Source organism: Gymnoscopelus microlampas (assembly GCF_963454915.1).
Source record: "Gymnoscopelus microlampas genome assembly, chromosome: 6".
Classification (NCBI taxonomy): domain Eukaryota; kingdom Metazoa; phylum Chordata; class Actinopteri; order Myctophiformes; family Myctophidae; genus Gymnoscopelus; species Gymnoscopelus microlampas.
Genome location: NC_139943.1, coordinates 37,849,622 through 37,950,902, shown reverse-complemented (window position 1 = coordinate 37,950,902; position 101,281 = coordinate 37,849,622). Strand labels below are relative to the sequence as shown.

At 41.0% G+C, this 101,281-nt stretch overlaps 5 protein-coding genes across 9 annotated transcripts; all 5 read right to left on the bottom strand.

The window, feature by feature from the left end:
• Positions 1-1,989: 1,989 nt before the first annotated feature.
• Positions 1,990-31,029, bottom strand: polr3b (polymerase (RNA) III (DNA directed) polypeptide B). Its single transcript, XM_084060149.1, has 28 exons — positions 30,864-31,029; positions 29,924-29,956; positions 29,784-29,840; positions 29,638-29,702; positions 29,458-29,533; positions 29,015-29,115; positions 28,312-28,403; positions 28,099-28,216; positions 25,999-26,107; positions 24,338-24,460; positions 22,803-22,919; positions 22,481-22,615; positions 20,695-20,856; positions 19,973-20,173; positions 19,078-19,240; positions 17,923-18,076; positions 17,736-17,810; positions 15,893-15,991; positions 15,678-15,805; positions 12,830-13,039; positions 12,333-12,491; positions 10,278-10,395; positions 9,602-9,744; positions 6,145-6,248; positions 3,870-4,036; positions 3,638-3,751; positions 2,806-2,979; positions 1,990-2,403 (listed from the first exon to the last, which is right to left on the bottom strand). Exons 1-28 carry the CDS (start codon positions 30,933-30,935, stop codon positions 2,274-2,276), a joined length of 3,399 nt encoding a protein of 1,132 aa, XP_083916275.1. The 5' UTR covers positions 30,936-31,029; the 3' UTR covers positions 1,990-2,273.
• Positions 31,030-32,698: 1,669 nt separating this feature from the next.
• Positions 32,699-37,161, bottom strand: endouc (endonuclease, polyU-specific C). The gene is made up of 8 exons (XM_084060163.1): positions 37,006-37,161; positions 36,419-36,475; positions 36,228-36,327; positions 36,028-36,139; positions 35,748-35,869; positions 33,989-34,101; positions 33,572-33,722; positions 32,699-33,250 (listed from the first exon to the last, which is right to left on the bottom strand). The coding sequence occupies exons 1-8, from the start codon at positions 37,020-37,022 to the stop codon at positions 32,972-32,974; spliced, it is 951 nt and encodes a 316-aa protein (XP_083916289.1). The 5' UTR covers positions 37,023-37,161; the 3' UTR covers positions 32,699-32,971.
• Positions 37,162-39,246: 2,085 nt separating this feature from the next.
• ppfibp1b (PPFIA binding protein 1b) lies at positions 39,247-71,552 on the bottom strand. Of its 3 annotated transcripts, XM_084060143.1 has the most exons (27): positions 71,410-71,552; positions 63,727-63,808; positions 62,638-62,843; positions 60,385-60,477; positions 60,122-60,235; positions 59,697-59,828; positions 58,289-58,381; positions 57,041-57,158; positions 56,589-56,633; positions 55,314-55,375; positions 55,113-55,197; positions 54,810-54,940; positions 52,899-53,017; positions 52,232-52,292; positions 51,476-51,662; positions 50,753-50,785; positions 49,836-49,977; positions 49,208-49,339; positions 48,371-48,521; positions 47,671-47,782; positions 47,015-47,103; positions 45,095-45,217; positions 44,607-44,732; positions 43,690-43,878; positions 41,554-41,721; positions 40,647-40,712; positions 39,247-40,506 (listed from the first exon to the last, which is right to left on the bottom strand). In XM_084060143.1, the coding sequence occupies exons 2-27, from the start codon at positions 63,788-63,790 to the stop codon at positions 40,432-40,434; spliced, it is 2,916 nt and encodes a 971-aa protein (XP_083916269.1). In that variant the 5' UTR covers positions 63,791-63,808; positions 71,410-71,552; the 3' UTR covers positions 39,247-40,431. The 3 variants fall into 3 exon arrangements, with proteins under 3 accessions (XP_083916269.1, XP_083916270.1, XP_083916271.1); XM_084060144.1 differs by lacking the exon at positions 50,753-50,785; XM_084060145.1 differs by lacking the exon at positions 56,589-56,633.
• Positions 71,553-74,479: 2,927 nt separating this feature from the next.
• Positions 74,480-77,059, bottom strand: LOC311047392 (guanylyl cyclase inhibitory protein; the record flags this gene model as incomplete). The annotated part of the gene is made up of 5 exons (XM_084060091.1): positions 74,480-74,604; positions 74,772-74,877; positions 75,620-75,769; positions 75,984-76,116; positions 76,989-77,059. 5 exons carry the CDS (start codon positions 77,057-77,059, stop codon positions 74,480-74,482), a joined length of 585 nt encoding a protein of 194 aa, XP_083916217.1.
• Positions 77,060-80,088: 3,029 nt separating this feature from the next.
• bmal2 (basic helix-loop-helix ARNT like 2) lies at positions 80,089-98,135 on the bottom strand. Of its 3 annotated transcripts, none has more exons than XM_084060153.1 (17): positions 97,920-98,135; positions 92,069-92,204; positions 91,891-91,932; positions 91,770-91,811; positions 90,954-91,111; positions 90,433-90,512; positions 88,259-88,351; positions 87,967-88,084; positions 87,497-87,646; positions 87,093-87,333; positions 86,136-86,242; positions 84,940-85,090; positions 84,722-84,786; positions 84,517-84,631; positions 84,133-84,220; positions 83,944-84,043; positions 80,089-83,174 (listed from the first exon to the last, which is right to left on the bottom strand). In XM_084060153.1, exons 1-17 carry the CDS (start codon positions 97,975-97,977, stop codon positions 83,017-83,019), a joined length of 1,902 nt encoding a protein of 633 aa, XP_083916279.1. In that variant the 5' UTR covers positions 97,978-98,135; the 3' UTR covers positions 80,089-83,016. The 3 variants fall into 3 exon arrangements, with proteins under 3 accessions (XP_083916279.1, XP_083916281.1, XP_083916280.1); XM_084060155.1 differs by having other exon boundaries at positions 84,517-84,598; XM_084060154.1 differs by lacking the exon at positions 97,920-98,135 and adding an exon at positions 96,655-96,813.
• Positions 98,136-101,281: the final 3,146 nt, after the last annotated feature.

Below are 101,281 nucleotides of genomic sequence, written 5' to 3'. Positions count from 1 at the left end.
CATACTTTGGTTAAACGAGGTGCCCATAGATTTAGACTCCTTTAGGAAGGCCGAAACTGAAGGGGGGAAAACATCAAGGTCACAGGAACTGAGGATGTGTTCTTGGCGAGATGAGATAAAAACAAACAGAATGCCAGCAGAAAACCTAAAAAGACTAACACCATGATGGCCTCCAGTGCTGTCACCACTGTGGCGTCAGCCTCAGCATTAGGCAAAGTAGTACAATACACTGATGAGGTAATGACCTCATGACCTCAAATGAGGATCTAAATGATTTCTGTCAAACAAGGAGAAGGTGGAGTCTGTAGCTCTTCCTTTTCTCATCCTGCCCCCATTAGACCCACATTAAAAAAGGACAGGTGCAGTCACCAAAAGGGGGGCCCTTAACACCCTGCCTATTCTCGTACACATGGATGTGTACTGCTTTTGTTCATATTAAAAGGCTACAAATGAGCTGTGTGCATGCGTGAGGAGGGGGTGACCGTGAAGCTCCACACGTTATTAAAACACAGGTTTAAAGAGGAGACGGTATAATCCTATCTACTGCCTTTTTCTTACCAATTCCAATGAATTACTGTGTTTGTAGTAACGATTAGAGATGTACAATACCTCTCTCAAGTGTCCTCCACCACCACTGAACGCTATACCTCTGTTATGTCAGGCATCCAGCTGGCTGCCTGTCTACCCACCTACAGTATGCTGTCATCCACCATCTGAAATTTAAACTGAAAAATGAAAAGCTGAAACCTCATTATCAGTAGACTTCTCCTTGGCGCAGAAACACTCTTGCCGCAACGCACTAGTTCTATTGAGTTTCATAAGTCTGTGATGAGTTTACTACATCAGGAAAACAACTTCCCCTGCTCCCCAGTTGTCAGTTCTGCTGAAAGCAGGAGGTCATTTCCCTTTACAAAGGACAATTTCCCTTTACAAATGCATCTGTAACCGCTTAAGCCAGGGGTGGGCAACAGCCTCTTTTTGATCTACCAGGTGATCAGATTGGGCTATTGAGGTAATCAATTGAGTCAATCATAAACAACCATTATTAAACATTGTATTATTCTAATTGGCAGCCTATAACAAGACTTAAAAGCACTGGTGGTTTTCACTGTCTGGCAAATGCCTTCACGGCAGCCTTGGAAAATGGCTACGTTTTCATGTCCCCAAAAAAGGTTCCTCACCCCGGACTTAAAAAGTGTCATATTTTTTGCAGCTGCCAGCCCAGAACAATTTGACAACAATTATGTTTGAGTAAGTGTTTTCAGGGTTCTAAATGCGAGATGGTACCCTTAACAGGAAGAAGGTTCTACATGATTAGGCCCTTATCATGTAGTACCTTCTTCCAGTTCAAATCATTTAATGCTTTATACTAAACTCCTCACAAAAGGTTTCGCCATCGATTGATTATTTCTCCCCTTCAATAATACCATTTGGTATTATATTTGATATCATTTTTATCATTGATTGGTCACCTTTACAACGAGTTATAACTTGTAAGGATTGTGCAATCGTGAAATGAGCAACACAGCTAAACATGTGGTGAAGTGAAAGGAAGACCCCAAGATGACCCAACACCAAGAAGGTTCCTCACCCTTGCTTCGCTGAGGAACCATAAGCTTTCTTCCAGAGATTTAGAGGCAAGATTTGCATAACGGTACCAGAGACAGATGTCCAAGTTGCAGGACCAATGCTCAGGTGCCAGTCACACACCTGTGACTGTGTGCTAGCAGGTCGCTCAAAACGAGAGCGATTACCAACAGAAGCATAATGAGGGATTTTGGCATTTTTTGGGGGGGTGCTACCCACACGGTTAGCTGTGTTGTTGTTATACCTCGTTGTAAAGGTGACTAATCAACAATAAAAATGATGAAAATACAATACCAATTAGAATTAACTAAGGGGAGAAATAATCGACTGAATTTAAGTTTCCAAACTTTTTGTGAGGAGTTTTAGTTGTAGTTATGTTTGAAGGAAATACACAACAGCTAATTACAGGTAAGTCTTAGTAGTTCTCATGTTTAATAATTATGTTCACAAATAAAAAATAAGATTCCTAACAAAAGAACATGACTACTAACAATACTCAAAACAAAAAACAATACAATCTTTGCAGTGTCACGTTTCACAAAGAATCTGAACTCAGAACTTTCAGCAGCTAAGGCCTGCATTGTTACCCCATTCATTTCTAATGGTATTTAGTACACAATTCGTATTACACTGGGGCTCTTATCTTTTCCTCCTTTACACAAAGCCAGAATCTGTCCATCTCCATATCACTCATTGTATCGTGCCAGTTTGAGGCGAGGCACAATGTTCATGGACTGCAGCTCCTGGAAGAGCAGCTTGCAGGCGTAGGGGATGCGCAGCGAGGAAACGTGGCAAGATGATTTACAGTAGTGACACCTGAAATGAAAAAAAGAGAATATTAGCATAAAGGTTAGTGGCAAAATATTGCTGTCCAGAAGTGGCTCAGGGGTAGAGTGGCCGGGTAGAGTGAACTGGAAAATCGCAAGGTTCCCAGTTCGATCCCGGGCTGGGGCGCTCCCCTAGAGTTAGTGTCGAAGTGTCCTTGAGCAAGACGCTGAACCCCTAATTGCTCCCGATGAGCAGGTTGGTGCCTTGCATGGTTTCCTCCGCCATCGGTGTATGAATGTGTGTGTGAATGGGTTAATGGCACAATCAATGTAAAGCGCTTCGGATAGAAGCGCTATATAAATGCACCATTTACCATTTATCTGAGAATCACAGTAACAGTGAAGACACCATCAGGCATGTCCACTTAAGACATACAAATGGACAACTCACCACCCCGAGTATCCCAGCAGGCCACATTGCCCACAAACATCCACCTCGAAAGCATCACTGGAGATCATGAGGCGTTCCAGCAGTAGCATGCTAGCTCCATAGCCAATCAGACAGTCTCGCTCCATCTCTCCCAGACGCAGGCCACCGTCTCTGGAACGTCCCTCGGTGGGCTGCCTGGGGGAGTGCACAGATACATGGCTCACAGATAGGTAGGATAGGGATAACACGAGCGACGATCCAGAGTGATTGAGTGAGAGACACAGAAGGAAATAACAATTACAGATAAAGAGGAGACCCATGACTACAATTCCAATAAATAAATCCTTTTGTTTTAGTGATTTTTTGGGGGCATTTTATACTTTATTTCAGACAGATCAGTGTAGAGAGGCGAGAAATGTGAGTCAAGACAGGGGTCAGATTCGACCTTGTGATCACAAGTAGCATATTATGGTCTGTGCGCTAACAACATGAACCCTTGCGTCCCTATTCTAGGGCTAACGTTAGGCAAAAACTGTAGATTTACAAGCTCACAGTGCATCGCAATGCACCACGTTGTGAGCTAGTATATCGGCTATGTTCGGCGAAGATATTTAGTACCGAGCGAAAACAGGAGGGGAACTGTAATAGAGCCCTTGGGAATCCAGTCAACTAAGTATAGGGTTGAAGTGGAATGAGCTGAATGAGCCGCCAGGAACCCTGAAACTATCCTATGTTTCTATTGCTGCTGTACGTACTTGATTTTCTTAAATTACCAAATACCCTTGGGAGTTAATAAAGTTTCATCATCATATATTTGATTATTTATTGTTCTATAGTGCTACATTGCATTTACCTGGTGAGAACAGCTCTGGGGCCACGGGCCCTGGCATGCATTTTGTCCAGCACCATGTGCTTCAGCTTCTGGTAATACACGGGTCCAAAGTAGATGTAGGCCTCCAGTGGTTCCCTGTGAAAGAAGACAATGCCATCAAATAACCCCTACCAAGTTCTTGTCCAAGCTGTGATGGCCCACATTTAATTAGCGTGTGATGGGAGGACATGTTCGAAGATTTTCAGGTCTTTACCCGGTGATTCCAGAGGTTACATAGTCCTTGCCCTGGTAGTTGTAGCCGTGACGTATTAGATCCTCACAGACGTCCTTCACTTTGCTGCCACCAAAAGCTGTGCCGTAGTGAAATCGCCCATCCAGGACCCCAGCCTTACCAGCCAGCAGCTCTATCAACTTACCAACCTGACAGAAGAAGACAGAAGGGGTTATTAAAGCATCACTGGGAGTGAAATAGGCTCTCTCTCTCCTACATCCCTCCATCTCTTTTTCACTGATCAAGCTGTACCTCCCTCTTTTCGTTTTGGTACCCACTACCCAGCATGGTTATTGCGGGTTATTGCATGGGTGAAATAGGCTCTCTCTCACTGATCGAGCTTAGTCCTGACGTCACACACTCCCTCCCTCTCTCCCCCCTCCCATCTGCCTCTCGCTGATCGAACTATGACATGATGTCACACACAACAAACTGTTTCCTTACATCTGCGATTTGCACTGACGTTGCACATATTTTCCGTTGCCTAATAACACTGATTTGCGCTGAAGTCATGGATCTCCATATATGGTTAATGGTTGTATGTTTATTTATTTTTTATAATGTTATTATTTGCCCTGGTGAGGGTGATGCATGGGCAGCAGTGTCAGTCCTCGATCTGATAACTATATAGGGCTGATACGGAAGCAGCTGTCCAGTCACTGCAAGCTAAAGTATGACCGCATGCTGAACTGCCACTTGAGGAAAAACATAGTAGAGCTACTATTTTCAGATGAAAAAAGGAGGGGGACAGACCCCTGGGGGACCCCAGTCAACAAGTATATAAGGTTTAACCACATGAACCCTAAGGTCTTCTAGGCATGTCAGGGGCGAACATTCAGCCAAGCTCACAACGTAACAGCTATTTCTTAGCAGAGATTTGGTGTAGAGGAGAAAAGGAGGGGGGAAATATAGCTGCCTGGGGGACCCTGGTCAATGAAGTATATATTATAGGCTTTAAGTGGTTAGGAATTGTTGGGGGAAAGCGAGAGAAAAGGTGTGTGTGTGCACTGTGCACGAGTGCACGGATGCAACCAAATCCTGATATGAGGGATGAGACAGATCACAGAATAACAAAATGGGTTTACTACTGTGAGTCCTCCCAACCTAAGGATGAGTGATCCAACCAATTCCAGTGAGGTCACAGCCTGAAGACCCCTGACCCTATCACATAAAAGGAAACACCTACTCTCTGTTCCTTCTCAGGCCACAGAATCATCCTGCAAGAGCAAACATTTCTCTGTCCTGTCCATGACAACCAGAGATAGCAAATACACAGGCGGGGACTATTTTTCAGTGAAGATCATTAAAGTTTTACAGTGTAATAGACAAAAGGAAAAAAAAGAAAAAAACTGGCAGACAGTGCTAGTTTACATGTCACTCACATTCACTAACAGTCTTAAGATTTTGCCATGCTTTTTCTGCTTTGATAAAACTTCTCAACGTTGCTGGCGGCTGACTTCACTGGCAGCCGTTTCCACAGCAACAAATATCTGTTTGTGCACAGTTAGATTGCTGCTTAATGCTGTCAATGGACGTGTGTTCTGGGAGCCAATGATAACCCAGAGAACTGAGTAGTCGGTATAATGACGGCTTTGTTTCAGAAGGGCCAATAGAAACCTGTGAAGGGTGAGGGTCAACACAGCTACTTTTGGGCTGCTGCCTCTTCAACATCAGAACAAACTTGATTCCGAAAACAAATAACGATTGGAAGCTAAATTTGAAACTGCCATCTCAAAACTAAAACCTAAAAAAACTGATTCTATTTAAAGCAACACTTTCATGTCCTGAAAGTGCTGCTTTAAAGGAGCACTTTAAATAGAAGTGGAAAATGTTGACCACTGAGCATACAGATTTGTCAAAATAACATTTTATTCATGGAAAAAGTATTTTAGCTTTAAGTTGAGGTTAAATTTGGACTACAATCTGGAAATGTATGTCGTTTCCCTCTCCCGACGAAGGCAGATAATTGCCATCTTTATTGTAGTCTCAGACATCGTTGCAGTGCATCTCGTGTCCAATCTGTCGTCTGCTTCAAATAACTTTATTGACATTGCCAACCAGTAGGTGTCCTACCCGACACCAGGATCTACATTTCTCAATGCCAGAGTAGGGAGACCACCTGTGCTAGTTATATTGTATTAACATACATTACAATACAGATTGGTTAACAGTTTATCAATTACAAGAAATCCTAGATAGTAGCTTTACGTTGAAAAGACAATTATTATGTTCTGTTCACAGCAGTGAGCAGTCATACCGTCATTCTGGAGGGATATCCATGAGGGTTCATGATGATGTCTGGACAGATGCCTGAGTCACAGAAGGGCATGTCCTCCTGTGGAACAATGAGGCCACACACACCTGACACACACACACACAAGTTAAATTTCATACACATGGCTTGTGGACTTTACAATTATTATAGTTATGTTATAAATTTCATGTTAACAACTTTCAAAAAGTAAATGACTAATCAAGTTTTGTACTACTTTACTATTTCTTTACTATTTTCTATTTCTTCATTAGGAGCCATCAGGCTCCTAATGAACAGCTACGTCCAATGTAGCGTCATTGGTCATTATAAACCTTCTTGCAATTTTAAAGTCCTACTGTGTAACATTCATTTTAGTAGTCATTTTGGCGACACCTCTCATAGCTCCTGTCAATCCAGCATTTTGTCTACATAGAAGTACTGCTCAAAACAAAAAAGCTAGTACAGGGTCCCAACGCCTGAGGATATTTTGGAATGGTTGTCAGTAATGGTATTTATTAACTGTTGTACAACACGTGTGAATACAAAATAGTGCTTAATAGTGTTAAGAGAAATTGTCATGAAACACATTTATGTGGAATGGCTATAGTGAAAAATATACCCGTGAAAGATTATATCAAAATAAACTTTTGTTTAATTGAAAAAGTTACACAGTATGACTTTAATATCTGCGATCAAAGGTAATAATAGACCCCCAGTAGAGGTGGGCATTTCCACACTGATGTGAACAGACAGGGGGCCCTCTATACTATAGATTCACATGTCATGAGGGGACAAGGACCCCAGTAGCCGGGAGTCTTAAGTGCGAGTGCAAATGTTTGCCAAAGGGGCCGAAGCACTCTTCCCTGGCCAGGGTAAACAGATTGTAGACCCATTTGCAAATGAAAAAAAAGAGGAGAGAGGAGTGAAGGAGAGCAGGAAGTGGAGAAAGGTGCTTAGCTCGACAGTGAGACCAGGATTACACATCCATGACTTTCCGTTCAACGCGGAGGAAGTGGAGAGGATCAAGTGCAGGGGAGAAATTGAATCCTTTGCACGTGGGAAAAATTCACTAGCAGTGGACCGGTCACCCCCACACAGCGCAGTGCTGTTGATTGCCTTACAACAGGATGTGGATCAGGAACAAGTGCGGTGCTTTACTGGGCAGGCACATAAGAGAAGGAAAGTCATCCAACGGCAGGATGCAGAGAACAGGAAGAGAGACAAGGCAAATATGGGCGAGCCAAAAGAGAAAGTAAAACAAGGACGACAGAAAATAGAAGGAGAGAATAAGAGGGGAGGGGAATAAAAGATGGTGGAACATTGGAGGGGAAATCCAGGATGAAAGAGAGGCAAGAGACTGAAATAATAAAAGTAAAGAAACGAGAAGAAAATGGCAAGAGAGAGAGAGTGAGAGAGAGAGACTAGTTCCCACAGCAGACATCCGTGGTGTTGTTTGTTTTGTGTGAAAGTGAATGATAAAAGAGGCATGAAATCAGCAGAGAAAGGCAAGACAACAGCAAGGGTCCAGAGCCCTCCATCACACCCCACACAGCTCCACGGTGGCACCTCACACAATGGGCCCCTACTACTCCCCCCCAACACACACACTCTCTCACACACACACACACACACACACACACACACACACACACACACACACACACACACACACACACACACACACACACACACACACACACACACACACACATCACCCCTGCACAGCCACCACAGCTGTGTGTGTGTGTGGGTCACCGGTAAATAATTAACTTATTCTGCTCTAGTGACCAGGACTTATGAGACTGGTCATGAGTATCTGGACCTAGGGTGTGAGATCTAATAACTGAGCTAAATTCACTTCGGGACAAACTGAAGTGAGAAAAAAAAGGAAAATCTATTTTACGATTCTCGACTATATTTCTGTAACTACACAGTAAAGGGATACGGGTCATCTACTGTATATTAAACACGCACAATACCTTTTTCAGTAAAATCCTTAGTGTCCCTAGCGGGTCCATTTGTAAGTTACAAACTAACACTGAATATTTTACTGTGTAGAAACTGTGATATTATATGCCTAAAAAAACAAAGGTTTCAAGACTAAGTTTAAACACTACTTATAGCAACATGCTGGTGTTAAAGTTGTCAAGATAAATAAATGAAAAACTAGAAATCTCAATTCAACAATAATCTAACTTGCACCACATGCTTTGCAGACATAATTATTTGACGCAGTGATGGAGTTATCTTAACCACTTATTTTATACTTCTGTACTTTGATGTCGCGTGAAAATAGTCGATCTACAAGCCGAACAGTGAACTTGTAGATCTGCTCTTTATGAAAAAGTTTGAAAAAAATGTAAATGTTGATTATAATGACATGCCCAAAACAGGGACTCCAGGTTAAAGTTGCTGCTACTTTAGTGACACCTTTGGAGCGTTTAGTCTAGTTCCAACCCGCTAACCCCGTGATGACCTCTCTCTCCTCCAGGATCTGGAGACACAAGACATAGTCCCATCCTGTGCCGGCCGCACAGCGGCCACCGCGCTAATGAAGGGAGTAAATTATGCATGGCGCCAGTTAGCTTTCTGATTAAAACATCATACAGGCCCTCTATAGGGGAGGTGCCGCAAAACAATAGTGGTTGTAAACACTTTTCCCAGGAGCAGTGGAATACTGCTGGGGTGTAATAAATTTGCATAGTCTGGCACGGGACAAAAGGCCAATTAATTGAAAAGCAGCCCTCGAAAGATGAGGAGAGGAGGGGCAGCGGTGGAGCAACAGGCTTTGGGACTGGATTCAACAAATGTGCCAGTACAGAGACTGACTGAAAGTTAAATGGTATTTTGCAAGCAGATCTCACTGGTCACTCATCACATCAGCAGATACAGGGGATTTAACAGGGATGGGATTTATGGCCGTGTCCAAGTGGCAGTAACTACAAACAACTCTAAGGAGACGTAAAAGTCTGTGGGCAAGTTAAAGGTAAACACTCATGCTAGTGATGTGCATTTCAGCTCATGGTAGATGATCATCATAGTATATAGCAGGGGTGGGCAGAAGTTTTGGGCTGACGTGTTCACCCATTGCCAGACAGTGAATACCACCATTGCTTTTATGTCTCATTATTATAGGCTGCTATTAGAATAATACAAGCATAGAATAAGTCAATGATGTAATAATAAAACTTATTAAAGAATGAGTCAATCATTTAATATGTATAAAAGGTAAGATAAATTCTGATTATTTTAGGAGAAAAGATTTATGCACATAATGGTTCAATAATGGTTGTTTTTGATCAAGTTCATTGATCACCTCAATAGCCCAATCTGATCACACGGTACATCAAAAAGACATGGTTGCGAGAGAGGGAGAGAGAGAGAGAGAGAGAGAGAGAGGTTAAAGTTAAAGCTTGTGGGGTAGCAGTCATCTCATAAGGTGACAGTGTGAAGTCTGCACCTTTCTGTCCGTGTCGACTGCTGAACTTGTCTCCTATCTCCGGTCTCCTGGTCTGCCTAAGCAGGATCTTAATGAGGAAAGCATCTTCTGCGTTGGATGAGATCATCACCTTTTCAATGTACGAGTCCGTTGACCCTTTGTAGCTGCAAGGGTACAATGAGAAAGCAGAATCAACCAGCAGTTGTTTGTAGGATAAACTGGAAGAAACATATAAAACATAATATATGTAACATATGTCAATCACAGCTATTTTCTTCCCATTTCTCACTTATGAATAGTGAGGTACAGGAGATGGGGAAAGAACCATGCCAATAGAGTACCGAAATCTTGATGTCACTCCCACTACCTCTGGGTCACTGCGTTATTTTTTGTATTGAATTCGCATAGGCAAATCTTAGATAGCGTCATATAAGAACTATGTCCAAAAATAAACAGTGATTTTGACGGTTATGTGACTCTGTGTCGTTTATGATATTGATACTTTATACTCATATGGATACTCATATCCATATGAGTAAAATCGCCGGGGTGGTTTGTTTATTTTTGGAACACAGTTCTCATTATATGACACGATTCCCAATGGGCATTCCAATACAAGATAGCGGCAGTGATGTCAGACTTCGGTGCTCCATATGAGGCAGGTAAGGTGGTGGGGGAGGGGCTAAAGTGCACTCACCCGATGGGCACATCTCTGTACTGGGGCTGGCCTGGCTGGGTACTGCCCTCCAGTGGCGTCTGGGTGACTGTTGGCATGGCTTTATTTACCAACACCTGCTTGTTTTCCACTCTCTCACCTGTAAGCACAGATGTACTGTATATTAACTTAAATATCAACAACGATTCAAGTGCAAAACCCAGTGTTCACTTAACTCAGAGCATAAAAGGAGCACTACTAAAGCATTCTCAGACTTCCGCTTCAACTTGAGTATGTGCCACCAACAGAAGTTCTCTGATGACTCCTCCATTGTCAGTTGCATCACTGATGACAATGAGGAGGAGTACAGAGACCTGGTGGAGAGCTTTGTAGGGTGGTGTGGCATCAACCACCTCCAGCTCAACATCCTAAAGACCAAGGAACTTGGTGGTGGACTATAAGGCGGACCACGAATAGGCTCCCAATGCCCATCACCATACACTACACGTGTAAAGGGTGGAGATGGTGGACAGTTCCAGGAGGTACACATTAACAATAAACTGAATTGGACTGACAAATCTTGAGGCCCTTCAACAGGAACGTAAAGTCATATTTTCTTCCTTCAATGTGCGCAACAACTACTGTAGATGTTCTATCAGTATGTAGTAGCCAGTGTCCTCTTCTATGCCATAGTTTGTTGGGAGCGGGGGGGGGGGGGGGGGGTTATCAACACAAGCAATGCCAACAAACTGAACAAGCTGGTGAAGAAGGCTACCTCCATAGTTGGAGTTGAACTGGACAATCTGGAGGTGGTTGCGGAGGGGATGAGGAAGCTGGACGCTATCCTGATGAACCCCTCTCATTCCCTTTATGGTGTGCAAGTGGGGACGAGGAGCACATTCAGCCACAGACTCAGTGTCTCCTGGCACACCACAAAACGATTTGGACAGTCTTTTATGCCAGTAGCCATCAGGCTCCAAAACCAAGCCTGATATGCTCTGTCCCCTCTTTGGGATTATTGACTCCTGCTTGACTCTGGCACACTTGCACATGGACTACTGGGAGGTGCACTACAGAACCATGATAGAAGCCTGTTAATTGTTGTGACTCATTTATATTCACTCATAACTTCATTGAGAGGCTGTATGTTTACAATTTAGGCATTTAGCAGATGCTCTTGTGAGTGACTTACAAGTGCGAGATTGGAATAAGCAGAGTAAGCAGGAACTCTAGTCAACAATCAAGGTAAATAGTCACATAAAGTAAGTAGACTGTAAATATATTATCCAAATACCCACTGTTGAAAGTTGACTAACACTGTACAGATATGAGTCTCATATTCCCTGTTAGATAGTGTGTACCTACAGTATATCCATATTATCTTTAATTATCTATACTTATTTAATTGTCTCCGCCAGTATGGTGGAGAGTATGTTTTCGTCCGTCCGTCCGTCCGTGTGTCTCAGCCAAGCTAACATTGGTCAAGCTTCACGTGACACGTGACAATATGTTGTCACCAATGCTTTGATTGGCTAGCGAGACGCATGATGAAATAAAAACCTATAAATAGCACCACGCTAGTGATGCGCGGGTCGGGTTTTTTCATGACCCGCCCCGCCCCGCCACGGAACGCAACCCGCCCTGCGAACCCATATATAAATCTATGGCTCAACCCGCCCGCGACCCGCGGTAAAAAAAAAAATCGGTAAAATCATGAAGGAAAATAATCTTCAAGTACACCCCCGGGTCCCGCGGGTTACGGGTCAACCCGCGCATCACTACACCACTTACTTCAAAAAATAATTTATATATTTTTTGAAGTGAGCTTCCATCACTGTGATGACCACTGTTGTTTCTAAATATGAATGGGGTGTGATTTTTTGTCTCCGCCAGGAGAGTTTTACCCTCCGTGTGCGTGTCCGTCTCAGCCAAGCTAACATTGGTCAAGTGACACGTGACAATATGTAATATAAATAGGTAAGACAGGATTAATCAGGAACAGTACTGGCGGAGACCTGTGCTCCGAGGAGCACATTTTCTAGTTTATTCATTTTCCATGAAGGATGCTGGGTATCTGTAGTTCCTGTGGTTACTCACCAGGGGAACATATCCCGTCTGCATCCAGGATGTTGTGCCTCCAGATGGGCTTGCGTGTGGCAGCGTCCAGCATGGGTCCCATAACCTTGTCAAAGGTCTGGTTGGTGTAGCGCCTTAGGGTACACTTGGCATTTTTGTAGACAAGGCATCGCCCAAATCCTGGAGAGAAATGGGGTTAAGTGCCGACAGATCAGTCCACAATTGTCAGTGAGTAATGACTTTTTTTACCCTGCCTTTTAAAACACAGATTTTTAAACAACTGACAAATAATGTAATGGTAAATCCAAAGTGGAAGGTGCTAGTCATAGCAAGACAAAGTCAGAACATAAAAAGAAGCAGATATTCTTCTCAGGATAATCATCCATAAGGTGTGTGACTGTGTGGTCACTTTACCCTATGGATTATAATCCTGAAATGATCATTTATTGATATTTTTAGAGTGACATTTTTAGTTGCGATACAGAACTCATGCTCAGTTAGATTTCCTGAATCCTCACCTCTGTCCAGCGAGGCCTTGTTGAGAATCAGAGCGTCCTCTATGTCGTACCCACTGTAGCTCATCACAGCCACTGTGGCGTTCTGACCAGCAGGCAGCTTCTCAAAGTCAATCAGCTCGATAGTCTTGGTCTTCACCATGGGTTTTTGTGGGTAGGCCAGCAGGTACATAAGAGTGTCTATTCGGTTCCGCTGGTTGTAGCCGATAGTACCTGGAAGGAGTGGAAATAGAGAGTGCGTTCATATAACAAACGCTTATAAACGCAAAGTTTGGACAGGAGTAATACCGTTTTTATGATACAAACAGCAAACATATTTAGCATAGCATTCAGTTCACTTATTTAGCATTGAGTGCAGCTTTTTTTAGCGGTGCCAGCCGCTCTACTCTTGACTATGTCCGTCCGTATGTCCGTTTGTCCGTTTGTCCGTTTGTCCGTTTGTCCGTTTGTCCGTTTGAGCACGGGCTTTAAACAGCTATAACTCCAGTTCGCAGCATGCCAGCAAGTCCAAATTTGGTATGTGGACTTACACCACCAATTGGGACGAGCATTGATTGCTGAAGCCCCGCCCCGCCCTATTATAGCGCCACCAGGAGGCCACTGTGTCCGTTTGAGCACGGGCTTTAAACAGCTATAACTCCAGTTCGCAACATGCCAGCAAGTCCAAATTTGGTATGTGGACTTACACCACCAATTAGGACGAGCATTGATTGCTGAAGCCCCGCCCCGCCCTATTATAGCGCCACCAGGAGGCCACTGGCTTTAAACAGCGCTTTACACAGCTATAACTCCAGTTCGCAGCATGCCAGCAAGTCCCAATTTGGTATGTGGACTTAGACCACCAATAGGGACGAGCATTGATTGCTGAAGCCCCGCCCCGCCCTATTATAGCGCCACCAGGAGGCCACTGGCTTTAAACAGCTATAACTCCAGCTTGCAGCATATGCCACCAAGTCCAACTAATACCACCAATAGGGACCAACTGTAATTACATAAGCCCCGCCCCCTCTGTCTTCCCATTGGCTGGGCTTTAAACAGCCATAACTCCAGTTCACAGCATGCTACTGAGTACAAATTTGGTACGTGGACTCAGACCACCAATAGGGACGAACTGAAATGTAGTAAGCCCCGCCCCCTCTGTCTTCCTATTGGCTGGGCTTTAAACAGCCATAAGTCCACTTTGCAGCATGCTACCAAATACACATTTACCACGTGAACTTAGACCACCAATAGGGACAAGCTGTAATTGCTGAAGCCCCGCCCCCTCTGTATTGTCATTGGCTGGGCTACAAAAAGCCATAACTCCAGTTTGCAGCATGCCACCAAGTCCAAATTTGGTATGTGGACTTACACCACCAATAGGGACGAGCATTAATTGCTGAAGCCCCGCCCCGCCCTATTATAGCGCCACCAGGAGGCCACTCATCAAAGGCACCGCTTCCTTCACACAGGGTGGGATTTTTTAAGCTAAATATGATTTTGCTAGTGCCCGGTTTCATAGACCAAGTTGGAAATTTGCAAGCCAGAAAGTCTGCAATTATTAAATCATTCATTCATATACAGATAAGGAATGTGCAATGAACTAGTTCCTCATAGAGTAAACTGCTGTAACCATTTAATGCTCTGGTTCTTTAAGCCAAGGGCTGGGCTTTGGCCATCTCTGCTCAGCAGAGAGGAACAGTGCAGGTTATGGCATAATAGCTGGCCTCCCTGGAGGCCTTGACATTTGTCAGATGCTATTACTTCACAATCAGGCTACAAGCACACAGTCTGTGATAATAGGCCCGGGCCACACAACCAGATTTGCACATGTATAGGGCCGTCCACACAAAACAGACGAGGCAGAGGATATTGGGCCAAATATAGTTCCAGTCCGTGTTTTGTTTTTGTAAAGATGGGGGATGGGGTAAGTAAGGAGGGGGTGTTTGGGGGGAAAAGAGCAAGATAACGGGGGAGGGTCGGGGTGACAGGGGCGCTTACGAATGTTAGCAGTGGCGTTTGAGGAAGTTTTGGTTACCAGGGAGCTGTGGGTGCACACTCTGTGGTCTTTCGCAGCTGAGCACACTGACCCCCTGAGCACAGCCAGAGCAGACACAATGAATTGCTAATGACACTCTGGGTGACTGGCAGGGAAAGGGCCTCCGCACACACACAGCACAATAGAGAACCTACGCAAGCGTCCCATGTTTGATATCCATGCGCATACGCACACACACTGACAAACACTCACTCACACGCAAATGTATTCTGACAAGCAGTAAGCGCATATTTTGTGGGTGTGGGTCGGACAAACTGATTGCATACATTGGGGGGGATAGTGTATGTATGGTAGAGGGTGCATTGGAGATTTAAATGCAGTGTGTGTGTGTGTGTGTGTGTGTGTGTGTGTGTGTGTGTGTGTGTGTGTGTGTGTGTGTGTGTGTGTGTGTGTGTGTGTATTATATACTGTGTATATATATATTTTGTCTTTCAATCTTTACTTATCCAGGGGAGGTTTGCTGAGCGTGAATGCTCTTTTTCAGTAACACCCTGCTCCACAATCACACAGACATACACATTAAAACCTGGGAACTGCCCAGTACAATCACAGTCTTATACTGTGACCTCTCAACCGGGGACCTTTGGGCCACAAATGCACTCCTCTAACCTTTAGGCCAATGCTGCCCCCAAATGTATATGCATGTACAGGAGCAAATATTGCCAACTATGTGGCAGATATTTGGGTGGCGGATCTTCTTTATCTACTGAAGATTTGATATCAAGAATCTATTGATTGCAGATCTTCAGTAGCTAGAGACCTGTCCACCATGCCCATAGTGAGGATGCCTACTGAACTGAAACGATGCCTTACCCATGGCCTGCTTGCCCATAGCACACTGGTATGTGTTCCTAGGGGACTGGTTATGATGGGGGTAGGGAATGAGGCCAGCACAAACTCCTAGGAGCGTGAAGGGCTCGATCTCTAAGTGTGTCGTGTTCCTGTGGAAATTCAGACAAATAAGAGAGGGTCAGACACCACTGTTGGAATTAAAACGAACACATTCACAAGGATTTTTTTCTACTTACTTGCAAATCATGTGTTCATAAAGGGCGATATGACAGTCATTCTCCTCGTTCACATCCAGGTATTCCACCAGGCTCTCATGAAGGAAATCCTCAAATGTTCTTAAAAAGCATGTTAGAGGAGTATAAGAAAATGATCAACTGTGACAATGGTGAGCAATGGTGTTTTAAAAAATCTGGCATGGGGCTAGGGATTCTACCCCACAATGCAACATCACAGGGGACAAATCTTTTCGAGTGTCCGCCATTGAAATTGGGGAGTTTAGTCTACAAGAGGTTCGGGCCACTCAGGCCACTAAGCGGCCCTCACACCTACGTTGCACCACCGATACGAGCGATATGTCTGAGTCATAGTTTCAGGGCTTTGTCAGAGTAGCCGTTGTACAGTATATGGGCATAGCGGTCGGATCTGTGGTTCTGGACAACCGGATCTCCGCCCCCCCCCCTCCCTTTTGTTTTTGTACACACTTTTTATTTTATTTTCTAATGCATTTTTGTATATAATTTTTTATTTTCTCATGCTTTTTTTGTACATATGTTTTTTCCTCTGTATTCTTATGTTGATTTTTGAACTGTTTGGTTGCTACTATATATGTCTATGAAATTAATTCAAGGACCCCAACGGAAACAAGCCCGCAAGGACTTTTTTGGCCGGACCTTTTAGACAAAAGCATTATAAATGTAACTGTGTTGTTTTACATTCTTTTGCTTAATAAACATTTCAATCAATCAATCTCCATATATCCCTATGGGTGTATTGGGTTTGTTTATGGTTATGTCTGAGTCATAGCGACATGGCTATGGCCCAGCCTATATATGGGCGTATCGGATTTGTTTATGGTTATGAGTCAGAGTGACGTGGCCGTGGTCAGCACGCCGGCTGGCCCATTAGCCAATTCTAATAAAGAAAATAGCTCAATGGAGTTTACAGCATTGAGTTGATGTGTAAGCACTGTTTTGTAGTTCTGCACGTTGCACGTTAGAAACAACGATGCTAAAGGAACACTAAAGGAGGATGGATGTTACAGGGACAAATGGCTGAGGTGAGCCAGGGAACACCATTTAGAAAAAAATAGGTCTCATTAATGGCGTTGATCATTGGACTAGCAGATAAGGAGTGGAGCAGCAATCACCAACTTCTGCCTTGTCTAAACATCAACATTAGTTTTACATATCTTGTGTGTGCTGAGTGCGCACCAGTTCACAAAATGATGAGTTACTGGGTTTGATTTGGAAATCTACGGTGTCCAATGTTGTTAATGGAATGTGAAATGCAGTTGCTTTTATTTAATGTTACACTATTGTTTACCACGGTACGTTGCATATACACATGACGGTGTGATCCGGGAATCCCTGTTGACTATTTCATAGTGCATTTATTTCTGTGAAGTATAGGTAGGCTACTTTTATTTAATGTTACAATGTACTAGTGGTTTACCAAATAAAATTTTGCTGATTGTTTTTATATTATGTCATATATTATGGTATCATTACATTTCATACTCTTACCTAATTCAGAATGACTTACATACCATGAGGACATTTGCACAGCCCTGTTGGTTAACCACAAGTCTTTCAATATTCTTTGAAAATAGCAGATCTACAAGGTCACAACGCATTGATGGGATATAATTTTGACCTTCATGTAGTACAAAAAAACAATCTCCTGGATTCTGACAGTCCAATGTTGGCAGCCCTGATTCATATTGCATTAACATACACTACCATACAGATTTATCAAAATAACATTTTATTTACTAAAACAAGTTAGCTTAAGTGGTTGGTTAATGGAGTTAAGTCATGTGCCTTTTACCCCAAACCACATTTCTCCCTTCCGTCTCCTCACCTGTAGCCCTGGGATAATTCTTCTATGTGTTTGTTTTTCACCATTGGCTGTCCCTTCTTCACGATGATGTATGGCCTGAAAGAATAACACAGGTTTAACAGCTATGTCACCAAAGGGACAGAGTTTTACAATGCATTTTTTTTTATCGATATTTCACAAAGTAACATGCATATCTTAAGTTGCCCACCTGCAGAGGCGTCCCCCATCAGAGGAGATGTAGACGCAGCGATCTGTCAGGTTGGTGGAGATGGAAACAAACTCGTTGATGAAGCCGGCCCGTCGCATCAGCCTGAAGGTGTTGACCAGCTTGTGGTGGTCTCTGATCACTCCTAGAATGTTACCTGCATGCAGAGAAACAGAGAGACCCACACACAGTCAGAGAAAGAGAGAGCTAGATGACACCAGTGATCATAATAAAAACATAAAACTATGTCATAGCTATATCCAACAGAGATGGAAAGAAACAGGAACATTGAAACTAAGTCTGCAACAAATTATCATTTTCATCATTGATTAATCTGTCCATTATTCAATTAATCTATGAGATTAATTTAGACAATTCAATTACCGTAAAATACGTTAATGAAGTAAAAAATGGTATATGCTCATCATTAGTTACCTGACTAATAAGCAGTCCGAAAATAACTTTTCAAATAATTTTGTGGAATAAAGGCAAGCATTAACATTTTGGCGATGTATTAGAAATATGAATGTGACATCACTAAACCGATTATATGACCACTCAAATTTTATCTGATACAGTTTCTGTCAGTCGGTTAAGCGATTGTTCGATTAATCGTTACACCCTTGTTCTGCTCTGTACTGTGCATGCTCATTGCAGAACGTCAAGCAGGCTGACAGCTGCAGTGTGCAGGGCCAAACCTGCCTGAGCGGTTGTATTCATATCAAGCCTGACAGACAAATGTCTAGAAAACAGAGGAGCCAGCGCTCACTGCCTCTGTGTGAGGGTAGATTTGCAGGGAGCACGCTCCGAAGGGCTTTGACACCTGCTGTTGCCAACTAATTAAATGGCATGGCAGCTAATATAATTTGACAGTTATCTGTGGATAGAAGGGGGAAAAAACATATACAGTAATTAACAGGCCAAGTTCTGTCTTAAGAATAATACCTACCGGGGCAGCAAAATGAAAGAATTATCGGATACTAAGTAAAACAGCAAATTGCCTTCTGTAAATGGGACAGAAAAACATCGCCCAGTCTCCCCCCTTGTGTTATTAGGCACAGTATTAAGAAACAAGTGGATTTTAATCCTTTTCACGCCATCACATATTCAAGCATGAGCAGCCAGTACTTTCTAGTATGTTTGGACCTTTCTTCATACCGTTGAGGAAGACAAGGAAGACACTGGGGTATGCGAGCTCCTCTCCACACAGCAGGTTGACGTCCTCCACCCCGAGATTGAAGGCCAGTTTGATGATGGGACCGTCCTCCATGTCTGTGGTGATATGGGTCATCAGAGCCAGGTTCTTCACCAGACCGCAGGCCTAAGGACAACAACACAGACTTGCAACATCAACTGTAGAAAAGAAACACTTTGAGGGGACTAATTTAAATATTCACACAAATCAACATCCATCATGAAATCCTTTCTTTACGAGTTTTTACCCATAACCACTTTTCTTTTTGCCCCAAAAATGTCTTTTAGGGGCTTTTCTGCCTTTATTGATAGTATAGTGGAGATAGACAGGAAACAGGGAGAGAGAGCCTATATGTGGTATGCGCCCTAACCGCTAGGCCAGCGTCTCCCCATACCCATAACCACTAAAAACTACCACAATCTCTGAATGCAAAGGTCTGTTAATAGCCCTCCTGAAAGCCGTGAACGGAAGCGGTCAGTTGTTTGCCATTTCCATTCAGGAAAATATATTTTTTAAATATATATATATATATATATATATATATATATATATTTAAAATATACGCTAGGGTTCATGTGGTTAAAAGGCCTTTACTTCATACCATCTGGTAACCTGCTTGCCCCTGTATTCCTGCAACACCTGCTTGGCTGGGGCAGCACTATTTATTAAATAGTACTGGACAGATTTGACATGTGGTGTTCACACAAGCTGAACAACAGTACACAGTGGTGCACACATTCAGTCAAGTCTCTGAGTAGCCAACGATTAACATTAAGAGCTGTTAGCTTTCACATGGAGGCGGTGTTGGCATAACCGCATCAGTGGGGCAGCAGTATGGGTCGTGGTCGGCTCGCTCACCTCTCCTTCAGGGGTGTCTGAGGGGCACAGCATTCCCCACTGGGAGGGCTGCAAGGAACGCGGTCCACTGACTTTCCTGGTCTTCTCGAACTGGGAGGAGATCCTGGTCATCATGCCCAAAGCTGAGATGAAGGAAAGACGCGAGAGAACCTGGGTCACGCCCTGACGGTCCATTTTGAATCTCTTCAGCGACCAGTTCCCCTGTGGAAAAGGACAGAATGACATGAGATTCATACCAACATCTGCATTCACAGTTCGTCCCTTTGTCCCGCCTCTTCATCAACGTCAGTGTATCGTTGATGTCGGGCAGAAACCTTGCATCTCCACATTTAATCTTTTAGTTTTTTTCATAAATGAATGCACAATTTTATACTTTGTTGTATGACATTAACACGTAAAGTAGTGAAAATAAAATGTGTCGTGTAGATCTTTTTTGACATCTTTTGCATGTAATGATATTTCTAAAATAAGGACAGTAGGTTGAAAGTGGTTAAGTCTGTCTGTGGGTTTTTATAAATAATTAACCCATGAAAAGTATTAACAAGAGCTTGCAACTAAATAACTACAGTGGATCCATTGGAACACAGGTTATTTATTCCATTTCTGTTTTGTTCATACAAGGTTTCTGCCCGACAGCGACGATATTTTATCATTTCGTTTAGAGAATGAGGATGACATTGCACATGTTTTCTCTCGTTGAGTTTTCCATTCTTCCAACTCACCGTGGAGATGGCATTGACCATGCCGTTGGTGATCTGATCCTGCCGCATGTGCTTGACCACATCAAACTGAGCCGCTCTCTGCTTGGGGATGATCTGGTCGGCGATCTTCTTCAGCTCCGAGTTGAACTTCTTAAAAAGATCCTCAAACAGCAGCGACAGGAGCTGTCAGTATGAAGAACAAGAGGCTCAGCGAGGAAGACTCACATGATGCTACACCTGCTGAAAACTGTTAAGTGTTAGTTTAAATGTTTACAGTGGGGTTTCCAAACGGAACGTCAATGAAGTTCAAAGATTCACTTTCCGGGATGGAGTCATCATCGTATCCCCAGCGGATATGCGGTCTTAACTCTGCAGATCTGCAGCTCTTCTCCAGATGTCCCATCCCTTATCAGCAACAAGGCGTGGTCAGCAGCAGATTTTAATAACCAGGTGTGCCAGCTTGCTGATAAGCCTGACCTGGCCCCTCTCCCACGGCCCCTCTCCTCTCCTCTTCGCTCGGCCTTGCAGGAGGCTAACTCTCACGCGGACCCTCCCCAACTGGCACATTAGCATACATCAAAACAAACAGGCAGCGCTGCTTGAAATTAATAAAGAAATTAAGCTTCCGTCGTGCAGCCGGGCCAATTAGTTGAATGTCAGGGAATCATAATTGGAGAGCAAGAAGATTGCCGGCGTTGTGAGTGTGTAAGCCCCCTATTGAAAGGGGGCTCTGTGTTCCCTCCCCTCCCACTCCTTATACAGAGCAGGTTGGGGGGTGGGGGGTGAAATTAAAGGCCTTAAGACAGCAGTAATTACATTATCAGAGCCGAGACCCGCGGATTAGCTCAATCGCTCCAGTCAAGGCAGCGTTTTCTATTGTCGTGGCGCAGAAAAATCCCCCGGCTTCCCCGGGCCTGGGGTTTTGGTGGCGCTGCATATCTCTCCCCTGACAATGCCAGGCAGGCAGGAATACAGAAAGGGTGGGGGGGGAGTGAAGGAAAACAAAACAAGCAAAAACAAAGCTGGTGGAAAACAAATGAGTCTCAATAAAAAAAAAGGAAACATGGAAGCTGACACAAAAGCTCAGGTAAGAGATCAGGACTACTATAGTATGAATACGTGCACTGTCCCAACACTGTGATCTGTGATCATCACAGACACAAGCATGTTCTGTTGTTACATAGAGCTTTAGACATGTAACATGTGTACGCAGTATGCTCACTTTTATTTCAACAGGGTGGCTTTACATCCATACTGTATGGGGCGGGGTATTAATCACTTAAAAGGACGACTTCACCCATTTTCAATCTATCATCATATAATTGGTCCTAATGCTGATAAGGTACCATTCTTTTCTTTTGTCTGTCTCAGAGGAGGGCTGTGGACAGTTCAGAAAACAGCCTACCAGTGACATCATCGTTGGGCTTTTTTTTTTTCCTCAAACAAAATTTCTATTTTTTTATTCAACTTTTTATGAACACCAGAACAATGGCTTCCATAATAGTATGCCAACTTTCCAGGAATAGAGCCTGCAGTTTCTATTAGCTTGGATTCCCCATCGATGATGTCACTGGTAGGCGGGTTTCTGAACTGTCCTCCCAGTCCCATTTTATACTTTGTTGTACGATGGTGATAAGCTGCGAAAAAATCCTACAAGCTCACGTGTCGCAAAGCAAGCTTTTACAGACCACTTTGACAGACCAGTGGCCAATGGAAGTTTGCTTTCTTAATTCATTCTGACTGTGACAGAAAATCGTAAAGTTTTGGTCAAAAAGCTTCGTAGCAGATGTACGCTATGAGAGTTTACCTGTCCAGCCAGCTCCAGACGTTTGTTTCCGTAGTAGTCTCTGTCATCCACCTTGTTGTCTCCTTGGGCGAGGATGACCCTTCGCACCATCACAGCCAGGTAGATGCACTTGGCTCGGAAGTTAAACTCTTTAACCTGAGGTCACAACAGGTATAATGTTCAGTAATGAGACTTGAACACCTGGTACTGTGAAATGAAGCTCAGACTTTCATCATCGTCATTGTTGTGTGTTCTGTGTGTGTGTGTGTGTGTGTGTGTGTGTGTGTGTGTGTGTGTGTGTGTGTGTGTGTGTGTGTGTGTGTGTGTGTGTGTGATCACTTACAGGTACGTGTGTGAGGATGAGTTGCGCTAAAAGCTCTCTCGCCTCTTCCATCTTAGTCTTCTTGGGCCCTCCCCACATTCGTTGTCTCCGCACTTTATTCCCAAGGTATTTCAGAGCCTGAGAAGCAGTCAGTTCAGTTGCATATAAGAGCAAGTCGAATAGACAGTGGACAATAAACACTGCTGTACCGGAATCAAACACTAAAGCCTGATTTATACTTATGATGGGGTTGCTTACCGAAAATAGCAGATCAACAAGCTCAATATTGTGATGCGTTTTGAGCTTGTAGACCGGCAGTTTTGGGTGAGCGTCGAGCGACACCATCATACGGAATATAAATTAAGCAATAAATAAAGAGCAACGAAACTAGCTCATTATCAAATAACCTTTGAAGAAAATGGCCTTTAAAAATGCATGCCATGAATGCATTAGATGATAATGTTGCTCTAAAGAGATTTTTTTCCCCTTTCCTTCACGAACAGCAGCACATAAATGCACGTAGGATCAGTGTTGTGGGAGGTCATATGAATTACAAAGGCAGTGACCTTGGAAGCTTCATCCTTTATAGTCTACAGAAGCGTGCACGTGTGCTCACACAAACACACCCGCCCACACACACACACACACACATAAACACCTGAGGCAACGATACACAGGACTGCACGACTGAACTAGAGGCAAGGTCAAAGGTTAATCAGACTCAACACTTTCTATGAGACCACCCACCCTGTGCTCTGTGCTACATTTAAATATGGTGAATAAATCATTCACCTGACCACCATGTTAAAAAGACAATGTCCATCATTTTCAAATATACAAAACAAAACAAATCTGAAAAGTGAAGGTAAATCCATGTTAGCCAAGCAGTGGTGCTTATCCTGGTTGATATCATTTTATTTACCACGCTGGCATCACGCTTTTGGGCAAAATCTTTCATTTTTTTCTCCCACATTTATAAAAAATAATCAACAAGCTCACAGCACATTGCAACACAACACGTAGTGAGCTTCTATTCAATTGCTATCTGTTATTAAACCTGTGGAGTGTGGGCAGGAAAGCTTCAGAAACACTGGTTGCTAGGGTGCAAAAATGTCCCTCATCAACGCATCTCTGTTAGCATGCATGTTAACAAACTGATTGCTTGTGTTCATCTGGAAAGGTAATTGAACAAAGAGGACAACAATAAAAAAAAATCCTTACTTAACCACTTAAGCACTACAGTATATTTGGTATGATGAATAGAAAAAATATTCGATACAATGCATTATGAGCTGGTAGATCAGGTATTTTCACCATTTGTGAACATTTTGTAAAAACAAATGACCATTTTTTTTCAAAGTTTTGGAAGATTCGCTGAAAATAGGAACGGCTGGGTCACTGTGGTTAACTGAATCAGACAAAGACGCAGTCATGTGACCAAAGGAACAAAGAAATACTATTGTGTTAAGTGGCGTAAGCCAAGTGGTTTGTTTGGGTAAATAGTACACCAATACAAAGTTACAATTACAGTGGGCAGGTGTGGAGCTTGAGGGTACCTGAGTCTGGGTGAAGATCTGTGCCTTCTGGCATTCTTCCAGGCTAGGGGAGAAGTTGGCCATGACGTGGTCCTCTGTGCCAATCATCTGCACTATCTCTTGGTCACTCTCCACGCCCATGCCCTGGGTACAACATATACGAGATGTGCTGAGAACTGGATGAAGAGGTACAACAGGCTATAGACGGAGACGATGTGTGGAGCTACATTTCATTTTATGATCATACAACTCTAACAATTACAGATATTAAGAAACACTGACATGAACAGAGCAGTTTTTCTTATTATTATTTCAAATAAACATGAACAAAGATGCACGACAGGGCAAACATCCAGCAGAAAGAAATAAGCTGTGTGTGTGTGTGTGTGTGTGTGTGTGTGTGTGTGTGTGTGTGTGTGTGTGTGTGTGTGTGTGTGTGTGTGTGTGTGTGTGTGTGTGTGTGTCACACATGTCCTTACTTTGCTTACTTACTTGTGAGGGCTAAATGTAACCACAAGTATAGTAGAATTTGAGAAATAGACATTGTGAGGATAATTTTCCTATACAAACTGTTTGTGGAGTTAGGCTTACAATTAGGAAAAGATTCAGGCTGGGGTTAGGCATTCAGAAGTTAGGTTTAGAAGTTAGAATTGGAGTTGGTTAAGTGCCGTGTCGCACACCAAAAATTACAGTTTAAAAGCTCACAACACGTATCACGTTTGATATGTTTTAAGCTTGTAGATCGGCTGTTTTCGGTATAGTATAGTAGTAAGTATATTTAGGGTTACGGCAGTGGCACATATAAAAAAGCTGTCCTCACAAGTATAGTAATACAAACCAGTGTGTGTGTGTGTGGGGAGGGAAAGGTGAGGCAGGAGTCAGGAGGTTGTTTGACATTTGCTTATGGAAATGTGGGGCTGTGGGAACTGATGCGACGGTCCCACAAAGCATCCAGGGCTGACCTGGGAGCTGTGCAGACCACGGGGAGAGCCAGGAGGAACTCACCCCAGACGCCCGAGTGCAGGGCAAACAAAACAGACAGGCAAATGTGCCTGACGGTCATGGCTGACATTACACACACTGTTGACATGTTTGGACAACGCAGTCCAACAGGAGAATGGGAGCTGATGAAAACAGTCGGCTAATTGACATTTTCATAAGGGTGACACAACTGAATCTACTGCGTAACTGTTGAAACTATCCGACTTTCCATAAGATGTGATTGAATCGATGATTCAATACATACCTTCATGGTGTATGCATGTACACATTTTATATAAAATACTGAATAACAGTGTAGAATTAAGAGACACTGAAACTTTCATAAAGAGCGGGTAAAAAGAAATACCTAACTATACATGGCTTTAGGCTTTTAGATTTAGCTTACTACTATTACTATCATTATCATAATTATCATTAAGTAGTAATAATACTTGTATTATATCTTTATTTCTCTTTTGATATTTCATTGCTTCAGCACGACTTCTGTATTTGAGACATATTCAATAAATAAATTGAAAAAAGAAAAGAAAAAAGTAGCAGAAATAGGTAATACTATTGGATATAGTAGTAGTAGTCGTTTGTAACAAGAGGATATGTAGTCTTATAGCACCCCCTACTGGACACATGGCTATCATGCTGCATCCATTGTCGACTCACATCATGGAGAAGACTTTTCTTACCTTGAATATAATAGCTATGGGAGCATCCTCTGACAGGGTGTTGTGTCTCAGGTAGAAGCGACCCTGCTTCACGATAATGTTAGTCCTACTCTTCTTCTCATGGGTGGAGCTGGAATGAGATGACAAAGCAACAACCACTGAGCATCTGACAATTAACAGCTTTATGAAATTAGGAGAGTTGAGAATGACTAACAAATACGAGAGTTCGATCACATGTTCCGACTACTGCTGTAATTTTAACCACTTTTTTTGGTTTTCTTTGGTTAAAATAAGTGTTAAATAGCTTTATATTCTGAATTCTGATTGTACTCATTGCTATAGTGTATTTGTTCAGAAACAGGAGTCTCCATGTCTCTCCAACTCTTTATTAAAAGTCAGGATAGAGAACTCAGACAGGATACAGATTAAACAAGTGAAATGGGAAGTGATGACACAAAGAAATGAGCAGACAAAATTGGAAGTGGAACAATAACAAAAATGAAGCTGATAAATGGGTACTCTCTCCTGATTGTCTGAAATTTTGCAAACCACCTGAAAATGTATTTTCTGTTTATTAAAGAGCTGGAGAGACGGGGAGACCCCCGTTACTGAACAAACAGTCTATATAGAGATGAGTACTGTCACTATATAGTGCATTAAGCTTTCAACAAAAATGTCTTTATTCAAAATTCAAAATTATTTACTGAATAGACACCAATCTGTAAAATCTGGGAGCACTCAGTCTGAGTTCCGTCCGGTCTCCATGGGTGTCCCCCAAGGCTCCATATTAGGCCCCGTTCTTTTTACTTTATATATCAATAATATCATTTCTTCCCTTAATGACTGCTATGCACATCTTTATGCTGATGACACAGTCATATATTGTATTGCGAAGACAGCCCAGCTTGCCAATAGGAAGCTGCAGCTTGCCTTCAATGTCCTCCAGGACGCCCTGGTTGAGCTTAGGCTGGTTTTGAATTCAAAGAAAACTAAGTTTATGATATTCACTAGGGCTAGAACCTCCAACCATGATAACTTAGACATAATCTCTTCGAGTGGCTCTTCAATTGAGAGAGTCTTAGAATATAAGTACCTTGGAATATGGCTCGATGAGAAATTATCATTTAAACTTCATGTAGACAACCTGGTCACGAAACTTAGACAAAAAATGGGCTTTCTTTATAGAAATAAAGCATGCTTTCCTGTTTCGTGTTAAAAAAACATTATTGAAGCCACTTTTCTGTCTGTCCTGGATTATGGGGACACTATTTATAGGATTGCTGCGCCATCAATTTTAAAGCGCCTTGATACAGTATACCACTCTGCCTTAAGATGGGTAACTGGTGACAGTTATGGCACCCATCACTGTACCCTTTATGGGAACGCTAGCTTATCCTCTCTCTCTGAGAGGCGTGTTAAACACTGGTATCTCTTCATTTTTAAAGCCATCTCAGGTATGCTCCCGCCTTATATTTGTGGTATGTTGGAGCAGAACCCTAGCTCCTACCAGACCCGCTCAAGTGATTTCCTAACACTCAAGGTTCCATTTGCTCATACAGAGCTAGGCAAAGCAGCATTTTCTGTTAGTGCTCCATCTACTTGGAATGAGCTCCAGAAGTCCCTAAAAATTAGATCACTGCCTTCCTTGGGTCAATTTAGGGCAATGGTTTCCAACACTTATTTCAGACTGTAACTGCTTTAATTAATTTTCTTATGTATCTGTTTTAGTTCTGGAAAATATTTTGAGTATTCTTTGTCTTCTGTTATTTAATATATTTGATATGGAATTGTATATTTCTATCTCTGTGGATAAAATTGTTGCATCTCGGCTACATTGAAAATGAGGGCCTGCCCCTCAACTGTATTCCGAGTTGAATAAAAGGTTATGGTGATTATTTTAACCACAAAATATCACTTACCCTACCTTTAGACCCACTAATCTTAGAGAAATGGACTTGAGTTAAAACTGTAACTTCTCTTTGCCAAAAATAGCAGCTCTACAAGTTCAAAACATCGCATCGCAACCGGCTATCTTTGCCAAAGGTTTCAATTGGTTAACAAAAGTACAAAGTCCTTGTCATTACATGGAACTGGGGTTTAGAACAGCTCCTGTGACAGTACCTGGTGACAGAGGCTCCCACTGCACCCTTCCTGTCCTGCTCTACAATGATACGATTCTTGGACAGCTGTTCTTGGATCAGAATGACCTTCTCCTGTCCCTTCACAATGAAATAGCCCCCTGTTAAATAAAGATAGGACGGCACAATTAAAATTAGTTGGAACCCATTCTTACAAAACGCCAAATGTTTTATGTAAATAAAATTGTTTCTTTACCTGGATCAAGAGGACATTCATTGAGTTTAGCAAACTCCATGGGAGTCTTTCCTGTCAGGACACAGTTGGAGCTGCGCAGCATGATTGGCATCCTGGGTAAAATATAACAACATATAATGTTACAATAAAATAATGTGAAAACACTTTGAGGTCAGTAGTAGATAGACAGACAGAGAGAATGTAACGGGTAATAATTCAGGGGTTACACTAGCGGCTGTCTGACTGCCTGTGGCAAGTAAACAAAACGTTCAGGCAAGTGGAGTTTGCTTTCAGGCTGCCCGACGGGCAAGTGCGTTTGAATAGGAAAGCAATGTCTTCATTAAATATTGTTGGTTATTCATGAAAGAACAAATAATGCTACCGTTTTACAAGTAGCAGTTGCGCTCTTTCAGTTTACTTTTCGGGCAAGTGGGCATGAACTTTGGGCAAGAAGAACATGACCGGTACTTGCCCGACTCCGAGACCTAGTGTCAACCCTTGTAATTTCATAGTGAATAAAAAATGTTAAAAAAAAAGTTATTTAGCAGTGGAAGTGTATAAAACTAACAATATCTAAATTGAAAATTGTAGGGATGTTCTGTTGGATGTAGGTAGGGGTCAGGTGTCGCAGGAGGAGAGAGAGTTTATGTAAGATGGACAAATGCTGACGTTTTCTCAAACATCTAAAATTGTAGGACAGATGAATATTAGGAGGGTGTAATACCTTCCGATGGGGAGGGCATTACGGATGATTCTCTGACTGCCTCGAGTGTACTCTATGTCCACTGTGATAGGTGCAGAGTACGTCATGTCTCTAAGACGGCACTGGAGGAAACAATAGGCATCACATGTACAGTACATTACAGTAGTATATATTGGACATTTACAAGAGAAGGAATAGTTAAACGCCAAGAATAAATTAAATGTGTATTATTGTATTTAACAACTTAAATCCTATATACTTGACAGGAGTCACCCAGGGGTCTATACTAGATCCACTCGTTTTTCCCGGTACACCACATATCTGCTATTTTCTGTGAATGTTTGGCCTCGGAATAGGGTTCCTAGTGGTTAAGATATTTTGTCACGTTTTTCTGAATAGCCAATCAAAGATGAGCCCAGGTGAAAATGGTGATATTGTCTTCAACAAAAAGAGCCTCAGCCTACCTCATGAGGAGAGACAGGTCTGGTCACATTAAAGCTCTCTTCAACATCAGGCATGCCAACATAGATGTTAAGGTATCTGTAAAGAAAGTAATTCAGTTGGTTTGAATTTGTGCAGCACAAGAAAATAAAGGTTCTCTTTGAGTGAGGAGTTGGTAGGAGTAAGGAAGGACTTGCACTTACTTGAGGTACCACATTGGATCTGCATCACTTGTGATCTTTTCATTTGCCTTCATGATCTTCTTTATCTATAGAGGATCATATTTGCATTTACATGAAGACACAATTGGTTCAGATTTGAAACATATTCACAATATAATCCTATTTACCTCCACATTGATGAAGTAGTTGAACGAGTCAATGTGCTGCTTTACCAATCCTTTCACCTGTCAAAAACACAAACAGTCGCGTGGGCAAAACTGTGTGACATGATGATATAAATGAACCTTGAAGTCAAATGCAATGTTACCTTCAAGAACGCGGGCAACAGTTTCCATTTTTCCTGTCCAAAAGAAAGGCCCACAAAGAGATGGTTACAACGTTGGACATATAAAATAAAATAAAATAAAATAATTAAAGTGACAAAAACATGCACCAACATAGGGCTGAGAGTTGTTGGCAACAATAACAGTAACAGAGGAAAACAAGTTTGATATTTATAAAATACTATGTTGGCCCTTTTGGTGTGTTTGCTTGCCAGTGTCCAAATACGCTCTCTTAAGAAAATCAATATGTAAAGAATAAAGATGAACACTGAGCTGATAACATTTCACACTGAGAAATGGCAGTGGTGTAAAGTAACTACTGTACTACTGTACATTTACTCAAGTACTGTAAATAAGTACAATTTTGAGGTATTTTTACTTAACTGAAGCATTTCCAATTTTCAGTCCTTTTTTTTCAGTACTCCACTAAATCTCAGAGGCAAATATTGTACTTTTTACTCCACTACAATTATTTGAAAACTTTAGGTACTAGTTACTTTGTAGATTTTGATTATTGTTGCAAAGCATACATTAACCACTTCAGCCCTATTTTGTCCATTTGTAATTAGGTGATCTACAAGCTCACAATCGACGGATTGTGAGCTTGTAGATTTGCTATTTTCAAAAGATTTTCACACATTTGAAAACTTGAAATGGGACATTCTACATAATGAGTACTTTTACTTTAGGTACTTTAAGTACATTTTGATACCAATAGTCCAATACTCGTGTACATTTACTCAAGTAAACTTTGAATACGGGACTTCCACTTGTAACGAGAGTATTTCAATATTGATACTTTCACTTAAGTAACATATGTGAATACGTTTTCTCCACCAGCCAGAACCACGCCGTACAGCTCATCAGCACTGTCAGTGTGTTGACATTCTGCTCTGTATTTCCATCTTAAACTAATAAACTGACCTCCACTGTGTTGACAGGGGCTGCGAGCTGCTGGACGCTCATGTCCGCAAACTCGTCGCCCAGTATCTCCATGGCTGCTTTTGTTGTTCAAGTACAAATAAGTAGAAATGGTAACATTTTGTTCAATGTTTATACAGGCACCGGAAGTAGCTGCAACATGCGTGCTTTCTGGTGTCACACTGGGAACAGTCCGTGTACGGCAGCAATACAGAAGGGTTCCATACATTCTTCTTTGTGGTATTTCATTTCAAGGGCAGTTTAATATAGCATGAGCGCCATCTATAGTTGATGTTGATAATCTATCAATTGTGCAATAAAGTGATTCCTTTTAATGCAGGTGTCTTCAACAGGGGGTCCGAGACCCCGTAGCCGTAGGGGGTCCTCAGACTCAGAGTAACTACAGGGGGTCCGCCAAATCTTTGTGTGTTGGGGAACATTAACGTTAACGGTCTCAAAATGCATATTAAGATGAATCCACGAAAAGATAATGTGTGTCAAACAAGTCTGTGAAATCTATGAATTGATTGATTGATTGAATATTTTATTTAGAAAGACATGGTAAAAGTACAGGGAAGTACAATTCACAATACAAGGTCCTCTAAACTGGATCGCTCATAAAAGCACTTGGCTTATTTAAAATGAGATCCCTGTGCACTCAAATCATGATGACATTTAAGAAGACATACAAATATACACTACTATGCAGAACGTCATACAATCAGTTTACAGGTTACTGGTATGAAAAACAAGAAATATGTACAATAGACAAAAAGGTTTAGTCTATTTGTACAAACAAGTACACGTTTTAAGCCGTACATGGCTTATTGAAATGTGTGTACGCTTTATGTTTTGTGGTATAAAACACAGTTTTATACAATATGTAGTGGGGGTCCCTGCGTCATCTCTGTCTCTGCTAAGGGGTCCTTGGGCTGAAAAACGTTGAAGATAGACCCTTGCTTTAATGACAATGAAAGACAGACAATGAAATGGTAATTATAGCAATAGAATATCTTCTCCACTGTACACATTCAGATTAGCTATAGCATGTCTCCACACCTGACACCTCTACTCCCAATCTACAGTAGGAATAAACATCTGAGCATCAAACCAGTTTATGGATGTTTCTAGACACATCCTGTGAATATCTGCGATCAATCTGTGCCATGAAATAAATGCTTCACTATTCTTTATAGCATTATGCACACTTTTCAACCTTGTCTTCATATAATTGGCCCTCCTCCTCAATAATGTTCATTATGGTACCATTTCTGTCTGGTATTTTTGGATTAGTTTCCATGGACCAAGATGCATAAAACTCATAAAACTCAATTGATGTGTTCAGCTCAGAGGTCAGTCATTTTCTGAGTTCTTGTAGTGTAGTTGATACTGTAGATTGGCAAAGCATTTTTATAAGCATGTGCCTGTCATACTCTTGAAATACATTTCCCAAGAAATCAGTTTCTGAAATATAATCAAGTGCAATTCTTATGCATATGTCACATTCTGAGATATTATGATTGAATGATCTGTCTTTAGAAACAAAATCCCTTTTTTGGGTTTGTTCTGACATGATTTCATACAAACAAAGTAGTAAATGAATATTGTATTATACTAGGTATTGACTTCACTGTCGAAATACTTGGTTTACATTTATAAAATAGCTCTACGATCCAACTAAAATGACACTATTTGGGGTGTTTTATAAATTGTCTTGTATTTTAAAACATTAAACATACAAGGTGAGGGCTCTGGTAAATCTTCATAGTCTATTTTAAGTATATGTGGATATGATTAGACGTGAAACAAAAATGTTCTCTTGACCACAATAATTAGAATGCTTTACATATATTTTTATTTGTTATTGTTAAATGAACAATAATGGAGTTTATAATGTTATTGTCAGTACTGAGTGCTGACGGCATTGTATAAAAAGACCAAAATATATTTTGCTATTTGGTCATTGTAAAAAGCTATGCATGCTAAAACACTTATGTAAAAACAAATGTTCATAAGTGATCCAAATTCCATTTATTGACATGTATTTGAAATACAAAACAGTCAGTGGAACATTATTTAAAAGCCTGCCAATCCATTTGCTTCAGCAGCACTCACTTTCCAGAATGCTGACTGAAATGCCTGCTGTTGCTGCTGAGGAGTTTTGGGTAAGCTGTGCTAAGGGAGCGTCCATGCCTGATGACCACTAACTCCATCTGACATTGATCGACGTTCACCAGCACATTGGTGCTTCTCTCTGTATTGATGAGGAAAACAATGGTGTACAGGGCCATCTCAAACTCTGGACTGGACCCAATGAAGGCACTACCCACAGGCTTCACCAAACCATACCAGCTAAACTGGAGATTCAGGACATGGTCATCTTGATCAGGCTGAGGATGAAAAAACATAATATGGCAAAATATTTGAGTGAAAAAAAAAGAGAGGGGCTGCAGGGCATGACATACACTACAGTGCACATCTAAATATGTTTAATATTGTGTTGAATATAGCCTAAATTATCTGAAAATCATGTTCTAGTGAGTGTAACCCAATCAGAAATAGTTCAAAAAACTAGGACAGATAGCAGGATAATATGAGTTAGTGTGTAAGACACAGTAATACAGTACAAAGAATGTTTGAATTCGAAACCATATTGTACAGTACTGTATGAGAGAAAGGTTTGCTGCAAGATGAAGATCTACTGTACTTACTACATCATGTTCCCTGGCTTTGTAGCCTTTGTAGTCCAATTGCCTGTTCTTTTCCTGCAGGTAGAACTGGACCCAGTTGTGGAAACCAAAGATCTCATTCCCAGATTTAGTCTCACCCACAAAGACATGCTCAAATCCAGAGGAATCCATACTGGAGAACACATGAGAATTCACAAATCTCATACAATAAACTTGTATGGCAGAACATTCAAATAATCTACAGTGGTTGCACTGGTTCATTTGATCAGTGTCTGTTTCATTTAACGTACACAGCTGTGGATGAGATCTTTAGTGTGAGGGCCTTCTAACCACTTAAGCCCTGGATACTTCATTATACGACAAATAGCTAAAATAGCCAATCTACAAACTATTTTGGATATTTTTTTAAAGTGGCTAATAAGAATATATAAGTCTTACGGTCCATTTCTTTGTCTGCGGTAGAGGTGGAACCAGATTAAGTACAGCTGACTTTTAAACTGCCTCAAGTCAGAGTTGGACTGGCCCTTGCTGACCAGGTACTGGTGTGCACGCTGTGAAAACAAAACAACACTTCAATACTAGCCTGGTTCCTGACCATAGACCCCGCCCACTCTCTGAGTGAGCTCCACGCAGCTTCTGTCTGATAATCAGGCTACTTCAATACATCACTAACCTGAACCTCAACTTTGAGAAAATCTAAATGTCAATATGAATTTTCACAGTTTTTCACAAGTTTAATGACCAGTATCACAAAACATGATCTGGAAAACATTCAATTGAAACATCTGGATCTGGCTTTTTTTTTGTATGAAAGCATAGAGATAGAAAGATAAATATTGATTTATTCATTATTATTATAATTTCTTTTAATCATTTTTGTGTGAACTGTAGATCAAACTAAATTCCCATGTCTAACTTCCATGCAGTCACTGTATACAATGTGTGTATACAGTATATGCTGTACATTCAAATGTGTAGATGTGTATTCAAAGCTCTTCTTTGGAGAAACCACAAAAAGCCGAATCAACATAGCATTCCCAATTCCCATACTCCACACAGATGGCTGAGATTTTATGTTGCTTTTTCTTACAACAATACTGGCTGAGGCATTTAATGACTTTAGCAGACAGGAAGACAACTGTCCCCCTGGAGTTAAGCTGCACAGAGCACTGTCTATCCAAGGAAAACAGCAAAACCAAAACAATTTCAACTTAAAAAAACAGGAGGAGGTAGTCAAACAATGTAACATTCGTTAAAGGACCCTCGGACATTGAAGCAGATTAAATGCGATGATAAATAAGGTATGAAACAATTCATCATTATTATTTGCCTTTTCCCCTTTTCCCCCCTCAAATGTATAGCCATTGCCTATTCCCCATGTGTACTACAGTAGACCAGTGGTTCTCAACCTGTAGGTCGGTAACCCCTCAGGGGATCCCCACATGATTTTGGGGGGGGGGTCCCCAGATGACAGTGAAATGACAATTTAACGACTCTTAAGAACTTTTTAATACCTGGAAGAAAGAAAAAAAGACCATTACTGCATCAAAAGTAATCATCAAACTATACTATTAAAACTGGTTAAACATTGGCCAAATTGTCAAATAATATAAAAAAGAGGCAAACATTGTGAAAACAGCCGATTTACGAGCTTGTAGATCTGTTATTTTCACAATATTTATCTGTGGAACCAAAAATGTAATGCCTCAACTCCAGTGCTTATCAGGGTGGGGGGTCCCCAGTTCTTTGGAGGGGTCACGACCTGAAAAGATTGAGAACCACTGCAGTAGAGTAGACTACCTGTTACTACCTGTCTAGTCCCTCCCCCTGGGGAGGGACTAGACAACCACATGCCTCCTCCGATACACATGGAATCACCCAGCCACCTCTGCGGAGGTGGATGGGTGCTTCGCTTTACCTTGGCTTTACATCACCCAGCTGCCCCACATTGTGTAATATTATCTGTACACATAAGTCTATTTGTACAAACAAGTACACGTTTTAAGCCGTACATGGCTTATTGAAATGTGTGTACGGTTTATGTTTTGTGGTATAAATTAGTCTCATTCACCATTTTAATATATTATAGACATTTCAGTAGTCCTCCTCAATAATAACCTCTATTTGCAAGGACAATTACTGTAGCAAGGTTCTTGTGAGCTTGAATATACAAAATAAACATACTGTACAAATTTACCTTCATGACCGCCGACTCTAAGACAGCATCCAGGAAGAGATTGTTCTCTGTCACCTCATCTGTTGAAACTTGCTCTGCCACGCCTGTGGATCTTTCATAGTTATCCAACAGCTTCATGAAACCTGCAGTAGAAAAAACATGTACTCATTTATCCTACTGTATACTGTAGGATCATTAAAACATAGTAAGGCATAGTAGAGTGAATAATGCCAAGATTTAACCCCCCCCCCCCCCCCCAAAAAAAAAAAACAAAAAAAACAATAGCAATATGAATACTCACAGGAATAAGTGGTTATGGTGGCCAGTTTGTTTTCATTAACATGGGAAAACAGAGGCCGTGAGGCATGGTCCCGTGCATCATGGCTGCCTTGGTTTATAAAGCCAGCTTTACCCTGCAATCCAAATAGGCTTCCAATTATTTGATTGAAACAGAACTTTTAAAATGTTGTTTTAAAAAATAAACCATAAAGATATATGTACTTGAACACTGATAGTGTAGTCTGCCCCAGGTGTCATTCGGTTGACATCCAGCCTCCATAACTCATTGAAAATATTGGACAGTTCCTGGTTTAATACTGGTCTAGAAAATGGTATATAGAAGAGAGGGAACAATTAAGAAATCCTGGTTGTAAATCAAATACAAGAATGTCAAGGCTGTGGATAAAACATACCTGGAGGCATCCAGTTCAGTGTAAAACACTGTAAGGCAGGCAAGGAAACAGCAGAACCTTTAAATAACACAAAAAATGAAAACATTATCAAGAATGTTTTGGGTAAGGATACACACACACACACACACACACACACACACACACACACACACACACACACACACACACACACACACACACACACACACACACACACACACACACACTATATATATATATATATATATATATATATATATATATATATATATATATACACATACATACATACATACATACATACATACATACATACATACATACATACATACATACATACATACATACATATACATTCAAGAGCAAGAGAGAGAGAGAGAGAGAGAGAGAGAGAGAGAGAGAGAGAGAGAGAGAGAGAGAGCATTGAGCAACAGGACAAAAAAAACAGAATAGCCTACACCCAAATTTGCCCTAGAGTAGACGGTAGACCTAGACTGCATATCCTTATTTAAACATGTAGGCTACAGGGGATAAAAAGTAAAAAAAAAAAAAAAAAAAAAACACTTAACAGTATTAAGTTATTTCTCTATGTAAACATGAAAACGCACCTTGTCATTGCAGCCATGGCACTTTTTGCAAACTTTCCACTTCTCAGGTCTTCACCGCGTCTCAGTCAATCCAGATGAATGTAACTGTAGCTCTGATAGGCTATCTTCGCTGTAGGCGAACAGTCTTCTCCCGGGTGGTTGAAGCCAGAAGGGGGCGAGGGGCGGGGCTGGCGGCAGGGGCAGGCAGGAGTAATGCTAGTGCTGAGATGCTCTCAGCAGCAGGAGGAGCAAGAGCAATGTTCTCACTAAATAAGTGTAGAGGAATATCTTGCGGAGTTTCAATGTTAATATGTAAATATGGCAACTCAGTTAGATGTAGGTTTATGGTTTCCCATGGACTATAGCAGTTGCAATTTCTCTTCTTTCATAACATAATCCCCACACCAAGAGTAAAAAAAGAAAAAACGTTTCAGTCATTCGGTCCGACTTCACTGTAGCCCATAGTAGCCTTTTCATACGCGATATGTGAAAGTTTATAATATTTAGATAAATTGAAAAATGTCAAATACAAAAGTAGTCGTAGTAGTGAATATTTATTTTTGTTTCTCATAAGCGTGCATCCGTTGTATTTTTGTTTCTCATCATCCGTTGTCCGTCAACAACACAGCCGTCTGTGCCTCGACGTTTGCGCTCTGTCTCAGCTCGCTTGGTGCCTTCTGGCTTCAACCACCCGGGAGAAGACTGTTCGCATCTTGTAGCGATCGCTGAACTGCACTGATACGCCCAGGAACAATGGCAATGGCTACGCCTATTGCTATTACACAGTGGTGGAAAGTACATTTACTCAAGTACTGTACTTACAATAAGTACAATTTTGAGGTATTTTTACTTTACTGGAGTATTTCCAAATTTCTGTTCTTTTACTTCTACTCCACATCACAGAGGTAAATATTATACTTTTACTACATTACAATTATTTGAAAACTAGTACTAGTACTTTGTAGATTTTGATTATTATTACAAAACATACATTAAACACTTCAGCCCTATTTAAACTTTGGCTATTTTAAAATTATTTTTTTAAATATAATAATTATAATAATTATTTTTTAGATATAATGATAACTTGTGAAACGGGACATTCTGCGTAATGACCACTTTTACTTTTGGTACTTTAAGTACATTTCGAAGCCAATACTTTTGTGCTTTTTACTAAAATTTTGAATACTGGACTTTTACTTGTAACAGAGTAGTTCTACATGATGGATACCTTTACTTAAGTTAAACTTTAGTAAAAAGTACTTTTTCCACCATATAACTATTACATCAGTGCAGCTACTTGGCAGCGCAGCCCCACATGAAGTTTGTTTTTTTCTTTCTTTTTTTTTGGCCGGGATACCTTTACTTCTAGATTGATTTGCCACACAAAATGTAAATGTCGAGTTGGCTTATAACACTGATAACTGTCTGTAGCCTTTACAATTCTGACCGAGATTTCTTTGTTGAACTATTCGATCAAATAAAATAAAAGGCTAGTTATCCGTTCGGTTATATTCCTCTAGTCTAGGCCCTTTCATGGAATCTTTCTCCACCAGGGAGCAGCATTTATCCAGTCTCCTGGATTCTTTCTCCTGCCCCTTTACTCCTTTGATCAAAAGCATCGTCATCTGATCATCTTCCTGGTAAAAAAACAACAAAGATGGTAGAGCACTGTACAGTAGTACAGAGGAGCAGATTGGAAGAGAATTACTTTTGGTGGGTGTGTTAAGTTATATCTACTGTTCAGAATACACATACTCTCTTTTCCTGATAGGGAATTTGTTCAGTTGGCTTTTGATTTATCAGTTAATGTAACATACAACTAAAAACACCTCAAACAAATAGTCAAAGCAAAATTATTCTTGACAGGCTACAATTTCTACACTCTTTGTGCATTCTTCACAAAAACAAGCACAGGAAAATACTTTCATCACTTGTTCAGTGTCTGTGGTCCAGACATGGAATATGAATATTAATTCAAAATGTGGAGCTCCATGAACGGCAATCCAGCACAGATGCATCTGTAACATTGCAGAGTGAAGAAATACCACATCATCTGCCACTAATGACAACCTTATTGGACATGTGGTGCTTATTACCTGTGCATTACACATATCCTAGTATCTCACCAAATATAAATAAATCACACAGATCTGACATAGTGGATTAGCCCCGAATTGAGAAACCAGGGGTCCCATTTTAGGGCTATGAAAGTCCTATACTAGGGAAGAAACTTTGAGCAATTGAGTCAAGTAGCCAATCCTCTTTAAATAACTTTAATGACCTTAAAAATTGATAAATGAAAAAGTACACAGTATAAACGTTATTCCCTACTGCGGTCAAAGGCTGCATGAAAGCTAATTTATACTTTGGCGAAAAAGTGTCGTGCGACATGTCACTGACAAGAATCAAATGATGTATTTCCAACTTTCAAGTATCTACAGACTTTTTTCAGTTGTAAACTGTGTCAACAGAAACCTTTTCAGTTGAAAATATGAGCATTTTCACCAAAGCATACATTTGTTCTCAACAGCATCATTACTCTGACTACAACCTTGCATCATTTCACTTCTCTCTGAATATGTTGCAACGCCATTCCACAAATATCAATGTCATGTGTGAGTCACCAGGGTTCCATATTAAATCCATTTGCAGTATAAAATATAAAATAACTGACAAGTTCCACCCATCTGTTAACAGTATGCATTTCAATATCATGCAATGACACTTAATGAATCATATTCATTATCCTCTGTATGGAGTTATGTATTGGTGCAAATGCATGCAAAGAAGGTTAATGGGTTGTGCAGCACTGTAATAAGATCAAGACGGTGGGAGGGGACACAATAAAATAAAAAATACATTTTACATCAGAGGGGCTTACATAAGTTCTGCAGAAATTATAGCAGCTGTTTTGAGTTACTTTACTTTACAGTCAGTTCTAAAAATAATCTGCACAGCACATTACACATTTGAATAAATTCTCTGACTTCCAATAGTTACATAGTTATAAAGATATATTATTTCTTTATCTGCATCACCTAGATGACATTTTTATGCTGGATGATGTATCACTTAAAACCAGAAAAAAAGTATATGAACAACTAATATAAAAATGTCTCCAGTAACCAGCTGGCAGGCAAACAGTGGTGTTGCCCTTAATTCTCTCCCCAATAGGCCGAAGGTGAAATGAAATGAAAAGGAGTGACACATCAAGAGTAACAGTGGGTACTGGGTCGTACGTTTACACAAAACCATGGTTTAAAGGAGAGAGAAACTTGGTAACACTTTTGGCTCATCTTAGAATGTAACACTAAAAAGCGATCTGAGAGTGTGTACTTTTATTGTACATTTGATGGGAGAGATGTGTGTGTGCTAGTGGAGATCGTTTGGCACAGAGTTTCATTCACAGCAGCATTAGGGTCACACAGCATTATGGTGGCAGCCTCACGCGTTGGAATCTTCATCTGTCACACTGGGGTTGGGGGAATTTGAGAAGAACTCGTCGTCTTTCAGCATGCTCTGTTAACGGTAATACAAAAGGGGCGGGGTATATATTAATTACATACCGGTACCCAAGAGTCTGTGTAATAATTCTGACAGAGGCGCCATGTGCCACATGTTGTGGTAACTTCTTGACATGTTTACTATTCAAGTCTTACCGTTAGGTTTTGAATGCCCTCTGAAAAAGCTCCAATCTGTCGCACAGTTCCCTCTGAGTCCTCCATCTGCAAAAAGAGACGCAACTCCAGTTTATATCCCAAGTTCCGAACAGTAAAACTAACATCAATAGGGATAGAACTACTGAATATTTCCATAGCGGTCTATCAATTACTTTTTAAATTAATCCTATAATCAAGAAGCGTGTTTTTTGGATATATAAATATAAATAAATATATATAAATCAATGAATCAATGGGCAAAACTTCTAGTGATTTTGTTAATTGACTAAATCGATTATAAGCTTAAAGGACAACTTTTTTTTATTTATATTTTTTTATATTTTAGCTTGTAATTAAAGTAAATAAAAGATGAGTGTTATTTTTTTTTCATTTACTGCTTTCTATAGTTTTAGCAATTTTCGCAATCTTTTTTACAGTGGGCGGGGGCATTCTGTCCGGTGGCTAAATATGGCTTTTTTACACAATAAAAAAGGTCCTGTGGTCTTTGATGGCCAGATGTGAGTTATTGGGGGCTAGAAGAGCTACTGTAAATAATAATAAAGAAAACGCGGGTTATTGTGTAAAAAAAATACATATTTAGCCACCGGACAGAATGCCCCCGCCCACTGTAAAAAAGATCGCGAAAACTGCTAAAACTATAGAAAGCAGTAAATTAAAAAAATGTAACACTCATCTTTTATTTACTTTAATTACAGCCCTATGTTATAATTTGTCGTCCAACAGTGTCACGCAAAAATACTGAAAATAGCTGATCTAAAACAATAAAGAAAATATATAAAATAACAAAACAACTACAGTAATTCTGTTTTCTGTAGACATGGTGTAGAATGTAGCAATGCCTTGAGCCTGACAATGGGTCTATATTGAGGACATTTGACCTTCCTACCTGCTCTAGCCTGTCAAGGTCATCCTCATAGATCTGTAGCTCCACAAAGCCCTTCTGGAAGCCCCGACCCTTTGGCATCTCCACATCCATGGGACAAACGTATTCCTCATTCTCTTCATGCTTCTTCTTCCTCAGACTTCCAAAGCTCCCAAACGTCAGTTTCCTTGGCTGGTTAAGGATGGAGAAAGATACATAACATGTAGTTTCTTTTGTTCTTTACTGTAGGGCAAGTGCTAACGCAGTACTTTGTCCATGAGTGGTGTATCTTATGGCTCTTTTCCACTATAAGAACTACACAAACTGTGCCGTGACGTGTAACGTATTTCACAGGTTCAGGATTTGTTTCCATACTCTCGGTTTCAGATTAGGGTCTTAGAACAAAATTTGGGCCCTGCTCAGGATTTGGTAATTCCCAGAACTCAGAACTTAAACTTAAAAAAAAAAAGTTGATAAAATAGCAAAAACAGCCGATCTACAAGCTTGTTTTTAATTACTTTTTATTTATTTTGTACCTCCCCCTTCAGGGGTGGTTATGGTTATAACTAAAATATTATAAAAAAATCACACCCAGTGTGAAGTGGGCGGTGTGCGGTCATCACAACATGATTTACTTAAAAAATAAAATAAAAAAAGGCTTGTCTCTTCCATTGTTGGATTATGTAGGCCACTGTATTTTTAGACATCTTAAGTTCAGCTGAAATTGTTTTGAAACTTTGACCAGATCTGTGCTTTGTTACAATTCTGTGTTTAAGCCTTTGTGATATATTCTTTGATCTCACAGGGCCAGTTCTAGGAAGACTTTCCTTTGCCTTCTTCATATCGGTTTTTGCTTTCCTCATTTCAAACATAGTAATATTTTCTTCCATCTTCTTATCTTCAATGTGTGTTTGTTCTCTGTCCTTTGACCTCATGATTTTCATTGTATCATTTTCTTCTATTCTCATTTCAGCTATAGCAATTTTTGGATTCTTCTTTACGTCTCCCACCAAGCTTCGTCTCTTCCATTGTTGGATTATATAGGCCACTGTATTTTTAGAAATCTGAAGTTCAGCTGAAATTGCTCTGGAACCTTGACCAGATCTGTGCTTTGTCACAATTCTGTGTTTAAGCTCTTGTGATATACATTTGGATCTCACAGGGCCAGTTCTAGGAAGACTTGCCATTGTCTTTGTTTCGGTTTTTACTTTCCTCATTTTAACCATAGTGATTTTGCAATTATTTTTCACAGATCTCATGAAATACACAACATCTCAGTTAAATATACTACTCTCACATCAAAATGGTTTTAGATTATTTTCATCATGTGTCTCACTAGCCAATCACAGGATGTGGAATTGGAGCACTATGTCACTGTTGTGACACCCAGTGTGAAGTAGGTGGTGTGTGGTCATCACAACATGACTCACTTTAAAAAAAGGATAAATGACTTTTTCATACTGCTATTCATAGGGCTGCAATGTGTCATGTGTTTCGCTAGCCAATCACAGTCCTGAATTTGCAAAGTCAGCCAATCACATTACAGTTAGTGGTGATGACACTAGCTGTAATGTGATTGGCTGACTTTGCAAAAGTATCGATTTGCATTAACAATGGAAGGGTTAGGGGTATACAATGCGTTGTAGACTATTGGCCAATCACGGTGCAGGATTGGTCAGTGTCCAAAACTCACTTATAGGGGGCGGCTACACCGCCCCAAAAATCAAACCCAGTGTGAAGTGGGCGGTGTGTGGTCATCACAACATGACTCACTTAAAAAAAAGGATAAATGACTTTCCATACTGCTATTCATAGGGCTGCACATGTGTCATGTGTTTCGCTAGCCAATCACAGTCCTGAATTTGCAAAGTCAGCCAATCACATTACAGCTAGTGGTGATGACACTAGCTGTAATGTGATTGGCTGACTTTGCAAAAGTATAGATTTGCATTGACTGTGGAAGGGTTAGGGTTGTAGACTGCGTTGTAGACTATTGGCCAATCACGGTGCAGGATTGGTCAGTGTCCAAAACTCACTTATAGGGGGCGGTTACACCGCCCCAAAAAAACTTCACTGGTTCTGAAGGTTTCAGGTTATGGAAGGTTCTGGGTTATCCTTTGTATTGGAAAAGAGCCACTAAATGCATAACTTGTGTCCTACCTTGACCTTAGCGGTGGCGGTAAGCAGCACATAGTCTGGGTTCTCCAGGCATTCCTGTTTGAGCTGCTGTGAATCTGGGCCCACCAGCAGGTTGAAGTGGGTGGCGAGGTGGCGACGCAGCAGGGTCTTGTTTGGGGGGATGTTCAGCAACAGGGCCATGGTCTCCACATTAAAGCGGGGCTCCAGGACCTAGGGGAGACAGGGGGTTGGAGTTATGAGGCATTAGCGCAGCGGTTCTCAAACTGTGGGTCGCGACCCAAAGGAAGGTGCCATTGGGGTCGCGCATTGGCAACCGAAGGCACACAGAACTGTTTTAGCTGTTCATAAACAATATAGTTATGTAGCAGGAATGAAGTTCAATATGAGCGGGTGCCGGGGGGCTTAAAAGATTTTTTGTAACTCGGAGAGCGAGAGGGTACACACACATGGACCACGTGTCCATTTGGTTCAATTTGTACCTTCTTGGAGTTAAATTAACACTGGTTAATTGGCGCTGGAGGGGTCACTGACTGTGTACATTTTATCTGTTGTAGCGTATGTGCCAGCAAACACAATAAGCCCCCGAATCTGCATTTGAGTCAACAAACCGTTCAATTTATGGATTGCGATGTAACATTACCGAGCGAGGAGGTCATGCTCACAGACAGACAACACGACCAGCAACCAACAGCTGCCGTGATGGAGAAAAACACACGGTCGGAGGCCAAAGATAAAATTGATATATATATATATATTTTGGCTAAATATGCTATAGTTTACAAATGCGTGATTTTTTTATTTGCACTATAAATAAAGTGTGGGGTGCCCCAAAAAATCCCCATAAAATGGGGTCGTGGTATAAAAAAGTTTGAGGACCCCTGCTTTGGCAGACTCTGCCTGTTTCTGAGGGGAAAGCTAGTGAGGTCTGGTTCTCTTACCATGAGGCCTCCATGCACGCCGCTGCCTCTCAGATTGGGGGCGTACTCTGCCAGGTCAACAGACCGCAGCCATTCCATCACTCTGTGGTTGGTCCACTGGGAGACCTCAGCTGGAGAGATGTTGTTCTAGAGCCACAGCACATAGAAGAATCAGAATCAACTTTATTTGTCACATCACAGGTTTACAGGTGGAAAAAGTGGGTGAAATTATTTTTTTCGTGCGCACTCTATCATTTTGCAGTATTCTGTGAAAAGAGAGAGGATAGAGGTCAAGTGAGAGCATAAGGGAAAAATATGACAAATTAAATACATTGAGTGACAAAAATGTAATAATTCATAATTCTGGACGCACAGTTGTGTATCATAAACTTGAGCATTGTGGGCTACAATCAATGCTTTTTTGATGAGGAAATGTTGAGGTGCAAGTATTTGCAAATTGTTCATGAATCATGATGTTCTGCAGTTTTGTGTTGTTGCAGTGAACCCACCTCATCAGAGGGTCTGCGGCGTAAACAGTTAGGTTCAAAGGTGTTGAGTCGCAGCACCTGGATGGCTCGTTTGATACTGAGGTGATGCAGGACACTCCCCACTTTCAGGGAAAGCAAGTCATCCTAAGAAACACACAGAAACACAGACCGTATCCAAACAATAAGTGTGAATTTAAAAAAAACAGTAACACACCACTTCTACATCAGGGTTCCCACTTTCATGGATAATTTAACAAGACATATTATGTGACCAACACCTACAGTATACCGATAACATATCATTGATAATACTGCATTATACTCTGTCATATGGGTGAAATGATAATCAAGTCATTTTCCATACCATTTCCACGACTGGAAAACAGCATAGAAAAAAGGAAAAGAAAAATGTTTTCAAGGTTTTCCAGGATGCGTGGGAAGCTGGGAACCCTTAATTGCAGTGTGCAAAGTTTGCCAGAGGCTGGGAAAACTGGAGTATTATCAGGGTCAGACCATTTCCAATCATATTAATCATATCTGTGCAGCCTGATGAGAGCTGACATTGGGATCATCAGACCCACCCTGACCATGTGATCTGAAGACAGAGCAGTGGTGAAAAGTAACAAAGTACAATTATTTGACAGCTTCAGTTACTAGTTACTATGCAGATTTAGATTATTATTACAAAACCCTATTCCATACTTCAACAATTCGAAAATAGGCAATCTACAAGCTCACAACACGTTGCATTGCGACACGTTATGAGCTTGTAGATCAGCTATCTAACTATATAAATGGCGAGCAACTTCCGTGCCCTCGGTGTCCACACCCCACAGCTCTGTTATCGACTAAACACAACACCGTCACACCACATGTCGCCAACACTGTCGCCACGGCGGCCGGCCTGAATTTACGTTTCGCGTAGGGCACCTGGCATGCCTCACTACACCATTCCCACCTCGCAACATAATTAATTCTACTCACCAAATGTCGGACACAACGGAAGTGGAAGCAGCTTCCTACCGCTTACCCTGCGTACCACCGAGGCCAACACAACACGACGGCCCGCCATTGAAAATCCCCAAAACAACAAGAGCACGTTGCTCTGCTCTGCTCCACACACCAGGCTAGGTTCATGACACCAAAGGATTAGCCAGTGATGTCATCATTACTGGTCAACACACCAGGCTAGGTTCATGACAGCAAAGGATTCGACAGTGATGTCATCATTATGCAACCCGGAAGTACACATCGCCGGCATTGGGATGCCAGGTTGGGATGCCACGCCAGAAACAAGCAAGAACCTGCATGATTTTTTTTTTTTTTTTTTTTTTTTTTTTTTTTTTTTTTACCGTTTGGAGATTTTCATCCGATGACTTTGGCGCGGACCACCAGGGGGTCCGCGGACCCCCTGAAACATAAAAAATATTATTTCTTCCCAATTTTTTTCTCCATTTTTTTACTTTTACATTACAACTTCTTTTTTTTTTTTTTTTTTTCCCCAAATGTTCATCCCATATATACACGCGCCCCGTGCGCGGCTAGGGGTTTCGGGCGGCCGTAGGCCGCCCGGACCTCTAGTTTTTCATAATTTGAGTACTTTTACTTTGGTATTGTAAGTATATTTTGATGCCAATACTTTTGTACATTTCCTCTAGTAAAGTTTGGAATACAGACGTTTTACTTGTAACAGAGTATTTGTATGTTGTGGTATTGCTACTTTTACTTAAGTAAAACAAATCTGTTTACTTCTTCCACCACTGAGACAGAGCACACGTATCACTCTCTCAGCACTCACCACTGTCATGTAGTGCAGCATGTCTCACTCTCTCAGCACTCACCACTGTCATATAGTGCAGCATCCAGCATGTCTCACTCTTATAGCACTAACCACTGTCATATAGTGCAGCATCCAGCATGTCTCACTCTCTCAGCACTCACCACTGTCATATAGTGCAGCAGGCGACCATCCACCCTTCCCTCATCGAACTGGGTCTTATACTGAGGCAGGCCAATGTCATCCAGCCATCCTGAAAGGTGATGGGTGTTGTTAGAGGGAGGGTAAGATGACAGTCAAATAAATGTACTCATCAAAATAATAATACAGAACTGAGATCAGCCTCCTTTTAACAGTTTTTTCCCCTCACTTGAAACCCAAAATCAGAGGACAATTGCAGCGCTACAGTTTGTAGTCCTAAAACCAGGAAGTGAGTTCACAATAGGTGCCCTCACCAGATTTCAAATGCTTTTTTTTGCAATAGGTTTTTTGATTTATACAGAAAATAAGCTCTGCTTATGAGTGTTTCACGTATTGTTCTATGACATAAATTACCCAGTTAATATCTCAACTGTGTGCTTTGTTTTTTACATGTATGTGCGAGTGCGGTACAAAAATCAAAAAAATAAGGCATAAGCCTTTGTTTACTATAGAACTTATTTTCGTAAATTATCCCAAATCCAGTGAAAAGAATCCACTTAAAATCTGCAGTGAGAACCCATGGTGGAGGTCATTTCCATGTTAGCATACAGAGGCATCAAATGGGAGACACCATTTTAAAACTCTTCATTTCTACTGACTGGTGGTTGTTGGTACTCACTTGTCACCCAGTTGTAGTCCAGCTTGCCCTTGCCGTCTTCCTCTTCTGAGCCCAGGGCCTGCAGGGCCAACTGCAGCTTCTTTCTGTGCAGCGGGTGTTTTATGCCGAGCTCCTAAACATACACAGAGGAGACGAGAGGAGAGGATTACACCCGACAGCCCCGGGCCAATACACGCACACGGTTAGCCTGACAACAAGCATTATTTCCATCCATTTCACAGACCCACTCCTCTCGATTTTGCAGTGCAGCACAAATAGTTGCAGAGAGCAGCAGGAATCGCTGGCCTGGCAATGATCGTCATTAAAAAAAGAAGAAAGACTGAGTGAATGTATAAAGCAATAAGAGAGATGTAAGAGGGGAAATATACGACAACCCGTATCAACACTTAAGCCCTTTATACTTTGTTATACAACAAATAGCAAAAATAGCCCATCTACAAGATGAGCTAGTGATGCAACAACTTGGAAATTCTGGGCGAACACTATACTGATAACTGTTTAAAACACTTTCAGCCCTTCATCACACTGTTTTTATGAGCACACATTCAATCATATAGATTTATGAAACATAAAATAAACATCTGCCTCTGGCATCAGTGAATGTCATCAGCATGTCGACCAAGAGCATTTTGTCAATTCGCCAAAAATAGGGACAGCTACGTTAATATGCCTTCTTTCGTATGAATGGTAGTTTTCGTACCCTCTCCAGGTCCTGTTGTGAGGCCTGTAGCAACGTCTGTCCAGAAGAGATCCAGATCCGGGCCATGTTCAGATACAGGCCAAGACCCTGCTCCTGTAGCCAGTCACACACCTGATCCTTAGACCAGCGCGCAAATGGAGCATCCAGGTCACTAAGAAATACAAGGGAAAAGTGAAAAGAAAGGGAGGAAAAAAGGAAGAAAGAAGAGCATGATGAAAACAAAGACAAAAAACAAATGAGTATTCTTGACCACAAGGTGAGTCAAAGCTTTCAAATGTTTTAAAGGCAGTCCTACACTTTGTTGACTGACACATATATACTATATTTAGCCTTCTGCTTTATAATTTAGACTCCTGAGGTGTTTGACATGTAGATAAACAAGCTTTATTTATTTTTCTTGCATCTTTAATTTGCCAAAGTAAACCAGTCTGACATTGACAGTCTTCTTTGTTAGGTCTCTGAACCTTATGTTGTAGTGCAGTGTTTCCCAAACATAGGCTCGCGGCCCATTTTGGGTTGTAAATAAATACAGGTATCCCATTATTAAGCCTTTACAACAAAACAAAACAAAAAAAGTATTTCAAAAGATTTTCAGAGATGTAAAAAAAAAAAACGTGTTTTGTGATCTTTTTGATCGGTTATTGACACTATTTTTGAAATATGGCTCAAGTGATTAATTCCTAATGTATTTTTGTATGTTTGGGTCCCAGGGAGACACCAAATTTCTCTGGGTCTCATAGCTGAAGAAGTTTGGGAACCCCTGTTGTGCTGTGTACACAGCAGAGAGTCCACACATCATGCTGCTTCTCTTTATTCAAGGTGAATGCACACACTTACTTGTTGGCACCCTGGAGGTCACGGGACCAACCTAGCCTGGGGCCTGCTGTGGCTCGCACTCCTCCCCGCTTGAACTCGCCTTCTGATAGGTTGTCATCCAGGTTGAATGTGGTAGACTGACTTCTTTTCAGCCTGAATATGACACATTGAAGTCTCCAGTCAGAAGAATATTAATCTCTCTAACAAAACTAATCTCATTCATATTGAACAAAAAAATCGGTTTATTGGCCATGCAAGGAATTTAACTTGGTGCATTGCACTAAGAACAAAAAAAAAGAGAAGTAAATATGACACACACACACACACACACGCACACACGCACACACGCACACACGCACACAAAGAGTAAAGTATGAAAGTAAAAAAATAGGAATATATGCAGAATATATTGGAGGGTCAGATAAAGTGTGAGCAGTGTGAACAGGAAAGGAAGTGTAGACTATATTATTTGAGATAAGGCATCTACAGTATCAAATAATATTGCACAGACTAGTAGATATTACTGAAAATGTTTTGCGTCACGATTTTACATTTTCACTGACAGACACTCATCTGATAAGGACTTCTTATCTAACAATTCTTATAGAAGGGATCATCCATCGACAACAGCAGTCAAATAGATGCTTACTTTCCAAAGAGCTTCATAATGCCCTTGGATTTCTTCTTGCCCTCTGGGGTGGTTGGGAGTGTGTGGGTGCTGTCGCTGTTGGCCGACCTCTGAGGCATCCCGGCTAAGTCCAGATGGTCAGTACCCGGTCGGTCTGTTTCAGCTGTACAGAACAAGCAGGGTATCAGACATCAACATCAATCAGCGAGCGCCAGTGTGGGAGACATGCAGGGATCGGAAGTGATGGGAGGTGTCACTCGGGGGGCTGGAGCTGCAATCCTCAAAACACAGACCGGCGGGCACATGACAACTCAGGTCATGGGGATGGGGTGTCAGCTGCGATACGCTGCCTGATATGCATGCATAAGTGAAGAACATTGAGGGACTAGTGGCACACGTTAAGGCTGTAAATGAACGTTGCAGTTTCATTTGAAATGAAAGAAAGTTGGAGTGCTGTTTAGTGTGAGACCAAAAGATTTGCTGCAGAGAGAGCCAAGAAAAAAAAGATTCAAGAAAAGAAAAGGGTTTCTTAAGACCCGATAGGGCAGCAATTTTACAGTTGGTAGTAATGACTGGGGACATGACAAAGTGCTTTGAGTAAAGACAGACAAAATAAATTACATAAGCAAACATGCAAGCGCAGACACACAAAGATAAACATACGACACGTTGTCTGTATGTTTCCCGGACCAACGGTGCTTGTTAAAAGCAATTTCACTTGGTAAAACTGCTTGTGACAAGAGGTGTGGTTGCTTTAGCTACTGCAGCTATACTGATTAGCCTAAATTATACACTGAAAAGGTTGTTGGTCGAATGAGCGCTTTAGGAAAGGATGTAGATGTACGTAAATTGTCTTATGAGAGTGATTTCAGTAGTCTCCTGATTTACGTCCAGAGAACTACTGCAACCCTAACATGCCCTGCAGTCCCATACTGTACCTAGCATAGGTGCACTTGCACTCCGGCTGCGGTCTTCACGTGTTACACAAAGCACACACGACACGGCCCAACACAGTAGGAACAAGATAGAGGGAAAAGATTATCAAATGGACAACAACTGGGACAGGGGGATTTAGAATGGAGCACACAATTACATGTAGTCCACACAGAAAAAGCACACACATAGACGCAAGGCATACACCACTACAGGGCAGCTTCCATAATTAAACGGGGACCACAGTTTGTGTGGGCTGAAAATTACGGTCCTGGGACACATTATTTCATGGGTGTGGCTTGAGGAAACATAAAAAAAGATGTCTGTGAAAGAAGAGAAGTCTTGAAAATGAGAAAAAGGAAAAAAGCACATTCTCAAGGAAGCTACATATTTAATATTCATATAAAATAGAACATGAAATCTGAAGTAAAATAATCTCAAACATAGACATTTTTGTCTCTTCAAGGTAAAATCCAGATTGTTTTTATTGCCAGGTATGTTTGCTCAAGAAAGGAACGTTGATGCGTTACACTGAACGCAACAGTATAGAAACATTTACAAATGATTTGCAACTATTTGCTCAATATATGGAGATAAGCATTAGGAAGCTAAAAATGACACATATATACAATATGAAATAGAAAGCACAATGCAGCCACAATAAGTGTTAATATTGTCACTGCAAAGCTATCTAGTCTCTAAAACACACACAGTCTGCTTTTCCTTACCGAGGTTGGGGGTGCTGGCTGTCTTCTTGCCCCCTCGGATCTTGAAGAAGCCCTTCCCAAAGGATGAACGGGCCTTTCTTGTTCCAAAGGCATCATCGTCTGCAGGTGAGACTGAGGGTGGCAAGGTGGCAGAGGGACCCTTGGGTGGCTTATCACTGACCTTACTGATCTCTTCACTGGCATTGTTCTGAGAGAAAGGAAAACATTTGCTCACAAATAGTACATATTTACAAACGTGCAGCACTATGAATACAGGACAAAACAGTTAAAGATGCATGCTGTACAACTAGAGGCCAACTATTCTGTCACGATATGCAAACTGAGGACACTAGCATCAACTTCAGAGTGAAGGTACAGTAGATTTGAAGACAGTGGGGCCTAAGAACGAGATGAAAAGAATACCTACAGTTAAACGGAATGTTTCAGTAGAACTAAAGGACAGCTTGCTTTCATTACTTGTCAGGCTCACACAAATTAAAAATTATATAATAGAACAGTTTTATGCCTGATTTATACTTGCGGCTTGCGTCACGCACCAAAAACAACACGTCGCACCATGACGTGTTGTGAGCTTGCAGATCTGCAATCTGCTAAAACAGGCCTTAGTTGCCAAGTTAATGAGTAACAGGTGGACACTTTCAGAATGGAAATACTTTCAAGTATGATCTATACAGCAAATCTGAACTCAAGAGGACCCTTACCCTGAGTTTACATTAAATGTAAACTCAGGATTTTACTGTGTACTAAGTATTTTACCTTTTCACTGGTGATGCTATCCAAGTGGTCCTGGCTGCCCGCCTTGGTGGTGTCTGGGGTGCTGCAATGACAAAAGACCACCACTGAGCACAATGCACGCTTCAGTCAGGAGGACAATCTGTCAGTCTCCAAATTGCCTCTGGGAAAGTTGCGAGTGGGTGAGATCCAGAGCTACAGGATACGACACGCTCCTTCACACATACTCATTGTTGCATGTAACATAAAAAGGGGGCTCAGGGGACAATTCCTCACTCTCTGCACGGCTGCAGGGAACGGACAGGACAAACGTTGGCTTGCAACATAGACAAGCTGCGAGCTACAGTCAGTACAGTGCTTTATATATAAATAGAAGAATGAGAAGCCCCTCTGCCATCAGAGTTATAGATTTGTCATTAACCAGATTTGGGTAACTGTGTGCCTGATTTTAATACAAATGATATGTCGCGGTCAACTCACTGCAAAGGGCAATTCATCTTTGAGCAAAAGTCTGGGAGACGTAATCTCTACTTTTTGTCTTCATTAGATAGTATAAGCTACAGCGGAGAGTCAAGATAGATAAAGATCAGACGGAGAACAAAGGTGGGAAATGGCCTCTAGGGATGGTCTACATCCACATATTTTTTATTTTGAAAGGTTATTTTTTGACTTTTAAAAGGAAAAAGCGAACCTGTGTTCCAATGGATCTGCTGGAACCTGTTCCGAAACCCCATCTGTATCAGAGCTGGACTTGGCAGAGGGGCTGGGAGTGGGCGATGGCACGTCAATCATTCCACTGAGGCTGTCCAACTGAACAAGGATCAGAGTGAAAAAACAGGAAGGACAGGAAGAGGACAGCCAATATATTATTAGCAACTCCAGAATGTTGCATCACATCTTGTCAACTGCTATACAGCGGCTTAGTGATAAATTACCCTCGGGGCACAATTAAACAGTAGTCAACACCTTAAGTCATAAAAGATGGACACGAGGCGCCATTAAATTAATTAGATAGAGATTCAGTTAACACATTTACTTTAACACCTTTTTACATACTCTGTTGATTTTACACCAGTACTTTCTCCAGAAACGTAGCATAGCATGCAGTGCAATCTGACTATTAAAGAAATTGCATTCACTCTCACGTAGTGATGTGTCGGTCATGATCGATCGGCTCATAAGAACTAGTTCTTTGCCGTGAGCGTGAACGAATACGTTCATGACTCGAAACTGTTGCGTTCACGGGTTCGTTCATGCCCCGCCCCCCGATCCGCAGACACACACACACACACACACACACACACACACACAGGAGGACGGGAGCTTCAGCGTGCTTCCCGCGACAGACAGGCGGACATGCATTGCAAATTCTGTGGATTGAAATGAAGCACTGCTGTTGTGTTGTTAGTGTTGTACTCATTGTTCCTGTACAAAAGACCGGTGGTGACCAGATAGCACGACATTTAACTATGAAAGAAATGCAGACAACGATTGTCAGGTCACGGACAATTAACACGTTTCAGAATGAATGCAAGATGCAATCTGCACAGCCAGTCAGCCACATATTATAGCCAAAATAATAATAGTAACCAGAATGAATAAAATGTTTGAAAATAGCAGTTCTACAAGCTCACAACGCGTGAGCTTGTAGGTATAAAATAGGGCTAACGTGGTAAATGTATGTTGTATAATGTAATGTAATGTAACAAGTAACTAAAGTTTTCAAATAATTGTAGTGGAGTAAAAGTACAATATTTGCCTCTGAGATGTAGTTGAGTAGAAGTAAAAATACTAATAATTGAAAATACTCCAGTAAAGTAAAAACACTTTATTTATTTATTATTTATTTATATTTATTATTAATTTAAATATTACTTCTACACATTATATTACAAAGAAGATGGTGCAATTAGATCGTGAATGACAGTGCTGTGTTTCTGTACAGAGTAGACTACTGTGCAGTCATGTCAGTGTAGTCAGTGGGATCAGATGCACACAGTTTCATGCAGTTAGCGTAGCGCATCCCATACGCTCCGCCGGGACCTGAAGCGGAACTGAACGAGAACGTGAACGAATCATTTGAACGAGTCTTTGCCGTGAACTGAACGAGAATCATTCGTTCACCGAAATGAACTGTTTTTCCCATCACTACTCTCACGTTCCTCCTTGCAATCTGAAACAGTCTACTTGTAAACGTGAACAAGTCTCTTGCAAAGCTGGCAGTGTGAGAGCCAAGACAATCAATGATGTCACCAAATCACTATCTGGTTTGATTCCACTATCAATGACCAGGAGAGCTAACTTTATGAACATCATGTTGGAACACATTATTGTTTGCACAAATTTTGCACAGATTCTTTTAACTTGAAAATGATTAGCACTGAAAAGGAAAAAAAAACTCCAATTACAGTATGTGATAGATTTATAACCACAGATTTTGTACTTGATTCTCTGGTTTCTTGCCGTGATAGTTGCCCCTGGCTATATTTGTGGACTGAGGACTTTGACCCACTGCTCTCCCGGCAGGGAGGGAGTTTTCTTCATCTATTGACAACTACATCTAAGTCTGATACTGTGGCATCATGTGCTACAAATGTGATACCTCATCTGGGCTCTTCTCTCTCACTTCCTCAACTTCAGGCTTTTCAGTCTCTGCGGTGACAGGGTTGATCATCAACATGGAGATGGGACTGTCACTGGGACTCTCATCACTCTCACCGTCTTTGCCTTTCTCTGGAATGGAAAAAGAAAAGAAAACTCAACCACAGAGGAAATTTGAGGCTATGCTCAATGTGGGTCACTGACAGTTTAAACACACAAAAGAATCAGCCATTGATCCTTTGAATACACAAAGGAGCCTCTGCCTCGACTGAGCCAGTGACCAAAAAAATCAAAGTAGTTTAACCTTTCTTTCCTTGCACAGACATCACCATCTCCTGGACCTTTTTGTAACGCAGCAGCGATTGCCTCAGCTCTTCGATCTTGCGATCCTGTGGATGAAGAGGCAATGGGATGGTGGAGAGGTTGCTTGGGAGCAGAGCAGATTCAACGCTGATCGCTGAACTAAATGTGAATAAAGCGTGGAAACATAACCTGGGTCACTTACCTTCTCCTCATTGGCTACCATCAGCGATTCAACTGCCTTTTTCATTCTCTGCACTTCCACATCTAGTGAAGAGAAGACAAGCATTTCAGACACAGAACAAAACATTCCACATTGTGAACTGTGTTTGTGCGGATCTGGAAACTCCCTGATGGAGTGAGCCTGAACACATATTGGTATATTATCCAATACATGTTTGCCATTTATGCCAGCTTCAGTCTCACACACACACATTTAACTGGATAATGCTACGCTTGAGTGAGCAAGACTTGATGTGGTATTTTTTATTTAAGTAGAACATTTTCACTTTTCATCTTGCACAGCTCTTTAGAAGATCATTTAAGAGTCAACATCCAACATTAACAAATGTGGCCTGAGGAACAACTGTTTAGCTTTCAGTGTTGACCATTTAAAACATTAAATTATTCAATTTGAGGTACAGTATGTTCCACACAAAGTTACATATTATCTTTCATCTATTGTAGTGGAACTTTCTTCTATTTTCTACAACAAAAGTATCTTTTTAAGACTGGGGTTTTCAACATAACATTCAGGTGGTATTTTTGGGTGCCCAGAGTGGGCAATTTTGTGCAACAAAGTCACATGCAGTAAATGAAAATGCTCTACCATTTTGGAAAACCTGAAGTATGTTGCAGAGAGTACAGATGTTTTTTCATAGCTCTCACAATATGTTATTATATGGACAACATTGAGGGTTAGCCAGCATGGCACACACTGGGTGCTGATGTAAGGAGGGAACGTTCAGAGAAGTGAGAGGCAAGTATAAGGAGAGTTGTTCAGGGGTACAAGAGGTGATTATTGTGAGGGTGGGGTGCACAGCCTGCACGGGTGACAGGGAGGAGCAAGACAGTGTATGACACAGTAAAACCATTCATTCCTAATTTTCTGTTTGAAAAACGAAAAGCAAACATTCCTTGTTGATGTTTCAGGTTGGACACATTTTACATGACAATAAGAGTGTTCTGGTTGGATTCAGTCTCCTTAGTGCTGCCTAATAATGCCTAATTTATACTTTGTCACACAACAGCAATGCTTGCCAAAAATAACTGATTTTCCTGACCAAGTATAAATTAGGCTTAACAGCGGCACTGTTTTTAACGTGAGGTGGAGTGCTGGGCCTCCGTAGACAGTCAGTTATTAGCACTCCAATGGGTTATAATGGACAAGCAGGGGTTCAGGTGGCTCATGCCCAAACATGCAGACAGGGGAGAGATGATGAGGTGCAACAATAAACGCAGGCATTAAAACCGCCCTTACGTTTCTCTTTCAGCCTCTTTTTAAGAGTTTCATCTGGATGAGAGACTAAACAGGACAGAGGAGTTATGAAACAAAAAACTGGTGGCAGGTTTCTGGAGGATTGCCCACCAGTCTGTTTTGATCATTAATACAAAAATATTCATTCACTATCTTTAACCACTCAAACCCTATGTACTTCATTGACATGAGCCCCCCATGGGTCTATCCTAGGCCCCATAACTGTTTCCTCTACACCAATTATTTTGGGCAAAAATCGCCAATCTACAATCTCACAACACATTGTGCTTCGATGTGTTGTGACCTTGTAGATCTGCCATTTTCGCTGTCCTAGAATAGGGACGCTAGGGTTCAAGTGGTTAAGTCTTCTAATTTACTTTCGTGAAAATACATTGAGTGCAAGTGCTGTTTTTTTTTCTTATTCCCTCAAGCAAAGACACCTCTGCTAAGCCCACCTCTCTCTGTGCCGTCTGTACTGCTGGAGGTAAGGGCTTTGAAGCACGTCTCGTCCTGTAGTCTCCTCAACTCTCCGTCCCTGCCCTCCAGCTGCCTTCTCAGCATGGCCAGCTCCTCCTGTTAAACACAGGACACAGAAAACATCAGGCCCGATGCAAGCAACCCCCAACCCCACTCCCACTCCCACACACTCAATCATTCACCACTACAAACAAACCACAACACAAACATTTGACGGATGCTGACGTGGCAGCGCGTGGTCTGGTCACACCTGCCCTGTTTGGGATGGGTGTGGGGCAGGGATGGGTCAGTGCTGATATCTGGGAGAGGGTTGACGTATCACAAGAGCCATTATGCAATACACAGTGCACGGTTAAGGGACCGGGATGCGATCAAGCATGGGGACATTCAAAATAAAACAAGTTTAAGACAGATTTCTTATAAAACAAGAGAAAATAAATTCTTCATCCGTAGGACAAGTGAAACAAAAAGGAGATACAGCAAAACACACTGAACTGAACTCTTGCCAAAAGGGGGCAGAAAAAACCCAAATTAAAGCATACCTGTGGTTTGAAGGATGGAGCCCAAAGGAAGTGGCATTTTTTAGCACACTTGATTTTTTCTTTTGACTCAACCCCAAAATAAAACATAGACTGATTTCATTTACATTTTTACAAAAGTGACATTTAATATTTCCTTCTAGGGGTGAAAAGGCAATGAAAGAAAAACAACAAAAAACAGACACTGCACACCAGTTTTTAACATTCCTTTGAAAAAAGAAAATGGGGACAAAAACAGGAGCCAAGGTGGAAAGACTAACAAAAAAAGAAAAGTAAGGCAAGCACAACAGGAACCCTGAGGGAAGCCAACCTTCATAGCTTGGAGTTTGTGCTCCTTCCTCTGTTTCTCATACTGCATCTGGCCCATTTTGATTTTCAGACTAGAAAGCTTAGCCATTACAGACTAGCAGTAGAGAGATCAACCAGAGAAGAGAGAGAAAATAGAGATGTGACAAGTGATGGTTACGAGACGACGATGAGATAGAGGGAAACCTGAGACTCAAGTCAAAGAGAAAAAAAGAAAATAGAAAAACAGACCACATTCCTGAACCATTTCAGGATAACAAAAAGGAAATTAGAACTGACTGGAAAGTAACAATGAATACTTTCTTCATTATGACTATGGTGATTTTATTTAGAGAGCACTGCATGAAATCTGGCAACATGAACCACTGTATGACAACTCACCTTTGTAGATTTGAGTTTCTTTTCATACTGTAATCTTTCACTGTCCATCTCTGTCAGTCTGTACCGTAGTTCATTAATTTCAAGAATCAGGTCCTGAAAGCAGACAGACTGTATCACAGAGAGACACTGGGACGACAAAATGCAGCACAGAAATTTGTCGTAAAACACGACGAAAGATACTGAAATATAGCCACATTAGCCAGCCTACACATATTCAGTAAAAACACTACACATCAACATGGATTTAATCAACAGCAGTTCTCATCAGTCTGTAGGCCTACCATCTACACTTTTTAAGAGGCATTGAAGATGTTATTCAAACAGGCCAGAGAGGGCATGGGTGTTTCCACTGGCATCTTTCTTTACCACTTCACCATCGACCGGCACCACACCATGTTCATCTAATTTCATTGAGGATGTTTCTATTTTGAATGAGATTGATTGAGTGAACTCCTTGGATTATCCAAGGACTAAATACAACCTTACAGCTAGAGGAGCATGGCTATAAAATCAGTATTATTTGCTTGTAAATTAAGCAAACCCGAGGCAACCTATACTGCACATGTTGAGTTATGCAGAGGATCTGAAAGCTACTCTATAAAAAGTAATTTCCATAACCTTCAAGAACATTATAACTACAAATCCATGACTGATAAACTAAGAACCACATCGTAGCTTTGAAAAACAATGGCAGTGACTTAAAAACAGTATTTTGGTGTCCTCTGGAAGGACCGCTTTCCTTGGACACGAGAATTCCCGAAGCAGCTGTACAGATCAGATGAGATGAAGGGAAGCTGCTGGTGGATGGGGGTGGAGGGATGTGGAGGGAGCGCTCAGCGTGCCCTGAGGCACGGACAGCAGCCCGTTGTTCCAGGGGACTGGGACACACGGCTGCGCTGCTACAACAACAATGATGTGTTTGAAAGCTGCCCAAGTGCTCTGCACGCTTCATCTGGCTCAGGAAATCTCTACACAAGAGATTGACATCTCTTCTTTACAGTTCTCTTTTATTTTTTGCATGGAAACTATTCAAACTCGCCATAGTTAATTTAAGAAAAAAAATGCAATCTCATAATTATTATCAAAAACAAACAAGCCAGTGGATTTTATGCACCACAGCTGTTCATCGCATCCTGCAAAACAAACAGTGAAGTCATACACACACACTAGCTATCCCACCAGAGGCTGACATTTCCTTGAAATCCTACAATCACTTTTCTCATTCAACACACAGCTGCTTTGAAACACATGATGGCACAAGGCTTCCCTCCTCCACACAGGTGCACGGCCAAAATAATGTGTTTTGGTGTGTGTGTGTGTGTGTGGGGGGAGGGGACTGTGTGTTTAGCAAGACAACGGGGAAACCTAAAGAGACAATGAAAATTCCTAAGGATTTAGCACAGCATACCTCACTGTCCCTGAACCTGTCATCAAAGTCCACTCTGTCCTTCTCTATGGTATTGAGCTTCAGCTTCAGGTTGGACACCTCAGATATCAGCTCCATCTTCTGGGTCTCTAAAGCTGACCTGCATAACAGTTCCTGCAGTGGTACAGACAATGTACAGCGTTTCAAAATCAATTACGACTCACTACTTGACATTACTGTCGACTATTTTACCAAACATAGTGCAGTTCAACTTGTAGAGACTTCATACATGCTTGAGGTAGTGATCCAACACACAAAATGTTATTGTGCCATTATGTTTTGTTAAAGTTAACACAGTCAGATTGATTTGAATAGTCTGAAAAGAATGGTTTGTGAATTAAATGTATATACTCCTGAGTGTAAAATGAACACTCAGGATTTTACAGTGTACAGTAACAGTACATTACCTGTTGCAGCATCTCCTCAGTGGCATTGAGTTTCTCCCTGTGCTCCTCCAGACACATGTCCAGGTCCCTGATCTTCTCCCCCTGAGCATCCACCTGGTCTGTAAGGACGCTCACCTGCATAGCACCAAAACCTCATTATTATCTTTTCACACAAGTTAAATGTAGTTTTTTTATGTATAGTAAAATGAGGTGGTTGTCTTTCCCAGTGGTAGTGAAGTCTCAAAGACAAATAGGAGACTGCTGAAGAATCACGCTATGGGTACCTGAAGCACCAGTGATTCTTTATCACTCTCTAGTCGGGAGAGTCTTTCCTGGTAGTGGTGGTCTCCCCCGCTCAGCGAGAGGTGCCCGTTGGACTACAGGGAAAAAAGAGAAGAATTAAAGAATGTTAAACAATATTGGTCCACAGTCTGCTTGGATGGGGTATGGCATGATTGTGGAAGGGTCACTAGTGGCAAAGGAGCCAAGCTGCATGTTTCAGTCAATAATAATTCCTGAGGGATCTCCAGAAATCAGTCAATTCCTTAACGTTTCACTGAAGAAGAAGAAGCCTTATAGTAATCCTACATGAAAGCCTTCCCATGATGGTATGACTGATTTATTCTCCACCAGCAGCACCGTACATGGCTGAAAAGGCAGCCTGCTTACAGAGTGCTGTGCACATTACACATAAACTCTGGCATTTGCCTGGCAGTCAGCCCATTGTTCTCCCAGACAGCATGCTGGTTCCCAGGACATGAGTGTGTTTCTCAGAGCACCCTTGCAGTGACATTGAAAACACCTGCAATTCGTCTCTCATTCCCAGGCCGCTCAGCAGAGAATACCAGTGATGTTTTTGCTTAGCAAACAAAATGGTTGCCTACTCGGAAGTAATATTTGGCACTGCCCTTCTTCTGCACTTGTTGGGTTGCAATGTGGTATTGTGAGTGGGCTAAATCGAGAAGCAAGCCAGATGTGCTAAAGCTTGTTTGCATTCCGAGCACATTCTCCCCTATCATCACAGAGAAACTTATTTCACCAAACGCTGTTGTCTGCTTGCAAAACTGTACTGCAATCCAACAGTGGGACAGTATCATTTCTGCACTAATAGACAATCCTGCAGTCTGCCACAAGCCATATTTGAGAAATCTCATCATGACACTGGTAAACACCTTTAATCCTCATGTTGTTGCAAACTATTTCCAGAATTCTAAGCAAGGATATCGTGAGTCATGCAAGGATGGCAAGCAAAGTCTTAGTCCTAACTGGTCATAAAAGTGACAAGAATTTTGCCATCAGGGACCGTAGTCTTTGAAATCAAGCAAACCAGCAAAATCAATATGATCTGATGAATCTCTTCTGTTTAAAATAATATATATTTTTGGGGCATTTTCCAAAAGTGGAAAGACACAGGAAATGGCTGGAGAGAGAGATGAGGAAGGACATGCAGCAAAGGGCCTCAGGTCAAATTTGAACCCGGGCCAGCTGCGCAAGGACTGAGCCTTAATGGTATGTGCTCTACCAGGTGAACCACCGGGAGCAATCTCTTCAAAAAAAGTTTTAAACAGATTTTATGTGATATTTCTGTCTTTCATCCTATTACTTTTTCCAGTATACATTTTGTAATTCTCAAATTTGAAGTTTGATAAGTGCTGTAAAATATTATTTACATTTGTATAGTTATTATTATATATTATTAATACCATTGTAAATGTCATGGATAAGTGTTCACATCTCATTCACTACATATGCCGTTTCACAGGTTCCAACAGGGGAAGTTGTTACCAAATAAAGGGAAATCCACCACATGCAAAGTAATTCTACATTTAGAGAGCAAACAAGTCCTCTAAATCCCCACGCAACAACACAAGCTCCCTATATTTACACATTACACAGAGGAAAACAACAGTAATGTGACAAATTAACAATACTCTGAAGGTGAAACGTTATGAAACAGGAAAAGGCAGCTAAAACTATACACTAAATTAACAGAGAACATCATAACAATAAATAATATTCCTCCCAGACACATTATTCATATAGCCTTTGGCTGATATTGTTAACACAAGATCAATCAGCTACTATATCAGATCTGTTCAATTTCATTTGCAGTCTGTTGTCTTGCTTGATCTCATCCCAATGTTATATTATGACATGCATGTGTTTTTCTTATTGTTTTCTGTGAGTTGTCACTGCTGTTGTATCCTACTGGCTAACCCTGCCAGACTGCCAGTGAGGAGTACCCACCAGGAGGACGTAGAGCCTCTGTCTGACTCCTCTCGCCCAACACTCCCTACTGACAGGTGCCGCCCCAGCCCGTAGGAGTATGCAGTGACAAATATCACCCTCGCTGCCCAGCTTCTCTTCCCGAACGGTCCAATTGTGTTCATATAGACGCTTGACAAAGCTGGTTGCAATGCGGTGTATTCAAACCCCTTGACCCCGTGGCGTTGGGCAGGTACTTTACCACTGTGGCATCCGAGCACATGACATGCATGTGTTAAATCTCTATCAGCGTGAGTGTTTGTTTTTCTCACCAGGTGGCCCTGCAGCCATTCCACCAGGCTATCAGCAGTGGAGTCTGGGATTTGGCAACGTAGACCTTCTCTCTCATCTGTGTCCATCACCTCCAGAACACTCCTCAGGTCCTCTAGAAGGTGAAGTGCCCGCAGGCTCCCCATGAAGGGAGAGGTGGGCGACTGGCAGTCAAACAGACCATTGGAGTAGTCCAGAGCCTTGGAACCTGACAGTAAGAAGGACAACAGGTGGAGGGTGAGGCACAGGAATGAGAGTGAGACCCAGTGGATTGATCCACTTCATCATACAGTAACATCACAACACACTGTGAGATTGTAGATTGTCATACGACAATGTGCACACTGTGGTACAGTTAAAAAAGTTAAAAAACACTAGCTGGTGTGTTGGCTTCATGTCCATATTCACACGGAAGCCATTTTGCCCTTACATAGAATAACGGTAAATTAACCACTTAACCCCTATATACTTTGTGTTTTTTTTTTATTCAGATAGTGTTACATTATGAGAGACAGAGAGATGGGAAAGGACATGCCTCAGGTCGTATTCGAACCCGGGCCGGTTGCCTAAGGACTGAGCCTTAATAGCATGCACCCCGGGCCCTATATACTATGTTGACTGGTGTCCCCAAGTATACTAGGCTCCCTACGTTTTTCCTCTATACCAATTCTCTTCACTGAAAATAGCAGATTTACAAGCTCACAACGCTGACGTTGTGAGCACAACACAAGTGAATAATCCTACAAATTTAACACAGCGCTTTGAATAGGAGTCAGTTGGCCACATGGCCACAAGCCACAGAGCCTAAATGAGGACAGAGTAAATGCTAAAGCCTATCCAAACGTGGACCTCGGGACATCATGTCATCTGACGGCTGATTAAAATGTCAGGTCTGTGATAGACAGTCAAAGACAAATACCATTACCCTGGGTCCAGTTGATGCAGACTCTAGTGCTTGCTTCAACACAATCTGAACTTTTTTACTTAGATAGACAACATAAGCTGAAATCGGCACAGTAACATCCTCAGTGTTAATTTGTAGTGTTAAGTTATCCAATCAGATCCATTTGGTTATATTTTGTAACCTTTACCTGCTATAATGCCATCCATCTGCTCCAGGGCAGCTGCCAACATGTCACTGGCATCGGACATCATCTTGAATCACTGAGTCACCTGGGATGGCAGAGGGCAAAGAAAGAAATGAATCACAAGACTTTTAGCTGCATAAATATTTATTTTATATGCTTCTCAAACTCAAGTTCGGGACAACTTGTCCCTAACATGATGATTTCTTTTTTTTACAATTATATCGTGAAAATCGGCAATTAATTCAAACAACTTTTTGGTCAGCAGTTGCACCTTGCCCACATCCCCTCACTGTTACACAAGGGTTAATAATCATAACATGCAATGTCTTTGTTTAAAATGAGTTTAGGGCTGGGGGTGTGGGTGGGAGAGGGTGAGCAAGCTAACTCTATCCATATGTGTGTGTTTGTTTTGTGTATTTGTATTGTATGTAATGTTTTACTTATGTGTATAGGACCCCCTCTAAAATGAGATGCTGCATATCAATACATTCTGACCAAATTCTGACTGTACAGCCTATCTCCCATCCATCAGGCTCACAGAGGCACAATAAAACCACATTTCTACCTACATTACAAACCATTTACCACAGGCATTAAGAAAATTACATCTTTTGACACCAATAATAATACAATAAAATAATCATGATTCATTTAATAGGTCAAGGAGCAGTGTGCAAATAGAATAAAAACAGCCTCTAGTTCATGGAGGTGCTTATGGGTGATGATGTGTAACATAATTATGTCAAGAGTGAACAAAAGACCTTGGCAAATGTTGGGAGAGTAATTTTTATAATATACTGTATCCCATCACTTTGCCTCTCATCTGCATTAGTCTGTTAGAACTCCAATGCAGGGCTACACTATGCTGTGGCAAAGACACTGGGAATTAAACATTTGAATTTATAAAAAGCTCACAGTTTATTTTGTGTTTCCTATTTAATTGACTAAACATGCACAAATCCTGCCACCTGTATTTTGCTATATTTGTTGTTGTGGGTATACTAGTATCAAGGGCAAGGCCCAAAGTAGAACCAAAGACAGAAAACAAGGTCATGCAACAAAAAGGAAATAACACCAAGATTGTTATGACTTCAAACCGTGACAGCCCGGTGCACTGATAATCAAAGTTTAGACTGCTGACTCACTAGGGATGGTCTGACTGTCTCATATAGCTTAGGTATCAGGAATGGTCTGACTGTAGTATGTCTCATATAGCCAAGGTATCAGGAATGTGAGTAGTGGGCCGACATTCCTTAATATGCTTTCTTCACGGTGACACAGGAACACCCTTGCATAATCAGATTAAGCACTGTGCTAAAGAATAACTCTTAAAATACTACCCAGAGCAGCAGAATTCATTTCGGCTGAGTGCAGCTTTTGACAAATAAGTGAGCAGTATTGTTACTGATAAGCCTGTCATTTCAAAAGGCTCTCCACCCAAGAATTAGGCCACCACTGCAAAGCATTAGTAGTCGTTTGTGCCTAAAAACAGTGTCAAGTAAGATAGCATCCTTGGACTCGTATTGCTATTGATTGTAAAACTAGGTGAAATGGATATTGTAACTGCAAGCAACATGCAAAGTGGCATCAAAAACTGCTCATGTTTTTATTTTAACTGCATGCCCATTCATATTTCTTGCTGTGTATGGAATTAAAAATCAATGTGCTCAAAAAACAATATAGCAAAAGAGTTGAACCATTCAAGACACCATCACATGTAAAATCTGGTTATGAGATCTGACAACGACAACACATTGGCCAAGACCCAGTTTGTCCTCAGACATTCTCTGGTGTCCTCTTTCAGACTTGGATCATTGGACAACACATTTTGGAATATCAATTAGGCCATTTACCTCAAGTATTGGCACAATGTTGGCTAACAGCAGATAGGACACTGCATGCTCTGTTGGGAGTTGAGTGAAGATCCATTTTAGTGGCCCAACTCTGGACATCAGCCCAAACAACACAGCAATGCCTTTCTCTAAGAGAGTCTAATCAAAAGACTGTGTTGTATATTCATCATAGTAAGCACAAATCCGCCCGCCCGCAAACACACACACACACACACACACACACACACACACACACACACACACACACACACACACACACACACACACACACACACACACACACACACACACACACACACACACACACACACACACAGTGTGGTAGACTTCTTTTCAGCCGGAATATGACACATTGAAGTCTCCAGTCAGAAGAAAACTAATCTCTCTACCATTCATATTGAAGTTGCCTGGTAAGAATTGAATCACTCGCTCATATTGCTAGCTGAATGACAAACAAAAAAAAATGTTTATTGGCCATGCAAGGAATTTAACAAAGAAAATAAGAAATAAAATACGACACACACACACACACACACACACACACACACACACACACACACACACACACACACACACACACACACACACACACACACACACACACACACACACACACACACACACACACACACACACACACACACACACACACACACACACACACACCTCTAATCAGCTACCTCACATCCTGGGAGGGTGCAACACTGGAACATGCAACATGGCATCATTTTATGGAAACCAAACCACCCACCCACCTAGCACTGTCATTTCAGCATTCCTGTGGTCAGACCCTCCATTATTTGGAAAGTAAGCATCCATGAAAACATCAGGATTTTCACAGCTCACAGCAGGATGCAACAAGATGAGGCCCAGTGTGCACAGTTGTTCCATGGTAAAGGCATACAAATTCAGATAGCCAATGGAAACAAGCTGCTCAAAGCTATCTACTGAGCTCCGACTGGCATTTTCAAAGAAGTGTACAAAATTACAGCGCCTAGCTAGCTACCTAAGATAAGACACATCTCAAACATGTTTCATCAGGAGATGTATGCCCATACTGTACATAAGCAAATCTGAAGATCCAGTTAACTTAGCCAGAACCACCGATCCGACAGCTATGCCCATATACGGTAGGGGTATATGGGCATAAATTGACATCAGGGATCTCCATATGGGCATAAAAGGGACAAGGACAGACAGATACAGAGATCTACATGGGCATAAAACGGACACAGACATACAAGGCAGGTACTCTGACAATGTGTGCAACAGGTATAGGTATTATTTATGTAAATAAAATTAGTTTACAGGGACAATTGTTGTTTGGTTAATTTAAACACCAGTATTTTCAGGACACAATTGTTCGGTATTATCTTTGACTCAGGTGCTACTAAGCAGTTGGTACTTGTAATAGTAAATTCAGGTTCTCACTAATATAGTATTTATCCCTATAATAACTACTACTACTACTACTATATCCCTATATACTATATATATATATCCCTATGTTGTGCCCACTGTCAGAGTACCCGTCTGTCTGTCCGTCCGTCCGATATGTGTGGGAAAGACTTACTCACATTTATGGATGAACTTAGGCCGATGCCCGTTGAGAATGCATTCCCCTTTCAATTACGCAATACTGGTTGTACCCGCTTATGGATGCAAATGATCGATGAATTCATTAATCGATAGTTGATTCACTTTATCGATTGAGCATCGATTAAGTGCGATTCTCCTGAGAAGTATACCCAAGGCTTATATTATATATACTGTATACAGGTATATGCATTATGCATACCGTATAACAAGCAGGTATCACAGACAGTGTTTGGATCACGATCACACTAGAAGGAAAGCCTGCAAGCCAAGGCCTGCCTTAAAGTCCTGATTCAGCACAACTCTCAGACAGATAGTCAAGTCAAATAGGGGTAAGGTTAACACATGGCATTGAGCAAACACACTTCAAACAGATACGTGCCCTGACCAGATGTTGCCTCTCAGAAACCTGCTATCCGCTTGTCCACTCAGCAGCACCAACAAAGTGTAGAAACTGTGTCAGAACACTTGATGGCTATAATTGTATTACTATCTGATTGTTTGCCATGGTTAATGTACCATGGGTCAGTTACTGTACAGTACACCATATGAATGGTAGTACAGCAACATGCATTTTACATCACACGCCTAGTCTACAATACATTTCTAATGCTATGTTTACATGTCTCTAACCTTGCCATGCCTCAATGGTATGTTTACTATGTTAGTAACGTGTGAATAAACAACAGACAAAAGACCCAGCTAAATGAGCTCCCTTTGCCCTGCTAACAACACACATACTTGTATGTGTATCATGCAAAGCTGCCGCAGTAAAGTTCCCTCAATGTAAAAGAAACAAAGAAAAGAAAACATCTGCCAGGACCTGACTGACAGAACATCTATTTTCCACATCAATTTGTTTGGTAACATGGATATCAACAACAGGAGAGTTGGCCTGGCAGGCCTGTTTTGTACCAGCCGCAGGTACAAGCTGCAATCACAGAGGAGATCTCAACAGGAGAACTCAAGCAGGCATCATTCTCATTGTGTCTCTTTCTATACGCACCACTTACAGCAGCCATAAGAGAGAGGGTCATTGTTCAATCTGCCAGGGTATTTCAATAGAGGATCATGTGAAGAGAGAAAAAAAGAATGTCTAGAGAGAATGCATTGCCACACTACAGAAAATTCCATTTGAATAAACACCTGCCCGGATACTCTTTTGAGCCCCCCCCCCCCAGCACAGCACAACAAAACCAAATCCTCATTCAAAAACAGGCTTGCCCTTTAGAGAAAGCAGGCGTAAAACTCACAGAGGCATGCAGAGAGTGGTGAGGGCGATGGGGAAGAGCAGAACTCCCTAATGGCTTTGCAAATCCATCAGTTGTAAACCCTTCAGGCAAGGGGGGGAGCAATGAAACCTATCCTGACCGGTCTCCAGCTTAAGACTGCTGGACTACTCCCGGGCCGGCATACAAACTCTTGTTCCTCCCTCTGCCCATAACTGACTGATAGAAAACCCTGCTCTGGCACACGAAGGGAGAAAAGTGGCTTCGGGGCCACTTGTCTCTGAAGAAAAGAAGCATTTATGGCAGCCATGCAACTACGCTGTTTCCAAGGGCTTGGAGAACCGCCCTGAGAGACGGGTTCCATTGGCAGTAAAAAGCTCTGGGAGTGAGGAATTTACAATGCTGGGCTGGCACAAACCCTAGTTTGCACTACTGTCTTCCACTAAAGAAGACAGCAATAGTGTTAATCGAGGCGACATGGAAATTAATCTAGCTCCTGAATACTTTCTGTGAACGAAAGCAAGTCAAGGGGCTGGAATCCGTGTCTAACCACATAATGACATTCTCTTGCTCATAATTCCATGTTTTGAGCCATCTAACGTCTTGACTAAATAATCTTTACTTTCATGCATCGTTTCCAAGACAGAACAGTCAGCCTGTTTGATCCATCTAATTCTGGCTTTGGTACGTAATGCTATTCCACTACAGACAAGGCATGTTCTATACTGAACACTGAGGGAAAGTTTGAACACTGGGGAAAAGTTTGAATGGCAAAATATAACAATGCCACGGTCATGACTTCTTAACTATGCATAGACAAATACCTCTCTTAATACCACCAGTGAATTGGTGACATCCAGACAATTCAATGTAACAAACATGAGTGCGTGCCAAAACTATCCATATTCAATTTAACAAACAGGTGAAAACAGAGGCTAAGGTCAACAGTTTTTCTGGTGTTAAGAGGTGGCATATGCCAATGAACAAAGTGCTTGAAACAAGTACAATATAAAACCCCAACACTAATACTGTAGAATTAGTTGTTAAAGTGTGTCCATGTTTAAAGATGCAGCTTGACGTGAATCCGTGTGGTTAGTGGGTTACGTCACCCTGTTGTCTCTTGGCAGCAAATACATTCGTGGCATTCACTAGCCGCCCGTGGGGCGCTGCTCTGAAATAACCTGCAGCTATTTCTAAACCTGTGTAAGGGCAAAATATTTTATTACAAATTTTATACCGCCCTAGGTACATGAAAAGGGAGACTGGTGTACAGCACACAAGGGGCATTCCTTCCCTTTATATATAGGCTGGTTTGTGGTCAAAAATATGAAATCCACAGGCATCTGTGTAGTGGTGGGTCGAGTATGTAAACAAACTGGGGTAAAGATACAAGCATTGAATTAATTAGTGTGATTTAAGACTCAAGCCTTTCTTCCTGTCAATATGCATAATCCACTAATCCTCTAATAACAATGTAAAATACCATATATTCTCAAGTTATACTATTATTTGTATCTCTAAACACTAAGCAGTTAATTATCTTTGACATTTTCCATCAAAACACAGCAATGAAATGCATGTGAAATGAATGTTGTTGTGAGGAGAGTAGGCTACCAAGCTTAGGAATTTCCCTCATAGCTGAAATAAATATGCCTCTTTGTACAGTATTACAGTGCACTACAGTATGAGTCTGTATCACTACAGAATAGCAATACACCACAAACAGTGCAATTCAAGAATTCAATTCAATCTGATTTGGTGAATTTTGCCAGGACAGAGATGGGGAAAAACAAAAAGAGCCAGATGGAACTGCCGATGAAACATGATTTGTTAATATGTGAGGAAGTGAGGAACAAACACCCAACCGCAAATCACAATCAATATTCTTATTGGTGAAGAAGAAACCTTTCCCCTATAATGAGTTTGACAGAACACAAATGCAACGCTGTCCTATAGCTGCCACTGTAATAGAACTTAACAATCTAAGGCGGTGGTTCTCAAAGTCCTGGGGTCCTTGAGTGGGTTCCAGGGGGTCCCCAGCTAAATGATGGATAGTTAGGAACCAAATGGACCCTGCGGCTGTGACTCTCTCTGAGAGTGTGCAAATGGAACCAAATGGACGCGTATTTGTACACTTTCAGAGTTATGGTTGTCCTTATGGTTGACCGTGGTCTAATGCAGAGGTTCTCAAAGTGGGGTCCGTCCGGGGACCCCCAGTACCCTATATGGATCAGCTATTTTCAACAAATCTTGACATTCTTTGAAAATGTTTGAATATTTTTGACATTTTTAACACTTGTATGTGTTCCTTATTGGCACATAATCTATTCAGATGGGGGTCCGTGGCCAAATACACATTAACTTAGGGGTCCTACGTACTCCTTGACATGAAAAAGTTTGAGAACCACTGATCTATTAAAGGAACCCGTGATGGTGGAGCATTGCATTGTTCCAGTGGCTCTTGGCCAGCAGAGCATCCGGTGGATGGTTGAACGGCTCATCTTTATCCACAGATAGATAACTACCCTGTGGGGCTGATGATGACGACGACAGCGGTTGCACCAAAGTAATAAAACGTAATACTAGCGATTCTTCAAAGACAACAAATCTGAGCAACTTTACTTTCTTTTTATAGTCTGGTCAACACCTAAACGTCAAACCAGGACTGAGTCAGACATTATCACTTCAAAGAAGCATACAAAAAGAAGCATACAAAGTAACTTTACTTAGCCTATTGTTGGTCTATGTGTGAAAAGACGTGACCTCAGGCAATGTAATGGTGAGTACCAAAATGCCAGGGCACAAACTGGGTTGTGGCAAAGCTTTCCCAGACTTTATATGGTATAAGCGAATATTAAACACAGTTTAAGATGTGACGTTAAATGTGATAACGTTACAACGTTGTAATTCACCACGAACAACTGTGTGAATCACAGCAGCCTCGCTTCGACAGTTACATTCGAATGTGGGAGGAAAATCTAAATCATGCTGAAGTATAACATACTCACCGACACTTCACTCCCACAAAAAAAATATCCCAAACTAATGTAACGTTGCAAAAACTAAATGACAAAAAAAAACACTGTTTCGTAAACTTGTCCAACTTCTAGAACGACTGCCCACGAGCCACCGTCCACATCCCTACGCCATGTCCAACTGTACTGACAGGGAAGTTGGAAAGTTGAGACGTCATCACTGGGATGGAACATCCCGCCCTGCTCCCTGCAGACTGCACTGCTCTGGGAAAACCACACAGTCCACGTCCCATAGCCTGGAGAGATGGTCGCAGACTTACTTGGTTTGCTGGCAAGTGGCAACTGGTTGGCAAGCAAATAATAGTAAACCGGCACTACAATTTGATAAATACGTTGAATACTGTAGTCCAATGGTTCTCAAACTTTTATATTTCAAGGTCTCTCCTTAACTCTGACAGTGTATAAATGGAACCAATAGTTACAGACGTGTAAGGGTCAATTTAGAACCCCCTAAAGGAACGAGTCCCTGGAATCCACTGCTGTAGTCACTATTTAGTAACATCTTGGAATTTGGAACTCTACTATGGACACTGACAGTGGCAACAACGATGACAATTGTAGGAGTTTTCATTCCCTTGATATCTTTCAGAAGGAAGCAGACAGACATCTACGCCACTTGTATAAAAACATGTAAACCACCAAAAAACTAACAAAAAAACATACACAAATAAATCTAGCCGTTGCCTGACAACCAACTTTAATAGCCAATCACATCGCGACCCATTCACCCTCCGAGCTATGGGATTTAGACGGCGGGATCCTCATTGTGAAAGAAAGGGCCCTTTGGGCAGAATCCTTTCTTCAGTGTCTGGGAAGTGCACGACATCAAGTGGTCTGTTTGAGTTCTAACACCTACAATCTCTACAGACATGCCACCGCAGTCGTGGAAAGTAACTAAGTACATTCACTCAAGTACTTAAGTACAATTTTTAGGTATTTTGTACTTCAGTGGAGTATTTCCAATTTTCAATACTTCTACTGCACTACATCTCTGAGGATTTTTGTTTGCTTTTACTCCACTACAATTATTTGAAAGCTTTAGTTACTAGTTACTTTTTAGATTTATATTTGTATTACTAAACATACACCACTTAAGGTCTATATATATTTTGGCTATTTGAAAACTTTTGGTACTTAAAATGTTATGCCAATACTTTTGCACTTTTACTCGAGTACAAAGTAGCCTACAGTTAGTTTTAATACAGGACGTAACAGAGTATTACACTGCAGTATTGATACTTTTACTTAAGTAAAATTAATTCAAAAATGTACAGCCTCTGGTAATTGATTTTGTTACTCAAATATGACAATTGGGAACGAATGGGCATTATAGTTTTATTTATAATTCATTGTTTAATAAGATTAAAGAGGTATATCAAATCACACAGACAATCAACAGTAGCCTAGGTCTCCAAAACTGTAGAGAAAAATAGCACAAACACCACATACATTGATTCATGAAATCCTTATCCATTGTTTACTTTGAACACAATTTGATTGATTGATTGAATACTTTATCAAGAGTTTGCAATTTGTACAGAGGTACGGTTTACAATTATTGTTAAAAGGATAACACAAAAAGTCCATGTTTCCATTGCAGTCCTATGTATTCAATTCATTAAGTCATTTAAAGACATACAATAATAAACAAGACAAATCAACACTAGTAGCAATGAACATAATATAGTAAACATGGGGGGGGGGGGGGGGGGCATTTCTGGAAAAAAATACCGAATTTGAAAGTTTGAATATGGCACCCTGGAACTTGAACCAGTGACCTTTGTATCCAGAAGGTGACGTACTAAGTGTGTCATGGCCTGGGGAAGATCATTTTGCACACCTTCTTACAAGATGATGTCACTTGTGTCAGACTGGGGTATTTCCATCTGTTTAAACTTAAACAAACATTCAAAATGTTGTTGAGAAAACAATGAAGGGGGGGGGGGGGGGGGCTTTAACTTCATATCATTCCTTATTAGTATTTATTTTAATTGTATTATGTTTTTATCTTATACTATCTTTTTTTTCTTTATCATATCATATCCAGTATTTTTGTAGTTATTGTGTTGCAGTTAGCACAGTCCTGCAGATTTAACAGATTTTGTATCTGTATGAGTAATGACAAATGCATCTTCTCTTGATTCTTGGGCTTGCTGGCATATGAATAGATTTGTCGGAATGGAACAATAGAATCTTTGTCGGATAGGTCTACTTTTTTGTCGGAATAGACCCATAGAATCAGGAACTAAATAGTTCAGTTTTTCTGTGTTGTGGGTGATATTACCATCTACTGTACCTGTAACATTTGGGAACTGTAGCTCTTATGCTTTCTGAGACCCAGATAGGCCTACTTTTACTGGAGAAGAAAGAATAATCAGATACAGTACACTAGGGTTCAAGCAGCTTCACTGCTTGGAGCCCTAACAAGAGAGACACATGTAATTTTACAATTTATTAACATTATGGTTTATTACTTAGGATGAAACTGTACACACCTAGACACAGAAAAAAGGGTTGATGTGTTGTGCTGGTGACTGGGTTGCTAAAAAAGCAGCGCTGCTCTAAAGAAGACCACAATTGTGACTGGTACATTAAAGAATACATAAAAGGAAAGGCAATGCTGTACAGCAGTGATTCTCAAAGTGGGGTTACAAGTCCTTTTGGTTCTATTTGTACACTCTCAGAGTTATAAGGGCATGTAGCCTAATGTATACCAAACTGGGGTCCTTGAAATTAAAAAGTTTGAGAATCACTGGCTTACAGTACCAACTAATCAAACACACACACAACGAAACAAACATAACACTCTGCACTTACAGTACATGAGGAAGTACAGTACCTCTTGCTTTGCCATACAGATTTTGTCGACTGTGCCAGTGTCTGGGAGTGATTAAACTAAACCTTTCATTGGATCACAAACTATGACACACTTTGTTATGGAAACTGCTGACAAGTTGATTCTTCACAGTTTCAGTCCAAACTCGGTTCATTATCTGGCATTATCACTTATCAGAATACTCCTCTTCAGCTTACCCTTGTGTCCCTATAAAGCAGGGTCCCTCTTCAGTGGCCTCTCTACCTTTACAGTGTTGGGGTCACATTCCAGCATCTCCCTGATCCATTCATCATCCAAAGCTCCCTCGATGAACTCCTCTAAGCTGATGACAGCTGAACACAAGGCATCGAAAGGAAGGCAACTTACAATAACAATTCAGGCATTTAGAAGATGGTCTTTTGCAGCGCAATTTACAAAGTGCATCAGAATAAATGTATACTTGAATGCAGGACATAGTTTGTATGCACTGAGAAATGCTAGTACTGTAATACTTCCTCACCATTATTGTCTTTATCCAACCTCATAAATATCCTGTTGGTGCACTCTTCAGCTGTGAGTGGGTTGAGCTTGGTAAAAGCAGCCGCCACAGTCATCTTATACACAGCCTGCAAGCAAAATGAGATCAAGTTTTACTAAGATATGGAACACCTAATACCATCTAAGTACATTGGACAGTTGTTTTGAATCTTATAATGGCACTGAAATAGGGCTGCAACAGTTAATCAACCTTATCAATTCAATCAATTATAAAAATTATTGATTTTAATAAAATAATGCATAACATTTTCTGAGAGGGACGTAAATTGTTTTTGCTGGTGAAACTTACAATAGTAACGATGAATGAAATTAAAGCTTAATGCTTACTGTATAAACAATCATCGTTAAGTAACATAATTAACTTTCTCTATCTCTCTCTCTCTCTCCTATGTTCAAGGGCTTCTGGAGTAACTCAACTTTTCACTTCAGCTTTACGTGCAAGGGAGAGTGACATTGTTAATTTATCAGATTTTTGCACAAACTTTTTATAAATGTATATATATATATATTTTGAATCTAGTAAAAAAATATTTGAGTACTTCCACCACTGCTTTGAGACATGCTTGTACTGTAACACTTGTCTTTATTTAAATGTCATAAATATACTGTTGGTGCACTCTTCAACTGTAATATCAGTTATTAGTAAATATAGAAATACTCGATTACAAGCAAAAGTCTTGCATTCAAAACTTTACTTGAGTAAAAGTGCACAAGTATTTGCATCAAAATATACTTATAGTATACCAAAAGCAAAACAACGTATTATTATTATTATTATTTTTTACATTTGTACACTCTGAGCCTACCAACCTGCATGATCTCCAGCATTTCTTCCCGAGTGATGGCTCCATCACTGTCTTTGTCATAGAGCTTGAATGACCAATGCAGCTTCTCCACAGAGGAGCCCTCAATCAGCATGCTGATGGCCATGACATACTCCCTAAAATCAACCACCCCATCCTGGAGACAACCACCTTCATTAATAAATTTGATTTCTTTGCATGTTGTTGTTTCTTTTTTCTTTTCTTTTTAACAAACATTTGTTTTGTTGTTGTTGCTGCTGGCTTAATTTCAGGAATGTATTGTACATTTGTAAATGTATAATGATTTCAGTGTCTTGGGTATTGTGTGAAGGGTGTGGTCAAATAATTGTCCAAGAATATACACAGTTTACCCCATTATTGTCCAGTGTGCGGAATATCTGCTCTGCATACTCAGCCGACTCATTACCCACTGTCCCATTGCAGAAATGCCTTCGGAACTCATGCAGAGTGATCAGTCCACTTGGACATTCATTAATAAACTTCCTACCACAGAAAGAGACCACAGAACAACAGACACAGGGGTCATGGCCCAAATAACAGAACATCCTACAATGAACAAAAAATAAGCTCTAAAAATAAGCTCTATAAATAAATAAGCTTTCTTCTTGAAGAGCACCAGATGAGAAAATAAATACATTTTAACCTGAAGGGAATTGAGGTCATCCTTTACTTGACCTTTAGAGATTAGCTTACGCCCTTGTTTATGCCCTGGTGGCGGAGTGCCAAGAGAATTAGGCTAAATACCCACTAGCCACTTTGCCTCAGCACAGCCAATGTAAGCTTGCTTACAATGTTTACTCAAGGATGCAGAATGAATGCTCCATCCATTGTTTTAGCTTCTGTCTATGTCACTGGAAAACAGTTTAGGGTAATCTGTTTGACAGAACTGACAGTTCTGAACTGTCAAACAACTACAAGTTATGAAAAGTTACCCCATTAGATGTATATAATAAGCAAATATTTTGTACATTTGTTTAAAATGTCCAAATAGTAATTTGAACAGTTACATGTCAGGTCCATGTGGTAAATTCCTGTTAAGCTGTAGTAAACCAGAACTGTTGTTTAAACCTGATGCATCATGTATAAAGTATAAAAAAAATATATGTCTTACAGCTACAGATCTAGAAACAGTTCAAAAGGATCATGATATTGTTTCATGGATCTTCTTGCCCCTTTCTGTAGTAGATTCTAACCTTCAAAATGCAATACATCTGTTGCACTCAAGTAATTTTGCATGCTGTAGGAGAACTGCATTAGCTAAACCCTGATAATAGCAGGGCTTTCACTTTAATCTATTGAAAAAAAAGAAAAGAAAGGAACAGAATGTTGAATTCAAAAGAACATAAAAATCTTACCTAAACCATTCATAAAGTTTGGTGACATATGATTCCTCTCTCCTGCAAGGCAGAGTGGCTGATTGTCCCATTTCTTCATTTAATAAGGGCTCTGCACTTGCTGCTGACTTTATATACTACACACACACAACAAATCCCAGCTTATGCCACACTTTCTTAATTACACTTACCCATGTCACATTTGCCAAATGAATGAAACCTAATCTGCTTGTGGGGAATAAACAGGAGGGGTACATATGAACTAAATAACAGGTGAAAGCAAATGTAATTTTTTTGATTGATTGAATACTTTATTAGTCAGAAATGTAAACAGCATGTGGTACAGTCAGACATTAAGGCTAAAAGGATAACAAAAAAGTCCAGGGGGACTTGTTTCCATTATGGTCCTATCTATGTATTCAATTCATCAACATAGCATAACAAATTAACAATAATACATGTCATCAACAAACAAATACAAAAGGGTTAACCCTAACCCTCATAAAGCAGGTGGAGTCATGATTGCTGTCTACATCTGCTTGAAAGAATAAAAACACACACGCATAAACGCATATGGGGCACGCACGCACACACGCACGCACGCACGCACGCACGCGCACACACACACACACACACACACACACACACACACACACACACACACACACACACACACACACACACAAAAAGATGTCGTTCAGAAAACAAAACATCTTCCTATAGCTTACAAAAATCATGTTTTCTATTTCAAATGGGAAGGAGAAATGGATTTAAGTCCAATCGAAGTTCTATCCCTCAAAGCATCCATGAGGACATACAGTAAGTCATAATGGCTGTACTCCACAGGGAGTATACTGGAGGGGTTTTAATAACAACAAACTCACAACAAAAACAGGGCTTCTTGCCATTAAGAGGACCAACCTGTGTCTAATTTCTAAGCCACTGTTTCTCAAAGTGGGGTCTGGGGACCACCAGGGGTCCTTAGATAAATCACTGATCGTTAGGAACCAAATGGACCCTTACAGTTCTGAAAGTGTACAAATGGAACCAAATGGACCTATACTCCATTTGGGTTCTTGAAATTAAAACGTTTAAGAAACACTGTTCTGAGCAAACAACTCTGCTTGTTTTGCTTTTGGTGTGACTATTCTCATGGCAGACACCTGAATAGTGCCAAGTTTGGTGTGGATTGGAGCAACGTGTGTGGTCTCCTGGGGGCCTTACGTGGTCCCTGGTGTGACTATTGTCATGGCAGACCCCTGAACAGTGTTTGTGCCAAGTTTGGTGCACCTGTGGAATCTCTCCCGAGTAGGCCAGCGCCCAATAAGGGATCGAGACGGTCGGATAGGCAGTTGACATCAGGGAGCCGCCATATATTATTAGCATAAAAGGAACATAGGCAGACAGATAGAGATCTCCATATATGGGTATAAAAGGGACAGACGGGTACAACGGGTACTCTGACAACTGGTATTGCATAACTTGGTAGGGCCCAGACAAGACAAGACCCGGCCACAACAACTCTGCCAATCGGGCTCAGCTCTGCCGAGTGGGAGACTGGGGTTCGATTCCAGCTCGGTGCGAATCACCACATCTGGCGTATAGTCGGCAGGACATGGAGGAGGTTCTCGCATGAGGGACCTCAAAAGACATTATAAAATATCAGCTAAAACCAATATTGTTGATAGGATATCATGAATAATCATTTATGAATACAAGAGATTTACTTCAAAACTAGATAAAGTGCTCCTCGGAGCACAGGTCTCCGCCAGGTCAGATACGTTATTGTGGCCTCCTGGTGGCGCTATAATAGGCCAATGTGAAAAGGGTGCCATTTATTCTTAGGTCGTTCACGGCAATCGGACACTGCATTCATGATTTGAGGCATTTTGTTCCAAAAATGTGTTTTGCTAAATTAGACCTGCTGGTGGCGCTATAACAGGCCAATGTGAAAAGGGTGGCATTTCTTCCTCGGCCTAGTGGGAATGTGCGTGTGAAATTTCACGGAATTCGCAAGCTGCGTTCATGGTTTGAGGCAGTTTGTTCAAAACGGACCAATCCTGCGAACTTTGGATGGCAACCTTAACCAATAAGGATGGAATATGGGAAATCGGACAGATCAGGGTTGATCACATGACTATAGAGATACTGTGTACCGATTTGCATGACGTTTGGTTAAAAACTGTAGGAATAATGTGAAAAAATGGGTTTTGCACAAATCGGCCTCCTGGTGGCGCTATAACAGGCCCATGTGAAAAATTTGAGGCAGAGGTTCTGAATTGGCATCCAGGGAGTGTGTGTGCACAGTTTCGCAGCGACCGGGCCAACGGTGCCGGAGATTTGGTGGTAACACACGGACACACGGACACACGGACGGACACACGGACGGAGGGTAAAACATACTCTCTCGCCATGCCTTACGGCCTGGCGGAGACAATAAATGTTGTCAAATGTACATTTATGGCCAGTTTTAGAACTGATTGAAAAGTTTGAAGGATGGGTTCAAATGAACACATTTCTATTTATAATTGGCATTTATTTTCAATCTAGACTTTCTTTAATGGTCCTGACCAAGAAGCTCAACAAGAAGTGGAGGGAATTGTCTCAAAATCCACAAATTAAACTATACTCTAGACCGTGTTCACAGGAGGGAAGCTGGACGGAGAGAGTTGCTGCACCAGGGACTCCGACGGGCTGTGGTCGGCGGCTGTCAGCGGGGGATGTTGAACGTTGAAGATTAGGGTGGAGGTGCTACATCCTCTCCACAAATAAATACATAGACATTGCATTGGCAACTGGGGCTGTACACCACCCCAGCATATTGAGCATGGCAACTTGCCATAACTCCACTGCAAGAAATACCATATGCAAAGATAGAGAATGTGACATCACTCCATTGAAAGTAATAGCTGCAAACCTCACAAGATGGCACCACCTGTCCATTGAACTCCACTGAATGGTTTCTCAAGCTATATAGTCCTTCTGAGACCAAAACGTTTTTCTGTTTTATAATCATTACTGTTATTATCTACGTAAGATACCGTGTTCTGTTATTAATTTCTAATTTAGCCAAGCAGCCTATATCATAAAATAACATTTGTAACAAACCAAACCACTTCGGTTGAGAATTCAGCACGATTTTAATTGTGGAGAGACCAGCTGCTTCTGTAGACATAAGCGGGGCATGTATGCAATGGGAGTCACAGCTTGCTCTAACGGTTAGGATACAATATGTCAGCGTTGACGATTCGCTCCAGCAGCAGCCAATGCAGTATCTGAATGTACTGTATGTATCTATGGTCCTCCCGGTGGAGGCTCCTCTCTGACAGGTGAGCCAGTAGGGGCAGCAGTGACAGTACTATACACAACTGTGAGGGAATTCTGGCTGGGGAATTCGAGAATTGGCATAACCATAACTAAATTAGGTGGGAGGGGGGATAATTGGAGATTCAAAAGAAAGAAAATCAAAAGTGTGTGAATATTTCTGCCTGTTTGTGATACACCACCATGTGAATTTATAAGGAATACAAGGGCCATAATGGACTTATAAGGTTCCCAATAGGCCAGAGAAAACAAAGAGAAGAGCCATGTAATGCACAGAACAGAACATTCATTTTACAGTAAGGGCGGCCATAGCTGAATGGGTAGAGAGGCCATCTGGCCAGAATCTGCAGCAGGTCGAGGGTTAGCGCCCGAGTCTATGTTTAAAAATGCCCCTGAACAAGATACTTAACTGCTCCCCGTGCGCTGTATTAACAGTGCTCACTGCTCCAAATATTTAGGATGGATAAATGCAGAGGACAAATTTCACGTATTTGGAAATGTAGAGCCTTTTTCCTTATAGATGTCTTTTATCTTGCTATTGTAAAGCACTTTGTAACCTTGTTTCGAAAAGTGCTTTATAAATAACGTTTTATTATTCTAGTGCTTGTCTTGCTAGCAGGACAGTAGCTAAATGAAAGTCTTGTTAGCTTGCATTATGGGGTTTCCCACATTCTGTTTTATTCCACATATGTATTTTTGTCACAACTGCCAAGTACACTAGTGTCCTTTACTTTGGGTCATATAGTATTCATACACCATAATGCCATGAAGGTCTGATGAAGTCCTTTGATGATGTAGCAGTTGAAAATCTTTACACTGGATTAGCACCACTTTCTCTCCACACTGTTTGGTATCACAGTTTCCATTGGATTTGATGCACTTTCGTGTGCTTAGCAGCCATCAAGGAAGTTAGGAGGAATTGTCATGGGGTCATAACCTCTGAAAAGTGGAGGTATCATACATGCGCAATGTAGCTGAAGCTTTGATAGTGGAAGGTGACTGGAAGATAACCAGTTTCAACTGTCCATGTGCTATATCCCCACTTTATGCAGGCTGATGATATTTGTGACAACAACACCTCTTTCTAGCCATGAGGAAACTAATGTACTGTCTATCCGGATGAAAGGACCACTCAGGAAAAGAATTATGGTCAGCTGTGCTCACCTGGGAGTTTGCAATAGGTCCACTCCCATATTCTGGAGCAAATTTCCTCTGTCGTTGCATGGTATGGGAATGACAGTTACACACACAGTAAAATCCTCTGTGTTGAAGACATAAACGGATGACATAAATAGATAAATGAACAATGAGGATTTTACTGTGTAAGAGAAAAGAGGTGCACAGCTGAAACTTGAATTTCTTGGAATGTCAGTGCTGCATAGCTTAGCATGGAAGTAAGTAAAACCATAAACCGGAGGATACAGTACTGCTACAGATGATCCAGTACTGCTACACTGTTCCCTGAGTAACCACCTCCACTGTTCTCACTAAAACCTCTATTGATATAATGTAACATCACAGATATTCCTATCACTTCCCTACAGAACCGTCATTTGAAATGTCTTACATCTGTCGGGGGCCCCATCATGGTCAACTTCCAAATTGGCTGCTCTGGGATGGGTGGTTGATACAATTTTAAAAGTATACAAATACATCAACAAAATATCTTACATTTATATCCAGGTAACAGTATATCAAACTGTGAGCTGGTTCTAGCTGTTCAAGAAACAGTTGCTGCCTATTTGCAATTTTAACATTTACAGCTGGTAAGGACCGCCGGTCAGCAAATACTGAAGGTTGACTGCTCCTGAGATTCTATTGAGGTTTGCATGCAAGTGAAAAAAAACTCTAGAAGAGTGACCTACGCTTTCAAAACAGACAAGGGGGTATAGTGGTGTTTGGAACAATATCAAATCATCATCCATCAAGGACAGTGTACCAGAGAGTGTGACTGCTGGACTGTTTCAGATAAAGATACTGTCAGAACATACTGTAGAGTGAAACGGTTAATAAGCACCTCTCAAAAGTCTGAGGTCATGGAGGCGTGGTCACTGTATTACTGCATGCAGTCTTGATCCTGAGAGGTCATATTAAGATCATCAGGCTGACAATCTCCTACATTGGTGCCTTTCACTCATTTTAATTCAACCTACCTAGTCAAATTACAACCTTAAAAATAAGAAAGGAATCAGTGTTTTTCTATTAGCTTTTTTGCATTGTTACTCCCACCCTTTTGTTCAAGTGTAGATAAGGGAAATATAAACAGGAATCCCAAGCCATTCATTTACTCTAGTAGTGTTTATGGGTTCTGATGTTTGGCTGGGGGTTAAGTAATTGCTGTGGGATGACTGAGCAAACCAATAGCTGTGCAATCTGAGGTGCAGCCCACTGAGGGGCCCCTCAGATACAAGAACATGACAGTGAATGTGAAGGACAGAGTTCCGTGGCAGGTAGACAAGCTGTAAGGGTTTAGAGGCACAGCCTAGAAATGGGACCCTCTTCCCTCTCCTTCTCCTCACTGGAGGTGGGAGAGCAGAGGTGGCCCGTATCGTCTTGTCTTTCAGAGCACTACACAGCTTATTACAAAACATAACTAATAAATAAAAAATAAAAAGTGTCTTTTAGAAAACAACAACAACAAACTGATTGCTGCATCTTTGAGTAAGCAGTCCAACAGGTCATTTATGAGGTCGGATGTTTATAAGGAACACCTCGAGGCAGGGTTCTATAGAGACCAGCGCATCTCTTCAAAGTCCAAGTCCTCACCCAGGTTGGCGTCCGTCTCCAGGAGGCTCATGATCACTGCCATGGCGGCTTCGTCGTTGCTAAGGCTACCAAGACCAGACCCCACCATGCCGTCAAAATCCAGCTGAGAGCTCTCCCCTGAAAAGAAGGGAGGGGAGAAGACAAAAAAGGAAGGAATGTAGAACGTAGAATGTTCATAATAATGCACATAACTTACAGAATGTACTCTTCATCATGCGACGAACAGTTAAAATAGCTGATCAACAAGCTCACAAAATGTTGTTAGCTTGTAGATCTGATATATTCTGTCATTTTGAAACTGTATATATTTCTTGATATTGAAATAAATAATAATAATAATAATGATCATTATTATTAGCCCATGTCCAAACTAGATAAAGTTGGTTCAAATCCACATCTCCATGTGCAGCGGGTATAAAGCAAAAAGGAATATCCCTAACATTCCATCATCTGTTTGTCTTAAATAAATCCCATTCACGCAACAATATTCCAGAAGATTTCAAATTGATCACAGATAGAAATATAATTAAATATTACGCTTATCCAGATTGAATATTCCATTTGAACTACAGTTGCACTGCCAGAGGAATGTGTCCCACAGAAGTGAACTTGAGGCTATATCTAAACTGAGACTAGACACAGCTGTTTCTCAAACACATTAAGAGAGGGACTAAAAGAGCTGAAAGAGCAGAGATTATATCTCTCTTTTTCTTTTCAGATGAAAAGCCTGGGATTAAGACAATTTCAATGTTCTGGTGTCAATTCTTTACAAATTCATATGTGCACACAAAGTGCATTGGAGGTGAGATCCTTAGTGCCCTCAGGCTACACTGTCCTACCAAGACACTGTAAATTAAGCTTTTTCAACTGGATGGAGGGAGGGTACCCATAAGCGTTTCTCCTCCAGAGAATGGTGCACCCTGGGACTCATCTTCTGAATTTGATGTTCCTGGCATTTCCACATCCACCGATTCCCCATTTGGCACCTAGAGACCAAAAACAAGAACTTATTAATGATGACAGACAGGCACGCCCATGGACATGTACACACAAAAAAACGATTCAAAAGACTTACATTGTTGCTAGCTTGACTGTGAGCTGCTGGGGACTTATCCTGCAGTAGACTGAATGGGCTGGCATTACCACTCGAAGGAGAGTTCATCCTAAAGCAGACAGCCAACAGACTGAATGAGTAATAACATAAATAATGAACCCTAAATAAACAGTGGGAGCGCTTGGCTTCCTCAACAGACAGTCTATCTATGCAGAGGGACTGCATTTTACAAATGCCTCTTATCCAGAGTATCTTCCAAAGTAACATTTCAGAATAAGTGCCATGAATATTTGTCAGTCAACAACAGTGTTAAGTGTTCAGGAATAGTGCTTGCAGAACAAGGATGTTACCAAGTAAAAGCAAACAGTGAAACGGAAAGACACCGTTTCAGCATCTCTCTCTCACCTGTTGTAGTCCAACAGCTCGTTGGCAATCTGGGTCCCTATGCTTCCAGCATAAATCATGGTACCGGGGGTGGCGGAGACTCCTGGAATAATTGGTAGAAGCTTTTTGCCATCTTCTACAATGAAATAGAATAATTCCAATTTAGTATTTCTAAGACAACAACACTTAAGAAATATAACTTTTCCACTTAATCAGTTGAACTAACCCTCAGAGGTCTTGCTTGACTTCTCAAGCTTGATTCCTGACTGGCTTGTTCGAATGTGGTCATGCCTTTACACAGAATGGAAGAAATGATATGTGGTGAGCTGAATAATACACATTTATCACACACCACCAGGTATATTATGCTTGAGTATCTAATGATATCATAGAGGCATTCATGCACAGATGCTCCGTAGAGGTGAAGAAAATGGTTGTACTCACGATATGACTGTATTAGTTGACACAATGTATTCCACTTCTTTGGTCCAGGGATTTACAAAACTAAACCACTGACTTTGCAGAGTGACAAAAGAGCCATATTTCGTTTTGAACTTATAGCAGTTTGTCTCAATTTTTTCTTTACTCCGTAGCACTGTGAAGGAAAGAGAAGTCCTAAGTTAAAACATAGAACCAAAACATTTGTCACTGTCGGGCAGAAACCAGAAACTATTTTTTTCAGCTTTAAAAAAATATAACTCCACCCCCTCACTCCTGCGTGGTACACAGAGCAGCTGCAGACTCAGAGCGGAAGAAAACTAACTTTAACAAGGCAGCGTTTTCCCCCCTTAATCTGTTAAAAGTAACTATGCAGTGTACCTGTTTATCAAACTTAGCACTGACAAGTTATGAAAACAATTAATTCTATTTCTAAAATCTATATAGTGTTTTCTGAGGAGAGCAATGTGACAAGCAATGAGTTCATATAGCATTTCTCTCGCTAGTTCTACTGAAACTCTGTGAACCCCTCTTTGCAGAAGTTATTGTAATATTTAAAGTCCTGCTTATTATTGTCGGCCTATATAAGCAGTGTCATGAAGTATCAGGGCATTAATTCACGCGTTGTGATGCATTGGTGAGCTTGTCAGCTGTTCTTATCAATGATGGACAAAACCTCCTAACTCTACTTGAGCTGGATTTGGGTAAAGTGGTGATAATATAATGACACATGCAAGTATCTGACAATATATCAAGTCACAATACCAACTTTGATGAGGCAGTATTGCTTTGTTTTAAAAATATAAGGTTCTTAATTTTCTGAAACATTTATATTTAGTTTTTTCATTTCCTTAAAAATGTACATGTTGGAGTTAGCTGGTTTCTACCCGACAGCAGAGATATGCTCCTGTATTTTCCATGTGTTATTTTGTACTGCAATTCATCTCATGTAGTACAAAGTTTATATCCAATCACACTTTGAGTGTATTTTTATCATTACCATGATAATTTTGATTCCATGCTCTGCCCAAAGACATCGGTTTGCAAGACCATTGGTGTACTGTAAAGTATTTATCTCAATTGATCTGTATGTCTAAATGAAATACATACTGTTTAGCAAGAGTAATGCATGGTAAGAACACTACTGGCAGATCGGAAGCAAGAAGAAAATGGATGTGAGATCTATGAACACTGGAACTTACCTTTTCGATGTCTATCAGCTAAGTGTGGTAAATCATCTTGATGGAAATACTCATAGCATGATGTCCCAAGTAGCTCCTGGGGAAGATATCCTAGAATGGTTGTCGCTCTGGTGGTAAGAAGAAGGAGGACTTACAAGACCACAGTGACATCAAAATAACACCAATGCAGTTATGAAAGCAAAAAGAAAATGTATACATTGACATGAGAACATCTATCATTGGTAATTTTTTCTGTTCACTGATTCGCACAAATAATCAGACTTTTATTTTTTATATATCTACAAGGTTGGTGAATCCATGACTTCATTATGTAACTCATTACGAACCACACAATAAAAATATATCCTATCAACAAACACCTGTTTTTTTGGGGATAATCACGGTATTAATTTGGCATAATATCCTGCTGGCAGCGTTGTCACCACAAAACAAACCGCACTGAGACCCACCTCTTCAGGTAGTCCTTAGATCTGCACTAATAGGTCAAATGACATAATTCTCATCAGGTCAAAGTAATTAATCAAAATGAGTAAGCACACCAGAGTTAATTTAAACCACATCAAACAGTCTAGATGTGAAATGTACACTGAATAGACCTGCTCAGAGATGACGCTTTCACAAAGAAATAAGGTTTCTGTGGGCAAGATAATCCCTTTTTGGTACCATTATCAATATGACAAATCAAAGAAATGTGTGATTCAAATATGAGGAATCAAACAAAGGGACAGATCATATGCTGATGAGGCAACATGAAAGTGATGCATGATTGACATGATATTGAAGCTAAACCAAAAAAAACAAGCTCCGCACTGAGACTTTCTAGTGCTCCTGTAGTCTGTAACACACTTACCTTAGACCTAGCAGAAGTGTACAGAGAGACACAAGTCGCACACACCTTGACAGCACAATGGAAAATGTAAGATGTTAAATAAGGGAGAAGCACAAGATGATTGCTACCTTTGATCAACAAAGGTGAACTTGCCATCCATGGCACAGCGCGTGATGAATTCTGTGGGTTTAACCCGGACTTCCCCATTGATCTGAGGGGAGGAGTGGGCATGGACACGGCCCACCGCCACCAAGCAGCTGAAATGGGAGCTGTCCTTTTCCGTGTCGCCCTCTCCCTCTGTCCCCAGTTGGCTGGTGGGCCAGCTGCGCATGTAGCCCGTACAGTGAACTGTACAATACTTCTGAGACTCTGCACAAACATGGACACAAATTATAACAACGCTAAATCAGTTCAATGATCAATCCAATTTACAATTGTTATCATAGTTGTAAAGAAATGTCAAATCAACTAAAATCGCAGCTTTCAATTTTAATCCAACAGTGCAGAATACAATGGTGGGCTGCTTCCATACCTTTCTTTTTGGAAGTGCCAGCCTGAAATTCCTTTTCCTCTACTTTGACAGTGATCTTGTTGTACTTCATGCGGCAGAAAAAGGAGCGCCGTGCACCGGAACACAGCCGTGATGCTGCAACTGGGAGGTCAGCCTGGACCTGTAGACCAGCTATGGACAAGAAAATAGTGCTAATTACGCAAGTGTTTATTTTAATTTTTATCATGAACACAGACACACACCAGCTGGGGACAAGCTACGAGTGTTAAAACATTCTCACAATGAGACACATGAGACACACACACGTACACGTACACATACAGTACACACACACACACACACACACACACACACACACACACACACACACACACACACACACACACACACACACACACACACACACACACACACACACACACACACACACACACACACACACACACACACACACACACACACACACACACAGTTACAATGTGATGCCTTACTCTTAGCATCTATTAGCCGTTCGCGAGGGAATAACTCAGAAGCTGAAAGCTGCTCCTTTACTTTGCCCATATCCTTAGGGTGTATGTAATCAAATAGACTCTGTCCAATCAGCTCCGACTGTAGAAAGAAAAGAAAAATATTCCATACATTCTAAGCAAATTCCATGCTCTTCCTAACAAATGAGTTGTCATCAATTCTTGACCTGAAGCAATTCCAGGTCAAAGCATATATTTCTATATAACCCAAGAGGATGGGCCCCAAAGATACAGTTACGAAAAGTAGAAGCCGTACCTGACTGTAGTTCAGTATCTTTGTGATGGTCTCTGAGACAAAGACTATTTTTCCACGATCACAGCCTACCACAAACAGGAAGCCATCTGCAGCCTGGACAGACAAAAAAAATAGTTATTTAAACTGAATGTTAAGTAAGTTTGGTTTTCAAAATGCAACTTCATACTCTGTAAAAGTTATTTTGCATCATTTTTTGTGTTTTCTTCAAAACACACTTTTTGTCCAAAATGTATGCAAATTGGTACACATTGTCTCAGGAGTCATGTGATCAAGAGGTATCAGAGAGAATCTTCCAGATTCCATTCCAATTGGCTACGAAGATTGCTTTGAGGAGCGCAATGCACTTCTAGTTTGTATCTTTTGTCACTTTAAGGTTTTACTAATTCATTATTTTTTTTAGACCAGGCACAAACATACACAGACACACACTTCCTTTGTTTAAATTAGGCTACTCTGCACAGCACTACTGTTTTTTGTGTGGCTGGGCTTGCTTTATTTGTCAAAGAAATGTTCTAGCACATGTGCCGCCCAAAGGCAGTCTGGTAGCTCAATAAATCAAATACCAAATGTTCTTTTGCAGAGTGTATTTTGATGGTGCTCTGTTTTTCAAAGCTTGTCATTTGTAGTAAGAGAACAAGATTTTCCTGACAACACTTTATTTGAAATGTACATGAGATTGTGTAAGAAGAAAACATAATGGAATAACCTTCTCTAAAATATATGGAAAAATAAGAGTAGAAATCAGATTTTGTGAGCTCAACACGAGAAGGACTTAAATATGAGATCATGCCAGACCTGTTGACTTATGTAGTAAGAGGGGCAGAAAAATAATTATTACTATTCACAGTTTCAAAGCTAAATAAACACAGTAATGTACGTGGTAAAGCTTAATGAGTATTATGCATAACCATTAAGTTGTTCAAGTGGAGGCCATGGCCAGATAATGAGCTTAACCCATTAAGACCTGGAAAGCCCATACGTTGTTATACCTTTCAAACTGAGAAGGCATCTGTCATTTTAGATGTTGCTATGTATATAGCAACATGATTTTTTTAAATATGAATAAAACATTTACGATTTCAGAAAACGTTTTAAAATCGTTTTCAGGTTTGAATGGGTTAAATGTCTTGCACTTGACCTTGGAGAAGCAGACCTCAGTGGTTATATCCACACCCTGAGCGTGGTTTAAAATTATTTAAAAGGGGCACCTATTTAATAAACCTAAAAATGTTAATGTATTCCATAGAGTTAAGAAAATCGTGACCTGTGAGTGCAGATAGAAAAGTGTGCTCCTTGGAGCACAGGTCTCAGACAGGCCGAGTTGCCAACCCAGGGCTCGCAAACTTTGGAAAGCAGTCATAGCCACTTGGAATGGGATCTGAAATATCAAACTTAACCAGTCTATCTTGATCACATGACCCAAGAGATAATATGTACCGGTTTGTGTGAATTTTGAACAAACTCTATAGGAATAGTAGCAAAATGTGTGTTTTGAAGAAAACGCAAAATGGCGGAAAATTTAATCTGGCACAAGTGGCCAGGCCTATATGGAGAGTGAGAATCCAAGGAATCCAAGGGGAAATTATTTCCCTTGGATCATAGGTCATTATTGTATGACCTACGGTTCAAAAGTTATAGGCCAAAATGTGAATCTGCCTGTTGTAGCGCCACCATGAGGCTGATTTAAAAAATGTAGGGTGGCATTTCATCCTTGGCTTAACGGGAATGTGCATGCAACGTTTCAAGGCAATCAGACACTGGGTTGATTTGAGGCATTTTGTTCAAAACGGGCCACTCATGCAAACTGTGGAATCAGTCAATCAGGAAGGAATATGAAAAACCGGACAGATCCGTCTTGACCACATGACTATAGAGATAATGTGTACCGAGTTTTGTGATGTTTGGACAATACCTGTACGAGTATTATACATTTATTTTATGATGATTGTTTAGCAAAAATCGGTCTTCTTGTGGCGCTATAACAGGCCGGTGTGAAAAATATGGGGCAGAGCTTCTACTCTGGCCTCCAGGGAGTGTGCGTTCACAGTTTCACACCGATCGGTCCAACGGTGCCGGAGATTATTTGTTCACAGATGGACGGACAGGGGTGAAAACATAGTCTTGGCTACGCCTTTGGCCTTGCGGAGACAATAATTCATCATTTGTGTTATTACCTTAAGGACGAGGTGTTTGAGTTCCTCATCAGGAAGGAATGATGGCTTGTAGTTTGCTTCAGTAAAAGAGCCAGTGGAACCTGGAGAACAGGGACAATTTCAGTGCAAGATAAGACACATAGTGGGAACTGCATGCAATAAAAAGATTCACTCTGAATCAGTAAATAAGGGAATGTAGGGTCTGAAATTAACCATTTAGCTCACCAGCCAAATGTCTGGTAGATGAAAAATTTGAAAAAAACTTTTCCTTCTTTTTACTAGACCCAAATATTTAAGTATATACACAGCATTTTTGTGTTGTGTATCATACATATATATGTATCTGCATTATAACATATTATGGTGGTGAATAAAAACAGTGGGGAGAGCATAGAGGAAAGGGAGGTTCGAAATTAAAATAAATTAAACACTAAATAGAGATACAACTATCCTAGTTTTTTTTTAATGAAAGGGTCACATTTCTTCCTCTGGTCCGTGGCGCTTGACTGCTGTCAATTTGAGCCCCTGGGCGAAAGTGTTACCTTTAAGAGATTTGAGGTGCTGCACAGCCATTCTGAGCACAGTGAGTTTGTCTAGCTTTCGGGACATGGGGTTACAGGTGGGGATCATGGCCGACAGCTCATCAATCAGATTGTTCATCTTGTCCCTTCGACGCTTCTCAATCTGACTGTGGGGCTCCCTGCAGAAGTTATCAGATGAGTAATGAGAGATTATCAGGATACACAAAGTCATTTTCTGCATGTATGCCGCAGGTCAAGGGGTCATACAAACCGTAGCATGCATATCATTTCTGAGAATCTATATATACTAGTCTGTAGGAGACATTTTAGATGTGGCAGTGGGCATCCGATTAACTGGGGTTTAAATCCTCCATGGTGCCTCCAGCTTGGCTGGGCTTTCCTACAAACACAATTGGCTGTGTTCACAGGAGGGAAGCTGGCAGGGGAGGATGTTCTCTGTCGCTGCACTAGTGACTCCTACAGGTTGGTCAGGGCGTCTATTAAGTTGTCCCTCCAGGATGCAGAACTGGGAGGAATAGCATGCTCCTCCGTACATGTTACGCCCTCCTAGTAAAATTCCTCACTGTCAGGTGAAAAGAAGTGGCTGGTGACTCGATGGAAAACAGAAAGAGTTGCCAGTGACAAGAACTATACAAACATGAGGGAATTGGCAACAACTAAATTGGGGAGATGGAATTAAGAAAAAAAACACAGTTGATCAAAAAACTAAATAAATGTGGCAGTAGTACAGAGTACAGACGGTAATGTAGGGAAATACACAGTATATGTTTTAAGCTAATATTCACTGGAGGGGGTATTTAAAAGTGGAAAACATACCTGAAGCATTTTATTTTTACATGTTGGTCCTCGTCGTCTGACCTGCAAGACAAGTGCACAAACTTCAAATGTCTATTGACTACACAATAAAACGTTCAACTGTTCTTGAACAGCCTCTTACCTATCCTGGTCATCTTCCATGTCTGTGTCGAGAATGGATGACCTGGGAGAAAAGTGCATGACAATTAATAGGATAATCATACAATTTTAGTTTTCAATGACATCAATTCGAGGCTGCTGATTACCAGCTTTCATTAGGTTAACAAACACTTTTACATAGAAAACACAACCAAGCTTACTGGTTATCCATGCTACCCTTGCGCTTCCTGGGCATGGGCATCTCCATGCTCGAGGACATGCCAGCGGTTGAGGTTGGGGTCATCAGGTTGGACGGAGAGACAGAGTCGCTTTGGTTTTCCACCACCAGCATATCTTCTGGAGAATACAGACAAAGCATGTTGCAAGTAGCGGTGAGGATTAATGCAGAAATAATACTAATAAAAATCCCTCATACAGGTGCATTTCCATTACTAGTGGTCTATGAATGTATTGCAAGTGGTCCCTGGCCCTAAACCATGCATTTAATCATTAGTTAAAATCTTTATTTTTTCATTTTAGAAACATAGAACACAACTGTTGGTATTTATGTGATATGAGGACAGTGTAATCAAAAACATTATCAGTGGTAATTTGAGGAAGCTTGTGCTTCAATTCCAAAAGTACTTAAAGCTTAAACTACTACAGAAGAGGATCAGGCAGAATTCCCTGAGCTCACAGTAAAGTATTAAAAGTATTAAATGTTTTGCAACTACATTGCAATGTGAGAGTGTTTTTCCACACTGACATCCCTGAAAAAAGTACAGGGCTAGGTTAGAGTCAGAAAATGATGAGACTCAGTCCCTGTCTACCACTATATCCAAGAATAGACAGACTGTGCAACTCAAGAAAAATCTAATCTTTGCCCATATCCACACCCAACACAAAACTAGGTGGTGCCTGGCTCACAATCGGTTGAAAACCGCTGCATTAGAGTGATGTGTAAAGAAAAACAAAAGAGCAACTCTTCCTCAGGTGACTGAAAATGTCAATGCTAGGATGTGATCAGAGTTCAAGAACAGTATCAACCACACGAGTGTGTGTACACACAAGACTACAGCACAAGATGTCCCTAGAACCTATTTTTAACTCTGCTCCAGCTCCACAAATCCAGTGACCCAAATAACCATCAACATCATCGACAACCTTTTTAATCTAGCTAGTTGCTACCTCCAGGAAAGAAATGTGGGATTGTAGGGTTTTGGAGAAGAGAACTAGATGCTCAGGCCACACACCTTCCTCTGCTTGTTCTCTCATGACTCCTCTTTAGAAATTTTGTTCATTAACTCACTCCCACTTGTCCCCAATCCTTGAATGAGAATTTGCTCCACTCAGATGACCTATTACCCAGTGCAGTCTACTTCTATGAAATGCATTGATGTCACAGAGAAACAGTCATTCAGTTTTTTTTGTCTTTTAACCATATTATGTTTCATACTATTTACACTGGCACTTCATGTCATGGCCAAAGGGCAAATCTTGACCTAATGGCTTACATAACTCCATAAGTAGCAGATTTTCAGCCAGCCTTCCATTTTAAATGCTATACATCAACATCTTTAAACAGTGTGACATCTTTGGATTCTTTGCCTCTACCGTGTATAAGAGTAGGGGTAGACACATTCAAAATGAAACATTCTTACAATATGTCATAACACAGTAATATCACAGTAATGGGCCCAGCTGTATAAAACAGCACAAACCAGCCGAAAAACAACCCACAAGCCAGGGTTCCACTTTGACAAAAATATACAAGATACATTGAGGGAAGAATAAAGGTCCAGGGTAAATATTTGTGGCATAGTCAACAAGATGATGATGACATGTAGAGATTTTACTGTATGGTCAACACATTGCAAACTAGAGGCACACCCCAATAATAATAATAATAATAATAAAGCTGTCATCTATGATAGTAGCATTGTTTGAGTAATGGAGTTACAGAGTTATAGAAGTTACAGAGTGGCGGAATGAATGCAACTGTTTGTTGTAGAAGCATTGGACGGCGAGGGCAATGGTGTAGTAGGGGAACATGGAATGACACAAGTCACAAATAATGCAGTGTGCACACACTTACAGGTGTGGGGGGCATGTACACACACGTGCATGTGTCTCTATCTCTTTGTCTGTGTCTGGTGCACCTGCGTGTGTGCCGGGTGCACAGGTGTCATGTGTTCCAGAGATCTCTGTCTCACTCTTTGTGTTTTTGTCTTAATATGGTGAGCGTGGAGCGGTTTGTCTGTCTCTCTGTCTCTATGATAAATTGTAAAACAGTGGTGTCGCGTTACACTGGCCCCCATTTAAAATGAAAATGTTTAGTTTATTTTGTAGTCAAACAAAAGGGAGGAGGGCGCACACCAGTATTGGTGAGGTGCTGCTGACCTTGGTAAATAAAAATGAGAGTAAAGAAAAGGCTGCACACTCGTAGCCACGATGCAAGACTTATTTGAATGAGAAACCAACGTTTCGACCTAGCAAGGTCTTCTTCAGGGATTCCCTGAAGAAAACCTTGCTAGGTCGAAACGTTGGTTTCAAATAAATCCTGCATCGTGGCTAAGAGTATGCAGCCTTTTCTTTACGGTCAATTGTGTAGTAACATAAGGATTAGATTTCATAGGTAATACAAAAAAAATCAACTTCCTTTCAATTATACTTTTTGAAGATCCGGATCCGGATCCGCGGATTTAGTCCGGTTTGGTGATGTCTATCTATATTGTCAGCATTAGCTTTGTTTGTAATCGTTTACAGGCAAAAAGAGAGCCTATAAAGCCTCTTCACAGTACAATGGATGTCAATGAGGACATGTTTTGAATTATCAACTTTTAATCAATGGAGCAATCAGTGGCGTCCCCAGGAATTACATTTAGGGCAGGCGAGAAATTTTTTTTTGCACCCCCACTATTACCCCCAAAAAAGACATTTCAACTCAATCGATTGTTTGGGCCATTATCTCTGGAACGGAAGGTCCAATCTGCTCAATTCAAAGCTTATTGGATGCGTGACTTTGAGGACATTAAGCACGTAGGCATTACACCTTTTCGGGTCATTTGGGTTTTCTAGGGGAGGCGAGATCTTAGTTGGGCAGGCGACCGCTCGCCCTGCCTCTACAGTGGGTACACCACTGGGAGCAATTATCTTTTTATTTCTTGCGCACCTTTGGAGTTACATCATGGCAAGGTTACTAACTACACAAGCCAAACCTCTACCAAAGTGTCCTAGGCTAGCCCTTTAAATCACAATATTAACAAGAAATGCATGAAACTCATGCATAAAGCCATTAAATGTTTTTAATATACAATAAAGAAAAAACATTCTTGGGGGATTCTGCACATAAAAGACAGCCCAGTAACCAGTGTGCTACTCATTTGACATACATTTTACATAACTGTCACAGATCTTAACATGCACATAAGAGTAAAAAGCATTAACTGCACTAAATAGTGTCAATATGTGACAATATTTATAAGTCAGATTAGAAGAATGATAATTATTTTAAACATGTAAATATTGAATTATTTCATAGCAATCCAATCAAACATTTTACATTTGAGTTATGTCAAGATTAGATTTCAAAGGTTTTAATCAGACTTCAGTAGTAAATGGGAGTAGTCAATTGAAAGACCAGTAACTAATGCAGTAAATTATATTTGGACTAAAAGCTGTTTATTGTGGAATAAACTTGTACTAGCTACTGTCACGGTACAACCTGTAATAAATAAAAATAACATAAACAATTATTATAATTATTATAATTATAATAATTATAATTCGAATCATTATTATTATTAGTAGTAGTATAGTATTTCTACAGACAGGTCTGCTGAATAGACGCTGAGCCTAATCACTTTATTTATATGACGTAATTTAAAATGCAACTGCATTGGAAGCTGGACTGCAAGCTTGCACTGAAGAATTTCACCCAAGTGAAGTTGAAAAAGTAGGCTCTTATTTTTAAGAAGTGAGATCAGGCAGAGTTTGTTGTGGTTGGATGATTCCAAAAGAACAAATTAGTTTCCTAATATCAATGATGTAAAGTAACTAAGTACATTTATTCAAGTACTATAATTTAAGGTATTTCTTTACTTTACTGGAGTATTTCCAATTTTCAATACTTTTACTTCTACTCAACTACATCTCAGAGGCCAATATTATACTTTTACTCCACTACAATTATTTGAGAACTTTACAACACTTTTTACATTTTGATTATTATTACAAAACATGCATTACCATTACCCACTTCAGCGCTATACATTTCGGCCATTTGAAAATAGCCGATCTACAAGTTCACAATGCTTTGATGCAACACATTGTGAGCTCTTCTGCTATTTTCAAAAGATTTTATACGTTTGGGAACTTGAAATTGGACATTCTGCATAAAGAGTACTTTCTACTTTAAGTACATTTTGAAACCAATACTTTTGTACATTTACTCAAGAACATTTTGAATTCCGAACTTTCACCTGTATTACAGAGTATTTCTACATTGCAGTATTGATAATTTTAGTTAATTAAAAACATCGAGAACTTTTCCCACCACTGCCTAATATTATACATATAACAGTAAAGCTACTATCAATTATGGTCCTTTAACAGCAGAGATAGGACCACATTAACGTATTAACAGGTATCATGTAATAATAATACATTACTATGTAATAATTACTCTTTGTAAAACATTGCCCAAGTATTTGTCTAGTAAATAGTAATAATAAACACTTTACATTCGTTTATTACAAAAACCCGCACAATAAACACATAATAAATAAGTAGGTCACTTAAAACTCACCCAACAACATTCCCCACATTGACTTCATAATAATAAAGACTCGTCGTCCAGGAGAAACAAGGCCTATACTGTTCAAAAGTACTATTGTTACTCCGCAGTACAACGGTGTCGCTCGTCAAAAAGAACCAAGATCCACGAGATATTTCAACGTCGCGATTCGACGCGCTGTTATCTTTTAGATGTGTTGTTTTTGGCGAGTGACACCGACTGTGTCTTTGCGCAATGCTAAGCTAACGTTAGCTCGGAGCTGTGTGTGTGTGTGTGTGTGTGTGTGTGTGTGTGTGTGTGTGTGTGTGTGTGTGTGTGTGTGTGTGTGTGTGTGTGCGTGCGTGCGTGTGTGTGGGAGGGGGGGGGGTATTTACGTCCAAGCCTTTAACGCTGTTATCGTCTGTTAGATTATATATATAACACACACACACACGCTAACGACGACCCCCCCAATAAGAAGCCATGGTCTTCTTCATCAACGCACCGTGGCTGGTGGTCGCTCTTAACCACCGCCATGGATCATCAGATCACCAGAAGGAAGGAAACACCAAGTTTGCTCCACTGATCTACTGACCCACTTTCGAGAAGCGCTAGCCCTGAAACATGACTGTCATATCATGACAGTCAGTCATGGTGTTTGCACGTTCTCCCTTTTTGGCCCGTATATCTACACAAACGTTCATATTTCAAATATAAAGTGCTTACATCAATGCCATAAATGTTATAATTGTGCACGTACCCTCGGAAGTACCCGTATATTCCGTATTGTTCAATAAAAAAGCATTTTAATCCGATCGGTGTCCATTTTCTTCGTATTTTCCCCACGCTTTCAAATACGCAACCCTATCGGTTAGGAGGTGTATTGCACTCTGATACATTATAACTCTATGAGAAAATGGCCACCAATCGGATTAAAATATTTTTTATTGAACAATACAGATGATACGGGTACTTCTGAGGGCCCGAACATGATTGTAAGATCCGTGGCCATAAAGTAAGCACTTTATATTTGAAATATGAACGTTTGTGTAGATGTACGGGTCGTAAATGAAGAAAGTGCAAACACCAGGTTGAAGTTCATCCATGACGGTCGTGACAGACGACCGTCGTGTATCCATGGCTAGAGAAGCGCATAAGTTATGCCAACCGTGGCGTTACACACACATGCACAGCTTGGATCTTCCTTTCCTCTCCTGCGGGGCGCCCATAGATCTGCTTCATGCGGTCCCGTTATTAACGTCACACTACCTGCTTATTACCATTATTAAACAACTCACCTGCTGCCAGCTCGTCTGTCAGTCCGTCGCCACCGGCCGCTGCATTCCTCGCCGACATGGCTGGAGGAGCCAGTGTGTGCGTGTTGTTGTTGCCCCAGGAGGAGGATTCCTGGATGGGACCATTGGCTAGAAAACAAATGAGATTACATTACATTACCGGGATTAATTGGCTAGGTAATGGGGGCCATGCGCGAGCCAGTGTTGTGTACTACTACGTTCATTGTTGTGGGGAGGGGGGGGTGATAATGGGTCAAATAATCGTACTAAAGAAGAAGGGTTTTTCGCTGTGCTAAACGCGGAAGATGGCACGCAGGCTCCCTCTATCGGCGGCAGGGGGAGTCCCGTGGAATCAGCAGCACCGAAGTCAACCATTGACTTTGATTGATTGATTGATTGAATACTTTATTTAGAAGATTTAGAAGATTTGCAGGGGAAAAAACACATGTATAGTTTACAATACAAGGTCAGCTAAAATGGATCGCTCATAAAAGCTGCAATGGCTTGTTTCAAATGAGATGCCCAGGTACTCAATTCATGGACTAAACAGTCAGTGCTTCAGTTCAGAGCCACACTGACTCACAGTGACTGTAGGCTACAGTCAGTATGGCCCCGAAAGGGGCTACTACAGCCTCTAGCAGGGGCAGTGGCGTAGCCAGAACAGCAAAAGACCAAGACCAGCTTGAAGAGGTGATCATGCCTTGTTCAGAAGTCTAACGGTAGCCGGGTGGAAGCTGTTCATGAACCTGGTGGTGTTGTCCTTGCAGTAGGCCTCATTGCCTGGCCGCAGTCGTTTTTAGGGGTATAACTTATAACAGTTTGTGGCTGGGGTGGTAGGCCTACCTCTCCTTGATGATGCGCCGCTGAGCTTTGACTACACACCTCGGGAAGCTCGCCTCCCATTATTGCTCTGCCGACCGCACCACCTGCTGTAGGTTTTTCTTTTCTCTGACAGTGCAGTTTCCGTACCAGGCCAGTCTGATCTAGAAGTGATTGGACTTGTTGTTGCCTAATAGCCTTTTGAATTGATTCTATGTTATATTCCTTCCATTTGTAGCATTTTCTAATAGTAGTTTGTTTGGCTTTTAATCATTCATGGTTTGTTGTCTTTTTGAGCTGTGTAGCCGCTCCTATAAGTGGGGTTGGGAGTGGGACCCATGACCCATCCGTCGTGAAAATGTGTCTTTCGCTGTACTGTGATTGGCTGATAAGTATTCAGACCCTTTGCTCAGTACTGTGATTGGCTAGCGAGACGCATGATGAAATTCATAACCTGTAAATAGCACCACACACTTCAAAAAAAAATAAAAAAAAATAAGTGAGCTTCTTAAGTGTGAGGTGTCTACTGTTGACCACTGTTGTTTTTAAATGACACCGCTCACTGCACACTGGGTGTGATTTTTAAATAACACCGCTCATTTCACACTGGGTGTGATTTTTGGCTATCTTTTAGATGCAGTGGTCTGACAGCTGTTAGTGGGCTGACTGTGAACGTGTACAGACTGGGTGAGCGAGAGAGCTGTGACCCACTCTTGTTAGTTAGTTGCTTTGTCATAGTTATGTCCGGGGGGGCATGTTGGGGAGCTGATGTGTCCACCTCCTGGTGTTTGTTTCCCTGTGTGCACTGCTGAGGGTCATTTCCGGGGGGGAAAAGTAGCCGAATCCATTATATGTAAATGGTTATAAGTCAAACATTGTCAGAAAGCAACGATAACTCTAGGATTAGAGTCGTAAATTCCAATCCTTAATTTGTCTTTACTTTTATGCTTGAATGAAGATAAAACAAAATAGGATTTGGTGAGTGAGCCACATGAAACATGCATATATCACTACCCCATTTTATTTTTTATTTTTTTGAACAAAGGCGTTTATTTGCTTTTCTGCAGATAATTTACATTGTACAATTATTTTTAAGCAAATCACTACCCCATTTTAAACACTAGATGGTAGCCAAGGCCTCAGAAACAGGATAAGATAAACAGTGGCTCCATGCTTAGTTACAGACACTGTTTATTACTGCTTAGACACTGTTTAATAGGTGGATATTTATACAGCATCTGGAAGAGATGTTTTTGAGCAGTTTTATGGGTACCAAATTGTGGAATTAGTTTGTATGTGTTGTATGAATTGTATAAATATATATTTCATTTGAGAGTAACATTTCTAATTAGACTGTTGCTAACATTGCAAACACTTGGTCAAAGACGTCTAACCCTTAAACTGATCCAGTATTGCTTGGTGTGTGTGTGTGTGTGTGTGTGTGTGTGTGTGTGTGTGTGTGTGTGTGTGTGTGTGTGTGTGTGTGTGTGTGTGTGTGTGTGTGTGTGTGTGTGTGTGTGTGTGTGTGTGTGTGTGTGTGTGTGTGTGTGTGTGTGTGTGTGTGTGTGTGTGTGTGTGTGTGTGTGATATCTAGTCTGTGCAATATTATACAATATTGTACATGCCTTATCTCATAGCATATAGGGCCTAGTCGACACTTCCATTCACACTGCTCACACTTTATCTGATCTTCCAATATATTCCATATTCCTATTTTTTTCTTTTACTTTTATTATTTACTCTTATATGTAGTACTTTATAGCTGTGTGCGTGCGTGCGTGCGTGCGTGTGTGTCCACACACACAGAGATCCACATAAATAACTAATTCAAACTGAATTTTAAACTTAAGTGGTTATGGTTATTTGATATTTATTCATAATAAGATTTACCAATAACCAAGACTTTTTGTTGCAAGGACTATTGCAATTTTAAGTAATCAGATCAATAGCATTAACATGAACGCTCTCAAAAGCAAGAGCATACATTTTATATGCACATTCTGTACACAGGATAATGTTAGCATATATGCTGCATATGAGCCCTATTCGTACAGAAATAAAGAAAGACAGTCCCTGCTAATTTCCTGTTACTATACGATAAAACCTTATTTATTGAAAGAGTATCCAGTGGGGTCCTGGCACTACAGTTTATTTATAGAGCACACTGCTGAAGTTCCATCACTGCCCTGAGCATTCACATTGGCACAGTCCGTCACTAAAACACATTTTGAGAGCTCATGGCCTCACCATACAGTTAACTGTTGAATTTTTAAAATCTCAATGTCTGGGTTTCTTAAATCGCTGCATGTTTGATGATCTGGCTGGCCATGAAGATGATGGCTTTCCCACACCAATAATGAAAAAGAGAAAAATGTAGTTAGGGAAATATAACTTCAGTATTTCACAAGAGAAATGACAGCTGTGATAAGTCTATACAATATGCAGTGCTATGTGAGCAGTTACCATTCACTAGCTATAGGAATTGGAGCCATTGTTGCTAGCTGCTAATGAATGTGAGCATGCACCTGGAACCTGATGGCTGTGTC

Coding starts and splice junctions, on each gene's coding strand:
- polr3b (XM_084060149.1), bottom strand. CDS start 30,935: ATGGAGATACTGGGCGACGAGTTTGCGGACATGAGCGTCCAGCAGCTC. Junction 22,920..24,337: donor AGATCTTCACCCAGACTCAG/GTACCCTCAAGC, acceptor ACTGCTTCTCAG/GCTCTGAAATACCTTGGGAA. Junction 6,249..9,601: donor CAGTCGACACGGACAGAAAG/GTGCAGACTTCA, acceptor TGTGTGTGTCAG/GTGTGTGTGGCCTCATTGTT.
- endouc (XM_084060163.1), bottom strand. Junction 36,328..36,418: donor ACTGAACTGGATGCCTCCAG/GTATGTTTTATC, acceptor ACCATTTTCTAG/ACCAGTATTAAACCAGGAAC. Junction 33,251..33,571: donor AAGCCAGGGAACATGATGTA/GTAAGTACAGTA, acceptor TTTCATCCTCAG/CCTGATCAAGATGACCATGT.
- ppfibp1b (XM_084060143.1), bottom strand. CDS start 63,790: ATGATGTCCGATGCCAGTGACATGTTGGCAGCTGCCCTGGAGCAGATG. Junction 49,978..50,752: donor TGCAAGTGCACCTATGCTAG/GTACAGTATGGG, acceptor TGTTCTGTACAG/CTGAAACAGACCGACCGGGT. Junction 41,722..43,689: donor CCGCCACCGCTAAGGTCAAG/GTAGGACACAAG, acceptor ATCCTTAACCAG/CCAAGGAAACTGACGTTTGG.
- bmal2 (XM_084060153.1), bottom strand. CDS start 97,977: ATGTCGGCGAGGAATGCAGCGGCCGGTGGCGACGGACTGACAGACGAG. Junction 91,933..92,068: donor AAGGGTAGCATGGATAACCA/GTAAGCTTGGTT, acceptor CTTTTCTCCCAG/GTCATCCATTCTCGACACAG. Junction 90,513..90,953: donor GCACCTCAAATCTCTTAAAG/GTAACACTTTCG, acceptor CCTGTTCTCCAG/GTTCCACTGGCTCTTTTACT.